General features: G+C 39.4%; 6 protein-coding genes across 9 annotated transcripts in view; 2 read left to right on the top strand and 4 right to left on the bottom strand.

Moving 5' to 3' along the window:
- Positions 1 to 1,285: 1,285 nt before the first annotated feature.
- Positions 1,286 to 55,897, bottom strand: LOC145482564 (unconventional myosin-IXb-like). Its single transcript, XM_081461154.1, has 45 exons — positions 55,649 to 55,897; positions 53,816 to 54,837; positions 52,390 to 52,484; positions 49,376 to 49,438; positions 47,719 to 47,818; positions 43,974 to 44,074; positions 41,462 to 41,516; positions 41,087 to 41,161; positions 40,874 to 40,963; positions 40,229 to 40,339; positions 39,714 to 39,848; positions 38,520 to 38,641; positions 38,093 to 38,231; positions 36,558 to 36,648; positions 36,269 to 36,364; positions 35,744 to 35,796; positions 35,341 to 35,357; positions 34,208 to 34,294; positions 33,859 to 33,889; positions 33,522 to 33,656; positions 32,802 to 32,882; positions 32,431 to 32,541; positions 22,233 to 22,358; positions 21,518 to 21,667; positions 20,785 to 20,954; positions 20,215 to 20,283; positions 18,973 to 19,146; positions 18,351 to 18,411; positions 17,150 to 17,672; positions 16,338 to 16,477; positions 15,955 to 16,071; positions 15,057 to 15,214; positions 14,665 to 14,692; positions 13,559 to 13,606; positions 11,094 to 11,199; positions 10,432 to 10,514; positions 9,609 to 9,705; positions 8,891 to 8,971; positions 8,336 to 8,464; positions 7,331 to 7,436; positions 6,935 to 7,066; positions 5,293 to 5,419; positions 4,841 to 4,929; positions 4,319 to 4,479; positions 1,286 to 2,983 (listed from the first exon to the last, which is right to left on the bottom strand). The coding sequence occupies exons 2-45, from the start codon at positions 54,647 to 54,649 to the stop codon at positions 2,874 to 2,876; spliced, it is 5,607 nt and encodes a 1,868-aa protein (XP_081317280.1). The 5' UTR covers positions 54,650 to 54,837; positions 55,649 to 55,897; the 3' UTR covers positions 1,286 to 2,873.
- Positions 55,898 to 58,356: 2,459 nt separating this feature from the next.
- On the bottom strand, positions 58,357 to 70,229 carry LOC145481647 (PAX3- and PAX7-binding protein 1-like). Of its 2 annotated transcripts, XM_081460166.1 has the most exons (11): positions 68,828 to 70,229; positions 67,028 to 67,154; positions 66,671 to 66,871; positions 64,488 to 64,687; positions 63,685 to 63,835; positions 62,807 to 62,925; positions 62,103 to 62,179; positions 61,700 to 61,766; positions 61,179 to 61,325; positions 60,264 to 60,415; positions 58,357 to 59,485 (listed from the first exon to the last, which is right to left on the bottom strand). In XM_081460166.1, the coding sequence occupies exons 1-11, from the start codon at positions 70,136 to 70,138 to the stop codon at positions 59,377 to 59,379; spliced, it is 2,661 nt and encodes an 886-aa protein (XP_081316292.1). In that variant the 5' UTR covers positions 70,139 to 70,229; the 3' UTR covers positions 58,357 to 59,376. The 2 variants fall into 2 exon arrangements, with proteins under 2 accessions (XP_081316292.1, XP_081316291.1); XM_081460165.1 differs by lacking the exons at positions 58,357 to 59,485; positions 60,264 to 60,415 and having other exon boundaries at positions 60,456 to 61,325.
- On the top strand, positions 70,214 to 73,424 carry LOC145481648 (protein DGCR6-like). Of its 2 annotated transcripts, XM_081460168.1 has the most exons (5): positions 70,223 to 70,477; positions 70,662 to 70,822; positions 71,622 to 71,728; positions 72,839 to 72,937; positions 73,094 to 73,424. In XM_081460168.1, the coding sequence occupies exons 1-5, from the start codon at positions 70,266 to 70,268 to the stop codon at positions 73,196 to 73,198; spliced, it is 684 nt and encodes a 227-aa protein (XP_081316294.1). In that variant the 5' UTR covers positions 70,223 to 70,265; the 3' UTR covers positions 73,199 to 73,424. The 2 variants fall into 2 exon arrangements, with proteins under 2 accessions (XP_081316293.1, XP_081316294.1); XM_081460167.1 differs by having other exon boundaries at positions 70,214 to 70,477; positions 72,839 to 73,185.
- A 982-nt stretch (positions 73,425 to 74,406) lies between these two features.
- On the bottom strand, positions 74,407 to 91,479 carry LOC145481646 (CTP synthase 1-like). Its single transcript, XM_081460164.1, has 16 exons — positions 91,189 to 91,479; positions 89,212 to 89,382; positions 88,843 to 88,940; positions 88,341 to 88,457; positions 87,353 to 87,436; positions 86,898 to 86,978; positions 82,400 to 82,554; positions 81,934 to 82,066; positions 81,536 to 81,624; positions 80,997 to 81,091; positions 79,954 to 80,016; positions 79,594 to 79,637; positions 79,268 to 79,367; positions 78,809 to 78,864; positions 78,170 to 78,266; positions 74,407 to 76,652 (listed from the first exon to the last, which is right to left on the bottom strand). Exons 1-16 carry the CDS (start codon positions 91,352 to 91,354, stop codon positions 76,429 to 76,431), a joined length of 1,773 nt encoding a protein of 590 aa, XP_081316290.1. The 5' UTR covers positions 91,355 to 91,479; the 3' UTR covers positions 74,407 to 76,428.
- Positions 91,480 to 96,688: 5,209 nt separating this feature from the next.
- Positions 96,689 to 104,916, bottom strand: LOC145482590 (uncharacterized). 2 transcript variants are annotated; one of them, XM_081461190.1, is made up of 6 exons: positions 103,200 to 104,916; positions 101,033 to 101,677; positions 99,848 to 100,384; positions 98,548 to 98,815; positions 97,623 to 97,870; positions 96,689 to 97,097 (listed from the first exon to the last, which is right to left on the bottom strand). In XM_081461190.1, exons 1-6 carry the CDS (start codon positions 103,363 to 103,365, stop codon positions 96,847 to 96,849), a joined length of 2,115 nt encoding a protein of 704 aa, XP_081317316.1. In that variant the 5' UTR covers positions 103,366 to 104,916; the 3' UTR covers positions 96,689 to 96,846. The 2 variants fall into 2 exon arrangements, with proteins under 2 accessions (XP_081317316.1, XP_081317317.1); XM_081461191.1 differs by lacking the exon at positions 103,200 to 104,916 and adding an exon at positions 101,822 to 101,939.
- A 7,270-nt stretch (positions 104,917 to 112,186) lies between these two features.
- The window catches only part of LOC145482635 (olfactomedin-like protein 2A), a 25,599-nt gene continuing 22,266 nt past the window's right edge, over positions 112,187 to 115,519 (top strand). The window contains exon 1 of the mRNA XM_081461243.1: positions 112,187 to 112,443. Within this exon, the coding sequence (XP_081317369.1) occupies positions 112,393 to 112,443 (51 nt within the window). The 5' untranslated portion in view covers positions 112,187 to 112,392. The remainder of the gene's footprint in view (positions 112,444 to 115,519) is intronic.

Below are 115,519 nucleotides of genomic sequence, written 5' to 3'. Positions count from 1 at the left end.
ACTCTATCGGCAAAGCTTTTCCTTGGTGGTTTGTATGGGCGAAAATATTTTGCTTCGTTCTGGTTGAGACGAGAACAGATACTTTCAAAAACGCACGAGTAGCAATTAGTGTGGCCGGTGCCTACCATACCTTGAACTTCGCTACGACTGCAAAGCAAAGGAAGGAGCGAAGGAAGTATCTAGTGAATCTCCCATCCACACCAGCTTATACCTGCAACTTACAAATATGATGGAAACACAAAAGGAACGCATGGGTGAACGCAAAACGAACGCGCGGGTGAACGCAAAAGAAACGCATGGGTGCACGTAAGGGGAGTAGATCGGGGAACTATGGGGAAACACAAAGGGAATCGAATGGAAACAAAGGAACTCGAAATAGTATTCTCGGGTTACACTGTCACACAATAAAAAAATAATTCGAAAACCATTCAGTGGATAAAGTCAAGAAATTATGATATAAAGAAGACATTTATCCAAGTCTTAGGCCTGTACGTTTTCCCAAACTTCAAATATTCGTCGAAATATTTTGCACAAATTTAGAGAGCCCAGTATGGAGCCCGCATGTTGGTGTGCTTCGACGGCACACCGACTTAGTGGCCGGAAAATAGTGGAAACATCTGGAACTTACTTTGGCTATCTAGGCCGCTGATTATCTGAGCTGATCAAGCAAACATTGAAGTAAGCACTTTTCCTAATACTTTAACTTCCGAAAAGATTAAAAATCACGGAACAAGTATATATTTTTCGACAAACGCGTCCATAGCTTCATGTCACCAAATGTGACTGTTTTCAGACGAAGCAAACTGTTGAGCTGAAAAGTTGTTAACAGATATAAATTTACCGCCTCTTGTGCCTGATGAAAATTATAACTTTGGTGGCTCTTTAGAAAATGATGACGTCACGTGCACTGCAAAATTGGTAATCGTATGAATGCGAGTGGAATTAAGGATTTACGCTACGAATGATTTTTGAAAATTCTCCCAAAATTTGAACGAATTTCCAAATATCATGAGTAGTGTAAATCCTTAACTGCCCGAGCCTTCATACGATTACTCATTTATTATATGACTAACAAAATCACGAAAGCGAGAGCGTTAATTTGCACTGCAGTGCAAATTAAAAATTAACCATAAATTGGCTTGCTCTCAGCCAATCACCATGAGGTAATTTTTTCAGTTATATAATAAATAAGGAGACTCTAAGGGAATCGAATGGATGGGGAAGCGCAAAGGAATCGAGTGGATGTGGGAACGCAAAGGGAATCGAATGGATGGGGAAACGCAAAGGAATTGAATGGATGGGGAAATGCAAAGGAATCGATTGGATGGGGGAATGCAGATGGAATGATAGGGGAATCAGTGGAAATGTGATGAAATGTGTGATATATTACATACAGTCAGGCACTGTGCGCACAAAATTGTCTTCGAAAGGTGAATTTAATTTTTAGAAGGACGAAAATACTTAAAACCTCCTTACATACACATATATTAATTCATACTACTTTCAAGATATTGGCAGTAACAATCGCGCGTGCAAACATTTTACAAGAAAGTACAAAACTAAAGGAAAAGCCAGTCATGTAATAATTTCAATATTATGTATAAATAAATTCTACATCAATGAATTACCACTGTTTACATTTCCTGAACATTTCACAATTCATTTGAACACGCTCAAGTACATTATTTCAAGTGGAACGACACTTGCAAAGACAGCGACATTTTATGCCAATGAAATAATTCCCTCCATTTGTGTTTTCACCCATTTTTCGCTATCTAATAAAATAATTTTAATTTTTTGGTATAATTGTTTCATTCACTCACCCACTTAAGACTGGCTGAAAATAGTCCCAATCTAAAATGCCGAGACCGGATTTTTTGCCCATTCTTTTATGTACGGTATATGCTTCCGACGTCTGAACTGCGGGCTTACAGTTTCATAGAAAACAAATCTCTTAATTTGTTTCTCAAATTACTGTAGGAAAGAATAAAACCAATATCTATGGTAGCGTAATTTGCGCAATATTTTTATAATCATTTTAAATGGTATTGTGACCGTCCCATGAGGCATCGCGTGGAAAAATATGGCGCCCGCGCCATGGAATAACTTCATTCGGCACAACAACAGGTCTATGATTTCGCATTTCCACTTAGCTTACGACATGGACAAACAATGTCATTCTCCTTATAAGCCTTAATAATTCTATATTTTCCATATGTCAGTCCCCAGACAACTTGTAACTCTTGTTTTCTTTGATAAACCAGTCAAACTTGTTTTATGGAGCGTGTAATCATTGACCACCCAGGTTACCAACCCTAGTCTTGTGGAATCAAAACACAAGTTCTAGGTGCGGATGAGTTATTATGTACAATTCAATAAAAAATTCTCGTAAGATTAAAAGAATAAATCTAAACTGCAACAGTTTCATTAGGGCTTCCTAGACTTGCAGCTGAACTATTTTAAAAGTTTCTCGCTTTTTAAACGCTAGATCTACAATATGCTTAACAGCAGCAGTATACTCTTGGCTGTCACGCAATGGTTCACCGTTCCGTGACAACTCAGTTAAACGGCTACAAATGACAGCACATCTTCATCTATCTCGTAGATTCGCGTCATCATTAAGTCTCTCCCTTCTCTAAACAATTCAGCTCCGCTAGCACTCCTACGTTTTAAAGAGTCATTCAACGCCATTTCAATTCATAGCGTTTAATAGTCACTACCTGCGTAAATGAAAATGTCGACGAGACCAGTACATTTCTGTTCAGTCAGGCTTCGCACAGCAACGCCAGAATCAGTGACTTACATAGTCGAGTTTTCCTCGTTGAGACAGACGCCCTAGAAGAGATACTCTAAGTAGTATGCTATGAAGTGTTTCATCTTTGTATTGCTAGCTCTCTTAACTTGGCCCTCGTGGGTCGACGCCTTTTCACTGCGGGCTGTCCCACGCGGTTCTTTGTTAAATGGCGTAAGTGAACAGGGGTAGCTACAAGAAAAAGACAAATAAAATTAATCGTGAACATTACTTTCTCTGTTGGGAGCGGTTTTCATTTGAGTGTCGAAAAGTAATTGGTTGTACATTACTACGCTACATGATTGGCGTAAAACAAAATCGCGCCACTTTTTCATCCAATCAGAAGTAAACCCAAAACCAATAACCTCTCTTTTAATGATATTGTCCCGCATCAGCCTCCATTGCAAGCTACAATGGGCGACAAAAGTGTTCAGACACTTGGCAGTAAAATTCGATTTTCGAGCGTCTTGGACACATTTTCCCCCTTCTTCCCCCCACTGCCAAACAATGTTGAATTTTCTATTTCTTGGACTGCACAGACTACAGCGCCTACACAACATTGAATTGGGGGGGGGGGGGGGGGCGGTATCAGAGAATCAATGCTAGAAGCAAATAAAAAAGAGCAAGTGCTTAACTATCGAAAAGCGTCATTTCCTAAAAGTGTTTCAACTAGTTTTGTCGCCCATTGTAGTTCCAATCCACTACCTAGAATAGTTATACGAATATGGGTTATTGTAACTCGTTCGTTCGCTCGTTTTCATGCGCTTCGCGTCAGCTTTGGTTTGTTTGTTGGATAGCCGGTGTCCTTTGTGACTGCCTAGAGTGATTACATTGGTTATGCGGGTTTTAAGACACCCAACTGAAAACTGCCCTGAGCCACAGGAAAAGTACGCAAATGTGGCGGAGTTTTTCAAGCGTTATTTCATGATTTGTAGTACCGCGGAGAAAGCTTTCTCAGTCGATGTCAGTTTTCGCCACTCAAAGTCAACGACATCGTTGCCATCACATGTAAAATGTCATCAAACAATCGTTCTATTTTCTTTTCTACACGCGGGTGTCTACCTTCGGAAATTCTCTACAAAGGCTGATTTTATGTTCTTTTTCCCCTGAGTGGATCATTGCTAAGCCACTTTCTGGCAAATTGAATTTGCAACGACAAAGTACGGAGATGTTATAAAGTGCTTTCGATGACGGTCTTCTCCGCAGCCGTTTTTTAGCCCCGGGGAACTACCATAAAAAAGGACGGGGTCCTCATCGTACCTTTTAGGGGTTAAAGAGCGGTTTTGCTACCTCTTAGGGTGTTAAGCCTCAAAAGGACCACAACAGGAGCTTTTGCGGCACCTTTTAGGGTAAAAATATTTCAGGAGATAATGTGTCAACCCCGTCCATTTTATATGGGAATCCTCCACCCCCCCCCCCCCTCCACCCCTCCCCGCCAGGTTTTTAGTGCCGTCATTCAACGCTTAAACGATGCCACCAAGAGCTGCGAAGGAATCTACTGAATATGACTGCTCACAGTTTACTCACCAGGGAGGTCAAAGGTAACTGCGTACTCCTCCACCCTCTCCTCCTCAGTTCCCTCCAAGTCGTCATCTGTTTGACAATCATCACTAGTCATATCTTCTCCACTGTCCCCTCCTCTATGGACACGAGGCTCTAAACTCGTCAGTTTGGCTGTTAAAACAGCTCTAAAAGAGAGCAAGAGAAAGAAAAACGTCAAGTTAGAGTAAGATGCTACTGTTTTCACCAGATCCCCATCTTAAATGAAACGATCGAGAGACTCAATCCACCTGGCGGATTGAACATGGATCACTTAGCAGGTCGGCCTGTTCGACGTGATCAACACCACGCGCCTATTCACAAGCTATAAAACAAATGTACCACGTGATGCAACTCCTGCAGCCGTGTTCCAGAAATAGATTTGACTTCATGTCCGCGGAAACCCCTGTTTCCACGATTTTGGCAGGTTTCCAGCTGGTTGCTATTGTACAATGACTGTATTCAAAGGGTTTAGACAGGATTCTAGTGCATTTAAGGAACAAAACTAACCTTTGCTCTTGAAGTTCGAACAGCTGCTGGGTGAGGAGTCGTTTCTCCTCTTCCTCTCCTTCCAAACCATTTTCAACTAAGCCATCATCCTGCAATCGGACACAGAATATTGGAAATCAATACAGAAATCTTCTATGAAACGCACAGATTTGACATACGTTGTACAATGATCATAAAAATGCAATTAAAGTCACACCAAAGTCATGGTAATATATCAGTTACGGTCACACAATAAAAAACAAACAAACAAACAAACGAAAACAAGCACATAAAAAAATGCGACCACACCCTTTGCAAAACTGTCATATACATTGATTAAAAAAAAAGAAATAGACAGACACAAACTCAAATCACTACAATTATACCACAGAGTCACACACGACGAGCCTTAAAACAAAACCACAAGCCACCTCAGAAAGAAGAAACACTTGCGTCCTCCATATCAAACTTACTTCCTCGTTGAGGTGCAACATCGACAAGCGCTTGTGAGCTGTGTCCGACGCGTTATCGATTTCCCGGATGTTGTTAATGGTTGCCCGGATCTTGGATAGCTGACCGATAATTAGGGTTTCTAGACATCTAAAAAGATACGATAAAAGGTAGAAAATTAAATTTCGATCGCCTTTATAAGGTATCAAAGCATCATAATAACAATTAAGAGGGAATCCACCAGAAGTTCGGGTAATGAGCGGACAAAAACTTTGTACCAAGATTATTTACATTGTATTGCAAACTTCTGTGCGACTGATTTAATTATCTTCTCAAAAGAAATCATTTCTAACAACACCAGATGTCGAAAACAAATTTTGAAGTTCGCATGAAACACTTGAAAGTACTGATGAAATGACACTGATGATAACATTTTGCCTGTGTTCGCACAGGTTCTCTGGACTTTGAAATTTATTTTCTCGAGTTCCCATTGGAAATTGTTTTTGGTGTTATTTCAGGCATCTGTTTAGATCTTTAGCTTCTAGAAAATGCAAAAAGGACTGTAATATACTTAACATTATTCTGGTACAAAGTTTTTGTTCGCTTAAAACTAAAATTGCTCGATTTCCTATCGGATTTCGTCTTAAATCGTAAGAAGCGTGCAATATCAAATTTGGAAAGATTGAACCACATTACATATTATCACAGGATTTCAATTTGCTTGGTTTCAACAGACGAAACGAAACATGGGGTGCTTACCATTTGTCAGAATAAACCGGTCGGGATGACCGTTGTATAATGGTAAGGGTTTTTCCAAAATCAGCAAACCAACCAAACGAGATGGCGCTTACCATTTACAATTCAATTTCTCGTAATTGTTTTCGGCTGATGAGAGACTGGAAACTGGAAAATATACCAAATGGTAAGGAAATTTCCGCCGTTCCATTCCGAACGGAAAAAGAGGACTACCTCTGAAGGTAGTCTACAATTTCCGAACGGATTTTCCTGGAAATTACTGTTCTATTTGACTTTCAACCGAAATTTCCGGATTTTTTTGCTAAATGGTAAGCACACATGTACACAGATAAAGCTGTCTTAAAAACAGTATCATGATTGTTTGCCTGTTTGTCTGTTGATGTGTAGTTTGTTTTCTCTAAGTTATTCTCCTAGCGAATATTTTGCGGAATTTCCTTTCCTTTCAATTTGCAATTAAATTTGTATTCAAAAAGAATGTTCTCGTTATTTTGGGAAAATTGTAAACTGTTATCGTTTGAAACTTCTTTTTGGAATCAGCTTATGGTAATAACATATGAGACATAAAGAAAAAAAACTAGTTTACGGAAATCCAAGCTAAAACGAAATTTATGCCGCAATATGTGCACGTGCTCATGTGTTTTGAAGTTGAACTCGAGCACGGTTTTCTACACGTGGTGGTGAGCCATACGAATCTCACCACGTGATTCTCTCCATCTGCCCGGAGAACTGATAAGCGTACAGAGGACGGGGGCGGGGGCGGGGGCGGGGGGCGGGGGGAGGGGGAAGTAAAATCTTTGTGGCTACACATTAAGGGCACAGGAGGTCAACGTCAGTCTTCTGAACCACAATGTTCTGAATAAAGCTCTTCTTGGTTTGACTTGCTTTCAAGAAGAATCAGCAAACGCTTACCTCGTCTGTTTACCCACATCTTGCATGCTCTCCAACGCGCTCATTCCTGGCGGCGTTTCCATGATACACTGTGCCCAAATTATAGCCAGGGCATTCGCGTTCATTAGATTCTCCTCCTGATGCTGGGATATTCTGCAGGCACAAGGTCACTTGATTAACTTTCCTTACTCCGAAATAATTTGCTGGTCCATGAAGATAAAATCACCATATTGTGGACTGAGAAACACTGGTCATACGGCTGTTTCGATTAAGCAGTGTAAAAACGTACGCCGGCGACAACGACGGAAGAAATTAACGGTAAATCACTGCTTCATCGAGGTTTACGATGTTTTAGCTCGAAGAAAGCATGAACATGCGTTGAAATGAAACAGCTCAGATTAAGCATGAATCACTCACCTTGCAAGATGAAAGACCAGTCTTTCAAGAGCGTTTCGATTCGCTCGAGGCAGTTTTTGTACCAAACTGTAGAGAGCTTGAAGACGCAACTTCTCTTCGGTTAGTTCTAAAAAACAAACAAGAAAGCAGTTTTTTCACAAACCATTCAATCTCAAAAAGTCACTCACAAGACGAACTTAACGCTAAGAGGATGCGAAGTATTAATATCAATAATAATAATAATAATAATAATAATAATAATAATAATAGTTCATTTATATGGCGCACACATCCATTATTTGCCCAAGGCACTTTGCAAAACTATCCCTAAAAACTACAATTTTACTCTAGGAAAAAAACTAGCGAAATACCAAAAAAAAAAAAAAACTAGAATCTAAAAAATAACTAAAAATACGAGAAAGAGTTACTCTTAACCCTTTAAGCCCCCTTAGTGCCATATGGCACAAAATGTTAGAATAAGCTTAATATTTGGCCAATTCGTTTCCAATTTGGACACCAAAAGGAACTTTGAGAGATCTTCACATTGGAACCATAAAATCATACCTTAGTCCTGTATCAGACTTGCTTAACCACCACTCAAGTTTTGAAACTTTTGCGCTTTACAATTTTACGGTCAAGTGAATATCTGATAAAAATCTTCACACCCAGAGCTGCAAATTAAGCTATTGTTTAGGGGTATACCCAATATATACAACGAATAAGGTATTTTTGACCGTTTTCATTTTTTTTTTTACTTTGCAGACTCCTCAATTCAATTTGTGACATCTAGTATGTCTGTTGTGGTGTTTTAGGACATACCCCAAACAATACCTTTCAACTAGTATATTACTTGTGGTCTTTCGATCTACTGTTATCATTTTAGAAAAATAAGGTTTTTCTCCGGGGCTTTAAGGGTTAATAAATTTAGTAAAAAGGAAGGTCTTGAGTTTTTCCGTGAGTGACTGGGCGGAAATGAAAAGAAGACCAGAAAACACAAAGCAACATGCAAATTCTAGTTAAACTGACCTGCAGTGCGAATAAAATCCATGTAGAAATCAGCCGCGATAATAGGCGGCGACAACTGCCTGAAGAACAGTTTAAGTACCCCAGCTACCACGTGTACACTGTACTCCTCTAAAGACAAATTATCAATTCCTGCAAAGGAATGACATTAATAATTACTTACCTCCAAATGTCGGAGGGCTTCTAAATAAGTTTGTAACGGCTGTAGTAGCAAAACGAAGGGACAGAAACAGTCTGTCTCCTGTTTCAGACAAGTTGTTGAGCTCGAAGGTTTTTTTGAGAAGATGCTGGACTGCATGGCGTAAACTAATGGTACAACGCTGCACGCTCACGTGACAAAGTTGGGAGTATTCCGGTCAATTTGTGATCGCATGGAAAGAATCGGAAATTCCTCGAACCTGAACGCAAACACTAGCACTTGCTCCCTACAAGGAAAATCTGCTCACCCACCTTAACTCGTAACTTGTTATCGCAATTCACGAGTTAAAAATCAGCGTCAAATCTAAATACCGTAGAATTCCGAAGTTTTTGCGGTATTCACTAAAGAATGTCACTCACCTAACGTACAAATGTCGTTCTTTAGCTTTTTAACAGCTACGTTGCTTGGAGATTTTCTATAAAGGCCTTCAGTGTACAAACCTTTGAAAGAAGAAAGAAATTAGCGTGACCGGAGGGAAGAAAACAAAGCACGAAGCATGCACTAAAGTCACCTCAACAAAACATATCACAACCTTAAAGGAGCTCAGTCACAATATTTTGAGTTATTTTGGCCAAGTACAAATTACCTTTAAATTGAAGGAAACCTGAAAATAACAGTTTAATGAGATAGAAAAACACCAACGAGATACTAATAAACCATAGAGGAACACGGATGGTTAAGAATGGAGAAGATTGATACGGATTACAAATGACGAGTTTGAAAAATGTAGGCTAAACTTTTCAAGATGCGCAAACCGTGACGCAGCTGCCAAAAAATGTCAAGGTCAATGTTATTAAGTAGGGTGGCCCTTTCAGCTCTAGGCTGGTATCAGCAAGGCTTCCTGCGTCACGTATGACTACTACCTTAAGTTTCGTTAACAAAAAAGAATAATCAAACGCTGCTTTAACCCAAAATAGCTGTTCACTTACTTACTCGCGGTTTTAGTCATTTGACTTGTTTGTTTGTTTGTTTGTGTAATTGCTTTCTAATTCGCCCGTCCATGCACCACAAGCAAAACTTCCCAAGAGGATTTTGACAAAAAATATATATGATTTAACGTCTAATGAAATGACTTACCTCTTGACTCAATGTCTTGAATGAGTTTGTCAACTAGCAGCGGAACAGAGTTTTCGCTGGACACAAGACTAGATAAGTCACCTCCAAACAACTCCGTCTGAATAGGAAGAATGAATTTGTGTTAACAAAACAACAGTCCACTCTAACAGGGAGTCTAACAACGTCGAAGCCCGGCACAGTATCATTAAAATCAGAGGAGCCAGATGAGTAACTGGTGCCGGCGCCTTACTGCGATTTCTGTAACATGCAGCGAAAAGGGTTACTGCTACTTCCCCCCGGGTAAAATGCCAATACACCACAGTCTCCCCCCCCCCCCTAACTTCCCCTCTCCAAACAAACAAAAACTCAATTTGATGGTAGTCATATTTATGAATGAACTTATTGAAAAAAACGTCAGACTCGGTAGATGTGAGTCTTTACAATCAAATCCTGAATGAAAGCAAGATGAAGACAATTTTACATCCACGTAATGTACAATGTACAATCTAAAATCTAAGTACGACAATGAATACAATTTAAAATCTACGCAAGTTTAAAAAGACAACCGTTCACAAACAAGTTTTTGAATATATAATATATAACCCTGGGTAGAGGGAGGAACAGAGAGAGTGAAGTGTCTGGCCGAGAACACTATGGCACAATCGATGAGTCCGGCCAGAGCTCTAAATAAGCTGGACACGATCTGGAATCCAAGGTAAATCCCCTAGGCTCCTGCGCTTCAGTACTGCATCCCTTTACCGAGTCGTTTACGCTGAAGTTTCGTTTTCTGGTGATGAATGGCAGACGCGAAGTATATGTTGATCAATACCTAGTAACTGCTTACCTTTCCCTTTGATTTGTTTGCTCCTTTCCGACATATGTTTTGAGACTTGGCATGACACTTTTTGTGACAAGTAAATCTACACTCTGCAAATAAGCACATTCAAACAGCAATGAGGGTAAAATTGCATGGTAACTGTTCTCGGAGCTGAGGACAGCAAATGCCTCTTTACAACATAAATGAGTGAAGATGCTTTCAATCCGCCGGCTGTCTACGCAAAGGTAATCAGAACAAAGTGTCCCATACCGAAAGGGCTAGTAATGGTCTCCGTAGCATTAGTCGACTTAGAGTATTTCTAGCCCCCTCCCCATAGGTGGGATGCTAGTCCATTAAAAGGTCATTCCAGAGTGGGACGTTGAGCTGGTACCCATTTATACACCTGGGTGGAGAGCGGCACTGTGAGCGTAAAGTGTCTAGCCCAAGAACACAACATAATGTCCCCGGCCAGGTCACGAACTAGGACCGCTCGATTCGTGGTCAAGCGCACTAACCATGAGGCCACAGTGGCTTAGTCACCCACAAATATCTCAAATAACTTGTCAGATCAAGAACGTAATGGCATGCGTAATAACGTAATAATATATAATCATCAAACCGCACGAAGCGACAATGAAGGACGTCATCTTTCCAGAAACAGCTAAGGACTGACATTTTCTGTTGATTACCTTGGCAGACGAATCCTTTGTCGAGTCCCCAGATAAACCCTGTACAGTGCTCACAAAACGTTGGAATACTAAACTGCGTTGTGGCGAACTTGTGGCCGTTAAACTCCTGCAAATGAAATGCAGCCATTTACACAAAGCAAAACGAAATGCAACGACAAAAATAAAAAATAAATAAATAAATAAAATAAAAAAAAAACACATAAACGAACAAACAAATAATTTTGTATTAGACGACTGAAGTGGTAAACTAGGAAACATTACTATTTTGCCTACAGTGTGTTTCTTAGACGATTTTTAACCAGGGATAAACAAGTCGGAAACTGAACGCCGCGTGAAATTTTAAATTTAGCTTTATTTTCTTGAACAACGTTGGCGTCCAATACTAAGTTCCACTATGATCTTTCGAACGTGTTTGTCGACTCGGTCTATAAACACGCAAAAAAGAAATTGGCCAATATCTCGCCATCTGACCTCACACTTTGTCACAGTTCCTTCTTCCAAAATGAAACGGCACCAGTGTTTTATCGACGTTATCAGAAGATGTACATAAGTATAACGATAAAAAGAAGATACTAGGCGCTGTTATTCAAACGGTTGATATCGTTACCCACCGATGACGAATCATTTTCCAGTGGATAAGTATTCCGAAAACAAACGGATTTATCAGATGTATAACGTTACCCATCCCTTGAACAACCAGGTCATGCTGTTATCTTCGTGATCCAATTTAAGCAGCAGCAGCAGCGCCAAAAAAAGACAACACTACTCTTTGTACTTATCAACACGATGACGTTAAATAGTTATTGGTTAAAAACTAAAAAGCGTACATGGTACCCTAAACAAGCAGCAATATGGGCCAACAACAAATAATGATTTCTTTCTACGTTCCATGGCGCGACAAAGACGGATGATGATGATGAAGATGACGAGGAACGCTCACAAATAAGGCGAATAAAAGATGGTCTTTGTTAACTGGATTACTGTGAATACGAACAGATTTACTGATATGTATAAGGAGTGTATTGCACCAGGCTATCTATTCGCAAGGTAATGGACGAACAAACCAACGCCGAACGAGAAAAACACAGCTATTGTTTTCTTGGAAAATAACGCGATAAATAAATATATTGCTTTTTCAGGTTGGTAAAGAGGGAGTACGATGCGTTCGACAAATTACCGCACAATTACCACTGTACTACAGAACGCTAATCGTGAAATCATCATAATTTTAGCGGAGTCTTAATCGTGAATGAAAAGCAAACAAAAACGGCCTGTAACAATCCAATAACAACACATTGAGCAAGTCAAATCCATGTTTGTTCGTTCAACGAAAATTTTTTTTTTTTCGTTCCAGTCAGATAGGATAAACATACTACCAGAAGCAAAGTTTTTTTTTTTTTTTTTTAGTATTTAATCAAACAGAAAGTTAAAAAACCTTCGACTGAGCAACGAAACATTACAGACCCGCGATCAAATTGTCGGCAGCAATTTCACTAATAGAAAATAGGATTATAATCGAAAGACTGCCGACGTTGCTTTCATTACCAATGTTATATAACTAATTAGGGAAGTAGTTAATTGGCGACAGACCTACCACGCCGTGTTCTAAACTCGATGTACGATTCCTAATTCCAATACTGGACCATCTCCTGAGTCTGTTGAGAGGTGGACCACTCGGAGATGCAAACGCCATGTCAAAACACGGCGAAACGAAGAAATGAAAAAACAAAAACAAAAAACAAAAAAAACAGACAACCTTGCCGACTGTCGCCGTCATAGGATTCAACGCGCGTTCTCATTGGTTGTTCATAATTTATGCGCATATTTCAAAGCCGCTCAATTTTCTGTCAAATAACGTGTTTCAGCGTAACTTGGACGATAATAGACGCAACGTTTACAGACTTCAAATCAAGAAAACAAGGAAATGAAACAATTGAAGGGTAACACAAACACCTTTACATATGATGCCGAGAAGTAATACAAAATTTAGTTTCTCGATGTACTGAAGAACTCAGTGGCCGATTTTTAACATGTAAATATGTGCAGGGAGCTTTACACTTTTCTTAGACGAGGGGCCACAGACTAGGGGGAATTAAATATATGACCACAAGGTATATGGAGCGATAATCAATTTATATCCCACTCGTATCCCAATTTTCACGGTGGCCAGTTTGGTGTTCCAAAGAACGAAATTTCTGGGAATGCATTCACTTCTGACTATTAAACTTCACTGTTCTATGGGAACACCACATGGGCGCCGTGAAAACGCTCTTTAGTAAGAGAAATTTGGGAATGTAATCATCTTTAGTTCTAAAATAACTCGCAACAGTCATTGTCTTGTTCAAACCTTCTTAAATACTTCGACCCCAATTAAAACCAGATATCGCTGTTCCGTTGGTGGTCAGATTAACGGACTTCCACTGTGTATTTATTTGTTCAGTTCATCTCAATCTAAAAACACTTACTGTGAGTTCCGAAGACTTCCGTTTCTTCAAATGAGGTTTCTTGTGATGCTAAAGTAAAGACAAAACCAAACGCTTAAAATGACACTCAACTATGGTAAATCGACTACTCTGCCCTACTGACTTATCGAACGAGGACTCTTCATGGCGTCCTTGTTTTATCAAAGCAAATAAAGAACACGAGACAAACAAGGAAGGAAGCGGACACGGAGTACGGAGAAACGATCCCATGAATTTTCAGAAATAACTGAAAAGAAGGCTGTTAACAGTATTGCTATACTTTCTTTCTCCGCGAAAAGCCTGCTCGCAGACTAACGCTAGTGGTGTTTGTGACATGGATTCACAGGGAAGCCAGTTATCTTGTACACAACCTCAAGTTCAGTTTTGAAGTATGGCCCATTTATTGTGTTAGCTTTCGAAGAGGTAGTATGGGCAATCAAATGATTTCGAGTGCAAGTTGAAATAAATAAGGCAACCAAAAGTAAATTTTTCAAAGACTAAAGAAATTGCACTGGTAGCCTTTGAAAATTTTGGAGTGCTCACTCCTATTCCAAATTACACGAGAAAACTCACTTGATTTCTTCGTAATGATAAACAAGCAAAAACTTTCTGCCCTGTTAGGGATTAATTGACGCGCTCTCAGCCAGTCAGCATGCTGAAATTTTTGCAGGTATATTATTAACGCTATAATTTACTTTGGGAGAATTTGAATCAGAAAGTCTCGTTTATTTGCCTAAACAGATTTTTACAAAAACGAACGGCAACAGTGAAATAATGGTTCGCAACAAAAATTGTAGAATGAACAACAAATTCAACATCGTGCCATACAGCCGCAATATCATTGCAAAGACAAGGAAAAAGCCGTAGGCATCAATAAATCTTTTGGATAAAAATATTGCGTCCCGGTGAAAATCGAATACAAAACGCCTTTCCATCGGTGACGCAACAAATATGTGCTATGTCGTGAAAAGCTCAAAGCGCTGAATTTCTCAGGACTGTTTTTTTTTTCTCTTGCACTTTTTCTTAAGCCTTTTTAGCCTGCGCGAGAGGTGATATATGCCAAAGTGTAGTGAGTTCTCCTATGAGTAGTGATTTTTCTTCAGTCTTACCTTGGCCGGCTTGGTTTCTGGTCTTGTTCTGCGCAAAAAAAAAAAAAAACAAGAACGAAGAGAAAAATCAACACATTCAGCTTTGAGAACCACTTGAAAATTAGAAACTGAACAAGAAAGTATCCAAGCTAAGGAAAAACTGAAGAACTAAACGATCGATAAACAGCTTTTTTTCTTCAACTCCAGCGTTTTAACTTGAACGTCCTACCTCCATTTGTATGCAATTTCTTTTTCAACTTCCTTTTGGTTCACTAGCATCTTTTGCGTGACATTTGTTTTTAAGTCTCGTTTACTAGCAATGAATATCAGCCTCGTCTTAATGTCATTGCGCATGTAACCGTCGCAAAGTGTCGTCGAGGTTCATAAAATAACAGAGAAGAAGTAACAGTTACCTTGAGGTGATAAACTCGGAAAGAACACCTCCAAACGCGTTCACGCCCATGATGACAGGAAAGCTGGCGCTTATCCGCTCACTTTTGATTATTTTGTTCAGCGTGAATTCAAACTGTCCCATTAGATCTTCATACTTCAGCGTAAACGACTTGTCTTCCTAACGATACAAAGGAAAAAAAGACACATAAAATAAATAACGTAGGTACGAACTTTGTGATAACTTCTTTAGTTTCCTGAGTATTTTAAACAAGGTTACGTTAAATATGGTTACATGTTATCAATTTCTCATTCTTTGTTTTCTTTTTCTTTACTTGCTATCTAGAATTAAAACTGTACGAGCTCAAAAGAAAACCAACTGATTAATTTAGCTTTCCAGCTCGAACTAAAAATTCACTGTAGATTGAATCAGTTTGTGCCGTTCCAAGAGGAAAAAGAAATTATTTAATTACATGAATGAGCTCAATAAAGAGATATTATTATAAATATTGTTGTTATTATTATTATTATTATTATTATTATTATTATTATTATTATTATTATTATTATTACTATTATTATTATTATTACTATTATTATTTACAGAGCAAGTGCATTCATCACTGAGTACAAACCAACTTGTAGGCTCGATTTCCGCCGATTTCCGATTTCCGATTTACTTTCATTTCCGATTTACTTTCCCCTTTTTCGAACAGCGGCTGGTAATCGAGCCCAACCAGCTTGGAGTTATTTGAAATAATGGTGTATTTAACCCGCAGTTTCCTGTTAAATTTGCATGTCACTACTCGGACGCTTTTACCAGAATCTCCATGAAGCAGACAGGTGAGATGAATGATGTACCGCCCAATTCTCACAACTAAAGAGAATTGCTACCTTGACAGACTCACTCAGTGGACGTACCTTCATGAGGACAGAGTAGGACGAGATGAGTTGCATGTGGAATTCTTGAAGAGCTTTTCTAAATACGCGGTCGACGATCGTGTCCCGTTTGTTTTCTTCTTTATTTAAGATGGACACCTGACATGTAACAAACAAAACATTGAATATCAACAGACCCTTCGTGTTACAGTAAGTAAGAACAACAACAATAAGGGTTACTGAAAGCGAAGGACAAGCAGTACTACTGTATTGGAGCCTTATGTGAAGACAAATGCGGAGAGAATTACGTTGAGCGGTGAACAGTGAGCACCAAGAATTGCGTTGAGTGGTGTACGGTAAGCACTAAGAATTGCGTTTTGAGTGGCGTACAGTACGCATTAAGGCTCAAATGGTCTGGTTCACACCTTATTCATCAAGAAGCCCTCCAATAACCCAAGTTCCTCAGTTCCCCGAATGAACTTCTTTCCGGTGTTTTTCCACTGCACGGGGCCTGGTGTGATTGCACAGCTGACTATCTTGGTTTGCTTCAAAGCCCTGGCCAGATCTGCGAGAAACAACCGAACAGAGAGAGCACCTAAATTACATATTCATCTCTCTTCATTTTGACACATCCTTGCTACGTGATTTATTTGGTCCGGCTACAACTTTTCCAGCGTCAAATTGACGTCGCGTCGAGAAGATCTCCGAGATTCGCCCCAAAACATTCTATCCCGACGACTTGGTTTGAACAAACTAAATGTGTAACTCCATAGACTTGATTTTTCTCCCCCCTCCTACAGACGTGAAGGTCTAAGTAATCAATTACTTCGGAACTGGAAATCAGGAAATTAACTCTGTGGCAATGCTAGGGGTCTTTCCTTTTTTTTCGGTATTTATATTTTGTAGCAATTTGAAGTGTTAAAAAGTAATTCATAAATTTCCTTCTGAACGTAAACCTAGTCCACACATGACAAAGAATCCAAAAATTATGTTGAACTTGGTCGCATTTGAGCCCACGGTCTCCTGATCATTGGATCACCGTTAGACTGAGATACGAGGCCAGACAGGAGGAAGTCCGGGGTAACAAGATCACTCTCAAACGAGGCAAAACTCAAGCGCGGGTTGTTGATACATGAGCTTCACCTCGAGGGTACAGCAAATCAGGATAAATTATAGCAACATTATAACAAGTTACGGTGGCATTACAATAAATTCAAGAACAATCAAATTCAAGAACCTTCATGAGAGCCAGTATTTCCATCCATCTCAGTAGGTTTCTTTACAACAGTTTTGCTGAGGTGAGAGTCGGATTTTCTTCTAAACGAGTTGTTGCGCGCAATTTTACGCAGGAAACCTTTCTTGACCTTGCCACCGTACTCGGCACGTCCCAGACTTACGGTGGAATTCGACTTCTCCCCAGGCCTCATAACAGCCAAATCGTCCGCTACGAGCAGAGTGGACGTGGGTCGGCGTTCATCCAAAACGTCCGACGCGCTAAACCGCTGCCCAGGTTTCGCTTTAGAGGAGAGGCGCCGGCGGATACTGCTGGTCAGCTTGCGCGAAAACCTCGCATTTGACTTCAGCTCATCGTTCTGTTTGTCAGATTCACTGCAGAGTGTCGGAGAGGGAATGGGACTTAGCTTAGAGAAGCTGGGCACGACAGGTTTGCTGAGCGGCGGTGAAACATCAAGCGGAGGAGGTCGATTCCGCCGCTTGGTTTCTGGGCTGTTAGGTTCCGAGGATGACCTCTGACGGGCAACCTAAGAGAAGTAAACAACCAGATAAGCAAGCCAGGAAGGCTCATAAGGCTGGACCTTAACTGCGGTTTCCGCACCATGAAGCAGCAGTATTGCCAGCCCTGGATTCCCCCAACCTACCGCCCCTGGATTCCCCCAACCTACTGCCCCAGTCTTCAGGCAGTTTTCTTAACAATTCCGTCGTCGATACCCATTAAAACTCCTGAGTGGACAGGGTCACCCATTGTGCACGGACACCAGGCAAGACTGGATCCCAGACCGCTAGATCCAGAGTAAATCTAAAATGTAAATGTAAATCTTATTTATAATGGTCACGCACTTAGCTATACAAGCACTGAGCTTGGCCAGTTTACAGGCATGCCACTGAAACAAAGGAAACAAATATTTCAAATAAACGAAACATGGTCAAAAATCCCAACTGGCAGGAGGCAGACCAGTTGGCAATTTACAAAGTGGGACCGAGGATTTGAACTCGGGACTACCGAGAAACAAATCCCGCTAGTGGCAGGGTGGAGGCCTTGAACCCGGGACCTCCAGATTTCAACACCAGCGCCCTAAACCACTCGGCCATGCTGCCTCCTCAGAGTCCCACGCACTGCTCTAAAGTTGCAACAGTGAAACAAAAAACCTCTGTGAGTACATTTACACCAGTTAGCTAAAGCTTTGCTTTATTCAGCATACCGGTGATTTTGGTTCAGCTTCCTTTGGAGTACTGTCAAACAGCTTGGACATCTCTTTCACCCTAGAAACAAAAACCACTATTTACCAAAGCTGGGAGTGATATAGGCTGTTAAAATGATATACCCCTGCATTTTTTTGCCTCAAGCAAAAAATTTGAAACTTTCCAGACGATGAAACAGTAATTACGTCTAACAGAAAATATGACACACAACTGGTGAATGCGGTTTAAACTGTTTCTGGGGCAGTTTCCAAGAAACTAACCCATTATCTTTAACTTCTAGTACCTCGAAATCTTCCTCGCCCTCGCCCTCCCCCCCCCCCCCCCCCAACCTCAAAAAAAAAAAAAAGAAAAATGGTACTTCGATTGATCTCACAGACTTCCGTTTCAGCCTACGCCAAAGGCCCTGGGAGTGGGGTTTCCGGTCGCCACTCGTCGTCGAAGCGATCCCGACGCATGCTAAAAAATCCTCGGTTCTGGTATCGTCTCCTATTTGGAAAATGCAGTATGCGTCCGTCCCGCAATCCTGCTTTGAAAGTATGTGTGAAAAGCGCAAAGCACGTCTACGTAATACACCGAGGGTAATTACGATCTATCTGAGTGTGACATCTCACGTGTTCTTACTTGGAGGTACTCCGCTCTCTAGGCGATCCTGGAGTTTTTACTTCTTCTTCGTCGCTGTAGACCACTTGCTGTTCTTCGCTTTCCTGGTCTTCAGAGCCGACATCAAAATAAAGTCCTTTGTAACCATGAGGGTCGCTTAAAGATCGACTGATTGGCCGCATAATTTCCTGCCGACTTAAGAGCAAACAAGAGTGCGATTAATATAAAGTAAAAGAACGAACAAACTTCACCCCAGCAAAAATCTCAGCCTTTCACTCAATCATTCTGATGATCGAGATGAAGAATCGATCATAGATACAGCGAAACCTCTATCAAGCGGACACTCTCGGGACCTTCCCAAGTGTCCGCTTAATAGAGCGTATCCACTTAGTAAAGGTTTATAACAATTGCGCAATGTTTGTTAACAATGAACATTCAACGGTTCCTAGAGTACCGTATTAAAGTTCCAGGTTGTTAACGAAGCTATCCAGAGTTCAAGTTCATCAGCTTTCATTGCCAACTTTAATTTGTTTGCAATAATGCCCTTTCAATACAGCAACGATAATATGGGTAAATTTAATCGACTATTTAATCGACTATTTCAAGGACGCAATCCAATGCCACAATGAATAGAGTTTTTTAACAATAAAAATTAGCCAAATACAATTTATTTTAGGTGTCCGCTTAATTGGGGGTCCGCTTAATAGAGGTATCACTGTAGTATCTTCTTAATACTGCTGTTTTCAACTGCGAGCTGTCAGTGCGGGCGCCACAGTTGCGGCGCGCGACAGAAACACGCGGTCGTGAACTTAACGATAGCGTTGTTGGAAAGCAGGACAAGGAGAATATTGAAGAAGATTTCCAAAGCAGATATATGCTAAATACGACTACACAAAGAACGGAGAACACTCAGTAAAAAGGAAAATGCCAACTTAATAGACAAGAAAACAGAACAGACCTCGAGAACTAGAAATAGCAAATTAAAGCCAGGACAGTACTGTAAACATGTTGCGTCACGAGATACCACGTCGAAAGCGACCTCCGAGAACTGTGAATCAGGTTGTAATACCCAGTTTAGCATCAACATAAAGGTTCTTTACTTAAATCCTGTTTATCTCGACGTACGGATGTTCAGCAGCGTTACTACACCTTCGAATACAGTCTCCAATAGAAGACAATTTTTTTTCTCCACCCTCTATGACAACGAACTCTTCATTCATGTCTTATGCACTTCACACAAAAAATCGAAAAAGAAAGTCTTACGGTGAAACGGGCTTCTTGAGGGAATCCCTCTCTGACATCGTTTGGTGTTCTTCCACTCTTTTCAAATGTCTAAAGAAGAGACAACACCAAAATAAATAATAATGACATAAAAAAGTTTGTGCGTAGGTATCAGTCTAATCCAAAGCGTTCGATTTCGAAAGATTCGACATTCAGAGCAAGAACCACACAATATTTATTGTTTAACTCCACTCGCAAAATAAAAACAGTTCAATTTAAAGTTAGTGAATAACATATGGGTATGGCACTGACGGAATTCTCGCATTCCTGCTGGTCATTTAGTTCTCCAACGAAGTATTTACAATTTGCGTTTTTCATGGTAATGGTAATCCTCTAGAAACAACAAAATAAGTTCTACAGGTTCTAACAACAACAGAAAATACAGGTTCAAAATCGGAAGACGTTTTCAAGAGGTAAACCTAGCAACAACCTTATGGTATAAAGCAACTTTACAACTGAGCTATATGTGTCAGTAACGGAAGTTGAGGTTGGGGCAACGATTTATTGGTTACGATGTAGTTTATCAGTTATCTCTGAAACTATGCAACAAACCTTTTTCTCGCCAGGTAACCCCTTGCGTGACTCTGAATCAAAATTAACCTGTCACGCACGCTGTGATAGTAACGGCGCGCCACGTACATTCGCCACAGGGACTGGATCCGAAGGGCGGCCAGAGTCTGTTCCTCGAGTTCAGCACGAGCCATGTAACCCCGCCAGCAGGCCTAAAAAAACATGAAGCGTTGTCAATTAAACAGGAAGTAATGAAGTACAATTTTCATATCGGTTTATATTTGAACTTCTAACTATAAAATCTAACGCTAACTGGAGATGACAAAGATTTCCAAAAAAGCCTACTTTTATTTTCTCGACCAGAAAAGGAGGCAATTTGTCAGACGTTCCAGTTATGTGAAGCATGCAAAGAGTTTACTTTTGGTGGGAAAGTTTTGCCACATTTAAGCCCCCGAAAACAGACGCTCAATATTTAATTACTATTAATACTATTCTTTTTTAAACCCCTTTTCAATTTGACTCACGACAGTATTACTTTACTTGATATCGTAGCCATAGCAAATCGTTGACTTGATATCGCAGGATATCAGGACAGTATACACAGCTTCTGATTGGCTTATTCCGAATCCTGGTACGATAAAACACTTTGTAAACAATGGGTGCGAACAATGCGTTTATGTGCGAATTACACACCAAATACATCCAGCGAAATTGACACATAATCAAATTAGACAAATGCAAGAGCAAAAAATCAAGATGAGAGTTACTTTGTTACCTGAATCGTTATGGCAGCATTTCTTTGTCTGATAAATTGCTTTCTCTGCAGGGCTCCTTTGATCCATCGTTGTAGAACACAGATTTTGTGGATCTGCTCAGAATGCAAGCGCGTTTGTAACAACGCGTGCTGACTGTCCCGGAGAAACACCTGACGAATAACAAAGAGATCAAGCTGTAGATTCTCCTTAGCGACCCCCTTTCAGCTCCTTTAATGACACTCTTAAGATGTTGTGGTTAATCCCAATTTCAAACTCATTCTTGTTTGTATCAAGTTGTACGGACTCAAGAAGTCATTTCTTTCTGTCCAGAAATAAGCGTCAGCCGAAAATCTTCGACCATAACATGGTGTGTTTTTTTTTTTCTGCTTTTTCCCTAGAGAGCTGGAAGATTTGTACAGAGTTGAAAGCAAATTTGCGCCTAATCCTGATGGACACGCAAAACTAATGGCTTCAAACGAAACATCATGCATCAACAGCACTGAGTTCGCAATAGTCATGGGTTGCTAAACAACATGACGTCATCTTGAGGTGAACGATGACGCGGCACTTGAGCAGTACAGGCTGATTACAGAAACAGATAGTGTAACTCAAAACCATTCGAGTGCATGCAGCAATCAATCAATTGATCACTCAGTTCACTTCGAACTTCGCCATTTTGCCAACGTTTCCTAACTTAATTTTCTAATTATTCTAATTCAATTACCAGTCTCTCACCTTTTCTTTGCCTATCTGGTACTCGCAAGGATCTAATCTCAAAGATTCTAGAATGCCCGGCATCTCCTCGCGAAGATCTTTTATCGCTTTACGCGGGAACAGCAAGCTGTAGCGCTTCACAAATTCCTACAAAACAAGAGAAATTTACAAATCATTGACGAGTTATCTCTTAGAACCGAGCAATATGAGCTCTTTGAATTAATTTCAACAGAGTTTTCATCTTTAGCGTAAATCTTTTATCGCTTTTCGCGGGAACAACGGGCTGTAGCGCTTCATAAATTCATACAAAATAGGCGAATTTTGCAATTCAGTGAAGAGGTATCTCTTAGAACCGAGCACCTCGAGCCAAGCAATATGAGCTCTTGGAATTTATTTTAACAGGGTCTCCATATTGTTCTCGCATAAACCAATATGTCCCTAGATGGCATAGGTAATATGAACTCGTAACCCTAGTTAAAGGAGTGAAATCCCCCCAGAATCGCCACATTAACGACATCAAGAAACCACGCAAAGAATCGTTTATTTAAAAGTAAAGGAACACCAAAGCGCGATAAAAAACAATTTCGCGTGACGTGCGTCTGACAGGATTTCTTTTCTACTGAATAAGTAGAGTGGCGAAGAAATGTAAGTTATGCAAAGTGTCCACTATAATAGTCCAACACTAAAAATAACCTGGTTCAGATCTTAAGTTATATCACCAAGTGTTTACAATAAAGAGCCTTGTTAGACATCACTCATTAACTGCGACGTAGTTTATGGCTCATATATAATAAGTAAATGATAATGACAAGCAAGACCAAAGTAACAAAGGCAAGTGACAAATGAGGGACGGCTTTTTCATCAAAACGTCTGCAAACAGTATAACCCAATTTTTTTTGGTCTTCATTGTTTATTTTATCAATCTTATGTTTCACTGCTAAAGGGTAAAGTTCGTTCGGATTGAGCACCGAGATATTAGCATAGCCAAGATTCACTTTAAATTGTCAAACTACCATTTTACAGACTTGAAGCTTATTAACCCCAAGGTCTTTAAGTTTCTTATGTTTGTTGATATTTATGCATGTTAATTTGTAGAAGATGACGAGAAGTGAAAATTGACGCATTAAATCATGCCAACACGTGCATATCGTATGCCCTCGGAACTCTAAATTTTAGGGTTTATTATTACTATTTTTCTTTTTTTAACCTGCTTGGTTTAAGAACATACTGTGATTCCAGTGGACTGCAAAGAGATTGAAATTCTGTCTGGGGCAAAAGTCAAACAGATTTACTCTTGAAAATGATTAAGTCTCGTGCAATTTTTTGGACCCGTTTAACAGGAAAGTTTTTGACAATTAACCTGTATAATCAGTCATCCTGTTTGGCTGACGAGAAGTCTCATAGCAATTGTTTACATTAGACAGTAAAACATGCCAAGCTTGTTACCTCAGACAGTCCTTGATTAAAAGCACTTCACAACCTGGATCACGAAAAAATTTAGTTTCTTTTTCACAGATGTCTAAATCGAGAAAACGAAGAACAGATTTCAACGCGCATAATGCCTTGAAAATCAAAAAGAACTGAGTTCTTTTTTTATTTTCCAAGTATTGAAATCACTCCCAGTAACCTGCTACAATCCTGTTATTACTGAATCAAGATTAAAATACACTGAATTATCAGGTAATGAATCGCACAAATTAGAATCTAAGATTCCCTTTAAGCTACGTGAAAAGAAATAATTACGAGTCTTGCCAAATAGCTGAATAACATCCTGTAAAACCGCGAAAAATTACGAATCCGCAAACTAAGACATGCCCGGAAAAAAAGAAAATCACTCCTTATAAGGCCATGTTCTCCTTACAGACTTTTGTCTGTAGTTTTAGTGAGGAACGTTCCCCGCCGTTCTGTACATGAAACGCCCCTAGGCATCCCCCAGAGGTCAGACATCACTATAACATCTTGCATAAAGTTTCCCCCTTTTTTTTTTTTTTTTTTTTTTGCGCATGTTGAGACTATCGTTTTAGGTTGCAAGTTATGAACAGAACACTAAAGAACAAGAAGCTTATGACAAGATTGCTTCGCGCAAAATATCAGTTCTCTTCACCGATTACCACTCATTGCCTTAACTGTTAGTTGGGAGAATTTGGCAGTACATCACGACACTGTTGATGTTTTGCTCTGAACAACGTTGTTAAAGAGCATCTGAAAATCAGCTGCGCGAATCGACAATCACTCATCTCGCGTCATTCCCTACTCGTTTCGTTACATAATTTACATAATTTACATAATTTTAACTTTTTAAGGATTTCAGCAACAAAAGCTACTACCCGTAATCTAGCATTTTAGTCGAAGATTACTTTATAGATTACGGTTTAATTATTGATGGCAATATTTCTTTTTCTGTTCGGCTATGTTGACTCTAGCCGCCGCAGGTTTTCACCAAAACAAAGAACACAGAAGCGCGCAAAACCGCATACTAGACGACAATAAAAAAGTTTCTAATTTAAAATCAGAGATTTCCGGTAGTACCAAAAATGATTGATCCTTTATAAGACGTCTTTAGTACATGAGTGGATTAAGATAAAGGAAAAAATCCTTCAGATATTGAACTTTTCACTGAGTGCTTTTACGTAACGCCATCACGCAAGGCAAGGACTATAAATATAGAGCTTATATTCCATTACCTACAAAACATAATTTTTGACTCCATCATATCAGGGTTAAATTTTAAGTATTATTTTGATCATTATCTTCTCGATGAACGATTCGATTTTTATGACTATCTCTATTTTCGTCTTCAATTCAAACAAAGCCCGGAAGAGAGAGAATTCTTCAACTGTAAAAGTCCAACTTCCATTTTGCATTTCAGTTCGCTGGTCTACCCTGAAAAAACTGATGTGTATAAAACAACCTTCTGAATAACACCTGTTGAAAGCTATATTTATTCACGACACACATGAATGCCGCGAACAGTACATGAAATCCACAAACTAAAGGATACCGACACGAGAACTACAGCAACTAACCTTCAATAACACAAAAGGTGTCAAAGCCAGGATCACGAGAATCTTTAATCCGCCGACGCCGAGTATCCACGCGGAGGAACAAATACACTTCAACACCATTGCGAAGCAGCTCATTCGTACAAAGAGAAAAGCGATCTGCGTACTTGTAAAAATTCTCTTCGAGATTTAATTCACTGAATATCATGAAGTCGACTTCTGTTCGCTCAAACCACGGAAAACGCACCATCTAACTCCATCATGCCTAACAACACGCACAATTGCGCGCTACCAGCTGACTGAAGTCAGGCAGGTTTGCGACGAATCAAGGAGATGTAATCAAAGACGCGCACTTTCCGGCTTGTGTTTGCCAAAATATCAAATGACGTAATTGATCACCTGTTGATCGCACGCACAAGAGGTTTGGGCACGCGACTTCCGGTTTCAGTCTTCCCGTCGAATTATACTTTAATTTTCTTTTGCTCGCTAAAAAGCGCCTTGAGAGAGGCTTAAGCTACAGCTGTACAGCTGTCTTGACATTAAATTGAAATTGAGCTCTCGAATCAAAAGGAAGACTAGTTCACATTTGGCGATTCGGTCGAATCGAACGACCCCTCAAAGTACATGACATGAAGTACAATGCTCGGCGTGCTTCCAGATCAACGTACCACATTGATTAAAAGGAAAAACCAACATCCGCTAGTGTGGAATCATCTCGACGAAAAAACGTTTAAAATCAAAGTCAAATTAAACACCTTACAGCCTTCTTTAATCAAAAAATAGCTTTTCTATGGCATTTTGATTGTGCCTGCTTATTCGTTTTGGTTTAATCGTTGGTTGGTTTTTTTCTTTTAATCACTTTATTTTTCTACTGTTTTAAACTCTGTTTACCCATCTCTTTATTGCCAACCAACCTTACACGTGCAAACATTAATTTGTATTTATTCATATTGATTGGCTCAACGATTGCTCGAGTAATTTTACCTTCTTGTTGTTATTAATCTCTGGCTATGTACTCAATTGCAAAAACGGTCATAAAAAAGAAACTCTAGAAATGAATAAACCACTTATAGAAAGAAAGTGATTTGCTGAAATCGTCAAAATTGAACAATCTCGAAACAAACTGCAAAAGTGATCATTTCATTTCAGTCTCCTAGCTTGTGGCGATCAACTTTCTTTTTGTTCTCTATCCAAGAATGTGTGATTATTTAATTGTGGAAAATAGCAATAAAGTCAAAATATTTCAATGCGTATTTTCAGTAGAGGCAGATCTAATTTACTGGCCCGAATGAACAAATCAGCTTTGGGTTATTAAAATAATGATAGCTCGCCTAGAATAGCTGCGAGCTACTGAGGCTTGTAATTGAATTATGTATTAATAAAGTTAGTGTTACTGTAATAAAGATTGAGTTAATCGTCCTTGAAAAGTTAGGTGTCCATTTTAGGAAGATATCCTTATCAAAGGGGAGTTTGGACTGGACGCGTCTCATCTGAAACAAATGCCGTTTCTGAAGAAAGATCTAGAGACGAATCGCGCCGGATATAGCATTTTATCTCACAACTCAGATAAGACCTTGAACCTTGAAAACAGAAGAGTCAAACTTTACCTCTCTAAGTTCTTGATCTAACCAAGAAATCCTCAAAAAACTGAAACCACAAATTACATTCCCGAAAAGTCGCAAATCAACTAATTGTTAAGTAAAATAAAATGTTGCTTGATTGTTTCATTTTAAAAATGTTAAACCTTGTAACCGTGTTATAGGTAGATATCCCTTGAAGAACTGATTTTCGAGTTATAAACGTTGCAGCTCTTCTTAAACAACGATTAAAGCGAGTATTTTTCCGCTTGAACGCCGAGGGGGAGGGTTCTACCAGAAAATCTTGGTGGAGAACAAAATCTGCGATTTTCCCTACCCATTTATGACCCGACCAAAAATTCGATACCCTATTTAAGACCTGACCCTTAAATCAATACCCTGTGTCAGACCTGCCTTATAATTAGATCCCTAGTTCAGACCGATACACTGTGGTCTTTTGCTGATGGTCTTATCGATAATGATGAAAAAGCAGAAAGAACGACTAAAGTGCAAAAACTATACCCTATTTGAGACCAAAATGGCCAAAATCGATACCCTATTTCTGAAAAAAACGGCTACAAAAAACATACCCTTTGGGAGTGACCCCCACCCACAAACTCGGGTTTGGTTCGCAGTCTAGACTCGAGTGGGTAGGCATATGAAGTTATATCACCCTCTGTAGATCGAGACGAATAAATTGTCTGGGAATTATAATCCATAATAACAACAACTTATCGTGTACCTTGAGCGGTTTACGCAGAACTAATTCGTTCCTGCTTTGCAAGTTCAATGGCGCGAGACGGAGTTAAGCCGTGAACACCTCACGAAAAAACGAAAGAAATGAAGATTCCAAACTGAACGCTGCAGGTGATGAAAGTTATCAACTCCTTCTTCATTTCCTGAGTTCATTTCAGCGACCGGGTAAAGTTATCATGCGAGATTTCCGAATCGAAAATGTTGCATCCACATATCTGCTTTAATCCTAATTTGTCCCGGCAATACCGCAAATACACAACGTAAATAAACGTCAATGTACCAAGCCGTAAATGGTATTCCTAAGGCCAAAAATAATGAATTGTGCAGTCTCAAGACACAGGTGAAACTAATTAACCACATCGCACCGGCACCAGAAATTACTCGCTGAATTTGGCATGAGAAACTTAAGAAAGCTTGACAAAAACAAAGATGAGGACAAAGAGCCTACGGTGCCAAACGCTTTCACACCACTGAAAAATCTTCCTATGGGGTATACACACTAGACACTTTCTAAGCCCTTACGATAATACTCGTGCATTTTACTAGTTCGGTCAATAATAACAAAAACACTCGTTTATGCAACGCCAAAATCTGCTAAGTTCTGTAGCGCTATCCAATGAGAACATTCTCATAAAATTAATAGAGATATAACACATAAATAAGGTCAAATACTGGGTCTGTTAAAGAGGGAATCCCACACAAGGTTGCGCAAATAAGCAGATGATCTCAAACATGACAACAAAAATACTTCAACGCCAGACGACACAGGTCAGTCTTATAAACAGTTGATTGTGCATCATGGAGAACTCTCTCACAGTCAAACGTTGAGTGGACTATTACGTAACGAGCGGGTTCCAACGGAAAGTGTGAAGTTATCAACCCCGGTTTCATTTCACGGCAGGAGTAAGGCTAATATCTATAACGCTAATTAACAGGTGACATAAAGATCGAGCTCATGAAAACTAGTCACTTGGATATACGACTTATCAATAAGAGTTCTCCAAACTGAAAGTATATTTTTTTGCTATCCATGCAAAGCGTGTTGTTTTCCATCTGCGGAGAACGCAAAAGTTTATAACGCCAAACTAATTCCTCTAGAAGAGAATGCTAATTTAATAAGCGATACATTTGGTTGAACTTGCGATGTTTCCGTACTGTAGACGAGAGAGCCCTTTCTAAAATTGTCCGCAGTGTTCGGTAGCGCGGTTTTGTTTTACATGTATTCAAAGAGACCTTTGATTCAGACCTTCTGGCAACCCAGAGAACGACATCATTGCTTCTAGATGTTTATTTCTTACCATTTCGAACTCTTTAAAGGTGTGTTTTGGTTCTAACTGCGGAATTTTCCCGTCTCGTAGCTTGCAGAAAACCACCGACACAAGACGCCATGTTTGTTTGGATTCTGCGATCAAAAAATTACTTTCTAGTAACTCCTAGAATATGCAAATGCAATCACCTACCCTGCGAGGGAGTTCATATGCCCCCTCACCTACCCCTACACGAGGTTAACAGATTTCTGTTACGGTCTTTTAGTGAGTACTACAATCATATTGTGTCCAACTGACAAAAATGTTGACTTTTATGAAGGTCACATTTTCGATCAGGAACTCGCTAGCATTTCGCTTACTTGAAGCAACCTTAGAAGTACTCCGTCTTTCGAACTTCGCACTAAAAACGAGGGTCTGATCACTGAATGTGACACTGTACATATTTCATGGGCTACGCTTGGCTGTCTTTCAAGGACAAAGAGATAAAAGGTACGAAAAACGGAAAACCGCACAAGGGAATTGAATTCTCTTATCTAGGAAAAACGATCCTTTCTAGTCTACCAAAAGGATATCTAAAGAAGGTAGGTCATCTAGGAATCATATTAAACAGAACTGAGTGATTATAGCAGCAGTTACAAGCAACAAAAAATACCGTTAATTTTGTCATATCGATGTATAGCGACTGAATCAGTCGCGAGCGTTGCGGCTTTCTTTCTTTGAGTGTTTTAACGAGTTCCTTTTACTATGTATTAAACGCACGTACTCACACGTAAACATACGCAAGTCTGGCCTAAAAACGTGTTCGACTCTTAAACTCAGTTAAACGTGCTCAGGCCAGTAAAACTATAAAAAGAACGTTTACTCTTCCGTTTGCGACAGCCAAAAACGTCAACGAGGCATATTTCCAAGAGCAGTTTAAGGACTTAGGACTCAGAATAACTCCTCTAATAAACGAATTTTAACTAGGTCACATCTCGTTTCTCATCGGTGAAAATTACTTTTTCCAATGACTGTCAATTTCCCCGCACGCCCATTACATCACTGGATTCAACCGTAAACGAGAAACGTCAAACTTTGTTGTGGAACTCGATGAATAGAAATAACTATATTCTGAGGAGTCAAAAGTGCTTATTTTGGTAATAATTCAACTGATTCTCATGAATTTCTGCATAGCATACATGTACGTTAGCAACAAAAATTCTGTTTCAGCATTTGCCTTAAAATTACTGTATTGTACGAAATCAATTCAGTTCACTCGCACTTTTACCTAGCGGAAGTCTACGCTTGCTCCTTCTGGGTTTTTGTTATAGGAAAAAACTCATGATCAATAACTGGACAGTTGCTATAAAAACTGACGAACGATACTGGTAATGTAACTCATCAAGTCAGTGCAACCAAAAGTCAATGCCCTATCAAGCAAAACAAGTGGCTACACACGTTCAAAAAGTCGTTTCAAAATCCCTCAGAAATCCCTTGTTATTTCCACGATTTTCTTCAGTTCAACACTGAGCTTATGGTTTCTTATGAGTGGCTTCCATATGATCTCTAGGAAGCTCAGCGATCGCCTCTTCAGCTGACATAGCGATCGTTGTGGCGACGGCCGCTGCAGTGCATGATCATTACCATCAGAGGAAACCACCCTTCGAAGATATAGCGAATGTTACCATGATAAACTGCGTCACTGTTTGATCCAGGTCCTCTCGGGCATTTTTTTTATGCTGTAACGATCGTGGCCATTATGTAGGACATTGATTAGCGACGATCTCAGCATTTTTACTTATCATAAAGAAACCGTTCAGAATTGGAATATGGAATTTCGACATGCTTATTGCTCTCATCAAGGTCTCATAAGGTGACATAAGTCTCATGTGGTTATCACGCGCTTTACTGACAACGGAGGCGTGATTAAAATACCTTTTTTAGAATAATTTTCCCCCGCTCTTCCCTGAAATGACGTAGCCTGTGATGCAACTTGTAGCGCAAAGCAGAGTAAATTCACAAATCTCGAGCAATTGTCGCGACTTGTCGCGACCAGGAAACAGAAATCGAAGAGGTTGCAAATATCGATTGAAATATTGAGGAAAAATTTCCGACAAACTCTACAGCCTCAGTCTTACGAGCTGTCACGCGCGCGACACTCCACAAGGATTTCCCTTTCCTTAGCAGTTGAATTTTTCAATGTCCTGGCGACAAACAAATCGACAATAGTTTAATAAAGCTGTGGTCGATTGGCTTCATTAAACAACAGAATTGTAAGAAAAAAATGTTAATATTGTAATGTAATATCGTAATATTGTATTGTTTGGTGGTTGTAATAATAATAATAATAATAATAATAATAATAATATTAACAATAATAATAATAATATTTTAAAATAAAAATAAAAATAATAGAGTTTCCCGTGGTCTATACTCTTTGATTGAAAACTGGATCACTGGGTAATGTAATTCAAGAGTTTCCATCGGCTTGTCATCACATATCCAACGCGCGCTCGCGGAATAATAGGGAGTTTAAGAAACCACGACGGCGACGCCGAGGACGACGTCGGTTAAAAAATGAACTTATATTTTACCTACGAATCTTGCGATACCCTAAAGTCATTTAGTTTTTTTGTCACTGTCAAAACTACCTCGAAACTGAATATGGAACACAGTGTTAAATTGGGAATATAAATTTACAAAATTAGCCGTTGTCGTTCACATTCTCCAGGCAACGCAGAATTTGGTCATTTCATGTTGTTGTTCTGCACAGGACGGCAAAGAAATGTACCAAGAATTATAACGCACGTGCAAAGCCATTGTTCTGCTCATTAAATCTTGTTTCGCGACGTTCCCGTTGCCGTTGCCGTCGTTGTTTTCTTAAACTCCCTAATAGGCGATTTGTATGACGGCGTCATTTGACTACAACTACCAGAATCCTTCACTTTTTCTGTTTCTTATGCTAATTGGGGTAATTGTTATCTAAACCCCACTGGGAATTCAATTAAATAATAAAGAAAAAACGAAAGAAATTCTGGTAGTTGTAGTCAAATGACGACAACGCGCACATCTGCTACTGTTAATTATTCTTGGGCATCATATATCGCACACCAAAGCATTAATTTTAGCAGAGTTGGTTAAATTTGAATGAAGGACTACCGTTTTTTCCCTTTGATGGTCTGCTTTTGCCAAAATCGTCTGTTCAAGTAGATTTCTAAACGACTTTGTCGTCAGTAACCACGACCAATCGTGTGGTACGATTAAAATTAAAAAGAGACGACAAAACACGAGTTTAATATATTGCTAGCTTCGCAGACGTGCAAGACGAACCAAACCTCTGCTGCGATTTGCTCCCCGAGCAGGTAAGATGGGGTTATCTTGTCAGTTCGCTATCAACGTTAGCCAAAAGTACTGGACTCTTACATGTTTCATGTTTCATGTTTCATACCGGTATGTCGATTCAGCGCGTCCAGGCCGAGTTCTGTTCAACCTACTCCTCCTTGAGCAGATGATTTTTCACGTAATCTTACGCCCTCCGCCCACTGATCACACAAAGAACGGCTGCGTAGGAGGCACAGGGTTCCTACAGACAACGTTTCATCAAAACAGCTGTTAAAACATCAAGCAAACTACTGACCTCAAACGTGAATCGCCACTGATAGCCAAGCGTCCTGATTCGTACAGTCTCTAGCATTCCTGTATACCTCAACTGTCGAATAACCAAGTCACAATCGAATGTCATAGGTGCCTAAAAACAAGGGTGGCATGGTTAACCAAATTTCAAAATCAATACGAATCAATAAAAGAATAAGAATGGGTATAGAGTGTTTTTACATGACGTCATGGCAGCCATATTGGTGTGCCAAACCATTCCTGTGGGATTTGAGTATTTTCAAGTAAACTCTTTTTTTCTGTTCCAATAAATTTGCATGGCTGGGGGCCACGTGAGTGAAAACACTCTACAGAATTTCAATCAGTGAGCAGTATTATTATTGAGCATTTCCTTACCTTTTCCGCGTTAGATCTGATGCAGCGAACAAAGAATGGCTGGGCCTCTTCCAGGATTTCCACGAGGCGGATAAGAGAGGACTGAAAGAAAAATACGAAAATAACACCACACTAAATACCATCACATTACGGTTGACTCACAAATAAAAACGACCTCTTTTCAACGGCCACAGCTGTACGCCGAACCTCTCTCACCTACTGAAACCTCTTCATACCCCCCCCCCCCCCCCCACTTCTTGTTCGTTTGTTTCTTTGTTTGTTTCGGCTAAAACGAACATTAAGTATACACCACGGGTACGTAATATTACTGCTGCAAACTGTCATAATTTTACTTGATTAAATGTAAGATACTTCACAAACTTTGACGTTTTGCAACTCAGCTCACAAAAGTCGGTTTAATCTCAAAACTTTGAAAATTCCTGTTAGAGCTCTGTATGTAGTAAACATCTCTTTCTATATCTGAACACGTCAAAATTCCCTCTGTTCTCTCCTTCTTCATTAAGGAAAAACATCGTTGAGATTACAGTGACCCCAAATGTTTCTTCCAGCCTTCAACTGTATAAACTCAGCGGTGTTAAATTACTTCAAATTTCTCCGATTTTTATTTAAAAAGTCAATTTTTCCTGACTCAAAATAACATACCCTGACTTTTCCCTTTCAAGAACTATTTTTTCTGTTCTCCTGACCTGTGACAACTCTTACTACTGAATAAAAACCAACCTGGAACTGAGCGCTGACTGTAGGCGGGTTTTTGGGTGTGCCTTTGCCTCGCTGCATTGTTCTAAACAGGTAATCAAACGTCCGAACAGTCATGTCTCGTTTGGTTTCCAGACCTTGACGAATCTTGGATAGAGGCTACAAAAATCAAATACACCACAAATAAATTACAAAATAAACTCGAAGCCTAGAAGATTTAGAAAGCAAATCTCCAACAAGATCGATTGGGGCAGAACTAAAGAAGGGATTTAGTAAAATTACATCATTGAAGGAGATCGTTGAGCTAGGTAGATTTTATTAAAACAAGCAGAATGTACGGCGACATTAACTGCGTTCTAACCTTGGTTGTCTGTTTGTTACTTTGCATTCTCCTGAAAACAAAACAATCAACAACGAATGAGATGACACGGTAAATGAGAACTTATGCAGTCTTGGTTCGAGTGTTCCGTCGTGTTCTATAAATCCTCGCTGAAGGAGCCGAACAGTTTTCGGTTCCTAATCTTCCAATCAGAAATAGCCTAAACAGACTGAAACTGTTCACGTGACCTCGTCGCCATGACGATACGTCACTTTACTTAGCAACTACAGCTGCAAATAGCACGTGATCAAGCCCTAGGCGTTGCACCCATCTGCCTACGTCACTTACTAATACCATCCTCAGAATAAAAGGAATGGAATGTTAAACAAACCTGATAACTCTGGAAGCTTTTCTGAAGAGATTTGCTGTTTCGCTGTTTGAAATACCAGGCGCTTCTTCGGAATCAAACATGTTCAACCTAAGACAAAAAAGTATACAATAAAAATGTTGCTTCAGGCAACTGCGCTTTGAATTTAAGCATGGCTTGAAAGAGAACCAAGAAAAGACAGCATTCTGCGCGTGTCAGATGTAAAACAGATTTAAATCAGTTCATTTTAAAGCAACATTCTTTCTGGTATATCATAGGAAAAACGAATTTTTTTTCAGTTATATATTCTCTATCCGCCAGGCAGAGCATTTAACTGAAGTATGTGCCTTATGAGAGTACAGAGGACGCGAAAGGCGTCATTTCGCCCGCAAGTGTCTTCAAAATAAGATTTCTTTTCGATTTTTCTGAAGAAAATAAGTGTTGCTACATTGCAAAACTGACAACAAGCTATAACGGAGCATTGCCCTATTTGAAAGCACTTAGACAAATAGCAACAAAAGCAATTAAAGACTAGAGTGTAGAAAAACGTCGCTCACCTGGCATGTGCTTTCTTCAACACTTCTTTCGCGCCCTACCCACTAACTTGCTTTCTTTATACCGGAGAGCGTTGAACCTTTTTATAGGGGCCTGTTCATTGCTTCGAATACATTACTCACGAAGGGTTCACGAAAATAAATGTATAAAATTCTTTACAGTGAGGACACTCGAACCATTAACACTTAAAACACTTTTCTGCATTTTCTTTTTCTTTTTTTAGGGACTATAAAATGAGGGCTCTTCATATTAACAAGAGTATTTAGCGTTTTTACACGGCAAAACGCTAATGTTATACAATACATAAATAGGCTACATTCTATAGTCACACATGGTTCGATCCAATGCCTTCTTCCCTGTAACAGTCCCATTAGAAACTAGAATTTAGTTCTGGCTGACAAACTAAGACAACCCTTTTTCTATCGAAATTTACAACAAAAAAATTTAAATCGATTAGATTTTCTTTTTTCGTGTGTCCTGTCTATCTATTTTCTCTCAACAATAGACGCTGATTAGACACTCGGACACCTGGAATCTCAAGAGTTTCCAAATTCCTGCCGTGGTTTCATTTTTAAAAAATCATGAAGTGGTGTGACACATACCTTGAGCTCTTGATCAACTGGAATACAAAAAAAAAGAATATTGAATGTTGTTAGCAATTTTCACCAAATAAGGCAAGTTTACTTTTTCCTTAATTAATGTTCAGGAAATTGCACAAACTCGTGACGCAGGCTGCTTGGCTTCTATTTAACTCTATAATGCGCTCCCGCAACTTATGTCGCACTCATTACTCAGTTACGATGAACTCGAACTGGCCAATTGTGGCACCTGTAATTTAAACATTTCGAATATACAAAAATAACTGCATTAGATTTATAATGGTTGAAAAACTTTGCCGGGAGGCTTCGCTTGTGCACAATATAACAAGCATCAGCAAAATTTGAAGTGCTAACTTCTTCCTTGCGTGTAAAATATAATTTGTATAAACAGAAATAAAGTTCTTACACTTCCTCTCTTTTTTCCACCTTGACTTGCTAAACGATCATTTGCTTTACCACCTTAAAAAAAAACAGACCGTAGTTCAAGTAAATCATTACAAAAAGTAGTGGGAGGGAAGCGATAAGTGGTAAAGGTTGGCCTCTTCTTTCGTTTTGTGAACTCAGAAGAGACAGTTATATTAACAGTGCTTCTTAATACCCGGGAGTACAGGAAGGAACCGGCGAACTACTGGAGGAAACTTGGCAAAAGTGCTACAAGGTTAACTGCGATTGACTATTCCATCTACAGCATACTGGACACCGAAATTCACTCTCCAAACCCTCACCAACAATACGCAAAGTTTTTCAATCGGCAGAGCTGCTACTTTTGTTCTGGGAAACTAGCTTTGAAAACAAATCTGACACGCTGTATGTAACTTACAAATAGAACCCAGAATCTGAATGTATCAAATTGTTGTCCCTCCAGTTAAATAATGTTTTAATTTTTTTTTTTTTTTTTGGCAGTAGCATTAGCAAATAATTTTTCTCTTACTTAAACGATGCTCTCTACCAGCCATCTTAAAAGCATGCACAGCTTTGAAGAATGACCGGACAATTGACCATCTGTACACAGCCACCGGATCAGCTCCTACGAAAGAAAAACAAAATAATGAGAAGACATTCGCGTGACAGGCTCCAATGCTGCGGTTATATTGAGAGGAGTCGTTGCGTGACAAATACGGGATGTGTCTAGACAAAGTTTAAAAGTTTCCTTTTTAAGACTGTTACCGCAAGTACATATGCACCTGTAGACGCACGGATGGAAAAGCCTTATCACTCACCAAGCAAGTCTCTCACAAATCTGGAATCACTGTTCTTGAGAACACTCAAAATGTCTGGTCTCATAAGGTCTCTGTTTTTGTCTAAAAATCCCTGCAAGAAAGATGCTAGACATTTCATTATATTCCCAATATTTCGCACAACCTCCAATATACATGTTATTGTACATCAAATTAAATTCCTTATCAAACACAAATAAACGGACAGGCCAGTTCCTGTTACTTCAAATATCGAGGTACTCGATATCTCTAAAATTATCACTGAAAATATAAAGGAGGGCAGTTTATTTAGACACTTCGAGAGAGTACTAATATAGAACTACTGAGCGGCTACATTAATCATTTAATTCCCAAGAGCTATCAACATATAATTTTTCCTTACAAAGTCTTTTGAATTTTCACTACGCTATTACGAAGAAAGGTTTTGAGAATATGAAAATCACCACGAAGAAGATAATGATATTATCTTGATCTACTGCCAAATTCTCAGCACTAACCTTAATGCATCAGCCAATTCCAGCAGTGCCCATTTCCCCCCCCCTCCCCCTCCCCCCCGCCCCCGGGCAACCGCGGGGCATTTGTTCGCGTTGTCAGTCCCGGGAGTGGGGCATCCGCAATTTTATCGCGGCCCGGTGGCTGGGCATTTGTGTACCCCGAGGCGATCCCCGGGCATTTGACACACGTGTTTTCGAAAGTGCCATGGATATGTTCATCGGGAAAGACGAGGCGTTATTCGAACAATGGCTCGTCCGTCAGGGACTAGAGAAACTTGCAGATGTTTTTAAAGGTATGTTTTCTCAATTTTAGATATTTCTTCATTACTTGAAAGCATATAAATATAAGTGACAAGGTGAACTATATTTTGTTTATCACAAAACAATCACTGACATGAACACGACTATTCCGTATATCGCATTCAAAACTAGCCTAGCATTTTTTAAATTCATGAAAGTGGAGTTAAAATACTTAAGGTTTGCGAATTCAAATGATGCGATCTTCAAGACAGATCTTGCAAGCTTAAAATGTAATTCATCATCATTTAATGATAATTGTTTTATTGTAAACATTGTTAACGGGATTGTCGTTATCCTAGTCGAAATATTCAAAACAAATGGTTGTTACACAACAAAGTATTTAATGTCACACTATCCTCCAGCAAACTGTTAAAAACAAAATATAAAGAAATATATAAATAATCAGAATCAACTAACACGTCCTGTTGTCGTTACCGTTGCATTAGAATACCGAACAGTTGAACGTTTTATTAACTGATTAACAAAAAAAACTGCAGAGGTGTTGGAAGGCGACGATCCCGGGGGCGGGGTATTTGCCCTCTTTCTGCTTCCCAACCCCTGGGCATTTAGACAGCTTATGTGTCCCCACCCCGGTTAATTTGCCCATTTTTTTAAAAAAATGCTTATGCCCGGGGTTTAGTCTGGGGGGCGGGGGGGATGGGAACTGCTGGAATTGACTGACCCATAAAAGAAACATGGGTTATCAAGTTTGGAGAATTGATACTTCAAGAACAGCAGACTAACCTCGATGTTATACTTGACACTTCCTGCGTAATGCTTGATGACAAACGCTTGTTGTATGAGAGACTGCTCATAATACTTGTGACCTGAATGGTTCTTGTCCAGTTTGGCCAACAGAGAATTTTCTGTGGCTCCAGGAAAACTGAGCAAAGAAGGTAAATATTCTGGTTAACTATAGACTATTTATGTTCCCTTTATTGGAATTAATTGTATTGCAACAATGTATTTCCTGGGAGTAGGGTGGGGGATTCTATAAGACCAAAAAATTTAAAGAAACCTATGAAGCTCAATTGCAATTTCCAGAGAAGTGGGGGTCTTAGAAAAAAAAAACCCTTCCCAGGGGAGGTATAGATAATTTCTGGAACTACACACTAAAACAAATGTTCATGGGCAGATATTCCAGATGTCTGTCCAGACTCAGTAGACTAACCTACTCTCTTCATCAATCAGGTTTAGCAGGCCTGTTGGTCGGCCTGAGATCAAGTCCAGGCAGGCTGCATTGTCCACAAAGTCTACACTCCTCCACTCGATACCTTCGGAAATGTACTCATCCTGGAAAGCACAAATTTAAGTATGTCCATAAAGCATATATGTTGTATATGTTGTCTACAGTTTTTGTTTTACCAGCTTTTTTAAGTACAAAGTCCAATTCACCAAATTGCTCCTCACAGAATCAGCAGAGTATCATAAGAGATAGCTAAGGGAATAACATGTAACCAAATGGTAACCAAAGAAAATTTGCCTTGTCTAGAGACATCCAACTACAGTGGAATCCCAATTTCTCGAACCCTCACTTTTTTCTACCTCCCGATAACTCGAACCAAAAGTCATTTCCCTCCCTCAGTAGAACACCGTAATTTTACCCCCGATTTCTCGAACTACCCGATTTTTCAAAACAATTTCGTTTCCCTTGGAGGTTCGAAACATCGGGATTCCACCGTGGTTATTGTGACCAGTAAGAGAAGTTTGAATGTTGATGGGCAATTAGTCCTCAGTATATCTTAACCATTGTTTCAAATATTTTGTCATAGATAACTTGTTTTCTCCAGCATATCTGCACAGAATTCTACATTCAATATGTCAGTAGAAAACTAGGTGCATGCAGATTCTTAAGAAAATTATGATTTGGTAGCTCAACTGGCCAAGGTAGATTCTCTGCATAGTCTCCACTTGTCAACGCCATCTTAAATTTTGCACGAGATTGCAATCGTTGTCAGACGCTTTCAAACTGTAGATTAAAAGCTCGCACATACTCAACTCATGTTAATGTCCCTTAAGCTAGTTTTATTCTTTACTCTTTACTGTGTTTTTTCTACCTTAGTCAATTTAACAAATCGAAAGTGGTTAGGCGTTGTCTGTACTTTTATCGACAATGAAATGCGTCATCACAGTGGTTAAATTTTTTTTTTTTTTTTTCAGGGCGTGACCAAGAACGTAACACATTGACGCAAGCAGCGTTGCCTGGACTCTTATCGACAACGGCAAATTAGCCAATCAGATTGCTAGATGAATAGCAATTGTGTTAAAATTTTCTTCTGAGGTTTTCCTGAGTTTGAAGGTAACTTTGTATGTCACATACCTTGACATAGCCCCTTTATTGCTTAAGTCATTACAACAAACTCACCTGCTCCAGTTTAAAGACATGTTTGTTAAAGTAGAATTGAAGCTTCTCATTGGCAAAGTTGATGCAGAATTGTTCAAAGCTGTTATGCTGGTAATCTTCAAATCCAAAAATGTCCAGAACTCCTATAGAGCATCCCTGAAATCACCAAGCAGTGGTGCTTCTTAATTCCTTCACAAAAATGTAACTTTTCGACTTTGATTTGAGCATGAAATTGAACAAACCACTTTAATCCTTACATTCCTGTTTTTCCCACATTTTTCTCTGTTTACAATAAGTTTGTTCCTTTGCAGGTTTGAACATTAAATCTTGTTGAAAGACAAACTGCATTTCCAAAGTATAATGAAAAATACAATAATCATCTTCGCAGTGAAAAAAAAACGATACATTTGCGTGTATTTTCATTGAACTCTTGTCTTGTGACCACTGATGTTGCTAAATTAACGTTTCAAGATTTCTGCCATGCAACGAATATAAAAGTTCTATCAGTGACCTATTCCTTCAAATAATTGCCGTACCTCTACAACGGTGGATTTTTTCATAGCCAGTGCATGGTTCACTTGTAATACAATCCAGTCAAACAAGGTGCCGTACAAGGCTTTGGCCATTGCATCTCTGGTGGCTATGGCCTAAACCAAAGGAAAAAAAAAAGTCTGTTAAGAAGAAGTTGGAACTGCTTTATATCCTTGGAGAACAACAGAACTGCAAACTTGGTCCCATATATTTGTACAAATACATTCCCTGGGTCGCTCTGCACTTAAGCTTATCAAAATGCCTTAGTTTAAGTTTATAGGGGTGAGGGTAGACATAGTTCAGATCTGTTATATACTTGAAATATCATGCACACAGAAAGTTCACGTAAAAAGGTCACACAGACATAAATTGCAAGTTACTAAGTGCTAGCCAGCTCTTTTTTGTGTCAAGAGGAAGTTACATCAAAGAATTCAAACTCAGGACTTGAAAAAAGTGTTGTTCAGTTGTCTGGATCAAGGAGATTTTCCTTTCTCATTCTCACTTGCCTGATGGAAAAAAGATCAGGTATACTAAGTCATCTGCCATCTATATCATTAAAAGAGCAATTTAAGACCTGCCCAGGGCAAGTTTGCATTATTTGAGAGCTAGTTGTACTTGTCCCAAGGGGAAGCTGGAATAATAAAACTCACCTCTTCATACTTGTAGGGTACAATAAACTGTTCATTTCTGGTTTTAGTTTTCTTGGTTGTCAAGACCCCGACAAGATTATGGCGAGTCACCTGTATGTAATGGGTTACACAAAACTTGTCAATACCAGAATTGTCAAGTGAGTTAAATCCTTGGTTACCTAATTTTTGATCTAACCCTACATATCGTTTTTCTTCTTTAATAAAGCCACTCACCATGAGAAGATCACACACAATGTTGATAGTGAAATCCTCACTGTCCTTGATGGTTGCTTCTTCGTGACCTGGTCTCTACAGAGAAAAACAATGTGTTGTTCCAGAAAATATCCATACCTCCCCCATGGAAGGGATTTTTTCTAAGACCCCCCACCCCTCTGGAAATTCCAACAAAGCTTCACACATTTCTTTAAATTTTTTGGTCTTACAGAACCCCCCACCCCCCAGGGAAATTCCAATCCCTTCTGTGGGGGGGGTATGGATATTTTCTGGACCTGCACAATTGATAGTGCGAATACAAGTGAGACACAATGTGTTTTATTAGGAAGTGATCTCATCCACTTAAAAAGCTATAAATTAAGAAGAAAATCATACCCGTGAAAAGTTTATGTTTCCGATGCGAAGAACAGCAGACAAAATGCTAAAAATTCTGTCCATAAACAAAGAAAATCAATGTATCAAGTACGTATATCTTATTACATTCAGTAAAAGAAAACATCCATATATTATGTATGGTAATATAATGTAACAACAGTAGAACCCTGCCATTTCAAACTCGCAGGGGAATCGAAAAATACTGTAGTTTGAAATACCAAGAGTTCAAAATAGGTGATAGTAAATCACTGAAGAACATAACCGAGGGAAATGGTTTTGAGTTCGAAATAATGGGGAATTCAAAATAACCGAGTTCAAATAACCAGGGTCTAACTGTATTTGAACTGAAGCAAAAAGATTCAGAGACATCTATTCAGTGATTATTACAGTCATGCATGCGACTTAGACAGTTGTAATTCCACCCCATGATTTCTTTAAATAGACACATTTTAGGGATTAAAGGGATAACCAAAATACTATTCAGATTCCCTACTGATATGTTTTCTCTAAATCAACCCACTTCTGTGGTACCTGTTCATCATTCTCAGAAACCCCTCTGAGATTTCTGAGAATGATGAACAGTAGATTGCGTGCATGACAAGAAAAATTTGTAGAAAGTAACTTGTATTAGTTTGCCATGAGCATTGAACAAATGAAAAAATTCTTTGTCCCTACAAGAGTCAAACATGTGTCCTTTCCCTCTTTGGACAGATGCTCCCAACCACTGAGGTCTGAGAAACTCATGGCAAACTACATGTTGGTCATTTATGAGGTGCAAATGTGACAAAGAGACTATCTGTGCTCTCAGGTTGGCTCTACCAAATTTATTTAATCATTCACAAGTGCTGCTACCCTGATGGTACAATAAACTTCAAAGTTATATACAATGTGATGAATTGTAAACGGATTGTAAGGTTTGCACTGTGCCAGTAATAAGGACAAGATGACCCGAAAATAGCGAACTCTGAACTGTTTCAAGACAAACACTACAACTACAACACAGTCCTCCATAGGAAAAAAGATGGCGACTGGTACATTTACCCATAGTTCTTAGCGCAAGAAAACCTAAACAATGCTCATAAAAACATGCAGAAAAGTTATAAAATCTTCAAACCTAGGCTACACAATGTCCTCAGCACAGGAACAAATATTGTAAAAATTTGGCTTTCTTTGTGCCATATAGGCTGTGTTAGGTTCGCAAGGTATTGTGGTAAAATGTACAGCCGCCATCTTTTTTCCAGTGGATTGCAACAAGATGGCAATCCGGAACACGTGAGAGAGATCCAGCAAACAAAATTCGCAAGTAAGTGCGGCTAACAACGCCCAGTGGTTTGCATGCTGGATTTCAGAGCAAGCAGTTCAAGTCTAAGTGCTGGTTGGGGTGACTGTGTTTTAAGTGTCCTCAGGCAATCTTGACACTTTCTTCTCACAGTTTCTCTCTACACCTTGGAATATCAATGAGTACTGGCAGACTGTTACAGAAACCTGGTATGATGTTGGGGAGGGAGTGAGCTGGCATTGGACTAACACACCACCAAGGGGGCTACAAAGCAATACTTCTTGTTGCTTGGATCATCCTATGAAAACCAGGATACAAGTAGGTTCTAGCAGTGCAGGCAAGGTTGACTCGAGAATACAGTGAGACCTGTATCAAGCAGACCCCATTTTAAGCAGACACCCTCTTTTAAGTGGACACCAGCTTGAGTCCCTAAATTTTCTTCCCACATTAACTGTTAAATAAACCTGCATTCAGCAGACACCTCTGTTAAGTGAGCACGTACACCAATATCAAGCCATTTTGTTGCACAAAACCTGCAATAAGCAGACACTTCAAGGGCATTTTACCTCTAAAGGTTCAGCTGAGACTCCTTTAACATTGTTCAGTGATGTCGTTTTAAAGCTAAGTGATTATTCCAGATTGACGCAATGACTGACTGGACATTATTTTGTGCTATGAGCAGTTTTTGATCTCACACTGTGTTACTCTGTGTCACACTGTGTTACAAAAGGTTAATAATTAACTATTATTGCACAACATATTAACCTGTTTTGAGTGGGCACCCTGTATTAAGTGGACACCAATGAGGGTCCTACGGGTGTCTGCTTAATACAGGTTTCACTATAGCTTCACCGTACCTTACTGCACAGTGAAGGTAAGGCTGCATTGGGCCTAGTTGGCCCATCAGGCTGGGGCTTATCTCCAGTTTCCATAGCATGAAGCGACCAGGAGTATTTTTACTCCCCCACCCCCCCCACCCCCCATCCAGATTGGATGCTAGTCAATCACAGCATTACACTCAGTATCAAATTCACCAGTACCTATTTTTACACCTGGGTGGAGAGAGGTACTGTGACAGTCACATGCTTAATGCCCAAAAATACAACACAATGACCCAAGCCAAGGCTTAAACCTTGAACCTTTAATCTTAAGTCCAACACAGTGGCCATTAAGCCATTGCACCTCCCACTTATTGCACAACTTACATGCAGCTAGAAATTCCAATTCAAATACCTTTTCTGAACATCACCAGTAAAGCCCACCATCTCCATAGACTTCTTGAGTCTTAGAAATTCATAAACTTCATCAATCCCTTCAAGGGAGTAGCATTCATTCTGTGGATAAGTAAGAATTAAAGCAATGGGAAAAACTGTAGAAATCTACACAGTACATAGTAAGCATTATTAATAGGTCTAGGAATATTTTTCATTAGTATAAATCTACTAACATTATCACAAATGCCACTCTCTTATTGGCTACACTACTCATTATCTATTTAACAAATAGATTCCATGTTGCCGTGCGTCTGTTCAGTAATAGATCACAGATGACATCAAAATGTGGTAAGAACAAAAAAGTGGCACACGAGGCGATAGCCGAGTGTGTCACTGATGTTCTTACCACATTTTGACGTCTTCTGTGATCTATTACTGAACAGACGCACCGCAACATGGAATCTATTTGTTTTACATAATAACGAAACAAACTACTACAGATAGAGCTTATTTCTTATTTCAAAATCTTTCAACATAACTCGAAAACTGCCCTTTGCCCACTTTGGCAAACACGAAAAAAGCCATTTGACGTAATCTGTTGTCTATACAAATTGAAGCAATCTCATTGGTTGCTATGCGTAGGAAAGAATTGTATTTGGTCCAGGAAAATCACACCACTGTCAAACTTGATCTCGAGTGTCGCTTCTCGTGGAATGAAAACTTACAGCAAAAGCAGAGTTGAACTGCGAAATCTACAAATCTTAAAGAAAATGCTGGATAAGTCAAGTCAGGTTTTGTCATCAGAGCAGCCCTGTGAGCCGAAAAGCTTGGATGTTGCCTCGAATATTGCAGGAGTTGAAAAACTGCACTCGGGAAACTTGCGGTTGCGGTCAACCTGGAGGCCATTCGATTCTAGTTTTGAATGAAAGGAGTGTTAGTGATGGTGGAAATTTGTGTCCTCTGTGGTTGGTGATTCTCAAATCAGTTTGAAATAGTGTCAGAGACAGCTTTTAGCTGCGATACAGTTGGCCGTGAGCTGTAGTGAGCTATACTTTGCTCGCTGTTGCGCCCTGAAACGGACTGGAACATTTGCATCGGAAAGCAAGGTTATGTCTTTATTTTAACTGATTTTAAGAAGTGGTTTTGATGTTTTATTCCAGACAATCACTGTGTCAACAATTATTTTGAGACTGAGAAAAGTTCAGTGCTTTAAATAAATTAATCTCATAAACATTTTGTTTATTGGGTTTGTTAAATTCGAGATAAAGCAATGGTTCTCAGCTTACCAAGACTAACTTTGTGTTTGGTTTAGTCTCGCTCGACTGCCGACTGAGACTGCTCGAGTATTTGTTCTGAGTCATTTTCTAAAAAAGAAACGGCTTTATCTTTCTCCTTCCTGCTAGACTATGCTTCTCGTTCCTGTTCAATGCCTCGACAAGACTTTTTTGTACTTTATCTTTTGCCCAGTCATGTAAAACATTATCTAAATTGTCAAAACTTTCTGCCATTTCAAAACACAGAGGGAAAAACTTTGAAATGATGACGTCAATCGTGCATCTGTCCTCTAATAGATCATAGGCGAGAACCAATCAAAATGCGAGAATTACTTGGATTATTATATAATCTGTTGTAGATAGTGAGTGCCCTAGCAGTGTGCTGTTGTTAACAAAAAGATGGACACTTAGCATTTTCAAAGCGTCTGTGAAGAGGATTTGGATAAAGTTTTGAACGACTAGTAGATTTTTACTTATAAAAACAATTCATTAGATTATGAGCTGTCCATTTCTATGTGTGATTGTTGACTCAGGCAGTGCCCTTGTCAACTATCACACAATAGGAATATCGACCTCATAATCTACTTGTAGGTATTAATTAAGACAAAAATTAGCGTGCACAGTCACTGATTGATCAATCACACACGAGGGACTGTAACATACATTAATCTGACCTTTAATTAATCATTGATCATTTTGGCACAAATAATAATAATAATAATAATAATTTTATTACTTATATAGTGCAAAATTCATTACAATATATGATCTAATGCACTTTACAAACACTATAAAATATAAAAATCATATCTATATGTAAAGCCAAGAAATCTTACATATATGCACAACAATTAAGTCGTGAGCAGTGCTTTCTTCAATGTAAATGTGTTATTTTATTACAATAACACCAATGGTTCTGACAAGTGTGCAAATTAAACAATTGCAAGTTGTGCTCTGAAGCAGTGCAGGATGTCATGCTACATTTGTATATGGCTCACTATCACCCTGCTGTGCAGCAGGGGTAGAAATGAATTACAGATTTACAAATAGTTCAATTTACAGTACAAGTTGGCAGGGTGTAAAAAAATGTTGTTTGGGATGTACTAACCCGACAGTCATTTTCAGTAGCACAAAAATGTTTCTCACTAGCATGAATAATAATGTCATTATTAGTAATCAAATGATTTTGAATGCAATTTGGAATAAATCAGCACAAGCAAATTTTTCAAACGCTAACAAAATTGCACAAGACCAAAATGCTTGTTTATTCCAATTTGCATGAGAATAATCGTGCAATTACTTGTTAATACATGTAAAACTTTTTATTTTAGATTCTTTGGCTATACCTTAATTTCTCATTTAGGTAGGCTGTAGTCCCCTAGGGCGGATTTACATGGTATGACTTTGTCGCATGCGACAAGCTTACGACAGGCCTAAGACATGACTTAGGACCATTTACATGCACACAACATTTTCACTTACAAAATTAAATGTGCAAAAGTTTGCACCAGGATTTTCAGAGCAAAAGTGCTAACAAACAGTAAACAGATATTTTAGCTGTCCTGCGCTTCGAAAAAACTTTCTAACGAGCTGTTTTTCACTTTAATCCGTTCAGTACTTTTGGAGAAACGACTTCATGTGAATCAGTCAAAAACAACTTCGGCAGCCAGTTTAAAGCAAGAAAACTTCACCTTCGTCCCCTACTCACAAAAAATTTGTCACAAAATATGTCATTTTCTGTAGATTTCAACTATGATTGTCGCAGCGTTTTAAAACATGTTTTAAAATCCTACGACATTTTTTTGACATACACGACAGTCATAAGCAAGTTGTAGGTTTGATGTACATGAAACTGTTGTAAGCTTGTCGGATGCGACAAAATCGTACCGTGTAAATCAGCCCTCAGCCTTCCTAATATCTTCAAAATTGTCCAAAAATATTTGGAAACTTCTAGTAATGTCACTTGGTAAATCTTAATTGGCAATCTATGGTTGACCTTCAGGATTCTTTCGAAGTCTTTATAGGATTAGGGTGATCATGAGAGATGTCTGATAATGGTCAGGTGATATTCATAAATCTTCAGAAGGGTTCAGGCAATCTCCAGAAGTGTTCAGAATTAAATGACTGAAGTAGAAGTGAGAAGGCTTTCGGTAAACTTCAAACACCTTTGAAACACCTCAGATGACTCTCTGTAGTCTTTTAGTGTCTTCATGCTAACTTCAGAAATCTTCATTATAATTTTTTTTCTGACTTGAACTGCACTCCACTTAACCAATCAGAATCAAGTAATTTTGTCAGTAGTATTTATTAAAAAACCTATGACAATCTTAATTTGATCTCTTAGGGTATTTCTGAATTTGAATTTTCCCAAGTTTTACCGCTAAAAAATCTTTACTTGGCCAACAGAGTCAACCAGCATGACTGCAGAATCCACTTGGTGCATGCTAATCTGACACAAATTTCTTTCCAGGCCCGCTGGTTAGTGCTTACCTGATTAAGGTAACAATACTCCTCTGGTTTTGTGAGGTGGAGCTCCTCTTTTTCCTCAGGACTTGTTCCAGCAAGTAAATAGTAAAACACATGATAATTCCTACAAAAAAAGGCAGCAAAGATGATTAATGACAGCACTAATCTTACTTGTTTATCAATTCCACCAATATTTAAGATATAAAATTTTAATTCTATCGTTTTCAAAAACACAAAGCTTGACAATATTAGAGTTTACTCTTCAATTAGAGAGCATTAAACAGCACTAAAAATTAATTAATTCAGGGTTCGACACTAACTTTTCAACGTACTAGCCTAGTGGCTAGTGATAACTCAGACGTTACTAGCCAAAACCTTTTTTTACTAGCCAAACGTTGTGGTTGGCTACCTTATTACATGAAATTTTCGCGCACATTTATTTCGCAATTTGGGGGTACGCATATTTCGCGACTCTTAAATTCGGCAATTTTGCAAAAATTTTGTATTTTGAATCACACTAACTTTGCGCTTTTGAGTTCCACCAAATTTATTTCCTTGGTAATGTTACCTAAACATGTCTCTTCAATTTAGTAAACTGACTTCATCAAAGGTACAATAACGCCAAAAGAAACAAAAGCGCAATGGCAGTACTATATGTCAACAGTAACATAATGTGTTATGTTCCCGACACTTACTTATTCGTTTCACTTGAAATTTGCAATTTCTCTTAAATCACAAAATTCGCAAAATTAACGTGTTGTGAAAATTTCAAGTAGGTCCAATAACAGCAGAATTACTAGCAAGACTTCAAAGCACAATGTAAGCGACTCTCTTTAATACATACTGCTGGTAATTATACTGTACTTAAACTAGTTTCAAAAAAGTTCCAGTTCTTGAAAAGACTTTCAGGACTCTGTGTTTTTTTTGAGACTTCCTTGGAAAAACATCGAGACCCCCAAGACATCACTGTAAAAACTGTCGAGACTTCTTCACAGACAAGCACTGTAGAAATGTTCCAAAAGCAAAGCAACTATCTGAACAGTACTGTAAACTGTCTTTGGCGAAATTCGACAGCTAAAAATGGCTGATTTAAGTGTCAAAGGAAATAAATCTTTCTCATCTAATTACTGTATTTCTGTAGTGGTAGGTTTGTAAGTATGTATGCAACGACAAATCACCCATGTATTGTTACGCTAAATGAAATGTTATCCCTTTACAGTTCTGCACTACTTTGCGCATGAAAAAAATTTCGTAACAAAAAAGAGCATTGATGTGTGCTTTCAGAAAATGCTGTCTTGTTTGTCAAATATTTCTTTCAACAAAATTAACATGTTCAGTTCCCTGTTTACAAACCACCCAGGGAAAAGTAAACAAAGTTAAATTTGCATACATGATGAACACCACATGGCTGGTGCCATGATATATGTATGTCCACAATGAAATTCTGACCTTATTTCCGAGAAAAGTGTAAATTTTGTGTTTGTCTTCCTTGAAAAAGACAGAAACTAGTTCAGCCAGTTTCATTTTGTTGACTAGCCAAAGTGGCTAGTGGAAATCGAAAACCTACTAAATTTCTACTAGTCTGTGGCTAGTTGGCTACCGGTAGTGTCGAGCCCTGTAATTTATTATATATTAATATTTAGTGAGTTACAAACTATGAAATAACTAAAAATATCTCTACCTTTCTTCCGGAGCTTGGGAAACAATTCTTGACTTTTCCAACAAATATTTCCTAAGCGCAGCTCTGATCAAAGAAAAACAGACTCACATGTAACTTAACAATCCGAAGGCAATCCATGCCCAGTGACAGACTTTTTCGCAAAATTACAACCTCATTAGCAAGACAAGTACAAACATGTATTAATAGATTTTAGGGAAAACGACCAATTTTTTAAGTTTGAAAGACATGTTTCGACAGAACTTCTGTCATCTTCAGTTGAATGAATGATTACAAAGCAAGTTGAATAATAAGTAGGCAAAAATGCTAATTAAGACAAATAGTAACAACAGAACGTGAAAAGGTGTAAATTAAAAGGATAATTTTAGATTTACATGGTGTAATTGCTGATTGAGGCAAGGTAGTTCTTTTTGAATATGGATAGCCTCCTTTATCTTGAGTTGAAAGCTGGTAGTGGCGTGATCTAAAATATGAAAGCAGTCTATTGAACACAATAAGTGACAACGTTCAGAATTCTGAAGATGTTTGAAGATGTGAGAGGCCCTATCAACGGCTAAGTGCTCACGTACGTGTGTGGAAAAATGTCGGGAGGTTTCACCGACATAACAGGCATTACAGCCCGCACATGTAAACTTATAAACCACACGTGAACGAAGCCCGCCAGGGATAGGGTCTTTCACACCAAAAAGGTTACCTATCTTAAAGGAAGAAAAAACTAATTTGATGTCTAAATCATTACAATAGCGCTTGATAAAGTGTCGAATCTTCTTCTGAGTGATGACAGAAAAATGGCCTATGTACGGCAGCTTAAAGTAAAACGTGGGCGAGGTGGTAAGGGGGTAGCCCCGGGGACAACGATTGCTATGGGTCCCAGTGATGTAACGGTTAACCACTTTTTCAATTAAATGGGCAGGGAAAAGGTTCTTTTTGAGAATTTCAGTAAGCTTGGTTATATCCTCATGTAACCCCAACCAAGTGTTGTTGATCTTGTAGGCCCTGTCCACAAGAGTCCTAATGAGACCTACTTTGTATGAGTACGAGGTGAAGCTAAAATAATTAGTTAATAACCCAGTAAAGGTTTTCTTACGGTAAACCCTAGTTAGGAAGGAATTAGTGTCACTATTATCAACAAGAACATCTAGAAAGGGTAATTTGTGATTAAGTTCTTTTTCCATAGTAAACCTTATGTTGGGGTGCCTAGAGTTAATGTAGTCAAAAAATATAACAGCATCGTGCTCCGAGTGAAATAAACAAAAAGTGTCGTCAACATACCTACGATAAAATAAAATTTTAGAGCATTGAAAATTTTCCAACCATAGTTTTTCATGATGCCCCATAAAAAGATTGGCTAATACGGGAGCAAGGGGAGACCCCATGGCCACACCATCAATTTGGTCATAGAAAGAACCGTTAAATAAGAAATGGGTCTGGGCAGTGGCTACAGTGAAAAGGCTTCTAAGTTCAGTTTTACTTAACTTAAGGTCAGGATTGCCCTCGGAAATGTAATTGACCGCCAGGTCAATACATTCCTCAAGAGGTATGTTAGTAAAGAGACTTTCCACATCGAAGGAAACCATAAATTTACCAAACATAGATTAAGATTGAATGTCCTGTACAAAAGTAAAAGTGTCTGTAGCACAGTGTTCAGTTGGGATGTGTGGTGCCAAAAGACTGCATAGATATTTGGCCAGGTTATAATTGTAGGTTCCAATAGAAGACACGATGGGGCGAAATGGCGGAGTTGAGTTAGGTTCAAAATCCTTGTGCATTTTGGGGTGGCCATAAATTCTTGCTGGTTGAGAGCCTTTGGGATGGATGTTTTCGTACACTTCGTTGGCAAGGTGACCATCTTTCTTCAACTTTCGGAGAAGTCACTGCAGTCTACCTTCTCTCAGTAAAGTTGGATCTTCCTTGATGGGCCGGAATTTGGAAGTGTCATTGATGATTTTAAGGATACCTTGGTCGTAATCTGTTCCGTCCAAGACGACCACACCATTCCCTTTGTCTGGTTTTAAATTGCAAGCCTGAGATTTCTATCTCAATCAGCTAATAATTGGAGGGGGGCCGGGGCTAAATCCCAAGCCAACTACATGTACTAATTATAGTCAATAGAAAATGAAAGCAAGCTGTCTATCATCCATTCAATGGCCTTGCATACCCAATCAGATTTAAGCTATTTCCCAAAATAGTAAAAGTAGGCAAGTAAGTTATGCTTAAGCCCTTGTATTGTGGACAAATAGTAAGAAATACTGTCAATAAATGAGTCTTACTGTATTAATTAATCACTCACCGAGCTACATGTATGCTACCTTTAAGTAAGATATTATTAGTGCGACTGCTTGCTCTCAGTTTCTGTCCATTTTGGTAGCTGACTCGGGGCTTTGCCCCTCACTAACTATCAGCTGCTAGAAACCTTGAGCTTACACTCCAAATTAAGTGATGGCAATTCCGATTTACAAAATTTGTTATAACATTTGTATCAACACACTGGGAATGAAACAACAAATTGGAAAGCACATTATATTAGAGCCATACCAAAACTAATAAAAGCTAATTTATGAATGGTATACACAACATAATGTATTAGATTCCCATGCAACATGTTAATGTCTGCAGTGGAACCCCACCTTACAGTCACCCCATCATACTGCCACCTTGTTATATATTAGGGCCATTTTTTCTGGCCTGAAAACAAAAGCTCAGTCAGCCATTTTCTTATTTAATGAACCCAGTTGCCAGTTAGTGACTGTAGCTAGTAAGTGACTGAATTAGTGGGGTTCCACAATGCAATGTAGCAACTTGTAGGCCAGGCCCAGGTTGTTCAAAAGGTGGATAATGCTATCCACTGGATAAATCACTATCCAGCAGATAGCGTGGTTTGTTTTGTTAACACTTATCCACTGGATAGCAACAATTGCTATCCAGTGGATAGTGGGAAGCGGATAGTGGTGGATAGCGTTATCCAATCTTCGAACAACTGGGGCCAGTTATTTAATTAACAGTGCACAGTCACATACCCACATACAGCACCATCCTGCCTGAAGTGGATTTGTGTAAATTTCCCAAACCTGCTTGAATTGTTGTTATATGCAGTGCTAGCATTTCCAAAAGCCTATAGAAAACAAACTGTTATTAATGCTGGTACAACTGAAAAATATTTCTATCATAGCCTTGCCCTAGCTTAGAATCATGTTGCACGCAACATGTACAATTGCAAAAACAAATGACATCATCTAAATTGGTCCTCGTAGACTGGTTATACGCTCTTTATCAGTTACATATACTTAGGGTAATGTATATGCCACACTTAGTATTTTATCAATGGTGCTTCATCAATGGTGAAACTTCTGTCCTCTTTAGGAGTTGTTTCAAAATTGCCTTTCAGCTTGATAAATTGTGTGAATGAACTACTGTCACTGTTAGTTTTAAGTGCCATGATAACCATATATTTTTCACTTGTAGACCCACATCTTTTTAGATGCCAAAATTGAATGTGCCTGATCACATAATTCAGCTTAAGGCTGGTCTTCCCTAGCGATGGAGTTGTAGCCAGAGTTATAATCAGAGGCGCAGAGTGATACAATCTAGTGAAAATTAAACCGGAAACAGAACACCGACCTTGCATAAAACTTTGATCCATCGCTTATGATCTAATGAAAACTAGATCATCAGAGTCAGAAGCTGGAGCGTAAGAATAAACCAATCACAATACTCCATTCTGGGCCTTGTGATTGGTTAGTTCTTCTGCTTCTGCTTCTGGTTCTGACAATCTAATTTTCACTAGATTGTAAGCGATGGAGTCATAAACGGAATCGGAAGAAATGGAAATGCTCTGATTCTTCTGACTCCAATTCCGTTGAGCTTATGACTCCACTTATGACTCCGATTTTTGATTTTCACTAGTGCTCTTACGACTCCAACTAGGACTCTGACTCTGATTCTGTCGCTAGTGAAAACCAGCCTTTAAGGATAAGTGCATGTTGTTTGTTGTTGTTGTTGTTATTTTACATATGACAACTGGTATCCCAGTCAGTAAGTTATAGACTGCAAAACAAATTCCCCATGGATTCTCATGACCTAAAATACACACAACACCAGAAGTAATCCTGTTAATTTGCTTCTTAACAAATTTCTTAACCAAAGAACTTTTGAATGATTCTTCTTTTTGCAACAAAACGTTGCATGTAAATTAGGAAAATTTTGTTACACTGAGAACCAGTGACACAAATGAAGACATTAAATAGAACAATTCTAAAGTAGCAATATTAGTTGGAGCACACAAACAACCCCTGACGTAATTAATTAGAGGTTCATTTGCACCGTTAATTTGCAGCCAATAATCGAGCTAACATAATATGAAAGGTTATTGAGTTATCAAAGATCTACAACCTCAAAACAAAACTGAGTAAAGCTGCCGGGAATTAAGATGTAAACAGTACATACCTCAAGAACCGGCCCAACACCAAGAATAGTTTTTTCTACGGACGAAGCTTGCGTTTTTAAACCCAAAGCCGTCAAGTGATGGACTAAGAGTTTTGTGCTTTCTGTTTTTCCAGATCCACTTTCACCGCTAATAACTACACACTGACTTTTCTTCTCTCGCAACATGCGATGGAACGCCACATCGGCAATAGCGAAAATATGAGGAGGAAGCGACCCCAAGTTCCGGTTGTTGTAAGCGTTGATAAACTTTGGGTTGTACATAGGAAAAAACCGAAAAGGGTTCACAGCTATGAGAATTTCTCCCACGTAGGTATAAATCCGTCCCTGGGAAAATCTTCCCTCCAAATGCTCGAGCAAAGTTTGCTCTGATAACGTTGGTAATCGACATAGGTCGTCATCCGGAAGTTTAGATTCAAGGTCGAAGTCTAACTCTTGCCTCTTTCTTACACTTTCGTGGCAATCCATCCAGTGAAGTCTGAGTAGTTCTGGTTTCGTATCGTCGTTCGCGAAGCTTTTTTCTCTGATAAAAAGCCGGTAAGAGCTTCTAACCCTCGGTGGCAAGCTCTTCCAGCTCTGTTGAACTTGGACGGGACGATCTGAGACGCTTAGAACTCTCTCGCTCTCGTGATCCAGAACACTGTCTCGGTAACAAACCTCAACCAATTCAAAATTGTCCGGTTTGTCTTTAATTTCGAGATTCCCAAGCGTTAATTTCAAAACTTGGCGAGTGGTGGCGCTCTCTGCTACTGAAACCACAGTGGACTGCACAGCGGCCAACAGTTGACCGGCGAATATACGAAGATTAATAGGCCGACTGCCTTTCCTCTCAGCCATAGAGGGATGGCGGAAAATGATACTTTTCACTCCAACAACAGCAGTCGCTTCGTGATGACATTTCACTGCAGAATTACACCGCCCTCGCCTGCTCTCGCTTCAGCCGTCGCTAAGATCGTTAAAGTGGACTTCTCAGAGCAGTTTCGATCATTGCACGAAGTGGCTGTCCTTCATCCGAAACAACACCGCTGGAGAAAAGATAAACATAAGAGCGAAATGAATATATTAGGGAAGGGCTAAGGATTGTGACTTCATTCAGTTTCACTACACAAACTTCTTTTTCCTGGATTTTTAATCGTACATCCGTCAGATCCCTTAAAATTTACAATGAATTTAATCCGCCCATTCATATACTCCACACATTACATGTAGTCCAAAAATACCGCCAACAATTTATGAAATCACTTCGAACATTTCAATTCAGTGTGTTGCAAACCTCACACAATTCGCCCCCTGTTGCTTACACCGGGACATATTAAGAAGCAATGGGCGATTAAAAACACTGGCATTCTTTTCTTTCTTTGTTTTATCAGTTGTGGCTGACATTTTGATATAAAATCTGCAGCATAAAGATACCGACCCGTGAACTTCACGATGTCTTGCGCAAACAAATGGGTTAATATTGACAATTGTTAAACCTCCATTTGCTAAATAAGTATTTGTTCTCTCTATCGTTCAAGTAAAATTCAGTTAAATTATATACTGGACGCTGTTGAGCTCCATTAGCTTTCTCTTCGCGAAGAAACCCCAAGAGCTTTACAAGAACTGCTGTAGATATCCGTTTTCACATTGAAAACACTAACAAATAAATTCAGTGATGTTAATTGTTCACATGAATAAAGTGAAGGTCACAGTCCTTAGGGCCGAAAAAAAATACCAAAATACACGTGCTATTGCTAAATTATATTTTCCTCGATAAATCCAGACACACTTCATCTACATAACTGATGTTTAAATGTACTGTTTTCATTAATAAAAACCGATTTTCGAGCAACTTGCCTTTATCTCGGAGCACGATCAGCTGCTGCCACGGCAAGTTCACGCCACGCTCATGGAATATTTAGTCGATATCAGCTCCAGTTTACAAGTTTACAATATTTTTCAAGAGATCCAGCAACTACGCTTTTCTGCAGCAGTCCACTTCGTATTCAAATAATATGCTAAAAAGCACGTTCAAATTTCTCAGATTTACCAACCAAACTGCGACGAACTGTAGATTGGCGCGCCCGCTCAGTCAATCCAACATAACAGCATGCGCAAAGTACGTAACGCAACGGGAGGCACGTATTAAGTTACTTCACACACTAGAAATAAATATAAAGTTGATTAACCATTAACTTCGTAACCAGCTGTTTGATTTTGACGAAATGAGCCTATAGATTTTTTAACTGTTTTTAATCTATTGCAGAAAAACAAACGTTAAATATCCCACTCTTAGCCAACGATCAAGTTTCATTGGTTCCATTTTTACATGTAAAGGTAAATATTTTTTTTTAGTTGAAAACAGTCGCAGCCTGATTGATTACACCTTTTTTTACAAAAAAACCTCAATTTCTTTTTTGTCTTCTCCACAATCGGTCTGGACAGAGGATAAAGCTGAAGTTCCGAGAGTACTGTAACTTTTTTTTAACTGCGTGACCTCGAAAATCCTTTAGTGTAAAGTCACTTCCGGTTTTCCATGACGTCAGTAGTACTGCATTTCCTGGCATGGACATCATGTGAAATTTTTGTGAAACCTAACGTACGATCCAATTTCATCCGTTTCCGGTTTGGAAACAGAAGATGCAGGGAAAGCTTCCTAGCTGGTCTTCCTCAGTTAAGGGCGAAAATTATAAAATTTGATTTTACTTACGTGTTTCAATGTTTTTACCTGTCAAAGTATCGTTTGGGATTGCTTTCGAATAAATAAAAGAAACGCCATTATGTGTTGGCGGTACGTGAAACCGATCTATAGAAGTATGAAATCGTGAAGAAGTTCAGAGATTGCATAGCCTACGTCACAGACAGTGCACTGTACACCGTCTATCGAGGATTTTATGACACGCCCGGCTGCACCGTAGGCTAGTGTTTCGTGATCTAAATAATAATGCCGGCTTCTCGCTTTGGATCATGTGATTCTGTCTATCGTGCATTTTGCAAGGCATGGATTCAAACAATACTACAAGTTTAAGAAGCAAAATGCAACTCCTGCTTTGTAAGACTCCGAAATATTTACTGACTACGTAGGGTTCTACTCTACTCCACTGTCCTATTATTTACCTTTCCAGGATGCACAGGAGAGTGTTTCTGTCTTGGAGGGAGTAATCGTTGGGAGAATTCAAGTTATCCAGCAGCGTATTCTTTGTTTCTGGCACACATCTGTACCTCCTTATCCTTAAGGTCCAACGAGAAAATACCAGTGAGAGCATTGAGCACGGCCCTTTCCTCTGAAGTTCTTCCCCCACCCCCCACCCCCCACCCCACCTTTCTCTTCCTATCTAATTCCCCATTTTTAGCATTTTTCAGGAATGAAAAACTGCTAAACATGGTTTGAAAACGAAACACTGAAACTTAAAAAACTGCATAGCAAAGCACTGAAAATTATAAGAAATTAAAAGCACCTAAACTCGAAATTGAAGCACCATATGTTTAACTCGAAAGTGAAGCATTTTCTTGGTAACTCACGATAGCCTGTAACCCTGATTCTGGCTCACGTGCATCTGGCTTACATCGCTTACATGCACAATGACCACAATGAATGATAGCCGCTGACAGACAGCATTTTCGCGCGTAAACCCGAGTACTGACGGAGAGGCTCCGCCCGAAAGGGGTACCTCTTTCAGGCTTTAGGTGTATAAAAGGGATGGGATTTCACAAGCTGAGGTTATATATCAAACACGAGAGACCGTGTTTCATCGGGATATCCAAACACCGAGAAGAAAGTTAAAAATACTACGCTTAGCGGAGCATTTTTGACGAAATTTGAGGTGTTTGAATAGCCGATGAAACACTGTCTCGAGTGTTTGATATATCTTCTCAATCGATCGAAACAAAAACTAAGGAGTGAACGGAAAAGTAAAATCGTCAAAATCTATGCTAATTAAGACCGGGTATCCAAACCTCCTTCACGGCTGTGATTTTCTTTGTTAAAATGAGTTATCAATGAGTTTGAGAAGTATATGAAAAGGTAACGAAATCTGCCATTTCGAACAGGCGCCCCTCCATTTATTGGGCAGTACATGAAAATGACAAGACTTCCTTTTGGGCGATTGATTCATAATATGGGCCAGTTTTGAAAGTGTGTAAAAGGGATACCTCTTCAATTCATGGTATCAAAAGTGGTACCTTTCTGTCAAAATGGTACTCAAACGGGTAAGGGGTTGGACCTCTACGCAGAGCCTCCCCGTATACGTATAGAACTTTGTAAATGCTCGCCAAACGCACCTTTTAAAAGTCTTTGAAAGTTTAGTGGCTAATCACGTTGTTTTAGATGATTGGACTTGACACTCTATTTTGTCTTCAGTTCGTCAAGATCGCAAGCAACAAAGCAGTGCTTCAACCCAAGTAACAGAACAAGCAACACACCAATGGGTCAATTATTCTCTTAACACCCTTCAAGTGTTGGGCACCTCTTACCAATCCTTGAGGCCTGACAAAAGAGAGGGTTAGGGTGTTTTTTTCTGTTTTTTGTTTTTTGATGGGGGGGGGGGGGGGGAGGAAAAGGGAGAGCGGATCCACGTTGGGGAAAGCCTCGAGCGCTCATAATATGACACATCACTATACAATCTGCTTTATTTACAACTTTTGCTTTTCTTCCTGACTTTAGAGTCAAAAAATCAGAAATTGAGAGATGAATGAACGCTTGAATAATCTTGCAATGTAAAGGCCGCTGCGACCAAGCAAGTTACTAAACCGGGTGATAAATGAAGCCTCTGAGCCTAGCTCCCGAGGAAAGCAGTGAATAATTAATTAACTCCTAGGATTCGAAGCCTGCAAGAGACAGACTTGGAGCAGTTCTTTGTTAATTTATCTTAATTATCGAGCAAAAACAAACTTGAGATCCGTCCACGTCTTATAGCCTGCAGACAAGCTCTCTAGGGAGCTCTCAAAGAGTTTGCTCGCAGACTAACGATTGTCCGCAGTCTCGCAACCGTTACTTCAGTTGTCACACAACGCTCCTCGTGGATTCAAAGAGCGTTACGCCACGAACCAAGTAACGCCTGTAATACGGACGAGAGATTGCGGAAATCAAGCCTTCAGAAAATATTGACAACCAAAATACACTTTGTCTTTCCAGTATCCACAAAACCTTTTTGCTCTTTTGATGTCAAGAGAATGAACTGTCATGCAAAGGGGGTTCCACTACAAGAAAAATCTTTAAAACACTCCTTTCGATGTTAAACTGTGTGTAGTCACAAAAGTCACGTACGCAATGCTTCTAAAGATTGCGTGACTCGGGGCGCACTCGAAAAATGCTGGTCACGTAAACGTCTGCTCCTGAGGCTGGCGTCTCGTCACACTTACAGCATGATTACGTGGTCATTTTTAGGTGATTTATAGCAACGATAAAATGGCTGTTACAAGTGAAGAAAGAGAAATTTCAATCCTTTTCCTTCAATTCCCCCAGCACGCAAAGCCGCCCAGTAACTTCGCTGACCAACTAAGTCGAAGGCTCGACACAACGCTCCTCCAAGTAGTTCAAGGTTTGGAGAACTCCACTGTTGAACATAAAAGGATTCGAGCCTATGTCATACTTCTTTCACGAGCTCATCCAGACTGTGTTCTGTAGCCACCAGCTTCGCCTTGTCCACGGATCTCAGTTGAAGGAGAAGTTGGATAACTTTCTTGATGCCGTTCCTACAAAGGTGATAAAATCAAATCAATAAACACAATGAACACCCACTGGCTCTTTTCACACCAAATAGTTTTAACGAACACTAAGAGAAGGTCCAGAAAGCCAGACGTGGCTACATCTAAGAGTAATCATAAGATAAGTAGTTAAATACAATTTCAGTTCAAATGTGTGATTTAGGCCCAGTCCACACCACGCTGGAGAAATTTGAAAACCACGATTTTACTCTGAAAATGCATCAAATTTTTTCCGTCCACACTGCACTAGAGGAATTCAAAAACGCATCAATCAGCGCTTATTTTGGATTTGTGTTTGAGGAAACCTAGGAGAAACCAATTGATTATCGTCACATTATTGTTTTCAAAAACCTCTGTTTTCAAAATGTTTTCCGTCCACAGTAAAACTTTTAGTGTGGACGTAAGTAAAAACCCAAAGCCGGCGTTTTCAAATTCCTCCGGTTTGAAGAGTGTTTTCGAAAAGCTCCGTTTTCGTGCCGGATTAGTGTGGACGGTAGGCCAAACCGTAGAAATAAAGCTGCGGTTTCAAATTTCTCCAGTGTAGAGTGGACGAGGCCTTAGTTCTAATCTGCACAGTAGGTGTAATACGGGGAAAAGGGAGACCGAGAGCGAGAGCGAGAATGGACGCAGGGGATGGGAGAGAGGTTTTCCCCCTTGCCTACCCTCCCCCTCCCTGATTTTTTCCTGATGACCATAACCCATTGCAGTTCCCCCGGTATTTGTTATCCAGTCGAAATAGAGAAATTTCAGTGCATATGTTATCTACCTCGCCTTCTTTTTCTCAGCTTCAGGACATCCTGCAGAAGAGCGTTGCATGCTTGCTGCCAAGGTGGCGAGGTAACGCGCCAACGCTTCTAACGAAGGCAAAGTCTTCTGTTGGTGCTCGCTAAACCACTGTTTGGGAAACGTGGCAGTGATCTGCAGTGGAAGGAGAAGCATCCTCACTTAGTTTAGTTTACTTTCTATAAAGTCCCTCAATCTTTGAATCAGAATAAAAGTATGTTGAGAAGTATCCATTTTATGAAGACACCTTGTAAGAAAGCGTACGCTGAAAGCCGTACTTTTATAACTCGAGGCAATGCTGATGCGAGCAAATTTAATTTATATTTTGATAATTGAAATAACTTTTTTGACTTGATTTGTTTTCTTATGTTTCTCCCTAAAAGAAATACAATTGGAGTTATAGAAACATTCGTAAATGTAAACGTGTCCGAGAACTCGAAAAAGTCGTTCAAACACTCACACCCGGCTCATGTTCTCTTTGCTCGTTTTCCCAAACTTCCAATCTCTTTTTCTGTGGCTCGATCAAAAAATAATACAGGGAAAATGTTTTCCCTGTTTCTTAAATGGGAGGTGAAAATGTACTTAAAAGTAGATATGTGGCTGGGAACACGGCTAAGTTTCTGCTCGTATCGTCCGCCTGTGGGAGGTGTCCGATAGCAGCGAGCGGGTCAACAGCAATTAGACTACGAGTAGCCCCTCTTTCGCTCAGTCCGTCGGGCGAGACGCGAAAGAAAACCGCAAGAAAAAATGGTGTCGCGAAAAACTGGGGGCACACTTCTCGCCCCCAGGATTTCGCGCGGACATCTTTTCCTCGCAGTTTATTTAAGGTCACGCTCGACGGACTAAGCAAAAGAGGGACTACTCGTGGTCTTAAATGTAATAAGATAACAGCACTTACCGCTTTAGCCTTTTCCAGACTGTCGAAGTAAAGATGAGAATGTTGAAGAGCTAAGAGCAGATATCTGTTCAGTAGACCGTCCACTGCCATTTCCTGCAGCCTGGCGGACGAAATGAGACCCTCCCATCTGAGGATGTTATCCATGAGCTACAAGAACAACGGACAATGAAGGTTTGTAAGGTACATGTAGTGTAATAAGCAGAGATCTCAGTGGATCACAGCGTGGGTGACAATGACTGCTGTTTTAGAAGAACAGTAACTTCCTGCCAGAGATTTACAAGCAAGTTACCCGCAATCAGGGGATTCCAAGAATTTCCTGGGAAAATAGACCGAGGTAATATGTCACACTATCGTGAAGCACATCAGGAACATCATGCAGAATTTTGAAAAAGTTGGAAGAATGCTCCGAATTTTCGGAACGACGTTCATCAACACGTGATACTGCTCAGAAAGCGTTTATTTCAGTTGTTAGAGCAAGCACTAAATTGTATAAGCAGCAGAAAGAAAAGAAAGAAGAGTACCTTGACACAACTCCAAAACTGTCTCTGGAAAAACGCCAAGGCCCCTGAAGATTTGTTGTCCAGTAAACTGTGAAAAATAAAAGCGAATACAGTTAAACCTGTATTGAGCAGACACCCTTAAGACCCTCACTAGTGTCCCCTTAATACAGGGTGTCCGCTCTAAGCAGGTTCTAATATGTTGTGCAATAATAGGTAATGGTTAATAACTCTTTTGTAACACAGTGTGATATAGTGTATCAAGACTGCTCATAGCACAATGTCCAGTCAGCCAATGCATCAATCTGGAATAATCTACTTAGCTTTAAAACGACATCGCTGAACAGTGTTAAAGGAGTCTCAGCCAAACTTTTAGAAGTAAACAAGTACTTAATATGAATCAAAAAGAAGAAGGACCGAAGTGTACCTTTTAGGATAAAGAGGGACATAGACATCGTCGCTTACACATCTTCTCAAGCGAGTCGTTATGGCAGCAAACAGCGACTGTACAAAAGCAAAAGAGATGACACTGAGAGAAAATATGATGCAATATCATGGGAACAAGGGGATTAAACAGTATTGTAAGTCCCTAGTATAGGGAAAATGTACTGAAGAAATGATACACATGTAGCAATGCCTGCACAAGATATGTGCCTGTTAATATTGTCACTAGAAGAAAGCCGCATTAAATATTCAGAGTTTCCAAGTCATCATTTAAAAGGCAACCCTTTGTTGAACCTTGACCAACGGGTGGGAAACATGCGAGCCTGGAAAGTTCTGTTTGGAAGTCTAAACATATCAAACATCCAGTTGTATTGCGCATGCCTAGCTAAGAAACATGTGGCTCAATCCAGTCACTGGTGTTTTACTTCCGCTCATTTCCACTGCTTTAAAACCAATCAAAACCGAGCCTGTACCAGAACTCTCAAGAGTCACTGGCTTTATCAAGCTTGTGCAGTACTTAACAAACTCTGACTCGATGAACAAGATTGTTTCAAGCGTGGCGGCTAAAGCATGATTACATTGTACCACAGTGTGTAATCTCCTCCTATTATGCAATGCTCTCTTAAGAAGAAAAAAATCCCACACTGCTGCCATTTAACTGCCTAATAATCTCACATCTAACCTTACCTGTGTAGACTTATCTTGAGCATGAAAGTTGGGATAAACTTCAGCCATCCCTCTAATTAATTTAATAGCCAGCACTGTTTGTTTCTGTGATAAAGGATCCCAAACATGTTCAAAAAGACCTATAAGGAATACAAAAAACAACTCCATGATTTACCAATGGTAATTATGAAATAGCCCTTTTCACATTAACTTTTCTCATTTCCATTATGTACAACATAATCTAACGTACATACTAGGCAAATTTGGACAATTAGTTTTTGCTTGAAATTGCCTTGCAGCCACACTGGAGTACATTGTATTGCAGATGGGAAAGTTCATTACTAAAATGGCAACATAACATTTACTCCCTAACTTAGTCCTCTTTGTACTGCATGGCAAATCAGGCCTCTTGCAATTCAGTAGCCTATGAGACAGCTTCCTTAAGGGGTGTAGAAGGAAAAAGATATTCACAAGCAGAGCAAAGCAAGGGTGATTGCTAACTTTTTTTTTCCATATACATGTACCTTAAGTAACTAGAGAGGCTGTTTAGAAACTAATCATTTAAAAGCAAAATCAACATTTGTAATCTAGGTCTACAAGAAGCTACAGTATGCTTAAAGGAGCTAGGCCACAGTTTTGCACCTTGAAAAGTTTAGCCTAAATTTTTCAAGTTTGTCTAATAATCCACGTTAATCTTCTCCATCCTTCACCATGCTTGTTCCTTTATGGTGTATCACTACCTTTTTGGTATTTTTCTACCTTGGAAAACTAATATTTTCAGGTTTCCTTCAGTGTAAAGATAATTTTTTTTACATGGCCAAAATAACTAAAAATGCTGTGACTGAGCTCCTTTAACCTAATACTCATTGGGAGGCAGCAATGAAACTAAAATTTGATACCAGTTAGTTTTGGGATAAGTGACTTCTCCAACACTATTGGAATGAGTTTAACATCAGGGTCGTCAACATCAATGTCATAGGGATCATCCCCACATCCAAACAACACCAGACTTTTGTACCAGCGGAAATCCTCAATCTCCAAACATTTGGCCTGGAAGAAAACAAAGTCAAAAATTAATACAATCCTGACACACACTGACAAAATCTAAGTATGCCTTGGTTTGCAAAAAAAAAGGGAATTGAGAAAATGGCCATCCATTTCCTTATGACTTGAGAAAAATGTACAAAGGAGTTGAACACAACTCGTGTCCTCCCTCACATTACTAAAACAAAAAAGTAACTGATTTTATACCTGCAGTTATGCAATTATTTAAAAACTGGCAAGCCAAAACTACAGATTAAAAATAATTGGAACTTTCCACTCAAAGAAAAGAATTCAAGAAACAAACAGCATTGAAAAACTTTCATGTGAAAGTCACAGTTTTCCTCAGACAAAAAATATGACTCGGTGTTAGCTGAGGGGAATTGTCCAATCAGTGATGACATATTCAAATAATGTTTCTCTTGGATTTTCACCAAGGTTCACGACAGCTTGCAGTGGCATACCCCTGAAAGCCTAATGCCGCCAAAGAACACCATACATTGTCACAGTGCGCTGCATTCAAGTAAAAATCAAATCAAATGCACGTCCGGTGTAACCTGCTTCAGTCAAACTTTGCATGCGGCAAGGTGTTCATCACCAACACCGTGTCCTTGCCAAGTTCAGTTGCACAACGTGTTCATAACAAAGGTATCAATTGTACCTCAAACGGATTCCAGTCCAAAAGTTGTAGTCTAATAAATGGAGCAAACAGTTTAGGAAGACAAAGTGAAATGTATGCATTCCTATAACAGTCTTCGTGTTTGTTCTTCCATTCCTCAAATCTTGATTTTATTGAGTCGATAGAACTGAAATCCTCCACTACATCTTCAAATAAAGCTTTCTCCTCAGATAGAATCCTCTCTGCAAAAAACAACAAAATAAGGTATTTATCAAATCACCCATTCTATGTATATGCACGGTAATATTGGAACAAGTAAACTCCTTGTCTCATTTTAACTCCTCTCTCCCCAGATCACCTCTCAAAGCAACTAAATATTTCTGACCAACAGTGTCAACAGTTAAGAGCAGGCATTTGTTTGGAACATTCCATTACAGACATTTACAAAGTGTAAAATTAACTACTTAATAACCGAGAGTGAGGTCGTTACGGGAAAATCTCAAACTGAGGTCTTGCCGTATTGACCGAGTGATAGCAAGGTCAATACGGTAGGCCAAGGTTTGAGATTTTCGCGTAGCGACCGAACAGTCGAGGTTATTAAGTTGTTTATTATATGTCTCACAAATTAAAGAAAAAAAATTATTTGAGCGCAAGTCGTCCATTTACATCCGGCGATGCGCGTGTTTACCGATTCATTCATCGTCTCAAACCCAGGGCAAAACTACACAGTCAGTGAACTTCACCACTGTATTTCTTTGCAGGAAAAATGATTGTCACAGCCCTCAAAAAGGTATTTTAGTATCGTGGTGCCACAAATTGATGAGGGAGTTTATCCAACTTTTTTGGCGAAACGTCAACGCATATAGAAAAGACAGAAAGTGCTTCAAAATGGTCCAAACCAACGGTCTTTCGGTGAAAGAATATACTAATGCTTCAGAATGCACTGCTCAGAATAACTCGATCATCGCATTCGCTTTCCACAACATATCTTGGCCCTCTTCATTCTGGGACTTATGAATGAACTTTTCAAGCCTTCTGAGCGTCTAAAACTTCCTGCAGGTATCAGAAACATTGCTACCGACAGAAACCGCCCGATTGTTTACATCTGATGATCCTGGAAGCTGATGTACACTTGCTTGTGTTAAAGCGAGGGAATCTATTTGATGAGAACTGAAACGGAGTTCAATATTTCGCTAATTGTTGCGACTAAGATGATAACTTATAAGTTTCTTCGTGGTTTTCTGCTCAGGATCAGTGACACATCTGCCAATGGTGTTTTTCACTTGGCGATTTTAGCTTTACTCAACACTCGGCAAACTGTGTTTGTTTTTCACTAGTGCTCGCCACGGTTACCGGTAAGTCAAAAACGACGTCTATATAAATTTTATTAAGGAAAAATCCCTAAACTTTTAGCTATTCAGAATTAAATTTACTTCTCTTACTGTTTTCAATCGGCTTTCATCGTTTCAACGCGCTTGAATTTTCCAAGCCGGGCTCTTCCTAATTTGCATAATCCGTAATCGGCCCGTGGGCATTACGGCTGCATAATGACCGCTCAGATCTCGCTCTTAGCCAATCAGAGCATGCGTTATATCAGCCACAAGCCAAAGCCATATAATGAATTAACTTTAATTTGTACCTTGTAGATAGTCAAGTGAATGAAGTATGAAGTGGATTAAGGAGTTCTGTACACTGACATTAACAGGCTCATTGATGTTGTTGAATCAGTGAAATCCTAACTTACAGTAATGAAAATATATATTAAATAAATTCCAGTTTTAGAGAGGAAGCCACATCAGCCTTAGTTAGTTTTCGTGCAGGTCCTCCATCCTGGTTGAATTGGAATTATTTGGAGATGTTGGTTTTTGTGGGGGCGGGAGGTGGGGAACCAGAGTACTCTGACTAGCAAGGCGAGAACCAACAACAAACTCAACCCAGATATAGCACCATGCTGGAATCAAATCAGGGCCACATTGGTGGGAAGCGAGCACTCTCACCACTGCGGCATCCCTGCTCCCCATACATGAAAAATTTAAATTCCAAAATCATCAATAAGTTGATAGTAATATTCATTTAATAGTTAATAAGCCATCATTAGTCTTTAAAAAAGATGCTTCTGGAACTTTATTTCTGAGTTTGAACAAATCTAGAATATAAGTATACATTGTACCAAGTTATAAAATTTAAATATTAGATCTTGGAAATGGAAATAATCCTACTCTTACTTGTTTCTGCCCTGAACTTGATGGCATCTACTTCAGTCTCTTCCTCATCAGTCGACTGTCCTTCATGGTGAGTTTCAGGCTGTGAACCTTTCTTCTCCCGTTCTCTGTGTTTTCTCCTCCGTGCTCTTCTACCCTCTCTCTCGGCAGCTCGTCTTAGCTTGGCCTGATCTGTTGCTTTAGCTGAATTCTGACCCTGCCTCCCTGTTATGAAATAAACAGAGACACACCAGCCAAATAAAGACAGATTTGCATGTCACCCTGATTTTTCTTGAGGACACTGTGTGGCTGCACACACTATCATAGGCTAGCACCTAACCAATTCCATTTTTTTATGCATGAAAAGAAAATTGCAGTTACCAGCTTGTGCATTTAAGAAGTCTCCTGCCTGGTCACTAACATCCATCTGCCTCCTCTGTACCACAGCGCTGGCTCGATTCTTTAATAACGCATGCATTGACCTCTCAAGTTCATCAATTTCTGGCACCTGTAGAAAGAGAGATGCATGTAAAGCTCTGTTCATGAAACAAAGGGTCTCAATAAGCCAGTAGTCTGGGTAATCAAACACAGACAAGAACAAGTAGTAATGTCCTACAATGATATGTTAACCCATTCAAATTCAAATTCAGTAAAGCAGAACTGTAGAAAAAATTAGACCTCTGAGAAAAGAATTTAAAATTCTAAGTTTTGAGCCCAACCAAATCACCGTAAACACCCGCAGATAAGCCGCACCCGCAGATAAGCTGCACCTTGAGTTTAGCACTCAAATTTTGGAAAAAAGTTTTTTGAAAGAAATCCAAAGTCAAGCCTTTAGGAGTCTTGTTCATCAAACGTAAACTCACTTTTAACATTGAAACGAAAAATACTTCAAAGTCTTACCCACAATTTTAGCGCTTTAATATAATGAACATCGTTTCCACCATCTTTGACATATGATTGATCTTTTTCTGGAATTTGTTGACAGGTATTTCTTCATTCAACACTGTTTTTCCATAGATTTTTTGCTCGAGTGTTTGTCAAATGTGCGTAGCTTAGTAACCAGGCTTTCGATCAGATTGGAAGATGGAAAACTGGACACCGGAAGCAGCCCAATGTTTTTAAGAGTTTTGCCGGTATTACACAAAGCACCGTTTCTGTAACTTGTCTCGCAATGGCTAAACAAAATTGAGAGATAAGTTGCACGAAACATTGCCCAGTGTAACGGTGTCTTTATTTGTTAATACATAGTTGACACAAGACTGTTTTTGTAAAATACAAAATACATTGCATTTTGGCACAATTGGTTTATACCAAGCCGTGTGGGACTTGGGCGAGAACGATAAGTTTGCCTTGTTTGTTTATTCTCAAGCAAAACAAGATGGAGTCGTTCGAGTTTACATCTGCTGTTTGTGGCTATCACATCTACAAAGAGATTTGGGAGCCAAATGTCGGAGACAAATTTCTTGCTCTAAGAGAGTTACATAATCAGTTCGACAAATATGCCATCAAAGTGCTAAACGGTGAGGAAACAGTGGGCCATCTACCATGCGAATACTCGAAAATAGCGTGGTATTTTCTCGCTTGTGGAAGATCGATATCTGTTGAAGTTACTGGCCATCGTCGATGCTGCAAACAGCTTTGCGGGGGAATGGAAATTCCATGCTGCGTGATGTTTTCCTGTTCGAGAAAAGCGACCATAAATCGCTTGAAGGATCTCCTAACGAAGAAGGTTTAACGTTTTAAGCAGCGACAAATGTAAGCTCTACAATAAGGTTACACTTACATCAACAACGGCTCTTTTAGGAGCCACCAAACTTGCAAAAGCAATGACCAGTACTCCTTTGTAGTTTTATGTAATGTTTATTGACATACTTATCCATAAAGTGTCAATTCACGGAGATTTAGGGCACCTTTTCCAAATGTTCCCGCAGATGAGCCGCACCCCCGATTTTGAGTGACGATTTTTGGAAAAAAGGCGTGGCTTATCTGCGGGTCTTTATGGTAAATTCCAACATTGTATCACTTACCAGCAAATTGGGCGCAAAACAAGTCACACAACCCTAGAACTTACTAATGAAAATGTATAAAAAGAGAAGTTATTATAGTGATATCAGATAAGCTCTTGTTGAAGCAACCCTCACCCCACATCTCCACCCCTTAGATCCTGCTTGTATCACCCACCTTGTGATTAAGGCATTCTAGCAAGTCCCTGACATACCCCCTCATCTCTTGAAAAAAAGTAAATCTCTGCTCTGCATTTCGTCCCTGACGCTCTAGCTTCTTGATGCTTCCCTGCGCAGTTTCCAGCTGAGATGTTGCTTTTTCTTTGTCCATCTGATGTCCGCGATGTACCTCTTGAAGCGTTGCTAACTGTTGTTTCATCTTGTCACAAATCATGTCTACAGTTACTGCGTGATGACTTTGCAGTGAATTAGAGGCCACGGTCAGTCCATGAGTTTGATTTCCATTTGTGTGTACATCTCTGTACCCGACTCCATATGTATAAGGTTGCTGAGCTATTTGAAAGCCTGAAGGTTGATCCTCGGCATACTGTTGCTGATATAATGAATTTGTCATCTCAGTGGTTGGCGGCAATTCTGTTTGTACCAGGGGTGCAGAAACCCCTTTCACTCCTTTGCGAATTTGTTCATCTTCCCAAAGTTTCAACTCCTCATCATCTTCAGCCTCTTCATCGTCAGATTTTTCATCAAGTTGTTGATTAGCAAGCGCGGCTTCTACCTCTCGTCTACGATCCAGAGCTGGAAATCCTGTTTTCCTTGCAACAGAGAAGGTGATGGGGCCTTCTTCACCCTCGTCATCACTTACATCATTTTCATCTTCTCTCACCAGCCGACCTTTTGAAGCAAATTGCCCTTCATATTTCTTTGTGTCATCTAGAGGAATGTAATCTTGCTCAGTTTGTCTAGCCATTTCACGTCTTTTGCGTGCGGCATGGATTGTTGCTGCGTCTGGTATACTAAAATCAGTTCTTATATTTGAATTTGTAACCGGTTCTTTTACAGGACCTGACCCTACAGACTCAATGTCATCATCAGCGTCATCATCGTCGCCTTCACGTGTGATCTGGCTCAGTTCTGCCCGCAGTGCAGCAAGTTTCTCATCGGTGTCGTCTTGACCCTGATCAAGACTTCCGTCATTTTTATTCGCGTCCGCCTCCCCGTCGATATTCTCTTTCTTTTTCCGTTCTTGCTCGATTTTCTTCGCCAAACGACGGCTTTCCTTTGATTTCCGAACCTTAAAAACCTCACCCTCGTCTGCCGCTTCATCATCGAAGCTCAACAGGGAATTGGAAGACGCAACTTTATCGACCTTGATCTTTGACTTCTTTTTCTCTTTTGGCTTCGAATTTTCAACTGTGTTTTTTGGAATCGCAGGAACGTTCTCTGATTCATCATCATTTCCGGTGTCGTCGTCTTCGTCTACGACTTTTTTGCGAAAATTTCGTTTAGACTTCTTGAACATGGTGGCCATGATTTTCTTGCAAGCGTGAAAGGTGTCATGGGAAGCTCTCCCCAGATCTCTCCTGAACGCTGCTTTCAACGCCTGCTTGATTTCAGCCCCTTCAGCCGATCAATATTCTTCACTTTTCTCCCTAAGGATGTCTTACTTTTACGGCGGAGGAGGAGGGCAAAGGCAGCCAAAATGGAATTATCAAACAAACCTAGATCCCAATTTATTAGCTACGGTTCGTGATGAAATGCTTCGAAAAGAAGAGGAATATCGTAAGGAGCAACAGCGAATCGAAGCCGAACAGAAAAGGTTAACCAGTTATTTGACACAACTTCAAGCCATGGTTCGAGATCTGCCTGGGTAATGATTTCCTTTCAAAATTTTCAAAATTTTTATTAATCAATCTTTCTTTAAGCTGTGTGAATTTAACTAGTCGTGATGTTTCAGATCTGACTCTCTTGACCCTATTCTTTTAAAGGAGATCAATAATCTTTAATTTAGGATAAATATTCTAGCTTAATTGTTTTCTTTTTTTTATTTTCAGTACATACAAAAAGAAATTTACTTATGATGTGCTATCTGGAATTGCTACTTGTCTTCTGGATGGCACAGTCTTTGAGATTGTAAAGGGACTGGAGGACATCCAACAACTTTCTGAACGAAATTTGCTCAATAAAAGAATGAAAATAGTAAACTCACAAAAAGGTAGTTCATTGTTGTATCATTTCTTGGTGAAATTAGTGTGTATAACATTATTTCTTTGGAAGTCACTGAGGATAAGGGAGGAGAGGAGAGGATTTTACAGCCAGTCTTGTCTGTTCTGGGTGAACTGCAAAGTAAACAAAAAAGACTTGATTTTAAATTGCAATCTAATGTAATTGCTCAGTAGCAATAATTTGACCAATCTCAATCCTGGAGTCAGGGGGTAGAAATCGGAAAGTGAGCCAGCATCAGTCACAGCAGTTACTCTCTATACTCATGTTTAGAAACTGTTATTGAATTTGAACACATGTGCATAATCAAGCTGGAACCATTATATTTCAGATTTTCAGAGTATCAGGCATTCAGTAACCACTGACCAGAAATATGTGGGCTCTGGGGAAAAGATTGTAATTTGACATTATTTTATAAGTTAGTTTTATTTTTTGCATTACAGTGTATGTAGCCCATCTGTACCCTTGTGGAATTGTAACATTATAATGATCTCTTACTTGGTTTCATGGCCTGCAAAAAAAAACATTTTATACTTTGTCTATTAAATCCTGAGTAAAATTTCATTGAGTTGAAAGGAGGTGTGTCATATTTCTTTGCCTTTCAATTCCTAATGGTGAAAATGGAAGCACTTTATTTTAAGACTGATTGATCATAATTATGTTTAATCAATTCAGAGGCTAACTCAGATCTCCTTACCAGTAGCACTATATGGTGCAAAATAACTATTGCATTGCTACATAGTTTGCTCAATGATCTTTGTACAAGTGGCAGTAATCACAGTTTTTTATAGCTCAAAGGATGCAGATGGCAAAGAAACAGAAAGATGCCCTTCAAAAATGTGAACAAAGACCTCATAATCTCCCTCTTGTGGAGGCTACAAATGCTCAGGAAAAGAAGGTAAACTGCTCAATCATGTAATTTCCTTTCTTGCTCATGGCGTATAATTATAATGTTTTAAGTTTATGATAAAATGTAATATCAGTATCATGTGAAGAAGTTGTCCCTTAATCTAAAGCAATTCTAGAATAACCTAGCTTGCATGTGCTAAGAACCAAGAAGCTTGGAAAGCGAGAATGCAATGTCCTTTTCCCCTCATAGGGAAAAGGACATGATGATGATGCTTTGATGAAGATGAGGCTGTGTAGTCTTGTGCACATATGGCAGGCCTCTGATACTTGATTAACATTGTAGAAATTAAATGCAGTATGTTCAGAAGGCTATGTAGTTGTGGCACTTTGCACACATTGCAGACCTATGGTGCTGGATTAGCATTGTAGGCATGCAGTGTGTACAGAGGGCTATGTGGTTGTAGCTCTTTGCACACATTGCAGGCCTTTGTTACTGGATTAGCATTGTAGGCATGCAGTGTGTACAGAGGGCTGTGTAGTTGTAACGCTTTGCACACACTGCAGGCCTATAGTACTGGATTAGCAGTGTGGGCATGCATTGTATACAGAGGGCTATGTAGTTATAGCTCTTTGCAATCATTGCAGGCTTATAGTACTGGATTAGCAATGTAGGCATACAGTGTGTACAGAGGGCTATGTAGTTGTAGCGTTTTGCACACATTGTAGACCTATAGTGCTGGATTAGCCATGTAGGCATGCAATGTGTACAGAGGGCTATGTAGTTGTAGCTTTTAGCACACATTGTAGGCCTATAGCACTGGATTAGCAGTGTAGGCATGCAGTGTGTGCGGAGGGCTATGTTGTTGTAACTTTTAGCACACATTGCAGGCCTATCTTACTGGATCAGCCTTGTAGGTATGCAGTGTGTACAGGGGGCTGGGCTATGCCACTTAGTTCATAGGGGCCAAGTGAATATGTTGACGGTCCCTTCTGCAAATCACAGATAACCACGAGCCTGATGGGCCACTTGGCTGGAATGCAGACTTTACCAATGGTACAATGTACCTTATCACAGAATGATAGTAATTTTTGATCTGAACAGGTTTCATTACAAACTAAATGATTAATACTACTTTATTGTAAAATTCTTGCAAATAAGGCTCTAGAAGAGAAGTTAGAAGCAGAAGTGACTCAAGTTGATCAGAAGGTAGTCTTGGAACTGGACCAGCTTGTTAGTGATCAACAGGCAACGCTCCAAGTAAGAATAGTCCCTGCAGTTGTTTTGTTTTGGCCAGCTGTTTACTCTTTTTCTGGTTCCAGATTTCTCGTTGTCCTCTTATGGGAGGTTCCGCTGTTGGTAATGAGTTTATAGGTTGAATGGCAACATGTTATTTTTGTTTGTAATTCTTCACAGAGAGCTGGTGTTCCCTTGTTTTCCATCACAAACAACCCTGATGACATTCGACTTCAAATGTACATTCTGGATTTCATACAGCGACTGGACCACACACCTAGTTAGCACTGTATGGACTTGAAGTTGAAATTTTGTGTTCACACAACCCTTACACTTGGATCACCACAGCCTATCCAGCACAATACAGCTTCCAAATTGCAATGATGAAATCAGTAACAATACAGTAATAAAACAGGACGTGTATATGAAATGGTGCTAAACAGTTATCTATCTTGGATTGAACAGAGTAACCTTGCATAATTGCGAGGGGTTGTTGTACTGCAGTGACTTTACAGACCTCAAATGGGTGTTTCACTTTATTGTCAGTGACAAGGACTGATTGTTGTATAGTAAATAGGACGCAGAAAATTAAATGATCTTTGTAACAAGGTCAAGAACATGACTAGAGGAAGCCCATGGGCTTCCATTAAAAAGATGACCAGTTCAAGCAACAGGAATGATTTTTGAAAGTTTGAAAGGAACCCTTTCCATGTAAAAGGTACTTGAATTTCCTTGTAGTGACTAAAATGCATTTTCCTTGTCAGTGTACACTTCCAAAATAAGTTCCCTTTTTTTTCCAGCTGTAAACCCCAAAGGTACTGTAATAATTCTAGCATGTCAGCATTAAATTTAGATCCACCCTTAGTGGTGTTAAGTTTCTAACAGGATCAACTATCACCCCAACACTTTTGTAGAAAGCCCTGGTTGGGAGTATCAGAAAAGGCAACACGACAAGCCGACAGTTCCATCTCAAACAAGGTGTCAAAGTGCCAACATGCTTTCCAGACAACCAAATTCCTGAATTGTGATAAACTTGCCAAGGGATGCTCTCCAAGACATGCAACAATATAAAGAAGTGTGCACCTTCCCGTCAACGAAAAGTTCTGATTTGAGTTTCCAGAAATTTGTAGTGGCAAATGGAACAGCATTTTCCAGAATTCCCAGAAAAGAGAACAACCTTGTGAGGTATACCCAAATTTTCAGGAATCTGTGACTGGGAATTATTGTTTCCTTTGATTTGCCGCCCAGAATTTATGAAATTTTCAGTTGAATGGTTCACCTTTTTTTAAGATTTTCCAGAAACTTTCAAGGAAATTTTTGTGCCATTTTGCTCCTGTTTCAAAATTTCCGTAAAAGTCTAGTTGAACGTAAAGCACCTAGTGTCATTGCTATGTCAAGCTGGGGATTCCTCAGATTAAACCATACCTAAATCAAATTTGTTTAAATGATTTTCAAATCAATTTTCCCAAACTTGTAAATAAATAACTCCGCAAAAAAATGCATTCAAATTCATTACTTTGAGTAATATCTTTTATTTATTTATTTATGATAAATGTGGTGTACTGTATGGTCTATTACAAGTGCTTTTAACCTCAATTTTCTAAACATCAAGCAATATCTTGACAAATGTCAAGTATACAAATCTTTGGTAACATGCATGAATCTTGGAAATAAAAAGAGACTAAGTGCAACTGGGACATTTTATCTATGGTTGAAACTGTTCTTGCTATTAAAAATTAGCCAAAATTAACTAAATCTTACAACTGTTACAAAATCAATTTCTTGAACAGAAATCAATCTATATGGTGCATTGTCCACCAAGATTCAAGAGCATGTTTTAAATACGTGGTACAGACGTATGTGGAATGAATTGGAGTTAAATAATTATGTTAATATGTTCACAGAGGTTTAGTAACGTTAAGAAATATTTCACAATTGGGTAAGAGTGTAATTGATAAAAATGAATACCATGTAGCACTTTTATTTTGCAGGGTTTAAGTTTTGTGATTTTGCGGATGGTACTTGATCCGCAAAAATAAGTTGCAGCGGAAAAAAAAAACAGCAAAATTAATAACCGCAAAAATTTACTCCCATTAATACGTTGTACAACTGGCTTATCGTTGACTGAAATGTCTGAGAAGCACAGACTGTTGCTTTACCTAAAAAAGTAACAAAAGTTGTCAATATTACATTTCCTTCCTTGTTGATGTCTTGCTGCTTGAAAAGGAAACTGCAAAAATTAGTTTCCAGCAGAAATTTCAGTCAACACATGCCACAAAAATTTGCTCCAGCAAACTTCAAAGAATTGCCAATCCGCAAAATAAAAGTCCTGCAAAAATTTCATGCTACACAGTATATCACAACCATAAAGGTTACTTTGAGTTTACTTTAATTTGTTACCTGGAGGATGAAAGAAAACGATAATGCCCTGTTTGTGTAACAAATTGTTTTAGTGAAGAATATGTTTGGAATTAAAACTTGTAGCCTCCAAGCAGAGTCGCTTTGATCTTTCAGAATGAAGTCAAGAGAGGAATTTGCCTTCCTCTTTCCTGACTTATCTAGGAAAGATCAAAGCAACTCTGCTCACATGGTGTAAAACTTGTGAAGTTCTTTTGAAAGTTTTTCCATCCAGCCATTAAATCCATAAGGTAATATTACAAAGGAGCAAGTTTTCAAAAGTTGACAATCATTTGTATTTGCTAGAGTACACATCAACAGGCTTTGCCTCATCCTGAATGACTGCAACTGCAGATAATGCTTGCATTCACCCTTTTTCTTGACTAAAACTGTGAGAGAGCAAGTATTTGATTTTAGCTTGTTATTAGTGTAACAATATTTACAATCCATTAAATTTCAACTTAAAACAAAATTATCTCTTCATGTCTACTTGTGTAGAAGAATGTAGTAATACAAATTCGAGATACTGGTAAATTTTTACCTCCCGATGGTTATTATAAACTGTAAAAAAAAACACACACACACACTAAGGAACACATTAGATGTGAAATTAGCTTCATTTGTTACCGTGATTATTGTAAAAGAAATTTAACTGGAAACAAGGTCTTTCACAAAATCTACATCTTTTGTCTGACTTACAAAAAAAGAGAGATCAAACAAAACATATATGTAGGTTTAAAATATACTGTTATTACTACAGGTTGTTCATTCAGATAGTATTTGTTAAGACTTGAAACTGTGTTTGAGAAATACTTTCCATAAAATAGTTTTTTTTAGTAACTCTATCATTCTCTCTCTTTGAGAGAGAGAAAAGGACTGAATTAAGTTCGGAAGAAACCTTGAACTCAAATTGTTCACTATGATGAGGTGTTAAATAAGCAAGTTGATAATTTCCTTAATGTAAATGGAAAATGCAACTCCTCAAGGCCCTTGAAGAAAAGAAGGGAAATCCCGATGCAGAGTGACCAATAAAGCCAGTACTTTATATTCAACTTGACGCCCTTTCACAAAATTCATGTTTTTGTTGTTGTTTTCCAAATTAACTCCCTTTATGTAATCTAAAGGTTAAATTCTGGAATTCTGGTCAACTTGGCCAACTCCTCATCATCTTCGTCTTCATCTTCACTGATGCTGCACCTGGGAGACAAGCGGCAGCCCCTGGCAATGAACTGAGGGAGTTTTCCAATAGCTGCCAAAATTAACCCAAGATAGGGAGGGGAGGGTCTGACTGGTCGACTGATGTACTCTGGATGGTACTGGACTCCAACAAAATATGGATGGTCTAAAAAGAAACAACAAGAGTTAAGCATTGCTCAAACTGAGTCACAACTAAAATGTAAACTTGCAAACAGATGTGTCAAGTAAATGGTTTGAACCCAGGAGTATCAGGCAAGGAAAACTCATTGGAGTTTTTTTCTTCCATATTATTTTGTTTACGGTGACTGAAATCTTGTCAGGTGATGAACAAAACACTGACCCCCTATCCATGGACTACCCAAATGGACTACACCCAAAAATGCTATTCTACACGAGTACTATTTAAAGTTCTAAGCTCCAATACCTTGCTTATTTTTGTCTACCATGACCTCTAGCCACCATTAACAGAACCACTCAGAAGAAACCTATCCAGGAAGGTGTTTGCAAACGAGTAGAGAATGGATACAGAACAGGTACGAGAACGTGAATGGAACAGTTACAGAATGGATACCAAATGGAAATAGAACGGAAATGGAACAGTTACGATTCACAAAAATGGAAAAAATGTTCTCCAGAACAAACTATAAGAGAACATGTTCTTCAGAACGCGTGCTAGTAAGTTACCCTATCAGAGCACTTGCTCACCAAGGATTTGGAAACGATGCAACTTTAAATACATGTTCATCCAATTTTTGTCCAGCCCGGCAATCTTGAGAAAATGACAAAGAATCATCTAATGTCTTTTTTAATTTCTTCTTACACGCACTAAGCAAGCATCTTAATTCTCTGCATCTTCTTGTCCATTTTGTGTTCACCGCCTCCATTTTGCGATTGTCAACATGCCCAAGTTATGTTCAAGTAAGGAAATGGATGGACGAGTTGAGTTAGACTGGAATTGAAAGGTTTCCGCATGAAAAGAAACAAAAAAAGTAGTTTGCCTACTTTGCGGAAGAATCAACAAGGATAACGTTCAATCTTAACTGAGCATTCGCCCGTGAAAATAACATCACTAAGAGTATCACAAAATTCAAAATTCTAGTTCTCGGAAACCTCGATCTTCTGAACGAATTCCAAGAACGCTTACCAATGGAACGCTAACAGAACAGGAACAGAACAGAACAGAGTGGATAAGGAACTGGAAAGCTTGTGGAACAGAAACAGAACACGTTCTGTCAAGCATTCCCTGTTAGGTTTCTTCTGATTGGTACTGTAAAATAATCAACGTAGTGAACAACTTACTGAGTTTGTCCATCACCCATTTTGTCAACAGCATTTTTCAGAGCTACCCTCACTAGACAAACAGACTTAAATTACAGGAAAGATGAGGATATTCATCATATCCTTGGGTGTCAAAATGAGTGTTTTGCTATCACATAGTGTGTTTACTAGCAAATCTCCAGATAATGTCTCTGTAGTTATGGCAGTGCGAGTGCAAAATGCTTGACATTTTGTGTTGGAACACCAGTCTAACTTGGTACCTCAAAGTGGTAAAAATGATCTTCACCTACATCTATTAAATAACATTTCTGGTTCCTTTGCAAATCTATGATGTATATTCTTATTACTTTTAAGAGGCAGTATCATTAATTTCAATCAACTTACCTGGAATCTCCATGATTTCCATTCTTTCACCCTCCACATCTCGTGCAACAAATTTCATTCCCTTCTCCTCAATTTGACTGACGTATGTTGGATTAACCTTGATGTAAGGTGAAAAATCAAAACACCATCAGAAACATTGTCCTTGTTACAGATATTTTAAGACTAACCCGTAAGGGCTGGTTTCTGTAGCATGAAGCAGCTACTAGCACTGTTACTTCCACTGAATAGGCTGCTAATTCATCACAGACTACTCCACAGGTTACCCAAACAATGTGCCAGTACACATTTATACACTTGGGTGGAGAGATGCACAGTGAGAGCAAAGTGTCTTGCACAAGAACATCCCAATGACACTGGCCAGGACTTGAACTTGGACTGCTTGATCAGGAGTCCAGTGCACTAACCATAAGGCTACAGCAGCTACCACAGCTATAGTGTTATGAATTAGCAAGATTGCCAATTGGTTTAGACCATTCATTTTATGATGGCAGTTTTGAAAGTTTGAAAAATCTTCAAGATTTTTATTGAAAATGTTGCTGGGAAGCAAATCTTGGTACTGGTTAGTATTGGCCTTTTCAACTGTTGTTCATGTTAATCTACACTCTACCAATGAGCCCCAAGCTGAAGAGCTGTGTTTACCTCATATCTGTGCCTGTGTCTTTCCTCTACATACTCTGCATTCTTGTAGAGCTTTCCTGGAACAAAAAACAGGTGTCAAATCTCTTGAAACTTAAGAAACTAAACACTTTTTTTTTTTACAGTTTAGGCATATCAGTGTGCAGTAAAATCAAGACAAGATAAAATCAATTTATGATTTTGTTTAAATTTAATGCTACTGGCATGACCCAATTTTTACATGATCGTATATTAATCAAACTGGACCAATGGACTAGGGCTCTTAATTTATTGCACCAGGCCAAACCATATTGAGACAGTGTGCAGAATAACATATATTCCCAGGAAAATTGTTCTTTGGGTCCATTCATATCACTTGTTTGTCACCTTGCAAAAACTATAATGGGAAGAAACTGTTGCTAAGGTCATTTAAAGCTGGCTCAAAACCCTGTTACTCCATCAAGATACTAGGAAATAACTTACTTGTTATACTTTCGTAATCATTGGAAAACACTGTGCACCGTCTTCCTAGTCTCATGGTGCCTCCTAACTGACCTGGGTTATGTTCAGGCATTTCAATAACCTAGCAAAGTGATAAACGTAAGACATGATTGAATACAAGTACACTACAACAAAGTCAAGATGTCCAATATGTCTTGGGAAAAAAAAAAGCAAAATCAAGTTCACATAAAGCGAACAACGTGGCAAAATCAGAGGTTTTAGCTATAAACAGTGCACAAACTAGGTGTGCCTTTGTTTAAAAGATAAGAAAATAAAAGGTACACAAGTAGTAAGAAATTAATTATTACCACAGGATGTGAGGTGTCTGGTTCATTTTCTGTGGAATTTGCATCTGAAAAACAACAAAATAAGATAAATTTACTTTTACTGTGTAGTTTCTCACAAAGTAGTCAGTACACCAAAGTTCAGGGTTGTCACAAAGTTTGAAGGTAAACAGCTTTTTTTGTTGGAGAAAGTTGCTGATTTGCCATCTTCTTTGAAAGAATCAGACGATAGGCTTGGCAGAGTAGCTGACCAAGATCATGAGGTAGATGGTGATTTTTGCTGGTAGCTGGATACTTTTGCCAACCCTGAAATTTGTGAAAATCTAAGCAGTACAACTCATAGTCATTCATTTCCTCTCCTGAATTATTACACAGGACTGTTACCTTTCCATCCCAGGATATTTCTGGCAAACTCAATCACAGCTAACTGCATACCATAACAAACACCTATCAGAGAAATCGAGAAAATGGCTCATTGTCGGTTAGCTGATTTTAATATCACGCAGAGCACCAATAAATTGCTACATGTATATGTAGGGCAAGTGGTCTATGTTTAAGCCTAGGTTCCTCACCAGGCTTCCAATCAACTCTTGACTAGTTTCCATGGCATGACGTGACTAGGAGCCTCTCACTACTCTCCCTTAAAGTTGGTTTACACTAGCGACAGAGTCGCAGTCGGAGTCGTAATCAGAAGCATAGAGCGATATGATGTAGTGAAAATCAAACCAACAGAGCCTGAAACAGAACACTAATTCATTGATTCTGCTTATGACTCTGTTGCTTATGATCTTATGAGCTTATGATCTTATGGTTTATTCTTCAGCTTCTGAGGAATAAACCAATCATAATATTTGATTCCGGGTGATTGTGATTAGTTGGTTCTTCCACTTCTCCTTCCGTCTCCAACAATCTAGTATTTACTGGATTACAAGCGACAGAGTCGTAAACAGAATCAGAAGAAATGGAAATGTTCTGATTCTTCTGACTCTGATTCCGTTGAGCTTACAACTCTGCTTGCAACTCCAATTTATGATTTTCACTAGGTCCTGACAGCTCTCTTAAAAATCCAACTAAGACTCCAACTCCGTCACTAGTGAAAACCAGCCTTCAGTGCAATGCTAATCATCTGCAGGTTAATCCCAGCATTTGGTCAGATTTTTGCCAACAATTAACTAGTATCCATTCATATTCCAAGAGTGCGGGTAATGTGTCTTTCCCAAGAACATAACACAAAGGCCCCACACCAGGTAGGGCTAAACCGAACCTCTCAAACTACGCCTCTACGTCTTACAATGAGGCAAATACATATGTCGACTGCATATCTCCCATGGAAGGTGTTTGTACTGAATCTCAAAAGTTCACAGCTTTGACACCAAAATATATGAAAAACATCACATGATAAACTCAAGACAACATTATACATGTACCTAAATAAGGTTTTTTCATCTTTCTTCCCCATTCAGCAGCAGCAATTTTTCCCTCTGTGCCTCTCTTTCCAAATCCCCCAGGAACTAGGATACCACTGAAAATTGTTGAAAGAAAAATGTTGAAATGACCTAAGGTCATAGCTCTCGGATTCTTTACATTTATAACTGAAAGAAATAACAAAATAATAGTTAAAAAGGGAAAATATTTCGACCAATGCGTCGGTAGAGTGTCGGCCAATGCGTCGGTAGAGTGTCGGCCAATGCGTCGGTACTGTGTCGGCCGACGCATCGACAATGTGCCGACCAACGCGTCTGTAGTGTGTCAGTGATGTGTCGGTGGTGTGTCGACCAACGCGTCAGTGATGTGTTGGCCGACGCATCGGTGGGATCGGATTCTTTACCTTTACCCAAATAACATAATTATATAACCTTTGTTACAATAGAATAAGAAAACCAGCATGGTGAATTTGCTGGTTGACATCAGAAGTAAGATAGTTAAACAAGAGCTGCTAAAAACAATTTATTTTCAATATACTCACTCGCAGCTGCAAAGCTTCTGCCAAGCTTCATGATATTTTACAGGATCTCTTTCCTGCATTACCTTTTCAATATTTTCAGACTCCACCCACTGCAAGGACACAAAGGTCATTTAAAGTCAAAGAACACATTATGCAATGCAAGGGGCTATCCTGACATTGAAAAGAAGATACATCAGGTAGATATGACATCTGTCAATAATACAGTACAATTCAAGAGATTATGAAATGCAATTCAAGAAGTGGTGTTACACAAGTTTTTTTAAGGTGACAAGTCTCTCATGCTACATGTATGTACACATTCATTGTGTTTCAATTTTTATCTAAATTCTTTCAAGCCTGGAATAGCTAAAACACTAAATCGTACAAGAACAGCACAGTAAAAAAAGTAAAAAACCCACCACAACTTTCAGACGTCTGTTGCAATGAAGGGATGCATGTTTGAGAGCTTTAAGAACGGAAATATACGCATCCTCTAGTTTAGTGTATTTTCCAACCAGAGCAATCTTTACTTCATCTAGAACTCGCTCCTCTCTAGAAAATTTAACAGAGAAACTTATATTATTGGCAATCACTATTTTTAACCCATCAACCCCAAGATTAAAGTTCCCATGTTATGAAGTGACCCTGGATGGGTTTCCAACCTGCAACAAGCACAATACGAATCTATTTCTGAACCTAAAAAGCCTAGTTTTTCAGCAGGCAACCGTTTAAGAAACTTTTTTCAAACCGACTTTTATGTGGGGGATCATTCTATTTCATCATTCAGTAAGGTTACTTTACTGAAAGAGCTCAACTGAAGTACAGCTAACTGTGTACATGTAACTACAGCACTTGTCACAAGTTGCTTTTGCTGCTCAGCTGTACCTCTCAGCTAGTTCTCTCCACTGCATCATAAAATGACGTGGTTTGGGGGACTTGATTTCCATTTTAAGTCTCTTGGAAAAGAGTGGCACAATTCCTTGGCTTGACAACAACAATGGAACTCTGTAAATAGATTTACAGTCATGGACATCAATCACCTGAAAATAAACAAAATACAGTCAGTTATGCAAGGCCTTAACTACCGCACTGTTGCCATAAAAAAACCATACACATATTCATGTATATCTCAGTGTTCTCAATGTCAATGGACAACCTGTTTCACAGAAAACAGTCCATCAAACGAAGAGCTAAGGGTTTAAGTACACAAATGAAATGTGAGTCAATTGCACAACTAGTTGCACACCTTCAAGGTTCACTTTCAAAAGTAAAATCTACTGAATCCTTCATGAATGAAAACCTTCTTGTCAATAGGGTCTAGCATTTTTACATTCTCGTCCCCAGAGGCTCCGTTTCTTTTGGTCACGTGGTCGGAGAAACGGAGGGCTCTGGTAGCAGCCATTACCGGATGTCCGTAAATCACGGACATCCGGTAACGCATGCGTAATTTTGGCCTGCATATCTGCTCATGCTCAGAAACTAATCCTGAGGGAGGGGAGAGAGGAATAGAGAGTATTCTTTAGATGTAAACAGATCGGAACGCTGACATGTGTTTTCACTTTGCTGAAGTTAGGTGATTTAGAGCTAAAAAGAGAGTAGAAAGCGGCCTTAAATGCCATCGCCGCTTCAAACACCATTGCCAGCTTGTGTAATATTTCACCAACGGGTTTCGCGGTGCATTTTGTGGTGGACCGTCTAGAAAAATTCAGGAATCGATAGCTGTGTTCTTGTTGTTTCTTCTCTTCATATTCGATAAAAAGGAGAAGTTTAAAGAGCGAGGTGCAGTTGTGAAAGCTTTCAAGCAACGTAATCAGGATACGGCATGTATTACGTCTATCGATGACACGGTAAAATTTGTTTATGGACACACGGAAGCGTTTGTGGAAATCAGCCGTGGAAATTGCATCACTGACCAGAGGATTTAAATATAAGCCGTGCTGATAGATGAAGAGAAAATTTTTTTAATGGTAAGAACTATTTACTTCCTGGTTATTTACATAGGTTTGTAAGCTGTAGCAGAATAAAAATCTGTTGAACTCTGGAAAGTTTTGTTGTATTGGAGTTTTGCTCATGTTTCCTTGCAAGGAATATGTAATAAAGGTGCTCACTTTCATATGATCTTTCATGTCCTCATTTTTTCAAGTAACCCCATTCTGTTCTATTTTTTTTACAAAAAAGGGTCTTACGCAATCAACAGATCATTAAACTGTCAAATTAAATCAATCGATCAACTTTTATTGTGCATTATTTACAGAATTAATTTACATCAGTATTATAATTAAATAAATATGAGAAGAGAAATCTATTTTGCATATGGCTATGGAAAGAATAAAAAACTATGTGTGTGGTAACCAGGGTATAGGGTAGCAATTGGCCTTTTGAAGTGGTTACTACCTTGTTAAGAAAAACGCCAAGAAAAAAATAAAAGTCCTATGCCAGTTGTTATCGAGTGGTTATATATGTGTGCTGGGGACTTCCATAATGGCTCTGCAGCAATTTTAATTAGCTTATCTGGAACATCTAATGATGATTTTTGTACATTCAGGCTTGAGAAAAGCCTGTAGACATTACAAGACTAGATATAGGGCTATTCCACCATTTTGTCCCCCATCCCCCATTGCTTTTGTCGATGTAATTGTTTTTGTTCATTTTATACCTTTCAACCAGCTTATATAAAGCTTAATCTTTTGGGTGCTTTCAACAACAACAACAACACCAATTTATTTCAGTATTCCCATATGAGTACATGGTGTTACGAAAAATATAATACAGCTAAAATGATGTAACTATAACATTAGTATCTGGCATTGGTATACATGTAGAGGTTCCTGATGTGAAGAGAGTGATTCATATTGGTGTGCCTCAATGTACATTAAGGAAGATTTTTTTTTTAGGAAACTGCATGAACAAAATCAATGGGAAACAATGCAATGTCATTGCTCTTTTACAATTCATGTTACTTCATGGTAATAAGGCTCTTCAGCCTGTTATACAACCATGTGCAACAACAAATCTCAATGTATACTTTCTACGTCTTGTGGTTGATCAGAACATCAGCCACATAGCTTTACTATCAACAATGGTTCTTTCTCCATCTCCTTTTTTTTCAGTATTATTTATTGAACTGCAAGAACAACATTCCTATTTGAATTATCCATAAACGGTCATCCTTTGAGGAATTTATGTAGCACTATTATGGTCTGAAAATTAACAAAGAATAGTAAATAATGGCAGGAAATAAATTATCTCTCAAAGGCTAACAAAAAGATTATGACATTTTTCTTATGGGGATATTAATGTAACTCTGTACACCTTTAATGTTTGATTTGTTTTTAGTAGAGATAATTCCCACATTATATTTGGAAACCCACAAGTCCTGATGATGCGTTATCAGTTATACATGTATAAATAATTGTCTCTTATATTTGTTCACAGTTATTTGCATGGATGATAAATTATTGTTATTTACTGATTAATGTTATTGTGACAGAATAAAGTTTTGCTAGTTGCAGTTGCTTCCTAACTAAAGTGGGGAGAGAGGAAAGGGCCTCAAATTTCAGCTATGGTTATCTATGGTTATTTTCCTTTACACATCATTTCCACAAGTAAATTATAAAAAAAAAAAAAAAATTTGGGTGAAGGCTCTAAAGCAAACTAAACTCTTGCCTGACCACAAAAGGTTTGTTCGTGTTTTTTGGGGGTAGACTATAGGGGAGGTCTCAATAATAAAGAGAGGGGAGCCAAAAAAAAGATATTATATATGTTGTAGGTAATTTTTTTCTTCAGGTAAATTTGATTTTTACCTAGGTAATATTTTTTTAACTAGGTAATTTTAAAACAAATTTTTTTACCTGGATATTTGGACCGAGGTGAGTCTGGGACCCAAAAAAGCCAAAAATTAGGAGAAAAAAAAGAAATTTTTTCAACTTGAGCTGTGTAGTCTAGTGGAGATCGAGATGGACATGTAATCTGAAGGTCTTGGGTTCAACACATGGTAGGTACTTGTAATTTCCTTCTTCCTTTGAAATTAATAATTAGATAGGAAAATAAGAAGAGGTAGGCGTAGAATAGGGAGATAGTGAAAGAGAAGAAGAAGTAGGTGGGAGCAGGGAGAGATGAAGAGAAGAGTAAGAAATGAGATTTTTCTCCTCCTTTTTTTATTTTTCTTTTCTTTTTAGAGCCCCCTAAAAATACCAGGCCGCTATTTTTAACCACACCCCATAAATTAAAACCCTTTTTAGTTAGTTGACTGAAACAGAGCAAGAGAAAAATTACCTGGTTAACAAAAAAAAATACCTAGTTAAATAATAAATTTACCTAGTTAAAAAAAAAATTACCTACTGAACATTTTTAACTGCAACATATATATCTATAACAGCAGAAGCTTCTTAACAGATAGTAAAAGATACATACATAACAATGTGTGGAAGAAACAAACCAAACTTCATGTTCAGACCATTTGCTACATCATCCAGGTACGTAGCAGAGTATTATAACACGGACCTTTGACTCATTTTGGCAATTTAATATCAATACATTTTGGACTGCTAGAATCTGATCTCCTTGATCTTTCAGAGAGAGAGAAACACACTCACCTTCGCATTTCCAGTGCCACATTTGCTTAGCAAGAGTGATATTTCTTCGTCTTTTCACCTGGCTCTAAGTTTCCTTTTGAGCTTTTCATAAAGGAAGACGAACGTTTCTTAAAACCCACTGCCGATTCGAAGTTAATTTTATGATTTCTTGGGGTATGGTCAGCGACAAAGTAATTGTTGTATTAGCTGGTTGATTCTCAGAGTTCTAAACGTTTCTTCCCACCTTCTCCGCTGCTACAACAAAGGACGATGATTACGATCGTGAATGACATCGTCGCAGGCAACGTACTCCTTTGGTTACGTGGAAACTTTAACGATTCCTTCGGATCGATCGGGAAAGGTCACCATTTGTTTTTTCGTAAAGCGCGCCTGTGTCAACTGAGCGAAGGTGCCGCCATCTGGGCCGGAAGTAAAATGGAATGCGTAGAGGTTTGTAATTTTCATTTCTGCTGCGCATTCATTTTTTGTCAGCCAATGAAAAAATTCGAACTTTTGGGTGCGTCCAGAGCTACTCGTCAACGACATTTTAAGACGAGTAGCACTGGGGACGAGAATGGCATTTTTAGTACATTATCAAGGCGAATTTTCCTTCGCTAATCTGCGAGTGGACACTGTATTAACCCTTTCTCGCGGCAAATTAACAAATCCTTACCATAACCTAGCTACAACTTTCTCATAATAGGTCAATTCTGCATAATTATTCAACTCCATCAATCTAAAAACCTGAATTTCATCGCATACAGGTATCAATATCCAGAAATGCTAACATCAAATCCAAAATTTCTCACCTGCTCTGGAGGCACATGACAGAACAAAGACACCTTTTGCTTGACAGCATTAGTGACAGGATGCTTGCATCTACACATAATCTGTGATTTGGGTACTGGGAGTTAGTGATTAACTGTGCAATTTACTCTTTCACAAGCTTGAAAAGTTATTTTACATCTGGCTTAAAAGGCCTATGTACACATGTGAAAGCACTTCTTCTTAAAGAGGGTGTTTTCCCTCACATGGCCTTCAGTCATGCAAATTTGTTGGCACATTGGAAAGGATTCACATAAGAAAAGAGTTCAACTTTAACCTCCACAGGATTGGTTTGATACACCAACATGGCCACCGTTTCATTGTTTTGGAACACTAATATGGCTGCCATGATATCATGTGACCACACTCTAATTTGACCTTACCCTTATAACTTTACAAAAATATTAAGCCCACAATTTAAGGAAAAACACCGACTCACCAAATCAGGAGTCAAACCCAAACCACGCAGTTCTCGCACACTACTCTGTGTTGGCTTTGTTTTCTGCTCTCCAGTTGAGTCAGGCTAAAAAATTACAAAAACATACGAGTTCATTAGTTAACTTGCTAATTAATATCTCCTTCCAAATATGAGCTCAAGCATTTTTTAAGTTTATGCACAAAACCCTCTGATGATAAGCTTGACTGAACATAAGCCTACCAAAGCCAGCCTTTTCAACAAATAAAAACTCAGAGCTTGTTATTAAAATTGTTTGGTACAACTGTATTGGCAGGCTTCTCAACTTTTATCATCTTGTGTTTTCTTTGAGAATTTGGAGAGGTATGTTAGGAGGCACTGTGACCAATCAATGTTTCATGAACTGTGAACATTCTGGGGTCTGTAGACCAAAGGAAACCTCAAGTTAACACTTCAGAAGAAGAACAGAGAAGAAAACTTAACCTGCACTGACAAGGATGGACAAGAATGAGGAAGATTTAAAAGACATACTTTGACAAGTGTGCAAAATTTAATCTAAGATGAACCATCAGTGATATAGATTCTTTAATACATATGTGTGTAGTAGGATTAGATAAAGATGTTTAGTTTAATTCAGTTATAGGAAAATGTGTTAATTCAGTTATTATAAGAAACAGGGTTCATACCCTTTTTGAGAAACAAATTTCCAGGACTTTTCCAGGACTCAGATTGATTTTTCCAGGACTCTAAAATCACATTAACCCTTTCACTCCCAAGATCTCATTGTTAATTCTCCTTACTGTCTGCCATACATTTCATATTTTTTACTTGAGTTTAACAGATAGCCAGAACTTTCCAGGACCAGTGGCCTTTTCCAGGACTTTCCAGTCCTGGAAAATGCCACAGTAAAATTCCAGGACTTTCCAGGTTTTCCAGGACCCATACAAACCCTGACAAAAATGTGTTATAATCAAATAAGCAAGGAAACTCTCCTAATGCTTGCAATACCTACCTCAGGGATAAGGCTGACATGAACCACACAAAAGTTGTCTCTCCCAACTCGGAACTGAAATTGTCGAAAGGCCTCAATAAAAGGCATGCCCTCTATATCTCCAACAGTTCCTCCAAGCTAAAGAGAATATTTATCAGACAAATGTGATGAGTGACTCATACACAACATTTAATAAGCTCACAAGGTTCCAAATTATAAACAATTCAGGGTTCTCCTAAACGTTTGAAGTACAAGTAGACAGACAACAATTTGTACATTTACAGTAGTGGGCAGCAGTGAGCATCCAGAACCTCGCAAAGGAAAAAAGCACATTCTTACTTGAAAATACATGTATTATTTCAGTTTTTCTCAGACACCATGAACCATTTTATGACATGTAATGCCAACTGCACCCTCTTGGTCAAACATTTTGGTTGCCACCATAAAACATAACCATTCTTGAGTTAGCTTTTCCAGGAAGAATAGATCAAGGAAGAGCAATATTTTGAGGATGCTTACTCACCTCAATAAGACAAACATCAGCCTGGGTAGTTTTTTCTACAGGCTCACCAGACACCTTTGTGACCCAGTCTTGAATAGCATCTGTTATATGAGGGACCACTATGTACATGGACAGGAGAAATAGAAGAACGTCAAAAATAATAAAACAAACAAAAAAATTTAACTATCAAGTCTTGGGGATGGGACACAAAGAACCCATCTTGATTTCAATCTTTTCTTACAACATAACCATTCAAGCTATGGTAGCAAAACATTGCAACTTTTGTGTCAATTGTTTGGTCATGTGATTTGTTGTTTCTATGGCAACCATGTTGTCAAAATAATGGCGTGTTATAAATCATTACAAAACACAGATATACGTGCATCACACCTTGAACTGTTTTGCCCAGGTAGTCGCCACGTCTTTCCTTGTCAATCACGCTCTGGTATATTTTGCCTGTTGTGATATTGTTATTTCGACGAAGAGTAACATCCAGGAACCTTTCGTAGTTACCAAGGTCCAGGTCTACTTCACCTCCATCATCCAAAACAAAAACTTCCCCTGTAATGTGAAAATTTAAATAAACAAAGTTAAAGTCAAAATGCAGTACAAAAGGAGACATCCTTGGTACCAGATAGTGTCCACTGGGGAGAGGTGTGTGTTGTTGGCTTTGTTAATTGTCAAACATTTTATATCTGAGCCTCTGGCTCAGATATGGAGGGCACCCTTGTCCCACTTCTTGACATTAATAAATTGATTGATTGATTAATTGATCCATTGATTGATTGTGGAAGGTTAAAAGTGTATTATGGTCGAGATTGCGACTAGATGACCGATTACAGGCGTTCACCATCAGAAAACAAGGGCAATTTCAAAGATTTCAAAGACTTCAATCTCACGCTTTATTTCCCACAAAACATTCCTGAAAAATCTTTGCTTTTGTGATGAGCTACATTTATTTTCTTGAGTCTCTACCAGATAAGGGGAAGAGTTACAATTTAGGATCAACGATGAAATAAACCAATTTCAGGGTATTTTTTTCTTTTTTCAGGATCTTGCAAATATACTTTTCAAAGACCTCAAAAAGGATTTTGTTAACCTGTTTTCTTGACTAGAAATGCTGTACTAACAATGCTATACACTTCTAGATAATAGACACAATCAATTCAAGAACATCAAGAATTGGCTCACATTTGTATGATTCAAGTAATCGTCCATAAAGTCACACAATTCATACAGATATAAGACCCCTTTATTCAGACCCTTTTCTCAAGGACTAGTCAAGGACTTTTCAAGGACAATTCAGTAATATTCAAAGATTCATTATATTTTTCATTATATCTTTCTCAAGGTCATGTGCATGTCCATTGCCACTTTCCCTTCCCTTCCCTAGCAGGGCAAAATATCGCTTTTTATTTACTTAAGTCCAAAGCATTCATGGACTTTGTAATGAAATTCAAGGACTAATCTCAGTAAAATTTCACCTGTTTCAGTGTAGATGAGAAGGTCTAATGTTTTGCATTGTCAAGGACCTTTTAAAGATCTGGCAAATTTTTAAGGTCTTTCACAACCCTTGCAAGCATATCACAGGAACTCACAAGAAAAAAGTAACAGCAAAGGATATGCTAAAAACTTTAAGATTAAAAATTCAGAGTCAAAAGCTGGAGACCAGGAAATGGGGTGTAAATATTATCAGCACAATTGCAAAATATACTGAACAGATTATAAATACATATAATACCACAATCAAAAGAACCTCACAGAATTAATAAAACACCCCACATCTCTTCTTCATATGTTTAAGGAAAGGTATCAGAGATTCAGCCCTATTTCAATTTTTATTTCAGCTTCTCCAGTACGCAAATAAAAAGCTAATCAAAGATTAATTTTAAAAATCTGGAATCATAACACGTTTAAGTGGCACATTACACTTTGAAGAACAACAAGCTTTCCAACCATTTTTCGTATTTTTCCGACTTTTCAAAGAACCCTGGACTGTTAGGGACACCATTCCTAGAATATTATTCTCCTAAACATCATCTTGCTTAGCTTTTGACGTTCGTCGACCACCATGTGCTGTAGTGTCGCAACAAACAAAGCAAAACATAGCAAAGCACAGCGTGACTGTTTTTTCTTTTTTACCGGCTTAAACGTTATTTCACTTCTCAGGTATGTTCTATGCTGCTTTACAAAAAGGCTGCGTGACTGTTTCCCAATTTTCAAAATGACGTTAAATCTACGTAATAAAATGGCGGGATTCTCATTTCTGTTATTTGGTCTCAATTGCGCGCGCAAAACATAAACTAAATAAAAAGGCCTAAATAGCAGCTCGATTACCAATCGATGAAAAACAGTGAATTAAATTACCGTGTTCGTAGGGAGAGAATGTCCCAGCGTCGATGTTTAAGTAGGGGTCGATTTTGATAGAAGTGACATGCAGACCACAGCCCTTCAACAACGCTCCAATGCTGCTAGAAATAACTCCCTTGCCAATACCGCTAATAACACCGCCAGTCACCAGTATGTACTTCATCTTTGAGCCCTCGATGAAGATTTTGACCTCAGTGTGCTGATCAATTTAAAACCAATGACAAAACAGACTGAAAGAGGCAGCAGTGCTTTGGACTCTGCTCGGACGATTGTTGCACCTCTCTTCCCTCCAGCAAATTTCGTTCTTGGAACACGTGAGCACATGTTGTTTTCATTCAATCCTCCGCTTCTCATTGGTCCAGCCAATGAAAAAAGTGCATGACGTCATATAGATTTATGCCACCACAGCTTACCAAGCTTTGAGGAAGTTGAATTCCATAAGAAGCTGTGGTCTTTCTAATCCTTTCTCCACTAGTTCGTCCCATTTCAAATTGTCAGTGTTGCTACAAAAATAAAAAAAGGCGAAGATTTTAGTTGTTTTCTAAAGAAGCTGTTGTGAGAGGATGACTAAGTGAACCTTACCGAGAGCTCTGTCGCTTGGTTGGCTGGCTGGCTGGCTGGCTGTCTGGGTAGCATGTAGAACAGGCGGATTTGCAGCGCCAAACGCGAAAAAAATCCACCGCTCTGCGCTTGTGTACGGCGTTTTACGCTCTTGCCCGCTAATCCGCCTGTTCTGCAAGCTACTGGCTGGCTGACTGGCTGGCTTGATGGTTGCATGCCTGGCTACCTCGCTACAATAAATCATATCGTGGTTTCTCGAAAAATGACCAGGTTTGAGCCAGGTTTTAAGGTTACAGTATACCTTCAGATCGGCAATTTTCTTCAAATTTGGATTTTTGGTTCAAAGTAATGGTCGAAGAGTAATCGCTAATTTCTGAAAACAAAATTGAAAAAAACTCAATATTAGCGGAGAAATGAAGGTTTTACATTACGGCCGGAAGTAAAAGTTCCCTCTTGATTGACAGCCCTATAACGTGTACGCAATCAACCGAGACAACTTTCGCGGGAATATATGGATACCACGAATTGGCTGGCTACTCAGATCCAAGCATTTTTCGTGTTAGATGTAATTCTATTAAGCTATAAGTAAACATGGACCACGGAACACTCTGTTTACCAGTTCGAAAAAGCGAAGAACGAATGAAAACACATCAATGAGTGAAGAAGCGAAAGTTGGCCTCGCGGATGAAGCTATAGCAAAAAGATCGAGTCAAGAGTAGAGAAAGATTCTGTAAAAATTTGGGAACTCGACAGCTATAACAGCGACGTTTACATTGACTCTTTTGTTGTGTCCAATACCGATGAATCGCCCAACTCGTTGAGATCCATTGGAATATTATCCATGCACATTTGCTCCGCCGCGCAGTTTGTTCTCGTCGCCCAGCCACTCTAGCGTTCGTATCCTTTTTCGTCTTCCCCATTTGCCAGACCAGCTTCAAGAAAAACCGAGCTACAGAAACATTATCTCTCCGCCTTGAGCGCATTGCGAAACACAAGGGTTTTTTCGAGATTCACGCGTAAATTTCACCGCGAGTTAATGGTAGTAAATTTTCCAAGCGCTGATTCGCTCAATGATCTGAGAACCCAGTTGAAGGCGTTTGTGGGCGGAGTTTGTTTGCGAAGCAAGAGATTTTTCTCAGCGCTGTTTTCTCGAATAAATTTTTTCGCTTGAAGCAGACACTTTAAAGAGTTACAACTCAAAGGGGATTTGTTTGATTGCCCTCAAATTTGGACAGTAGCTAGATTAACATATTAATAACAAAAACGTGTCTGCGAATTGTTTATTTCGAAATATTTTTTCTCCGAGAGCAATTTTTGTACGATCACTTCACATTTTTTAAATCCTATTTTGAAAATGTTCTGAAACCTTTTACTGCAGTTGAATGTGGCAAAACGCAGACACGCTTTTTTAGCGCTTTTTGTCCTGAAAACGAGGAAAAAAAATAAACTGGCGAAAAACAAAATTCGCTTTGACTTGTAGCTTTCAAAAGGTGATTAGACGCTCGCATTTAGTGGCCCTGAAAAAAATCGGCACTTCATTTTATTTCAAAATTTTTGGTATGGTTTGATAGCCAGCTCTATAAGCTTTAATTTGATATAGGGGTTTAGGTATCTACAGCTTAAACCGGACGCGCTACATCGCTTGGACGTGAGACACCCCTGAAGGTATACGGTAACCTTAAGTCATCTTTACATGCATACATAACTTATTTCCCGGATTGATGAGGAGATTAGATCTCTAGCGTTAACGTGTACTAATTTGCCGAGAAATAAATAATAAGCAAGTAAAATTCAGAAAAAAAGGAAGAAAAGAAGTTGTCTTTGGTTTTTACCTCTCTTCCCCCCATTATACTGGCCCAGTTTACCCAAAGTGCAAGTTATGCAATCAATTTAACTGGAAGATATGCAATATTGAAACGATCGATTCGTTTTGATTGAATGTTCGGAGCAGAAATGATCAAAAATTGCCGCTCAGGAATAACGCAAATCAGCAAGAACAATTTACTAAAAGCTGAGAAATGGCAAAAGCTTTAACTCAAAGCTGAGAAATCGCCAAGGGAAAATTAAAACTGGAAAAATAAAATTCCAACATCCCCATGCGGACCCTAAGATGTTAAATCTTGAGCATATCAATGTGATATGCTCGTGGTTAAATTTAGTGTTGTGTGTGAACGAGACAAGATATGTGAATACACTGCTGTCGCGAATATTTTAAATATCTGGTTGTTTGAGATGGTTATCTCAAACTCATTAATAATACATCAGGTTTAAACAAGGAAAATCGTGACCGTAACGCTGATTTTTACGATTTAATTTACTTCTCCGTTTTCTTCCTAGTTTTAGTTTCGATTGAGAAGATATATCAAACACTCAAGACCGTGTCTGCATGACCACATTTCCAAACACCTCGAAGTTCGCCAAAAATACTCCGCTATGGTTACGCGCCGTATTTTCAACTCTCTTTTCGGTGTTTGGCAATGTAGTCAAACACTTCCCTTCTTGTTTAATATATTACGTCACAAAACACCTTCACAGTGGACGCGGCACACTAGCAACTAGAGTCATTTATATATAATTATTGGCGTCTCTTTAATTCGGGTAAAACTAAAACTGAACCACGCACTATAAAATCGGCATTATGATAATTTTAAGGTAGACTATCCCTGTCCCTCTTTTTTCTTAGTTCGTTGAAAATGACGCGAAAGAAAGCGCGCGATGCGAAAAATGGCCAAGTGAGGAAACAGAGCGCACGCCAAAAATGGCTGTGCGTGCTTATGAGGCGGCGTCTACACTACGTCGGAGAAATTTGAAACCGCAGCTTTATTTCTACGGTTAGGCTTACCGTCCACACTAATTCGTCACGAAAACGGCGCTTTTCGAAAACGCTCTTCAAACCGGAGGCTTTTCGTTTTCGTGTGGACGGAAAACATTTTGAAAACGGCGCTTTTCAAAAACGATGACGTCACGATAATCATGTGATTCCCTAACCGAGTTTTCCTCAAACACAGATCCAAAACGACTACTGATTGTTTCCTTTTTAAATTCCTCCGGCGTAGTGTAGGCGGAAACTGACATTTGATGCGTTTTCAAAGTGAAACTTCCGTTTTCAAATCCCTTTGGCCTAGTGTGGAAGGGGCCTGAGGAAGAGAAGGCACCCGGATTTCGCGCAGCCATTTCACTCGGGCATTTTCTTTTAAGTCACTCTAAGAGAAAGAGCACGTTTTTCGTAAACTTTCGACTTTTGTGATTTTTTTACGGGATATAGTGTTTCACACCATGCTTCCCACCATCTACCAGCCACAAAAAAGAATCCTTTTTGCCTACCCCCTCACCCCCTTCCCCAGAACACCTATCTAACGTCCAGAGGAGGTTCGATCTTCGAGACGGCTCGATAATCGCGTAGTAACTTGGCTGCACAGGAGGGCGTGAGCTACAAGAGAGCATACAAAGTAATTTAATTGCATTATTTCAGACCCTTCTAAATACTAAAGTTTAAATAAAATTTTATCTTTATATGCAAACCTAATACTAATAATAAAACCTAATAATGAAGGCGTGGTTGCCTCGTGGTTTGTGCGCTCGCCTCCGGATCGAGCGGTCTGGGTTCGAGCCCTGGCGGTGGACATTAGGGACCTTACGCATGTACGACGGCGACGGCGAGGACGAGTCCTATTTAACAGTTCGTTTATATTTTACTTTGGAATTTCCATTTTATTTAGATCTATTCAGTGTGTCTGTCGGTATCAAAACTTGCCCCTGCTGAACATGTTATGAATGCGTTCAGTTCCAAATAGAAATACGAAAAATTGGCCGTAGTGAGTCCCGTTTTCAAATAACTTGGACAAGACACTTTAATCTCAAAGTGCCTCTCTCCACCCCGGTGCAAAAATGAGTACCAGCGAATTCAATGCTTGGGGTAACCCTGTGATGGACTAGCATCCCATCCCGGGGGGGCGTGGAAATACTCCTAGTCGCTTCATGCCACTGAAACCGGAGATAAGCGCCGGCCTGATTGGCCACTAGGTTGGTATGCAGACTTTTACCGTACCTTATAAAAGCATAAATTATAGCTGAACAACACTCTTGTTTGTACATCGTCTACAGACTAACATAGACGGGCAACATTTTCTCACAACTTGTGGCGCAACAATGTCACATTGCCAGTTGAAAAAAGTTGGTTATTGCCCGTATTACCGACCACTGCCTCAGTGCAGTGCTCAGTGCAAGTTGTGGCAACATGTTGAGCGATCTTGCCGTGTTGAGCAACATGTTGCTGCAACTTGCAGCAACATGTGGTGGAACAATCTGAACAGTACGCGATAACACTTACCAACTTGCAGTGCAATGCGAAATTACGGAGTTAAGTAGCCAAGACGGCGACGCCAAGGACAACGTCGATTAAAAAGTGAATTTATATTTTGCCTACGAATTTCGCGATACTCTAAAGTCATTTTCCTTTGTTTTTTAGCGTCAAAACTATCACGAAACTGAATCTGGGACAGGGCGAAACGTTTGAAATAGAAATTTAAAAAATTATTCGTCGTGGTTCACGTTCTCCAGACAAGGCAGAATTTGTCATTTCACATAAGGAAGCTTAAGCAAACCACGACGACGACGGCAACGAGAACGTCACCAAACAAAAGGTTTAATGAGAAAAACAATAGCTGTGCACGTGCGTTATAAATCTTTGTACATTTTAATACCGTCCTCTGCAAAACACAACGTGAAAGGACCACGTACTGCGTCGTCTACGAAACATGGACGACGACGGCTAATTTTTTTTGTATTTCCATTTGAACTGAACGCCGTCGTTGCATATTTAGCTTAAGCACGATTTCAGAGCCATTGGCGTACCGAACAGATCTAGACAATCGCGAATTTCGCTTGTAAAATATAAGTTCATTTTTTTACTAAGCGTCGTCCTCGGCGTCGCCGTCGTCGTTGCTTAAGCTCCCTAATGTTGCTTTGCAGAGGACGGCATGAAATTTTTTTTTCAGCGACGTTCCCGTTGCCGTTGCAGTCGCGGTTTTCCTAAACTCCCTTACTATAAATATTGCTGCTCAACGGGTTGCGAGAATATGTTTAGCTGGAAATTTATTCCCCAAAAGTAAGAGAGTAAGTAACTAGACGCCTGTTGTCCCAAGCGTACAGCACTTTTTCTCTGGGGTTGTAATCCACCATGGAGTTGTAGCCGTACTGGTTTGTAAATGGTATGTTGGGGTTCCACTGTTTGCCTGTCTTGGTGTCGTAAGCAAAGTTGATGGTAGTGAACTTGCTGTGATAGTCGTTGATACAGTAGATCACTCCACAGACCACAAAAGCATTGCCCATCGATCTCATTGGTTCTGTTTAAGGGGAAAAATGTGCAATAGGTAGCGATCACAAAAAAACAAATAATGACGCTGTACTAGCTATTTTGTAATTTAGCAGTTCATACAGCCATGAACACCACCGTTAATTGCCGCATGGTGCACAGTGGAACCCCGTTAATCAGGTCACCAACGGGTCCCAAAAATTTGGGCCGTATTAATGGGGTGGCCGTATTAAAGGGGCTCTTTAACTACGAAAATGACTAACTGCATGAGCTTTTCTTCGGGCCAGAATAAAGTGGCCGTGATAACGAGGTGACCGTAAGGCGGGGTTCTACTGTACGCATTTCAACTCTGACCAGGCGCCCAATAAACCAACAGGATTTACTGAGTAGAACATACAATGGAATCTCTAGGATCTCTCAGCCTACTTATTCAGCATTATTAATCAATCGGTGAAACCTACTTTGCACAATGGGTAGATTAACAAATGATAAGGTCCGATAAGGGGGCATGGTACGATACAAGTATACATTTGGTTCGTGTGTTCGAGTGGAATACCTGTATTTAAGCTCCATGTTCTCACTATGCGGTTACTGTTATGGTCAATTTTTGCTGCTTTCAGTCGATTGCTGTTTCCAGGACTACCCCATAATACCCACAATCCCTGCTCGTCCACTGCCAGATCCACTCCACTGTAACCACCCCATTGATAAGTTGTTGCTCTAGGTGTGTAATCACTCAAGGTTATTTGAGCCTCGAAGCTGTTTGTCTTTAGCTTGTACTTGATGATATAAGGCGTGTTGGCTCTGTCGTGACAAGAAAGAAAGAGAGACAAGGTAAAGAAGACAACCATTTCGTCTTACTACGATAAACAAAACAATACATCTTTAAACAAAGCTGAGCTGAAGAGCCTGACGAATCTTAACTCAATGAAGCTTTAACAACGCGAAAAGTAAGAAATAACCCTAGTCGTTCCAGACTTCGTAATCTGGAGTAAGTTCCACCGGTATGGACCACTTGGTCTGATATCGTCCTCACCTTTTCTAAAGTTCCTCCGAAACTTCGTCGTGGGACACTTAGTGACAATTACGTAACATACCGTATAGTCTCGAAACCGGTCGAAACCGGTCTTAGAAAGTACACATGTTGTCGGAGGTCGAAGCTGAGTTGTTTACTGTTATCCTTGCTCGACTTCAATAAACCTCAGAAGTGTTGTGTTTACTTGCCTTGAACCTCGTCCCGGTCCAGCTACAGGGGGGCAGGGGGGGGGGGGGGGAGGAGGAAACGAGAAAACCTCACCAATTCGTGACCGACCTAAAGCCACTAAAAACTCTCGACTGATAGTGTAGGATGGCTTAGCCAATAATATCGCAGCACTTACATGAGTGTAGGAAACCTATTCTAGTAAAGATATGGTTCATACCCCGCTTGATGAAACCCTGTCTTCATGAAATGTTTACATGCAGAGCACCTAAAATATTACCTGTTGTAGTAAAGGTACTGTCCATGCACCACTGCTCCAGTTCCGTCCCAGTCGTAAGGCAGACTGTATGTCTTACGAGTCACGCCTGCTTTGAACTTCTGCATGTTTTCAAATTCTTCAACCACTTTGCTGCCGGAATATGACGCCATAGTAAATATTGTCTCAGTACCCATGATTCCTAGTGGATCTTTCATCCAGGCTCCTTGTGTAGAAGAGAGAGTTTTGTGAGTCACTGGGCTCCCAACAGTCTTGATGGTAGTACAACTGTCTATAAGAAACAAAAAACAAACGCGCGTCACCCCACGCAGCTGTAAGGATCAGAGTTTATAGAACATGTTTTCCATGCTGCTTCTTAACTAAATGACTACACTTTTGGATCCAAGGTGCGTCGAGAAGTTTTCATTCAAGCCGAGTGGCCCATCATGGCAGTGCTTATCTTTATTTCAGTATAGCATAAATGGACGACACTGTAAGTCCTCAATAGTTCCCAGCAGATAATCTTCCACCCTCAATAGAAGAGGCGCACTATGAGATGGTAAAAGGCTTACTCAAAACAGACACAACACAGTGACACCGCTCGAATTCGAACTACTTGATCTGGAATCCTGCGAGCTAAATGCCATCGTGCTTCCCTTTTAAAGTCTTCAATGAAACAGAAATCTTAAGATAGGAAGATACGATATCATACTACTTGATAAGATAAAGAACAACTAGGTAGCAATCTCAGGCTTACTTAATATACGAGACTCAAGCATTCTTATAGCAATCACCTACAGTAAAACTAATCAGGTTGAGCAAAGCTTATTATATATTAATATTAATAAGATGCATATATCTTGAGGTGGCGTTGGCTACAAGCCTGGTGGTTTTTTGGAGGTCTCCCCGATCCCCGCCCTATCAAAATTGTTAGAACTTTTTTATTGTGGCAAATAGAACGATGAAAATAAAACCACGTAGGTCGCTCTTGTTGATTAGGATTCATAAATGCTACAAATTCTATGTCAGTAGTGAGTAGAAAAAATACTGCACATCTACCTTACTTCAAGTGCTCTTTAGATTTCGTGCTGTATAAAGCAAGCCTTTTTCTGAACGTACGTTACTCTTCGAAATTCATATTCAATATTCAACATGTTCCCTATCATGGTACCATGTCAATGACCAGCCGCTGTTTAGATAGGAGCCCGCGCCCCTCCCGGCTTCCGAAGGCATTCTCTTCTCGGGAGGAACGTAGACTACCGGACCCGTGAGAGCGGCGAAAATCGAAATCGCAAAATTCATTCTTAATTGCCGTCCATCTTACCTTTTACTTCAACAGCAGTGAAAGCCTCGATAAAAAAATTTCCTGCGCTTGTAGCAACGCAAACATAATTTCCAGCATCCTCAAGTTTTAAATCCCTGATGACCAGCCTTTCCCTTGACACGATACTCCTCCCCACGGGAAGTTCTGCTCCTTCTCTTTTCCAGCTAATGACCGGCTGTCCATCACCCCTCACGCTGCAGTTTAACTTCAGAGTTTTTCCTAAAATGACTGAAACTTTTGCAGGCGGCTTAACGGTAAACTCCGGCAGAGAGACCACGAATAACAGAGTTTTTCCGATAGCTTTTCCAAGAGGGTTTGACGCCGTACATACGTAATTGTCAGAATCACTTTTACGCACACCAAATATTTTCAATGCGCTGTCGTTATACTGTACCCTCCCCTGAGGTAACTGACCAAAAGGCTTGACCCACGTGACGTGCGGACGCGGGTAGCCAGTCACGTGACAGATTGGAAGGGTGATGTCACTCCCTTTTATGGCGTACAGTGGCCCCAGATTAATAGACACCTTTGGTCGAACTATGACAAAAGAAATAACAAAGTTACATATTATTATGAAACTAGCTTTCTTCAAAATATTTCCAAGTTACCGTAAGAGGTCTATTTTAAGCCCCTGCCCGGAAAACCAACGTTTTCTCAAGACCTTTCGCACGAAGGAGAGCATGGGAGTTAATAGAAAGGGGTTTTTTTCTTTTAAGGAGGTTATTTTCAATCATAATGAATATATTGTCATTGTCATAAAAGCAGCCAGCTTAAAAGTGTTCAGTCACGGTATTTTGAGTTATTTTGATCACGTTAAAAGTGACCTTTTAATTGAAGGAAACTGAAAATTACAGTTTACTCAGATAGAAAACCAGCAAAGAGATAATAATAAACCATAAAAGAACCAGGATGGTTAATGATGGAGAAGATTAACACGGATTACAATCGACGAGCTTGAAAAATGTCGACTAAACTTTTCAAGATGAGCAAAAGGTGACTTACCACTGTGTTAACCTAAAAACTCTGTTAACCTAAAAACTCTGTTAACCTAAAAACTCTTAACCTAAAAACTCTGTTAACCAAAAAAATGCGACTTTTCTCAACAAATTGCCCCCAACGTGTACAGAACCAGCAGGGCACACCGAATTTCACGTTTAACCTCCCGTAGTAGTGACTACCACATACCATTTACTACCAGCCGAGTTTCTCTCCGAGCCTGTCCTAAGATATTTGTGGCTGCACACTTGTATATGCCTGCGTCATTTGCCGATACGTTCTTCAAATGTAAGCGTTCTCCTGATGAACCTTGCAGTGTTACTTCAGTTCCATTCTCCAGCTTACTCCACACTATCGTTGGCGTCGGATTTCCGCTTGCTGAACACTGAAAATAGGCTGAGCCAGACTCGTTCACGGTCCTTGTTACAGGAGAGACCTCGACATCAGGGACTGATATCGACTCACCGGGTTCTCCTTTAGTTCCCGGCATGCCTGCGGGGCCCATACCACCTCTCTCTCCTTTGGGCCCAGTCTCCCCCTTCAATCCAGCAGGTCCCATGATACCTTGCTTGCCCCCTTTTCCTGGAGATCCCATAATACCTCTGTCTCCTTTGTCTCCAGGTCCTCCTTTCTTCCCTCGCGGTCCAGGTGGGCCGGGAGGGCCTGGTCGACCACAAGGGTTCGTCAGATCCTTTGATTGACACAATTGCAATCTACCGTCCGACATGAGTTCGTTGATTTTAAGCATCGCGTCCGCCGTAAGTTTTTCTTCCGTCGTCTTTTTGACCGAATCTGCTTGTCTTCTGTCCCTATTAGATCTACCGGCGTGGAACTCTATGAGAAAAGAAAACAATAGCCATAGTTCACCAGAACGATTGGAGTGGTGAACAATTTAAATTTAATTAAGTACAAGTGCATTACTTATACAAATATCGTTCTACTCCTTTTATAAATATAACATTCCTTTACGCGTTTTACCAAAAATCCATGGGGTATTTTGGTAATCCCAATCCGAAGAAATCATTATCTGGTGGATAACGAAGATAGCCTGATGAAACAAAGTACGGCTGTAGGCTAGGCGGCCCAATGTCAACATTTGCGGATTGCGATATGAACAGACTATTCTGGATGTATATTAATATTTACGGCAAACATCGCTTATTCAGATTAGCCGGTACAGTTAATTAAAGAACATCGTTTTAGCGCATCGTTTTTATTTTAAAAATTTGTATATTAAGACAGGAGGGATTTTTAGGGCCTCCTATTGTAATGATGACTTCCGGTCATGCATGGCTAGTTCCGGTGGCCTGTTCAGGTCTCCTGACAAGTGGCGTGATCGGTAACGTGCACGTGTTAGAGCTTTTATCCCGGGCTTTTATCAGTGCTCGTTGATTCTTATGTTTTCCTCTCGGTCTTTTAGTGAACACAAGTAAGACGATAAAACTCATCTTTTGGCCGGTTTCTTAACTCGACACCTGCGTTAGTAAGGACACCAAAGGGTAAAACGTGTGCGGCGTATTATCATTGTGTCCGGCATTAAAATTAGACAAATTACTCTGTCAACGAACATCCCCGGCACTGTAACAAGGTAATAGGCTCGCACTGAAGAAACTACCCGCTTGTTTCAAAAGTAAAAAAGCTAGGCCTGAAATTAATGTGCTCTTGTGTCAAACGCGACTAAGGAAACAGCGCACGAGCTTTTGTTTTCTAGAGTAATAGGACCCTAATAGGGTACAATTAGTCCATAGTCGTGACTAAAAAAGATATATTTAAGATTACTCACTTGTTATGTTCCGCGGATATAGTGCGCATATGCTAGGCGAGATTTATAATTAATGAAAGTTTGTCAGGCAGGTCACAGAAAAGTTCATTTTGTCGGAATTTATCAATGTGCGTACTACGGAAGCTAATGCAGGAGAAATATTTTCCATGGGACAAACAGAAGTGTCCGTCAGTGAGCGGGTGTCTGTAGAGCGGGATTCCACTGTACATGAAAGCCGCATAAATAATTGTTTTCTGGTTGATAACCCTAAACAGTACTGTTTTGACGAAAGTTTGATTACTCGAAAACAGACCAGCAGGAGATGTGAAGGCACACAACCAAGTATATTTTGGATACCTTTGGATAAAAATGCCACTCGAGTTATAAGCATTCGAGTTACCGTCATCACAAGTGTCGGCATATGAGAATCACTTTTGGAATGTTTCCTCACTACTGAGCCAGTTTTCGGTAAATTCCCTTTTGTTTCCTTTCACGTATACTAAGATTTCATTCGAAGTATTATCGAGAATTAATCACATAGGATATAGTTAATAAAGGCAAATTTCGAAGTTTTAACTGAGTTAGTAATCGTACCTTCGGGGGAACCATTCCGGATGGACTTTTCGATGGCTTGCACGGCGTCTTCAAGCGCGATTATTTTCCTCATGTGATTGCTTAACTCCACTTCGATTCTGAAAAATCCGATAGAATACAACAAAATAGATAAAATGGAAATTATGATCTGCTTTTGAACACTCATTCTAGCCCTTTAACGTCGGAGCGCAGTGTGCGTGAAGTCTGCTTCCACGAATAATTTACGGACCGTTCAGGAGGTCACGACTGTGACACTATACATGAAAAGGTTGCTAAGACGCCAATAAAATAAGTCACAAGACGTTTTCAAGCTTATCCTTTGGGAGAGTAGCCTTCGAGCAGGCCCACGTTGGAGCATAAGCGCGCGCGACGTAACGCAAAATCGAGCGGTGAAGCCGCGAGAGTCTAGTAAGGTCTCACATGAATGGCTTGCTACCCTTTAAGAGAACAATAGAACAAACAACAGAAACAATACTCCTAGCCCTGAATTAATAACAGCTGAACTGCTAACAATGAAGAAAATTACAAGCTTACGAGAGCCGCTACACTTCTGCCGCGAGACGAGAACGCCGGATCGCTTTGCTGTTCGCCGCTCGCGCGCGTGACTCAAGGGTAAGCCTACTCGCAGGCTATTGGGAGAAGGGAGGATGGGTCTGTTGCACACCCTGCACCGTTGTTCCCGGCGTTGTTCAACCCGACGATGGCCGGCTGGATAGTTGATCAACCCCGAGACCTGGCTTTAAATCGAAAAAAAGTTTATGTGCGTTCACATCAGGTTTTAAAAAATATCGAAGATAATTATTTCACCTGTGTCATTACCAAACAGTGACGTTGGTAGTCTATATGGATGGAGAATTATTGTGTGAGAAAACTTTGCGTGCAGCTTCTCTAGATAATATACAGTCATTTTCCACTATTTTCATCAATAGAGGAGGATAGAGAGTACACGAACTTGCTCTAGTTCTGGTCTCTCGAATATCTAGGATGGTTCCGCTTTCGCTACGAATCGTACAACCCCAATGAGTGAGCGGCAATGACTCTGCGGGGTGCAGCTTTTCATTCTTAGGAGCAAGGGTGCTGAATTTTTTACACGCAAGACTTCTGTCTCGTTAGGACTGATCAGCTACCGAGCAAATCTTTTGAGCCTGTCAGAGTTTCCCTGCATTTCATTACATTGCAATTTGCACAATCTAGATTTTCGAGTACAGTAGATAGTGTCCAGCATATTCCTTTCATTCTGTCTTCAACATTTCGAGATATAGTACCAAGTCAATGGCAATATTCAACAGTAAGGCTGAAATAACGCATCCCTGTTTGACATGGAATTTCGGTTCAGGGCATTCAGCCTTGCAACACAAGTTATAATGGAATTACTTTTAACATCACTTGGATAATTCGTATGGTGCGATCGTCCGGGTGGGGGTAGTTCTGAAAAGAACTGTTGTTGGTGACTGACGTTTCGACAACCTGAGCGGAAGTCATCTTCAGAGTCAAGTGAATACTGAGTGTTTGTCAGTGGAAGATGTTATAAGTCTGGTTCGTTGAACGTTATTGGTCAGTTTAGCCATGATGGTATTGGCTGAAAGACTCGTGTAAAGTTTGTCATCAGTCATTGGTGGGTTTCGATCCGTCTATTGTTATTAAAATTGGTCGGTTTTTGGTCCATGTATTGTTAAGTCGGTCTGTTAGAAGTCCGTTTGTCGGTTTCGTTTCCGTCGTGGATCAGGAGTACCCGTCGGATCCGCTCCGCAAAATATCCGCTCTGCAGACTAAAGTTGAGCTTGCTGGGAATCTTAGCAATAAACAGAATCTTGCTGAGAATTTAGCTTGTCGAGAGCTAGCTAGCTGGAAAATTTGTTTTGGTGTTCAAATAGCTTACATTGTGGTTTTACAAATCAGTTCTGGCTGGAAATTACATTCCTGATGCGAGTGTCACTTGACACTCTCTGACTGCTTGACCTTTTGTTTGAAAACATGCTTACAATATAATGTTAGTTGTTTATTTAAGTTTTATTTACCAGCATACGATAGAAGTCTGTTCTGCTGTCATTTATAGCGTGAAATTAGATCGGTTTCTTTTCCGTTGACGCTCCTTTTTCCCACGTTCAGTTGTATGCTTAACCACCGTTGATCTGGTCGCGGAAAATCATCGTCTGTTCTGCTTTCATGTTCTACCGTGATACAACTGGTTATCTGGTAATGACGTTTCTTCGTTCGTGCAGTCTTTTCACATTTTTGCCTGGGGCCCGGTGAGACTCCGGTAACCTCGCTATATTTTGGAATTAAAACATTGTTCCCGTATAATTTTGTGTCCAACGGTCGGTTTCAAGCGCGGTAAGATTTTGCGACCAGTTGTTTGAGGGTTTGGTTGCCAGAGAACTCTGAGGACTCCACTGATAAATTCAAAGGTTCAGGTAAGAACTACTTTGGAGTTGAACTAGCTGAATCAGTCTATGTATTTAAAATTGATAATATTAAGCAATGTGTACTGGAAAAGCCGGCGCAGTTTTTCAAACTGTATTCGCCACTGTATTGTATTTCAAACCCAACGGAAAGTGCAGCTTCAGTGAAGACAGTGAAAGCAAGAAAAGACCTAATATGTCTCAGAACTTGGAAGGGTTTTCGAAATTGTCAGTCCATTCATCCACAGTGATCCTACTTCCAAGTGTAATTTCAATTCTGTAATTTTAATGACAAGTAAAATCCGATCCCGGTGCTGCAGTCGATGATGACCGCTTTTAACGCGTCGAACGTTAAAACATGCGGCTATTGAAACATATTTGCCGCGTCTTGGACAAACTGACGAGATATTGAAATGATCCCTTTTCCCGGTGTAAGAAAGTATTGTTTCAATCGCTTTTTTTCTGAAGTCCGATCATGTTCTTTATATAACTGAAGGCTGATTACCTATTACTGCCTTTTGGTATCGCCGAAAATTTGCCCTGAAAGAGCTGTTGACCAACACACCTGATTGATCTAGTTCCATGCTAATTGTTCTGTACTTTGGCATTTAAAAGTAGGCAATCATATCATTCCAGATTTCGTTCTTTCGGTGCAGATAGCGCCAGGACAATAAGGTGTAATTTAATTTCTTATGCGTTCCCATTTGCTAACGCGCGTGTTTTTCGCACATTCAGTTTCTGTCAGAGAACAAGTTATTTTGCATACCTGCGTTGCTCCCGGAAATGGAGACATTTCGCCTTATTGTCCCTCTTTTTATGATGGCACAGACAGTGATTTTGTGGTGGAACAATTATCACGCGGTTCAGTTCATGTAGCTTAATGGCAAAGCGCGAAACATGGCACACGAAAAAATAGTGGAGGGGCGTGGCACCAGTTCACACCATTCACTGAATAGTTTGATGACGAAATGAGCGGTAAAAAATTATTCCACAATTATTGCTTTCTTAAACAGTTAAATTCTTGCTTCTTTGACTTGCCCCAGGGAATGTAATTTTCAGCAATGTAACATCAGTTAAAATCTAAGACATTTCATTGAATACTCTCATGAATGAGCTATTTTTGTGAACATAGTTCTTGATCTAGATCTTACATTGAGGGGCCCGATAATATCAACAGTTTTGTATATTATTATGTGTCCGTGGCTGTATGCGTATTTGGATGCATGTGTGCGTGTGTGGACGCGGGGAAGACGCCGGTATAATAGGGATTGTGCAGTATGTTACATTTTTTAAAACATATCATTTTTCAGGTGTAAAATTAATTGCGTGAACTATAAGAAGCACAGCTAAAGATGCTGCAAACGTTACCCGATGTCATGGACTGGTACCCAAGAAAAGATGAGCAAATTTGTTGATGAAACCACGAGATTAAGTTTGTGAATCTTTTATGCTGATCGTCCAGTGTATATTTATGACATTACATTGATCTGATTGATACATTTTGTTAATGAGTCTCTAGACGTAATCATGCTGTTAATAGCAATACTTTTACGGTGAACGGCCTATAACATCCCAACAATGCCGGGGTCTTTGCTGCGAAACTTTGCACTTAACTGTGTGAAACTTTTACGGTGAACGGCCTGTAACATCCCATTAATGCCGGGGTCTATGCTGCAAAACTTTGCACTTAACTGTGTGAAACTTTTACGGTGAACGACCTGTAACATCCCAGCCAAACCGGGGTCTTTGTTGCAAAACTTTGCACTTAACTGCGTGAAACTTTTACGGTGAACGGCCTGTAACATCCCAACCAAACCGGGGTCTATGCTGCGAAACTTTGCACTTAACTGTGTGAAACTTTTACGGTGAACGGCCTGTAACATCCCAACCAAACCGGGGTCTATGCTGCGAAACTTTGCACTTAACTGTGTGAAACTTTTACGGTGAACGGCCTGTAACATCCCAACCAAACCGGGGTCTATGCTGCGAAACTTTGCACTTAACTGTGTGAAACTTTTACGGTGAACGGCCTGTAACATCCCAACCAAACCGGGGTCTTTGCTGCGAAACTTTGCACTTAACTGTGTGAAACTTTTACGGTGAACGGCCTGTAACATCCCAACCATGCCAGGGTCTTTGCTGCGAAACTTTGCACTTAACTGTGTGAAACTTTTACGGTGAACGGCCTGTAACATTCCATTAATGCCGGGGTCTTTGCTGCGTAACTTTGCACTTAACTGTGTGAAACTTTTACGGTGAACGGCCTGTAACATTCCATTAATGCCGGGGTCTTTTGCTGCGAAACTTTGCACTTAACTGTGTGAAACTTTTACGGTGAACGGCCTGTAACGTTCCATTAATGCCGGGGTCTTTGCTGCGAAACTTTGCACTTAACTGTGTGAAACTTTTACGGTGAACGGCCTATAACACCCCAACAATGCCGGGGTCTTTTGCTGCGAAACTTTGCACTTAACTGTGTGAAACTTTTACGGTGAACGGCCTGTAACATCCCAACCAAACCGGGGTCTTTGCTGCGAAACTTTGCACTTAACTGTGTGAAACTTTTACGGTGAACGGCCTGTAACATCCCAACCATGCCAGGGTCTTTGCTGCGAAACTTTGCACTTAACTGTGTGAAACTTTTACGGTGAACGGCCTGTAACATTCCATTAATGCCGGGGTCTTTGCTGCGTAACTTTGCACTTAACTGTGTGAAACTTTTACGGTGAACGGCCTGTAACATTCCATTAATGCCGGGGTCTTTTGCTGCGAAACTTTGCACTTAACTGTGTGAAACTTTTACGGTGAACGGCCTGTAACGTTCCATTAATGCCGGGGTCTTTGCTGCGAAACTTTGCACTTAACTGTGTGAAACTTTTACGGTGAACGGCCTATAACACCCCAACAATGCCGGGGTCTTTTGCTGCGAAACTTTGCACTTAACTGTGTGAAACTTTTACGGTGAACGGCCTGTAACATTCCATTAATGCCGGGGTCTTTGCTGCGAAACTTTGCACTTAACTGTGTGAAACTTTTACGGTGAACGGCCTATAACACCCCAACAATGCCGGGGTCTTTTGCTGCGAAACTTTGCACTTAACTGCGTGAAACTTTTACGGTGAACGGCCCTTAACATCCCTTCAATGGGTATTTATGAAATTTTTACGGTAAACTACCTCTAGAAATATGAGTGTCTTTGGTTGTTTAGCTTTCTAGTTAAATTAAATTTGTGAAAGTTGTTTTGACAGTGCTTTGCAGTCTTGGGCAAGGCATGGATCAGCGACATGGACTGAGATGGATCACCAACATTCAAGGTATGTATTATCAAGATTTTTTTAAATTCATTTTATGATAAAGATTCTAATGTAGTTTATACACTTTTATCTCGCAATTCCAGAGTGGAAAGCTCAGAGAAGACGGTTGTCCAAAGAAAAAGAAAAAGACGTTTTTCAATACTTTTGAGGTAAACATGGTGTTACTAATCAATACTAAACCAGCTCCCTTTAGTTGTTTTAGGGAGCTGGCATAACCCTTTATTTTTCAAAAAAATCATTAGAAATAATTGTAAACTACTAAATTGGGGTAAACATATAAAGTGTGCTGCTGTTGTTGAAATTACAATCATTATTGGGCTAGCAATGTAGAAGTAAAGCCGATATGTAGTAGTAAAGGACTTCAATATTATTTTTTTGTTCATTTCCCTTACAGCATTATATAAAAGTAATTTTGCAACAAACATTTCTTTGGTGAAAGCAATTTTGATCTGAATGTCCAGAAGGATTAGAGGGGTCTTATTTTAAACATTAGCGTGAATCATTTTAGATGTCAGAACGTAAAGTGCCAAACTGTCACACGTATGCTGAACCTGGAAGACATCTGAAGCAACGGAAAACAACGTGCTGGGAGACACCTTGTCCGATCCGCGTAAGACATAAATTGTAAGTTGTATTGTTTTTAAGGGATAAGATAATCAAAGTGTAGATTTTGCTCATAGTGGAAAAAAAACCACATGATATTGCTAATTTATCTCTAATAATAGTCACCAGACAATAGGCTGTTGAATAAAGGTCCTAAACAATGCGTTTGTTTTTAATCTAGGTCAAAACGCTGGCCAGAACATTTTTTTCGCCTGTAATTGCCTTGCTGGCATTTCAAATGTTACTCATTACTGCTGGCTGGCTACTTGGCATATTGCCATTTTTCTAGCTCGGTATTCAAAATTTTCATTATGTCTGGCGGGGAGTTTTATGAAATAATGTCGATCTTGCTAGCAGTGAAGAGCGGATATTTTTTTCCCAGGAAAGTTAATTATTAATGGTAATTGACGTGGAAGCACAGAATCAGTGCTTGGGAAGTCACATCTTAAATTTCCAGTTAAAGTGTCGTTGGGTACTCCTGTCGTGGATAAGTCGTTTGTAAGGCGCCGGTAGTTGTTGACATCTGTTAAGAGGCGTTTGTTCTAAGTTAGTGTACCAGCTTTCCAGAGTCAATCGTTGATAATAGTTTGTACTGTAGGTTAAGCACTGAGCAGAGTCCCAGTCAATGTTGTGGTTTGTCAGTTGATGATGTACAGCAATGTAATTGTTGGCATCACCATTTCTCGTGGCTCATTGTGTTCAGTCAGTCTCGTTTCAAGGTGATCTGTACGGGTCCGCAAATGATCCCAGGACCGCAAATGATCCCGGACCGCAAATGATCCCCAGATTGGACCGCAAATGATCCCAGACCGGAAATGGTCCCCGATAGGGACCGCAAATGATCCCGACTAAAAAATAAAGAATGGCATGGATGGTGGGATGGTGTGGATAGGGAATTGGCGTACATGAATGCCGATGTTTTTATTAAAGTCATCTTATAATTATAATGGCTTACAACTTGCTTTTTTCATACTTTCGACTAAATTTTGTTGCTAACTACGATGTTATGAATATCACCACTCAAACATCAAAACACGACTTGGCTTGCATTTCTTTGCAATTCTCAGTAAAATTCTGATCAGTGCAACATACGCTACATATCCTCCTTTGTTAAACATTGATATTTCGGTGTTATAGTTAAATCACATTTTATCAGCCATTAACGCCACTCGTCTAAAGTTTTAAACTAAAATCTAACCAACTATTAAGGAAGACGCTGAAGCAATTATTAAGGAAGACGCTGTCACCTGAGTAGACCCACAAGCCTACAACGCTTCATCGCTCTGTAAAACACATAGTGTGTAGCACTGAAAATTTGAACAAATTTATTTTGTAATTTTTCCTTGGTCGTATTTTGGCTTTAATTCCTCGGAAATGACTGCTTGAGTATTCTAAGAAGCCAAAATTCCAAGCTATAGTTATGAAGTTCAGCTTCATGACCAAGCAAGGCCAAGGCTTGCACTTCGTTTTGACAAGTTAGCTGTTTGATAGATGTTTGATACTATCGCCACCGGGATTTCGAGAATGTTTACAAGTATGTGTTTTACTAAGACTTCTAATTCAATAGATCGTCTTCACGTGACGTGTTTTTATCCTCATCAGGCATAAGAGGCGGTATACTTATATCTGTTTACGATTAGCGTGCTTCGTTTGGAAACCAGAGCATTTTGAATTTCAGGGTTATGTAGGTTGCGTGACACAAGGCTACGATCGAGTTTGTTGAAAAATATATACTTATCTCATGATTTTGAGCCATTTTAGAAGTTAGAGCATTAGTAAAAGTGCTTATGTAAATGCTTGTTTGTTTAGTACTGATAATTAGTCGCCTGGAAAGCCAAAGTAAGTTCTAGATGTTTACACTATATTCCGGCCGCCATATTGGTGTACCACGGATGTATACCAACATGGCGTTTTCTTACTGGGCTCTGTAAATTTCTGGGAAACATTTACGACGAATTTCTGAAGTTTGGGGAAACGGACAGGCCTAAAACTTGGAGAAGTGTCTTATTTAGTTATCTTCTATAGCGTACATCACAATTTCTTAGCTTTTTCCATTGGTTGATTTTCGATTTATTATTTTTTTTATTGCGTGACAGTGAAAACGATCTGAACCGTTCGAAGAACAACACAGCAGCTGTGGAATATTTTTTTGTAAAATGATAAAACATGTTTTTTAGTTCATAATTTTTGTATATGTTCTCACCTTCCTCTGATATAAATCCATGCCATTCCTTATTTTTTGATCGGGATCATTTGCGGTCCAATATGGGGATCATTTCCGGTCCGGGATCATTTGCGGTTCAATTTGGGGATCATTTGCGGACCCGCACAGAACCCCCGAAGAACCATATTTTCGCTTTTTTGTAAGACATGACTCTCAAACTCGGTCATTACACTAAATTTAAGGTGTTATTTCCATTCGTGTCGATAGATTTTAGTTCCTTAGCCAAGTTTTTAAAGTAAAGTTGATAAACAAACAAAACTTAGACAGATCTATTACGTCTGCGCTGAATATAACAATAGTAAGGTTAAAGTGCAACCCAGCTTCGAAACGCGAAAATTCTCGAGCGTTAAACAATGAAATAAAAATCATCTGATAAAATGAAGCGTGGGAAAGACAAAGCTGAGTTTGTTGTCGAAGTTTTAAGAAGGACATCTGACCGCGAATTTTAATCGCAAGAGGAGAGGAAATTTTAAGGTAAATGAAAGCACGTTGATCGTACGTCTAAAACTAAAGCTTTATCCCGAATGTTTTCTTGGCGTTTCCCTTACTTTTTGTTTGAGGTTTTAATCAACTGGTAATAAGAAATTTTTCGGTTGCATTGTTTTAAATTTGCAGGTTCATAAAATCAGTCAAGTCATTGCACAAGCAAGATGGCATTCCGATATCTTCCACTATTCTGCTATTTTCTTGCTCTTTTGCTGGTAAGTTTTGAATTTTTCTGGTATTATGCTAAACAGTTTTTATTCACTATAAAATGTTCCTTAGTGCCGGTGCTGGGTCACGTCTTGGAAGTATAAACTTCGCATAATGTTTTCTTTTTTTGTTTTTCCAAACCACCAGGAACATGGATACTGAATTCGACAAACTACAGCAACAGGGTTTTTTTTTTTTGCGCTATATACATACCACAGCTCTCGGAGAAAATTGTTTCGGTGGTAATTTGTATTTACGGCCCTCAGCGTAAATCAAGTCAGTTTTCTTATAGATAGTACTAAAATTGGCATTTCGGTGCATTTTGGATGCCAAACATTTCTGTTACACTTCCTAGCACAAGCTGAACGAACGTTCGCGATTTCGTCAAATAAAAATGCGTCAGTCTTGAACTGGAGGTTGCAGTAGCAGACACTTTTCGAAGGAGTAAATCAAATATCGCGAAAATCATTACAGAGCGACCACTCGAACCTAGCCACTTGCAAAAAAATAACCCCTCAAAGCGTTACTTGAGATTAAAAAATAACACTGAAGAATACAAACCGTATAGTTCAAACCCAACAAAAGTGTGATGTGCTACAGAACTCTCAGAAAACTTGCTACTTGTTGATTGCTAATTTTGTACGCATATCAACGGTTTCGGTTTAGTTGTCGCAAAACGTATTTTCAAGGTAAATTTTGTTTGGGAAATTTACAATTATGATGATTCGCCGACGAGGACTGAATCTGTAGTGTATATAACGCAGAGGAGTCAATAGTATTTATGCATTCATGCCAAACAGAGCGTTACCTACCTTCACGAGAAAGATACCACTCCATTTTTCTCTGGACCGGTTTAAGTAGTTACACTGTAAGGAAATTAGTTTTTCAGAAAATCAAAGACGAATTGGTTTGCCCGATTGTCCGGACGCCTTTTTATGGAATCATACAATTTGGAACAAACACAAGCGTCATTTTCCTAGCGCCAGTTAGAAAGCAGATGCACAGGCAGCCCAAGCTCTCTCTACGAACCACAGAAGCAACACAATATGGCATCGAATTATAAGGGATTATATGGGATTTTCTACAAGATATCCATGGAGGTAGTTAAAAGTGAAAATTCTCAATAAAAATGGCTTATCTTGTTCCAGACGTGTGTTGTTTGCTCCTGGTGTGGTTATTTTACCGATCGCACTTGATTTAAGCGACTTTTTTGAATTCCGATTTTCCCTTTATAAAGAGAGGACAAGGCGAAACACCTCAGTCGGAACAGCCTGTCGAACGAAGTCAAAAATCCCAGGCTAAAATGTACCCACGGCCACAAATCCACCGCAGAATTCAAGGGCAAAGGTTGATCTTTCATTTCAATCGTCTAGCCACACAATCGCAGCCCTGCGAGCGACGCCAGGCGGCTCTTCGTGTCCCCAGTGAAACGATAAAACTATGGAAGAGCTCCGTGTCGTTTGATCGGCGACCCAACGACCGTTGAAATCGGCTTGGTAACCTCGTCATGTTGGCAAACCAAGACTCGCGGGGGTACTAGACCGCAATTTGTCAAATTTGTCAAACGTAAGATCAACGGCGAAAGCTCCGTAGAAACTGAGGAGATCATTTTTGAAGTGGAAGTCATGGTAAGTTTTCACGTTTACGCACCTTTGAGTTACTTGGTCCTCGCCTCACCAATTTAACTTCATCTCCCCATAATTCGTTAAGAATTCTCCCGAGCAAATTTGAGCAAAACAGAGTTCAATTTGCTTACGGCAATTTCTTTCTCTTCGTATGTTCTAGACAAAATTTCGCTGGCTTCCATTACAGTTTCCTCACAATATTCGTAATTCCACAATACCCTAAGAGAAGCAAATTTAGTTTATCAGCTCGAGAATATTTTATACAAACAAATCAAAGGTGCATAAACGAGAAAACTTACCACGACTTTCACTTCAAAAATGATTGAATCTCCTCAGTTTCTACGGAGCTTTCGCCGTTGATCTTACGTTTCTTTGGTTTTGAAGCCATTTTGCATAAGCGTTCTGTTTTGCATTGTAAATTCGACCTGAGAGGATTACAAGAAGTTTAGTTGACAAATACACCGACTTCATTCTCTCTTTGCTGCTCCTTGAAAACTTACAATAAACCTCCCCCTCTAAGAATAAGAAGCAGTTATTAAAAGCCGTATCCGGCATAAAAGAAACTTTTTTTCCCGAGCTTCCAGTCACTAAATTTGTTGTAGTCAGTTTCTATTCGTCCCTTCCTCAAACAAGTAGTTAGATATCACATGATATTAGGCGCCACTTTCCAATATAAATATTTAACTCTTTCACCAAGGAGCTGTTATTAGTAATGGTAATAGGACTGGGTGGAGTCTAATTTGGTCTGTTATCATAAGAGTGATAAAATCGGACGACCGCGCAGCGGGAGTCCGATTTGTTTATCACCTGACGAGTATGATTACAGACCGAATTGGACGACACGAAGTCTTAATACCAATTAATCATAAAAATTACAATTTCCTAGAAAAGAAGAATAGCCAAGTTATGAAAGAAAGGGAAAATTTGCATTAAAATACCTACAAAGGAGATGTAAACATTCTAAGGCCACCGCGCCTCCTACCGGCAATTAGGCGCCAAAAACACAAAAGCAAGGGTACGCACGCACGCACGTAACCACAACTTTGAATGTGATTGGTTGATTTAAACTACAACTTTGAATGTGATTGACTTATTGAACTGTCCGATAACAAACTGTCCAATAACAAACTGTCCAATAACAAACTGTCCGATAACAAACTGTCCGACAACAACTTGGCAAGTGAATTAGTGGAAAATAGGAGTTTTTTAAACCAATTACAACCGAGGAAATTGTAATTTTTATGATTAAGAACATTATAATTTAAAAAATATCCTTCCTCGTTCAGTGTCTCCCTAGAAATCATGAACTACGAAATAAATCGGATTCATCTCTTACTGTGAGAAGTAGTCAAAAAGTAGATTTTTTTAAAAAACGTGCGCTTCAATATTTTTTGGCAGCCCTTAAGGTGATTCTCTAGTAAAAGAACCCGCCATAGATTTCCGATGAAACTTGGCATGC

Source organism: Orbicella franksi, chromosome 3 (genome assembly GCF_964199315.1).
Source record: "Orbicella franksi chromosome 3, jaOrbFran1.1, whole genome shotgun sequence".
NCBI classification, from domain to species: Eukaryota; Metazoa; Cnidaria; class Anthozoa; order Scleractinia; family Merulinidae; genus Orbicella; species Orbicella franksi.
This window is presented reverse-complemented; position numbering and strand designations above follow the sequence as displayed.

Coding starts and splice junctions, on each gene's coding strand:
- LOC145482564 (XM_081461154.1), bottom strand. CDS start 54,649: ATGGCTGAGAGGAAAGGCAGTCGGCCTATTAATCTTCGTATATTCGCC. Junction 14,693..15,056: donor TCCGAGTTTATCACCTCAAG/GTAACTGTTACT, acceptor TTTTTTGCGCAG/AACAAGACCAGAAACCAAGC. Junction 5,420..6,934: donor GATGTGGGTAAACAGACGAG/GTAAGCGTTTGC, acceptor GTATCTTTTTAG/ATGTCTAGAAACCCTAATTA.
- LOC145481646 (XM_081460164.1), bottom strand. CDS start 91,354: ATGAAGTACATACTGGTGACTGGCGGTGTTATTAGCGGTATTGGCAAG. Junction 88,458..88,842: donor CTGATGTTTGTCTTATTGAG/GTGAGTAAGCAT, acceptor TATTCTCTTTAG/CTTGGAGGAACTGTTGGAGA. Junction 76,653..78,169: donor GGAAATCATGGAGATTCCAG/GTAAGTTGATTG, acceptor GTTTCTTTTTAG/ACCATCCATATTTTGTTGGA.
- LOC145481648 (XM_081460167.1), top strand. CDS start 70,266: ATGTCTTACTTTTACGGCGGAGGAGGAGGGCAAAGGCAGCCAAAATGG. Junction 70,478..70,661: donor ATGGTTCGAGATCTGCCTGG/GTAATGATTTCC, acceptor TTTTATTTTCAG/TACATACAAAAAGAAATTTA. Junction 70,823..71,621: donor AATAGTAAACTCACAAAAAG/GTAGTTCATTGT, acceptor AGTTTTTTATAG/CTCAAAGGATGCAGATGGCA.
- LOC145482590 (XM_081461190.1), bottom strand. CDS start 103,365: ATGAGTGTTCAAAAGCAGATCATAATTTCCATTTTATCTATTTTGTTG. Junction 98,816..99,847: donor CACTGCTGTTGAAGTAAAAG/GTAAGATGGACG, acceptor TGTTTCTTATAG/ACAGTTGTACTACCATCAAG. Junction 97,871..98,547: donor CAGTACCTTTACTACAACAG/GTAATATTTTAG, acceptor TTGTCACGACAG/AGCCAACACGCCTTATATCA.
- LOC145481647 (XM_081460165.1), bottom strand. CDS start 70,138: ATGGCCACCATGTTCAAGAAGTCTAAACGAAATTTTCGCAAAAAAGTC. Junction 62,180..62,806: donor CTCAAGATAAGTCTACACAG/GTAAGGTTAGAT, acceptor GCTTTTGTACAG/TCGCTGTTTGCTGCCATAAC. Junction 61,326..61,699: donor AGTTTTGGAGTTGTGTCAAG/GTACTCTTCTTT, acceptor TTGTTCTTGTAG/CTCATGGATAACATCCTCAG.